The 127010-nt window shown below is 49.6% G+C and overlaps 2 protein-coding genes across 3 annotated transcripts; one reads left to right on the top strand and one right to left on the bottom strand.

Moving 5' to 3' along the window:
- Window positions 1–6921: 6921 nt before the first annotated feature.
- LOC147665015 (uncharacterized) lies at window positions 6922–62182 on the bottom strand (the record flags this gene model as incomplete). Its single annotated transcript, XM_086949818.1, has 6 exons — window positions 61915–62182; window positions 55891–55986; window positions 34225–34394; window positions 20934–21037; window positions 9336–9396; window positions 6922–7162 (listed from the first exon to the last, which is right to left on the bottom strand). Coding segments are annotated over exons 1-6 (940 nt in total), but the record flags the coding sequence as incomplete, so codon positions are not given.
- A 59-nt stretch (window positions 62183–62241) lies between these two features.
- LOC147665014 (C-type lectin domain family 2 member B-like) lies at window positions 62242–119848 on the top strand. Of its 2 annotated transcripts, XM_086949820.1 has the most exons (5): window positions 62243–62514; window positions 84980–85075; window positions 100566–100747; window positions 104712–104815; window positions 119369–119848. In XM_086949820.1, exons 1-5 carry the CDS (start codon window positions 62310–62312, stop codon window positions 119481–119483), a joined length of 702 nt encoding a protein of 233 aa, XP_086805946.1. In that variant the 5' UTR covers window positions 62243–62309; the 3' UTR covers window positions 119484–119848. The 2 variants fall into 2 exon arrangements, with proteins under 2 accessions (XP_086805947.1, XP_086805946.1); XM_086949821.1 differs by lacking the exon at window positions 84980–85075 and having other exon boundaries at window positions 62242–62514.
- The last annotated feature ends 7162 nt before the right edge of the window (window positions 119849–127010 follow it).

The raw sequence follows: 127010 nt of genomic DNA, 5'->3' as shown, positions 1-127010 counted from the left end.
CCCCCTCCACCATCCATTTATGACAGTAACTCATGCGCGCAGCGTCCACGCGCAGCGTTCGCGCCCCATTCGCGCTGAAGGTGCGCCAAAGGTAAGCCCGTCTACGCCCGTCCGCGCCTGGACCGCGCCCAGCGCCAGACCCCCTGCCCCTCGCGCTGCCCAGCCCTCCCGCATTACCTACGATGCCGCCACCCTCCTAGCCCTTAACCCCGGCGGTTCCCCCAACTGCGTCCAAGCCGCTCCTGGACACACCCATGGACCTTTCTCTTGCTACTCCTGCAAATTCAGCGGCACCGACAACATCTCCGCTACGACCACACCACAGATTCCCGACCCCAACAACCTACAATGCATCCTTCTCAACACCCGATCGGTCCACAGACACGCCATTGACCTCTGGAATCTACTAGAAACCATCTCTCCAGACGTCGCCTTCCTAACAGAAACATGGATGAACGCTTCCTCCGCCCCAGACATCACCATTGCCATCCCTGAAGATTATAAGATCACACGCAAGGACCGTACCGGCCACACAGGAGGAGGAATCGCTATCGTCCATAAGAAATCTATCCACATCTCAACCAGCTCAGACGTCAATCTCGCCAACTCTGAACACCTTCACTTCCAGATCCACATCGACCCCAAGACCACACTCAGAGGCACCCTCCTCTACAGACCACCTGGACCCCGCGCAAAATTCAGTGAAGACATCACGGACTTCATCACTCCACACGCGCTCCCCTCCAAAGATTACATCCTTCTGGGAGACCTCAACTTTCACCTTGAAAAGAACAACGACCGCAACACCACCACCCTCTTGGACAACCTCGCCAACCTCGGACTTAAACAACTGGTCACTTCCCCCACCCACATCGCAGGTCACACACTCGACCCCATCTTCACCTCCAGCAATCATGTCTCCTTCAGCCACACTACGGATCTCCTCTGGACTGACCACAGCTGCGTTCACTTCACCTAAAACAAACCGAAACCCATCAACCACCTCCAACCAACTCTGCAAAGAAACTGGAACAAAATCACCATCGACCAGATCTCCTCATCGCTCCTTCTAAACACCCCAGCCCACTCTTCTAACCCAGACCAAGCCGCCGCCAACTTCACCCTATGGTTATCCAACACCGCCGACATCCTCGCACCACTGAAAAAACGTCAAAGCAAACCTGGCAGCAAGAAGGCCTCATGGTTCAACGATGATCTTAAGAAGTCCAAGAAACTCTGCCGCTCCCTTGAAAAGGCCTGGAAAAAGACCCAACCACTAGCACCAAAGACGCCTTCAAAAACGCCACCCGCACACACCAACTAATCCGGAAGGCCAAGAAAACAGCATTCAAGGATCGACTAGACAACAACGCCCACAACAGCAAGGAACTTTTCAACATTGTCAAGGAATTTACCAATCCCTCGGCCAACTCCAACGACATCACCCCCTCTCAAGCCCTCTGCGACTCCCTGGCTTTATTCTTCCACAACAAAATTGCAGACATCCACAACAGCTTCGACAACCAACCCGAAGACCAACCCACCCAACCATATACTGAACATTCTCCCCCCTTAAACACCCTTAACGACTGGAACCCAATCTCCACTGAGGACACCATCCGCCTGATGAATTCCATCCACTCAGGATCCCCCACAGACCCATGTCCTCACCACATCTTCAACAAAGCAGACTCCGTCATAGCACCGCACCTCCGAGACGTCATCAACTGCTCCTTCAACTCCGCCACCTTCCCGGAAAGCTGGAAACACGCTGAACTCACCGCCCTTCTGAAAAACCCACAGCGGACCCCACCGAACTCAAAAATTACCGCCCCATATCGCTCCTTCCTTTCCCGGCCAAAGTCATCGAGAAAGCTGTCAACAACCAGCTCGCCGCCTTCCTCGAAGCCAACAAATCCCTCGACTCCTCACAATCTGGCTTCCGAGCAAAACACAGCACTGAGACCGCCCTCATCGCAGCAACAGACGACATTCGAACTCTACTGGACAATGGAGACACAGTCGCCCTCATCCTCCTCGACCTCTCTGCAGCCTTCGACACAGTCTGCCACAGCACCCTCCTACAACGCCTCAGAAACATCGGAATACAAGGAAAAGCTCTTGAATGGATCACCTCGTTCCTCACCGGAAGAACCCAGAGAGTCCGCCTTCCACCATTCAAGTCCGAGGCCACTGAAGTCATCTGCGGCGTACCACAAGGATCCTCACTCAGCCCCACCCTCTTCAACGTATACATGAGCCCCCTCGCGGCCATCGCTCGCCAACACAACCTCAACATCATCTCTTACGCGGATGACACTCAACTGATCCTTTCTCTCACCAATGACCCCAGCACCGCCAAAACTAACCTACATGAAGGAATGAAAGAAGTTGCCGAATGGATGAAACACAGCAGTCTGAAACTGAACTCAGATAAAACAGAAGTCCTCATCTTAGGTACATCCCCCTCTGCATGGGACGACTCTTGGTGGCCAGAAGCCCTTGGAAAAGCACCCATCCCGACAGACCACGCACGGAACCTAGGCGTTATCCTGGATCCTTCACTTTCAATGAACAGACAAGTCAGCGCCGTATCCTCATCCTGCTTCAACATTCTTCGCATGCTCAAAAAAACATTTCGCTGGATCCCCACCGAAACCAGAAAAACAGTCACCCATGCTCTGGTCACGAGCCGACTGGACTACGGAAACACCCTCTACGCAGGTACTACCGCTAAACTCCAGAAGAAACTCCAACGAATCCAAAACGCCTCAGCCAGGATCATATTAGACATCCCGCGTAACGAACACATCTCTGGTCACCTGAAAGACCTCCACTGGCTACCCGTCAATAAGAGGATCACTTTCCGACTGCTAACCCACGCACACAAATCACTCTACGACATCGGACCAGAATGCCTCAACTCACGTCTGTCCTTCTACACCCCCTCCCGCCAACTACGTTCTTCCAGCCAAGCCCTCGCCACCGTACCTCGCATCAACAAGACCACCATGGGAGGCAGATCCTTCTCATACCTGGCAGCTAAAACATGAAACTCACTCCCCATTTACCTTTGCATTACCCAAAACCACCTAGCATTCAGAAAACAACTTAAAACCTGGATATTTGACAAGTAATCCTCCTCCCCTCCCTTAGCGCCTTGAGACACTCTGGGTATGTAGTGCGCTATATAAATTCTTTGACTTGACTTGACTTGACTTGACTTGTGGCAAACAGATCTATCTACGGTTGTCCCCATTTCCGGAAGAATGGTTGGAGCACATTGGGGTGAATCTCCCATTCGCGCATCTGTTGACTGTGCCTGCTGAGCAGGTCGGCCATCTGATTGTCTTTGCCTGGGAGGTGTTCTGCCATGAGAAACATGTTCCTTTGAATGGCCCATTTCCACATGCATTGAGCTAAATGCGACAGCTGTGGGGAGTGTGTCCTTCCTTGTTTCTGGATATAATACATCGCTGTCATGTAGTTCGTCCGGATGAACACAGTCTTGTTGCATAAGTGTTTTTTTAATGCTTTTAGTGCTAGGAAGATTGCCATCAACTCCAGGAGGTTGATGTGCATTTTTTTCTGTTGCATAGTCCCTGAACTGTGTAATGCAGGACATGAGCTTCTCAGCCTTGCAGGGATGCGTCCGCTGTCATCACTATTTGTGGGACAGGCTCTTGGAACAGTTGTCCTTTGGAAAGGTTTTGTGGATTCCACCAATGCAGAGAGTTGTATGCTCGACTGGTCACCAACACTAGGTCTTTTAATTGCCCTTGAGCCTGGTTCTACTGCCTTTCTAGGCACTCTTGAAGCGGACGTCTGTGTAACCTGGCATGAAGGACTATGAATATGCACGAGGCCATCATGCCTCTGAGTTGCATAAACACTCGAGCTGGCAATGAGTGTTGGGGTCTGAACCTTTGGATTAAGGTTTGCATTCCGTTTATTCGTGCTGCGTTGGGATATGCCTTTGCTGCTAGTGTATTTATTGTTGCTCCCAGGTACGGGGGTTACAGGTGGGACTTTGAGTAGTTTAGCGAAAAGCCCAGGCTGTGCAGGAGAAGAATTGTCTTTGACATGTGGCTGGCACATTGCTGGGCTGATGGCGCATGTATTAGCAATCGTCCAGATAGGGGTACACATGAATGTGTTGTCTCCTGAGATGTGCCGCCACTGTTGCCAGGCATTTGGTGAATACCCGTGGAGCAGTTGTTACACCGAATGGTAGGACTTTGAACTGGTATTGCTGTCCTTGAATTGTAAACCTTAGATACTTTCTGTGAGCAGGGTGTATTAGTGTATGAAAGTATGCGTCCTTGAGGTCTAGAATTGCTAGTAAGTCTCCCTGTTGAAGAAGCGGTAAGACTTGTTGGAGAGTGAGCATATGAAAATGCTCTGACAAAATGTACATGTTGAGGGGCCTGAGGTCTAATATTGGTCTGAGCGAACCGTCCTTTTTCGGAATGTGGAAGTATAGCGAGTATACTCCTGTTCCCTGATGTTGTAGTGGGACTGGTTCTATGGCCCCCTTTTGTAGCATACTGATGATCTCTTGCTGCAGTAATGTTATATGTTCCTGCGACATTGGACGGTGTACGGGTGGTATGTTGGGTGGTGTGGACGCGAGTTCTAGGCAATGGCCATGTTGGATAATTTGCCTTACCCACCTGTCTGTAGTGATGTTTAGCCAGACTGGCAGGAATTGTTGTAGTCTTTCCCCGACCGGTGTTATATGGTCTGGGGGTAGTGCCAAGAAGTCACGCTTTGGTGTTAGTGGAGGATCTATTGGCATTGCCTCCACGACCCCTGCCCTTTGTGTTATTTCCTCTGTATCCACCCCTGTTCGTGTTTTTATTGTATGTGGATTGCGTATTAGTTTTGTAAGTGGAGGATTGCTGCGATGTGTTACCTCGCGCTCCTTCTCTATAACTCGAGCGACGAAAGGAGCCTCTGTGTTGTTGGGACTGAATGGCTCCCATGGACTTTGCTGTTCCGTTGTCCTTTTTCGTTTTGTCCAGAATTGAGTCAACTGCTGGACAAAACAAAAAATCTGGATTTATAGGCTGATTAAGAATTGTGGCCTGTACTTCATTTTTGAATCCAGATATGCCATGGGTGCCTTCTAAGCAGCACGCTTGTGGTAATAGATCTGGCAGCTGTATCTGCTGCGTCTAGAGCACACTTAATGGAGGCATTGGTGATGAGCTTTCCCTCCTGTATAAGTTCATCTGCCTGCTCTTTGTAAGGCTCGGGTAAATGTTGGAGAAGTCCTTCTAAAGTGTCATAGTGTGCCCTGTCATACCTGGCCAGCAAGGCCTGTGTATTGGCTATTCTCCATGAGTTTGCTGCTTCAGCTGCTACTCTTTTGCCTGATGCTTCTAAAATCTTCGACTCCTTGTCAGGAGGAGGAGCCTCACCAGTTGTTTGTGAGTTTGCACGCTTTCGTGCATTGGATACCACCAACTAATCTAAAGGCAGTTTTTCCCTGGGTCTACTGGTGCAGCCCTATACTTCTTCTCTATTCTAGGGTTGATGACACGTGCCCTAGCAGTGTCTTTGAAAACGTCATTTGCGTGCTTTAGGACGCCTTTTAACATGGGGAGTGTTTTGACACTTCTTTCTGATGTTACCAGTGTGTCAAATAGAAAGTCCTCTTCTATAGCACCAGAATGCATGTCTACATTATGGTAGGTTGCAGCTCTGTCTATTAATTAGTTAAAAGCCACTCTGTCTTCTGTGGGTGATGGCTTAGCTCGGTATACAGTAAGGTCTGTAAAGGGTAGAGCCCCCTCATTGTCTGGCTCACCTCCATCCCCCCATGGTTGTGTATTGGGATCTACATATGGGTTTTGTATATCTCCAAAACCCCCCTCTGCATCCTGATCTTCATCTAGGTTGTAGCCAGAGCGTGCAGGTGAGTGTGGTGTGTATGGAGTAGCAGGCATAGCTGGAGAGATAGGTTGGAAAAGAATAGGAGAGGTAGCACAGTCTCTTTTTTTTTTTTAGGGGAATTTTTGACAAGCCTTCACTTGGCACTGGTCTTTTCTTCCTCGTATAAACAGTCACCTTCCCAGAATTTGGGTCAATATATTGTTTTGACTGATCTTCTGTGGATGGGTCTGGATGGATGATCTCAGTTTTTTGCTTCGGCGCCGTAGTCTTTGGTTTATCCTTTTTCGGTTCGATACTTTTATTTTGTTCGACCGCTTTTGGTGCCTGGTTTGGTTTTTGAGGTTTGCCAACAGGTTTTGTCAGTCCGACGTCTTTTACTAGCTTTACCACTGTTTTTGGACCGAGCGGTTTTGTCGGTTCGGTCACCTGTTTAGGTTTTAGAGTTGCGTCTGGAGTGGTCTGTCTAGGCTCGACGCCCCTTTTCAGATCAATAGGCTTCGGCTCAACCGATTTGGTGTGGTCTACTTTTGGTTTCTGTTTCGGTTCAATGACCGCCTTGGGCATAGGCCTTTTTTGTTCGTCGACGCCCTTTTTCGACCGTCAAACTCGATTTGCTCGAGTCGACGTGCTTTGGCTTCGAGGTCGATTTGACGGCCCTTGGCTTCGAGGTTGATTCGATGGCCTTTGGCTTTGAGGTTGATTCGACAGCCTTTGGCTTCGAGGACGATTCGACAGCCTTTGGCTTCGAAGGTGTTGATGGAACGGTAGCCCTCGGGTCGGCGCCCTTTGGCTTTATCACCTTTGGTTCGACGACGTTCGGTCCGAAGACTATCTTGTCGATGAGTTTCAGTTTCGATGGGCATGGCCTTGGAAAACGTGTCTCAGATGGCTCTTTTTGTATGTTCTTAGCCGGGCGGTAGGGCGGGGCTGTAGAACCAGTATATTGGTCATTGCTAAGGCCTGTTGGCGATGCCTTGACCCGAGTCTCTGATATTGGTGTAGTGTCTATATGGGGCGGTGTACTCGCGGTTCGCCCCTCGTCGCCTTCGGAGTCGTCTTTGACAGCTACGATATCTTGGTCGTATTCTTCGACCTCGACGATTTCTTCGTCGATGTAATAGTCAGAGTTGTGCTCGGAGAAATGATCTTCCTCTTGATCCGAGTCTTCAGCATCAACCAGTTCTTCTTCGTCGTTGAAGATGTTCTCGGGCTCCGGTGCCGACCTCTGAATTTCTTGCCTTTGCGCCCGTCGATTCCGGATAGTCTTTTTGGATCAGAACTGGGCACAAGCTAGGCAGCTGTCTTCATTGTGATCTGGAGACAAGCATTTGTTGCACACTGGATGTTTATCGGTTTGCGGAAACTTAGAGTTGCACTGCAGGCAGTACTTGAATGGACTTCGTTCCCTCGACCGTCGGTCCACGTGGCGTCGAGAAGGCCTAGCGGCCCGATTTGACGACCGGATTGCAAAGTAAAGTTAACTAATGTTATCGGTACCGATCGCAAACAATACAGACGAAACCGAAGGCCTTTTGAAAAGTTTTCCAAACTTTGAGTGCTTGAAAGTGCATCCGAACCCAATGGCGGAAAAAACAATCTGAGCATGGAGAGGATGCCCATGCGCACTGTAGTCCAAGGGAGGAGCCATCTATCTTGTGATACTTCCAAGACTCTTCCAGGACAACAATGTGCAATCATCCGGACCCAACACTAGGCGGCGATCTATGCACAGATATGAATTCAGCAGCCCACATGCCTTGAACACAAATAATCGATTTCCGATCTTTCAGAGTAAAGAAGTTCCTGCATTGCCAAGTCTTGCGGGGAAGAAAAGTAACAACAATAAGAAGAGCAAGGAAGGCAACAAACAACAAGCCAGAGGAAGAAGTAACAGTGTAGAGTTTGTACAAAGATAAAAAAAAGTGCACAAAACTCTACTTTGACTTAAATTCTGACTTGGGAATGACAGTGAAGAGTTATGAGAATGACTTAAAAGAGCATAGGGTAGTAACAGCCCCCTTACAACTGTCTCCAGGTTTACAGTCATACCCACAAACAGAGGATACTATTGCTACCCCCATCATGGCCCCCAACAAAAGGTCCCTCTTTTTTCCCTGAACCCTCAAACAAAAATGTTTTCTTCAATTGAAGGGGATATTATTTAAATTTGGGATAATGTGGGGTCAGTGGGGTTAACGTCTTCTGTAAAATATTGAATGTGCCTTTGATATTGTAATTTACATCCATTTTTTTATTATGAAATCTAACAGGGCATTCCTACTGGGCTGTTCCAATGGCATAGTTGCACTTCATATGGTTAAAAGTGGTGATATTTCATTGGTGGTTCAAATTGCAAACCAAGGGACAAATTGCAGGGCTTCATCTCAAAAGTGGTATCCAATCTGATATTACTGAACAATGTTGACAAGTTACTTAGTCGTGGTATTGATGCAATACCCGAACAGGAGGAGAAGGATACTAGATTTTCCTGATTAAAACCCGTGGGGGCGGAGAACCACTCCCCGGTTTCCCTGCCCTTAGATTTTTGTCAAATGAAATTTAAACAATCTTCGGGTCTTGTTTGGAGAGAGGGGCAGGAAAGTTGCCCGGTACTGAAGGAAGGGAAGAGAGAATGAAGCAGACCCAGATGAGGAGTCTAGGAGTTGTAGTTGGGTAGGTAGTATCCTTAACCCGAAGGGTTCTATTGGGCCAAACTGCAACAGAAGCACCTAGTAATAGTCTCAACGTGGTCACCTGGAATGATGCTGGACTACTGACGGATAGTAATAAAATGACTTTTCTGAACAGTCTGGCAGCCAATGTAATGTTTCCAAGAAACCTGGCTAACCACAGATTTTGTGCTAGAAGGTTACTTTGTTATAAGTTGTCCCACAAAGCCTTCTAGGAGGGGACACGCAAAAGGGGGCGTTGCAATATTATTAAGTAATATTTATAGCTTGACATTTAATGAATTTATACAGGACTCAAAATGTATTCAGGCTATAAAATTAAGAGTAGACAGGATATGAATGAATCAATATTGGTGGTAAATTCATAAACCCTCCCTGCTCCTATTTATGGACATCTGGCAACTATTATGAAGAGAGAGGAATGTAAGTGTATAGTGGTGCTGGTAGCTGATCATAATGATAAGATTTCCAACTAGGTCTTAAGGTTATTTGCAAACAAAGACAACGTAGCAGCTCTAAACGCTGCCCCTTCAATTTTTCTTGTCAATAGTAGAATGGATAAAAGAGACCTACAATTGTTAGAAATTAGAAGGAATAAAGAATATTTTTTATAGAAAATGGAAGAATAGAGAATGATCTCCCGCGAGCTTCACCCACATTTCTTCTGTCAGCTGTTCAATCATGGACTATGCGATTGTTCTGTTTACTACATTTAGCATGATCCCCGCTATGAATGTCCATAATAACCTTGTAGAGATCATAAAGCTGTTTCTTGCATGATCGCTTTCGTATTGAAGGAAATAGGGACCTGCAATTTCAAAAGATACAGCATTAAGGTTTGAGAGATCAAATGGAAGAACTCATTGAAGCACCAAGTCAACTGGTAAGTTGAAGGAATCTTTGGCAGCATAAATAGTGCAGGCACAATTTTTGTTCCCAGAGGCACTACTCAAGTATGAAAATTGAATGAAGGTTCTTGTAGCTGCATGTAAATTAAAAAATACATTTTCATAAAGGAGACCACATCTCGGGGGGGGGGGGTGGCCTGGTGCTCAGCAAGATGGCCGCACTGTAGTGTTGCTCTGCCGGTCGCCGATCGATATCCTGCAATTATCCTGCCTCTTCTGTGCCATCCGTTGTCCTGGTCAGTGGGTCTGAGTTGCTGGCGCTGAGACTGTTCGCTTGATGTGCTTTGGGTCGCAGTAGGAGCCCCGAGACGAGATCGACTGCGAGAGAGGCGCTCCGGCCTCCTGGAAATGGCGGCGGAGTGAGCGGGGGCGCCCTGATTTCTGTTCCCTTTGACTGCCTGGGACTGCAATTCTGAAGTTTATGGGACGGATCGGAGTGCGGCAGAGACTATACGGATTGGTGCTGTGCCTCGGGGTCAATGGTGCAGTGAAGTGGAGCTGCGCTGATAGCTGTTCCAGGTGAGCCAGAGACCCGTGAAGTGCGCCGGGCCACTGGGAGGCACGCAAGCGGCTGGCGCTGGATTGCAGGACAGGCGCACCGCCGATAATCAAGCCAACCTCGGGACTCCTTGTTGCAGCACGTTGCTTGTTTTGATCCTCCTCCCTCCTCCCGCTGGCAGCACCTGATTCTCTGCTGTACAAAGTTGTGCACCAACTGGACGCCCATAACGGAATCGCCTGCGTGTGGTGTGTACCGCTGGGGACAACTACGTGGGGAGGCGCGGCGGTCCTCCACATCGTGCAGTCTAGTTGGATTGATTTCCTGGGGCTCCTTGCCTAGTGTCCTGGCGCCATTTCTTCAGCGCGGGTGTCTCATTTGACTCGTCACCGCGGGACTCACATTCTGTGAACCCCCGAGCTGCTCTACCTGCGATACACCCTGGGGGCCCCTGCGGGCTTAAACTGTCTGCTTCTGTGTGGCCAGCCGGACTGGATCAATAGTACGCGAGGCTGTGGTGATTGGCCTGATAGTGTGAGCGCCCGCGCTGCGCCATAGGCTTTGTCCTGATTAAGGTGCCGGCCTGTGCATCCTGCCTGCTAGTTTGCAATACTGGGTACCTGAGACTGGCGTTACCAAAGAACAGGAGACGGTAAAGCTGTGGACTGCGCTTGTTTTGCACTGCTCATAACTCTGCATTAGGAACTCTAAGGGTACAGCCAGGTAGCTGCTAAGAGTAGCATTGTCTGGACACAAGGCGCTACGCCTTTGCTGAGGGAGACGCGCAGCATGGGTAAACCAGAAAAGAATCAACCGTGCCTTACCTTTGAACTGCGCAAGGGCGGCAAATCTGTTCAAAATGCGGCCTCAGATTTCGGAGCTGGAGTCGGCGTCACAGGGCCCCAAAGTCCTAGAGAAGTCGCTTGCTGCCATTTAGACCAGTCTTCAAGCCATAGATGGGAAAATTGAGGCCCTCAATGGAAAGATGGACCACTTCTCTGTGAAATTGGACAAACAATCAGCACAAATCGGAGAAGAGTAGCAGCGCATCACGGTTGCGGAAGACGGGTTACAACAGGTAGCCGCTAAGACTTCGGATATCACGAAGCTCCTTGCGGTCATACAAGCAAAGAATGGGGATACTGAGGCGAGATTAAGGTGCAACAATATTCGCCTTTTATGCCTTCCAGAATTAACCAATGTGGGGCGCCTAGAGGATTATATGGAGGCGATGCAACTCAAAATTTGTGGAGGCGACGACCTGTCAACTGTTTGCTGTGGAGCGGGCCCATCGATCCTTGGTGGCGCGCCCGCCGCCTGGCGCTCCGCCGCGACCTATTATTGCCAGACTGCTTAACTTCAGGGATCAGAACACCATCCTGCGAGTGACTCAACAAAAGGGCACGATTACTTATCAGAATAAATGTTTTTGTCGTTCTACACGGATTTTACAGCAAATGTGCAGGCGGCCCGGAAGGAGTTTCAGGGTGTTAAGAAGGTGCTACTCAAGGAACAGATTCCTTATGCCATGCTCTACCCAGCGAGATTGCGCATTTGAGAGGCATAACTTCACGAACCCCAAGCAGGCGATGGTCACCGGATCACAGGTCTGACATTGACGAATGAACAGTAAGAGGGTCTGGGCCCGTACTAATGTATGCTCAAGTTCGCAGGATTTATTGTCTGGGTGGGTTGTACAACGACTATGGTGAGACTGAAGTTGGCTATGACATTCATATACCCACGACAATCAGATTGGTACAGCTAACCCTGTTAGTTGGAAATGTAATGCGTGATTAGAGGGTCAAAATTTTGGGTGGTTGCACTCTGCTTAGTCATATGGTTGGGGGGGGGGGGGGTCGAGATCTCTTCGCCTGATGTCCCACAAAAGTTTCTTCCGGTGCTCCTTCAAGGTTGGCCGTAGTAGTGGTATGGGCTGACGTTTCGGCGGCCTCCTCCCTGTTAGAGCTGGGAGTGGACTTGACCGCTAGGTCCCCCGATGGACATTCCCCACCAGTTATGATGTTTTTTACTGTTTTGGTTGGGATGGGAGTTATGGGTGGGTCATGTCTTTGGCAAATTGGGGATGCTGAAGTGGGTGGGGGGAGGGAGGGACAAGATGGGGCTCAGAGATTCGGACTGCTGCAGCGGGGCTGATTTCCTTCACTTTGCGTGGCAGTGTAGGCTTGTATACCAATACTGGGAGAAGGTTGTTAGTCTTTCACGCACCATGACTGGCCAGGTGGTTAACTGCACGCCATTGGAGTGTCTATTGGGGTTTGTGCCTAGATTAAAAGCTACAGTGGGACGATTTGTAAGGGTGGCGTTGGTGTTGGCAAAGAGGCGGGTTCTGCTCACCTGGGACAGTCGATTGCACCCGAAGGTTGAGGTGTGGATAAAGGACATGGAATACTGCCGTGAGCAGCTGGAACTGTACGCTGAGGAACTACCAACGACTTCACGAACTACGGATATTTGGGCTCCTCTGTGGGAATATCTGTTTGCTAAAAATGAACAGGACGATGGGTTGCTCAATGCTGTAAGGGAGCCAATCAGAGCCTTACTATGCTCGGACACTACAAGTATGTGGTAATGTGGGACTGAGGGGTAGACCTGTAAGTTGAGTAATCATCACAAATGGGGTACCTGTACTTTATTGTATTATATCATTGCATGTAGTTATATTGTTATTATTATACTTTGCTGAGTGTCATTGCAATGTATTCTCAGATGATGTATATGATGTGCGAAATTGAAAACACCCAATACATTTTTTTTTTTTAAAAGAGACCACATCTCGACCCTGTTAGCCACTAAAATATGGAGATAAGAGTGAGGAGTCAATTTTTATTTCTTCCTTAGCAGAACAAAGTAAATTAATAAATCTCCTGAAAAAAGACAGAGATTGAAAATTGTCCCTTAAGAAGTAGAAGGACGATTATAAATGGTTTCAGTTAAAAGAAGCCGCTTATTGCAAAGATGTTAAAATATTTGGGGATTTTATCTCTCATTGCTGCAGCTTTAGAATAAAATCTCTCCCAATTCCAATAAAGGAAGGAGTGTTTACTTAGATTAATTACATTCAGACTTGCCTGACATTCGTTCCTCTCCTTCAGTATGTGGTGCCCCTTCTACGAAGGACATTGAGGGGATAATTATGGGAATGACATCTTCCAGAGCAATAGGGCCCGATGAGATGACATCACTGTTTTTAAGAAAGCGGCTTCTCTATTGGTCACGCCTCTCACACCTCTTTTTGCATATTACTATCAACATGGTGTAACCCCTCCTTCCTGGTCTGGAAGTATTCTAATACAACCACACAAAAAAGGTCCTAGAAACATCCCCTGTAATTTAAATGGATTACAGTTCCAGCACTGACTGGAATCTGCGTTATTTCGCAGATTATGGTTAATATACTGTACAGTACAATTTAAATGAAAATCATAGCGGCAGGAAGCACACTCAAACTGATCTAGTCTAGTCTAGTACACTACATATGCACAGTGACGACGAGTTAGGGACAGTGGTTCGAATAAAGGCTCAATGAGATGGAGATGACAACATCCAGTCAGCTAAACTCATATGCAATCCTCACAAGCTTGATCTGTGGAGGACAGCACGCAATCGTTACAAGCTAGAACTGTGGAGGACAACACGCAATCATTACAAGCTAGAACTGTAGAGGACAGCGCGCAATCATTACAAGCTAGAACTGTAGAGGACAGCGCGCAATCATTACAAGCTAGAACTGTGGAGGACAGCACACAATCATTAAAAGCTAGAACTGTGGAGGGCAGCACGCAATCATTACAAGCTACAACTGTTGAGGACAGCACGCAATCATTATAAGCTAGATCTGTGGAGGACAGCACACAATCATTACAAGCGAGATCAGTGGAGGACAGCACACAATCATTTCAAGCTAGAACTGTGGAGGACAGCACGCAATCATTACAAGCTAGAACTGTGGAGGACAGCACGCAATCATTACAAGCTAGAACTGTGGAGGACAGCAAGCAATCATTACAAGCTAGAACTGTGGAGGACAGCACGCAATCATTACAAGCTAGAACTGTGGAGGACAGCACGCAATCATTACAAGCTAGAACTGTGAAGGACAGCACGCAATCATTTCAAGCTAGAACTGTGGAGGACAGCACGCAATCATTTCAAGCTAGAACTGTGAAGGACAGCACACAATTATTACAAGGTAGCAGTATGGAGGACAGCACGCAATCATTAAAAGGTAGAAGTATGGAGGACAACGCGCAATCATTACAAGCTAGAACTGTGAAGGACAGCACGCAATCTTTACAAGCTAGAACTGTAGAGGACAGCACACAATCATTACAAGGTAGAACTGTAGAGGACAGCACGCATTCATTACAAGCTAGAACTGTGGAGGACAGCACGCAATAATTACAAGCTAGCACAACACGCAATCATTACAAGCTAGAACTGTGGAGGACAGCACGCAATCATTACAAGCTAGAACTGCGGAGGACAGCATGTAATCGTCACAAGCTGGAACTGTGAAGGACAGCATGCAATCATTACAAGGTAGATCAGTGGAGGACAGCACACAATCATTAAAAGCTACAACTGTGGACGACAGCACGCAATCATTACAAGCTACAACTGTGGACGACAGCACGTAATCATTACAAGCTAGAACTGTGGAGGACAGCTTGCAACCATTACAAGCTAGAACTGTGGAGGACAGCACGCAATCATTACAAGCTACAAGCTAGAATTGTGGAGGACAGCACGCAATCATTACAAGTGAGATCAGTGGAGGACAGCACACAATCATTACAAGCTACAACTGTGGAGGACAGCACGCAATCATTACAAGCTAGAACTGTGGAGGACAGCATGCAGTCATTACAAGTTAGAACTGTGAAGGACAGCACACAATCATTCCAAGGCAGAACTGTGAAGGACAGCATGCAGTCATTACAAGCTAGACCTGTGGAGGACAGCACGCAATCATTCCAAGGTAGAACTGTGGAGGACAGCACGCAATCATTACAAGCTAGAACTGTGGAGGACAGCTTGCAATCATTACAAGCTAGAACTGTGGAGGACAGCATGCAGTCATTACAAGCTAGACCTGTGGAGGACAGCATGCAATCATTACAAGGTAGCACTGTGGAGGATAGCACGCAATCATTACAAGCTAGAACTGTGGAGGACAGCACGCAATCATTATAAGCTAGATCAGTGGAGGACAGCACGCAATCATTATAAGCTAGATCAGTGGAGGACAGCACACAATCATTACAAGCTAGAACTGTGGAGGACAGCACGCAATCATTTCAAGCTAGAACTGTGGAGGACAGCACGCAATCATTACAAGTGAGATCAGTGGAGGACAGCACGCAATCATTACAAGCTAGAACTGTGAAGGACAGCACGCAATCATTACAAGCTAGAACTGTGAAGGACAGCACGCAATCATTACAAGCTACAAGCTAGAACTGTGGAGGACAGCACGCAATCATTACAAGTGAGATCAGTGGAGGACAGCACACAATCATTACAAGCTAGAACTGTGGAGGACAGCACGCAATCATTACAAGCTAGAACTGTGGAGGACAGCATGAGGTCATTGCAAGCTAGAACTGTGAAGGACAGCACGTAATCATTACAAGGCAGAACTGTGAAGGACAGCATGCAGTCATTACAAGCTAGACCTGTGGAGGACAGTCAAGTCAAGTCAAGTCAGAAAATTGATATAGCGCACTACATACCCAGAGGGTCTCAAGGCGCTTGAGGAAGGGTGGGGAATTAATTGTCGAAGATCCAGGTTTTAAGCTGCTTTCTGAAGGCCGGGTGGTCTTGAGTGAGGCGGAGGTGAATGGGGAGGGAATTCCATGTTTTAGCCGCTAGGTAGGAGAAGGATCTTCCCCCCATGGTGGATTTGTTGATGCGTGGAACCGCGGCGAACGCTTGGTTGGAGGAACGTAGTTGGCGGGAGGGGTAGTAGAAGGATAATCGCGTGTTGAGGCATTCTGGTCCAAGTTCGTAGAGTGCTTTGTGTGCGTGGGTGAGAAGGCGGAACGTTATCCTCTTATTAACAGGGAGCCAGTGGAGGTCTTTTAGGTGACCTGAAATGTGGTCTTTACGCGGGATGTCTAGTATGAGTCTGGCTGATGCGTTTTGGATGCGTTGGAGTTTTCTCTGAAGTTTAGCGGTGGTACCGGCGTATAGGGTGTTTCCGTAGTCCAGGCAGCTTGTAACTAGTGCGTGGGTGACCGTTTTTCTAGTTTTGGTGGGGATCCAGCTAAATGTTTTTTTGAGCATGCGGAGGATGTTGAAGCAAGATGATGAAACTGCGTTGACTTGTCTGGTCATCGAGAGAGAGGAGTCAAGGATGATGCCTAGGATCCGTGCGTGGTCCGTTGGAGTGGGTGCTTTTCCTAGGGCCGCTGGCCACCAAGAGTCGTCCCAGGCGGAGGGGGAAGTACCTAAGATGAGGACTTCTGTTTTGTCTGAGTTAAGTTTAAGAAGGCTGTGCTTCATCCACTCGGCTACTTCTTTCATTCCTTCGTGTAGGTTAGTTTTAGCGGTGTTTGGATCTTTGGTGAGGGAGAGGATCAGCTGAGTGTCATCAGCGTAGGAGATGATGTTGAGGTTGTGTTGACGTGCGATGTCCGCGAGGGGGCTCATGTATACATTGAAGAGGGTGGGGCTGAGTGAAGAGCCTTGTGGCACGCCGCAGATGACTTCGGTGGACTCCAACTTGAACGGTGGGAGGCGGACTCTCTGAGTTCTTCCAGCGAGGAACGAGGTGATCCAGTCCAGAGCTTTTCCTTGGATTCCGATGTTGTTGAGGCGTTGTAAAAGGGTGCTGTGGCAGACTGTGTCGAAGGCTGCAGAGAGATCAAGGAGGATGAGGGCGACTGTGTCTCCATTGTCCAGTAGTGTTCGAATGTCATCTGTTGCTGCGATGAGGGCGATCTCCGTGCTGTGTTTGGCTCGGAAGCCGGATTGTGATGGATCGAGGGATTTGTTGGCTTCTAGGAAGGCGGCGAGCTGGTTGTTGACTGCTTTCTCGATGACTTTGGCCGGGAATGGTAGGAGCGAAATGGGGCGGTAGTTTTTGAGTTCGGTGGGATCAGCTGTGGGTTTTTTCAGGAGGGCGCTGAGTTCAGCGTGTTTCCAGCTTTCCGGGAAGGTGGGGGATTTGAAGGAGCAATTGATGACGTCTTGGAGAAAGGGTGCAATGATGGAGTCTGCTTTGTTGAAGATGTGGTGAGGACATGGGTCTGTGGGGGATCCTGAGTGGATGGAGTTCATCAGGCGGATGATGTCCTCAGTGGAGATAGGGTTCCAGTCATTAAGGATGTTCAAGGGGGGTGAAGGTGCGGCGGAAGTTTGTGTGGGTTGGTCTTCGGGTTGGTTGTCGAAACTGTTGTGGATGTCTGCGATTTTGTCGTGGAAGAACGAAGCTAGGGAGTCGCAAAGGGTTTGAGAGGGAGTGATGTCGTTGGAGTTGGCAGTGGGGTTGGTAAATTCTTTCACGATGTTGAATAGTTCCTTGCTGTTGTGGGCGTTGTTGTCTAGTCGGTCTTTGAATGCAGCTTTCTTGGCGGTTCGGATCAGTTGGTGGTGTAGGCGGGTGGCGTTTTGAAGGCGTCCTTGGTGCAGGTGTTTGGGTCTTTTTTCCAGGCCTTCTCAAGGGAGCGACAGAGTTTCTTGGAATTCTTAAGCTCATCGTTGAACCAGGGGGCCTTTTTGCTGCCTAGTTTGGTTTGACGTTTTTTCAGAGGAGCTAGGTTGTCTGCGCTGTTGGTTAGCCATTGAGTGAGGTTAATGGCTGCTTGGTTGGCGTTCGATGAGTGGGTCGGGGGGTTTTGAAGAAGCGATGAGGAGATCTGGTCGATGGTGATTTTATTCCAGTTTCTTTGTAGAGTAGGTTGAGGGTGATTGTGGGTTGTAGTCTTTTTGTAGATAAAGTGAACGCAGCTGTGGTCCGTCCAATGGAGAGCTGAAGTGTGATTGAAGGAGATGTGTTTGCTGGAGGTGAAGATAGGGTCGAGTGTGTGTCCTGCGTTGTGGGTGGGGGTGTTAACTAGTTGTTTGAGTCCGAGGTTGGCGAGGTTGTCCAGAAGGGGGATGGTGTTGCTGTCGTTGCTCTTTTCCAGGTGAAAATTGAAGTCTCCTAGTAGAATGTAGTCCTCGGAGGGGAGGGCGTGTGGGGTGATGAAGTCAGTGATGTCTTCACTGAATTGTGCACAGGGTCCTGGTGGCCTGCAGAGGAGTGTGCCTCTGAGTGTGGTCTTGGGGTCGGTGTGGAAGTGAAGGTGTTCGGCGTTAGCGAGGTTGTCGTCGGAGCTGGTTGAGATGCGGATGGAATTCTTATGGACGATAGCGATGCCTCCTCCTGTTTGCTTGGTGCGGTCTTTGCGGATGATCTTGTAGCCTTCCGGGATGGCGATGGTGATGTCCGGAGCTGAAGAGGCGTTTATCCATGTTTCTGTTAAGAAGGCGACGTCCGGAGAAATGGTGTCTAGTAGATTCCATAGGTCGATGGCGTGTCTGTGGACCGAGCGGGTGTTGAGCAGGATGCATTTTAGGTGGTTCGTATCGGATCTCTGTTTGTTGTTTGTGAATGAGGAGATGGTCCTGGTGCCGTCATACTTGCATGAGTTGCATGTGAAGGGACCATGGGTGTGTCCGGGAGCGGCTTGGGCGCAGTTGAACAGTCGGCCGGGGTTAAGTGCTAGGAGGGCGGGGGCGCTGTATGTAATGCGGGAGGGGCGGGTAGTGCAGGGACCAGGGCGTCTGGCGCTGGGCGCGGGCCAGGCGCGGACGGGCATAGACGGGCTTACCTTTGGCGCATCTTTGGCGTGCATGGGGCGCTTCCGCTGCGCACGAATGCTGCGCGCAAATGCATCTGTCATATATGGTAGTGAGGGGGGAGGGGCGAGGGAGGGTCAGCTGGGAAGGCAGTAGCGGGGTGGAGACCAGGGCAGGGCTACCAACAACAACAACAACAAAATGGCCGGCGGCCTTACAGGATCGAGCAGCTGCACTATAACAGAATAAGTCTATGGTATCATCAATAGCACACAGCGCAATGCGGCAATGTAAATGTAATGCCAGGCAGGCAGCAGTACGAATGTTCAAATATAGTCAGAACAAGCAGCGGACCTGCGCTGAAATCAGACGTTAAGCTGTGATACACAGCGCAATGCAGTAATGTTAATGCAAAGCCAGGCAGCAATACAGTTGCAGTCAGAGCAAGCAGCGGAGCTGTGGCGGACAACATGCAATCATTACAAGGTAGATCAGTGGAGGACAGCACACAATTATTACAAGGTAGATCAGTGGAGGACAGTACGCAATCATTACAAGGTAGATCAGTGGAGGACAGCACACAATTATTACAAGGTAGATCAGTGGAGGACAGTACGCAATCATTACAAGGTAGATCAGTGGAGGACAGTACGCAATCATTAAAAGGTAGAACTGTGGAGGACAGCACGCAATTATTGCAAGTGTGGAGGACAGCAAGCAATCACTACAAGCTAAAACTGTGGAGGACAGCACACAATCATTACAAGCTAGAACTGTGGAGGGCAGCACACAATCATTACAAGCTAGAACTGTGGCGGAGAGCATGCAATCATTACAAGCTAGATCAGTGGAGGACAGCTTGCAATCATTACAAGCTAGACCTGTGGAGGACAGCACCAGGGGTCGAGGTAGTCCGGGACCCGCCATGCGGGAGGAGTGGGGCCACGCCACGAGGCCAAGTCCAACAACAATCATTATAAGCTAGATCAGTGGAGGAAAGCACGCAATCATTACAAGCTAGAACTGTGGAGGACAGCACGCAATCGTTACAAGCTAGAACTGTGGAGGGCAGCACGCAATCCTTACAAGCTAGAACTCTGAAGGACAGCACGCAATCATTACAAGGTAGAACTGTGGAGGACAGCACGCAATCATTACAAGCTAGAACTGTGAAAGACATCAATGGTTTACCACAAAGAAGGTGGGAGGATTCTGGTAAATGTCCTTCCTCAGAAGCGGTACAATACCACTCTTTAAACAGCAGCCATTGAATAGCGATCATTAGAAAAAAACAATCCCAACATAAAATCCCAATCATGCCCTATTTAAGTAGTGTTGAGTCCAAATATCTTTTGCGCTTCATGTTGATGGTGGCTTATCGCCTACCTCTCTAGGAGTAATGGTTTAGATCTCCCAGTTTCTGGATTTATGTTAGTAGATGTGGTGCAAATAATGCCCAAAGGCTCCTTCCTGTACAAAGCACATCCTGAGACCAAGTACTTCAAGGCGCTCTTTCAGGTGCTGGCGACATCAGTAGCACTTGAGAGCATTTTGAAGTACGGTGGCTGAGGATTTGAGCTCTGAAATGGCAAAAGGTCCCCTATGTTTGCTTTTACCTCGAGGCTGGATCAGAAGGGGAAACATCCTTTACATTGCGGTGAGTACACCGCGATGCATTTATAACACAGCCATTACAACGCAAGCGTTACATCTACCTGCGCTGGATGGCGCTATAACCTAAGGAATAGTAAGATTTACTATTCCAACACCTTCCCTACTGTACGTAGACTGGTGTTGGAATAGTAAATCTTACTACTCTTAAGTCCAGCGCCCTCCAGCGCAAGTCGGTGTAACCACTTGCGTTGTAAAAACTGCGATGTTACATACCGCAATCATTTTGATCGCGTTGTAACATTACATATTCGATCAGAAGATGCTCTCTGTCCCTAAATACATGTAGGCATATACCCCTGCCAGTGAGCATGGGTCCAGTATGGCAGCCAAGCTGACATCACCTGACAGAGAGTGAGGTTTTCCATGCTTCACTCTCCCCTTCTTGACCTCAGACACCCACAAAATACACAGGTACTAAGTCAGTCGAGATGTAGGTGCAAGGAAGCAAGAACTTACTGTTTGTGGTCCAACAGATCTCCAGTGATCCACTCCAGGCCTTTCTCCTGCTTCCGCAGACCGACCCAGTAGCTCCGCTTGCCTGCTCGCTTCAGGATGAAATCCTACATGAAGACAAGGAGATGAAACCATGGCCTTCAGTTGGATTTTGTAGAAAGATTCCCAACCCTGAAAGCAAGCTGTGGGTAGCGTCCTCGAACCAATAGCATGAAGCGTTGAATGACAAAACACTGATGAACAGTTTGATAGCGCTCTTTGTACACCGGTCTGTTTTGGAATCAGGCCTGGAAAGGCCTATTATTTACCGGGCATTTCCCTGGTGGGCTGCAGCCCTGGGGACCACCAACAGGTCTATGAGCAGGTTGAAAAGCCTTGAGAAAGAGGCAGCCCTCCCTGGTTCCTTGACCGAAAGTTAACTCTTGCGTCAACAAACTTTCATTAGCAACACTGTTTTATCTTAAATAACTCTCACTACATCTGTCACCGTTAAAACAGGTTTACAGCAATTGATTATTTGGTGTGGGTCTGATGAAGGGTTAAATATTGGGTTTATAGCACGGGATAAAGTATACCAAACGAATATTTCTGTTTATAATGCTTTACACTGCTTTCTAAACATTTCACCAGTCCCAGGGTGCGTCAGCATTGACTCCAAATACAACGAATGAACCTGAGGGGGATCTGAGGGTACATTGATCTTTGCCAGTGAATGCCACCTGGGACAATAGGGGGCAGAGATAAGGCCATAATCAGCAGCCACGCCTCGTGCACAGCTCTTTATTTATTCACACCTGGCCCTGAATTAAGGAAGGGAAGAGGAGGTCAGCTGCCACTGTTGATGATCCACTCACACCTTCCAAACTAGTCTGTCATTGGTGACAATCGACTCACACTCACTCCTTTGAACCTTGTCTATCACTGGTGTCAATCCACTCACACTCACTCCTTCCAAACTAATTATCACTGGTGACAATCCACTCACACTCACTCCTTTGAACCTAGTATATCACTGGTGTCAATCCACTAACACTCACACCTTCCAAACTAGTCTGTCATTGGTGAAAATCCACTCACACTTCCTCCTTCGAGTCTAGTCGGTCACTGGTGACAAACCACAAACACACACACACACACCCTCCCCCCCTCTCCAATCTAGTCTATCACTGGTGAGAATCCACTCACACTCACTCCTTCCAATCTACTTATCACTGGTAACAATCCACTGCCACTCACTCCTTCCAAACTAGTCTGTCACTGGTGACAATCAACTCACGCTTACTCCTTTGAATCTAGTCTGTCACTGGTGACACACCACTCACACACACTGCCTCCAATCTAGTCTGTCACTGATGACAATACACTAACACTCACTCCTTTTAATCTAGTTATCACTGTTGACGGTCCACTCACACTCACTGTGAGAAAGTGCCATCTTTCTTGCATAGGTATGCCCCCACTTTTTTCTGAACTGCTGATGTGCTTTGACTGAGTATGCCCTGGGCTCCTGCCAACCAGGTACCCAGGGCCTGTGTTCCTTCCCTTAATCTGTGTTGAAACTAAATCCCAATTGGCATCCCTGGCCACCTGTCAGCCTATAGTAAATGGTACTCTAGGTACCAAGGGCATGGTGACCAGAGAAGACCCCTAAGGGCTGCAGCACTTATTGTGCCACCCTTAGGGGCCCTGTACCCCGGCACCCACTCACTGCCTTTGCAGGCTGAGTGTCTAAGTACAGAACTAAACAAAGAGTCGACATGGCACACACCCCTGTGTGCCATGCCCACAAACGCACTGCCCTGGCATACATCAGTCACCCCTCTAGCTGGGTGCCCTATGCCAGTGGTGTGGGCACAGGTGCATGAGCCCTGTGCCCCTACAGTACCCAGGGCCATTCCTGGGCGCTGTAAGGGCAGTGCTGCCATTAAGAGTACATGGTGCTGAGAGGTCGACATTACGAACTCCACAACACCATAATGGCTGCACTGAAGACTGACAAGTTTGGTATCAAACTTCTCAGCACATTAAATCCACACGGATGCCAGTGTGGGATTTAATGAAAAAGGCACCACAGAGGGCATCTTAGAGATTCCCCCTGAAACGTAACCACAATCCACATCTGGACTGAGAGGTTGTCTAGGCTGCCACACAGCAGACATGTTGCTGGACCCCTAGGTGGAGAGGCCCCCCCCCGCCGCTCTCCTGGGCCTGCAACAATGCGAATCCTGGGTGAGGTGCTAGGTCTCCTCTCCCAGGATGGGCAGGGGGAAGCTTCAAAAGCCTGCCGCCTCTGTGAGCTTCTCTAGACCATTTGCTGTACCCAGCAACTGGCCCCCACCAGTCCTGACCCCCACTCTGGCGGGAAAAACTACGTCAGGAAGGGGGGGGTGCCAGCCTGTGCCAACTCCACCCCTCAGGTGGGGGAGACGAGGTGAAGCACGACCCATGGGCTACGGCCATCTTGAAGATGGGGAGCCCTGCCCAATCACAGATAGGCTCCTGCATCCCCTTCCACAGGAGAGGAGCAGGCTAGGGGGTGTACCCACCCCAGGACAGGGACCTATTGCTCCCTGCCCTTGCCCTACCTGTAACGTCCCTAAATTCAGTATTTAGGGGATCCCTGAACCTTCCTTCCTCAGATCCGATATGAAAAGAAGTAGAAAGATCAAAAGAGGAAGAAGACCCGCCGTACAGCTGATAACAACAGCACGACAACAACTGACTTGGCCCTAGCCCTTCCGGCCTGTCGATCCTGGAACCTGCCCCTGCCTAATCCCGGCGACTCCTGCGGACACCAACCTTGGGACACCCAGAGGACCTGCCTGCCTTGACCCTCATAATAACTGGGACTCCCATCAGCAGAGGCTCTGCTGCAACAACACCCCTGGTGCCAGCCAGGAAGCTCCGGACCAGCCCACTCCGCACCTGCTGTGCCCATCCCGTGCGATCAAAGACCACGAGGACGTCCCCCCTGCGACTGGGACCCAAAGTCCAGTGTCCAAAGACCCTCCTCGACGACCCAGACGATGCCCGCAGACTCAGAACCAGGGGCCCCTCCAACCGCGACCAGCTAAGGGTAAGCTTTCCTGACTCCAAAAGACACCCCGGCGCCCTGCAGCTCCCTGTGCCTTCCTTTGGGGTACCTACCTGTGCTCCAAGATCCCAACTTACCTTTGGAAGTGCTGGTCACCCCTGAAGGGTCTCCGTCCCCGAGCCTGCAGCCTTTGTTCATTTTTTACCTTTCCCATTGAATAACATTGAGCACCCCACGGCTCAAAAGCACACTGCACACAGCAGCCGGAGAAATACTGAAACGTAATTACTTACCTGTTTTATGTTGAGACCCCAGTGCTGGACCTAGGAGCCCAGTACTGGATTACCAAAGTAACGAGATTGTACTTTACCAGCAACCTGAATGTTCTCCCATTGGATAACATTGCCAGATTTTCATTTAAAAGTTTTTAAGTGTGAACTTTTAAAACAGCTTTATATTCCTGAAAAATCACTGCAATAACTAAAACGTTTTTATTAAATTGTTTTCAGGTTAGACCCCAGGACTGAATCTAGGATCCAGTCCTGGAACTACCAAAGTAATCTACAAAGTAATCCACTGTACTTATATGAGGAAAACCCGTTGAGCTCAATGCTAAATTGTTTAGAATTGTGTTGCCTACTGCAACCCCTGTACCTATTGTGTTTACAAAGTTTATTGCCTTTCTGCAAAGTACTCATCTGAGACTTCTCATATCGAGAACAGTATATTTTGATACCTGTTGGTTCTAGAAATAAAACAACTATATATTTGATATTAAAAAAACAATTGGTTGCCCAGTTGTGCAAAAAAAAACAATTGGCCTGGAGTTCAGTCTTTGAATGCGTGAAACCTTTTGCTGACTGAGTGTGTACAACAAATGCTTTACACGGTCCTCTGGTACTGCCTTACTGCTCGACCAAGCTACCACTTTGGAGAGTAAGGTCACACCTGGCTTTAACCTCGGTAATACCTCTGGAGTTGGTGGACTCTATACACACTGTACCTTATTCTGGTCCAGTATATATAGAGCCACTTTCTCACACTTACTCCTTGCAACCTAGTCTTTCACTGCTGGCAATCCACTCACACACACTGCATCCATTCTAGTCGGTCACTGGTGATAACCCACTCACTCCTTTCAATATAGTATGTCACTGGTGACAAACCATTCACACCCACTCCTTCCAAACTAGTCTATCACTGGTGACAATCCACTAACACTTACTCCTTCCAATCTGGTCTGTCACTTGTGATAAACCACTCACACTCACTCCTTGCAACCTAGTCTTTCACTGGTGGCAATCCACTCATACACACTGCATCCAATCTAGTCTGTCACTGGTGATAACCCACTCACACTCACTCCTTCCAATCTAGTTATCACTTGTGATGATACACTCACACTCACTCCTTCCAAACTAGTCTATCACTGGTGACAATCCACTCACACTCACTCCTTCCAAACTAGTTATCACCGGTGATGGTCCACTCACACACACTCCTTGCAACCTAGTCTGTCACTGGAGATAACCCACTCACACTCACTACTGTCAAACTAGTCGGTCACTGGTGACAAACCAATCACACTCACTCCTTCCAATATAGTCTGCCACTGGTGAAAATCCACTAACACTCCCTCCTTACAATCTAGTTATCACTGGTGATGATGCACTCACACTCACTCCTTGCAAACTAGTCTGTCACTGGTGACAATCCACTTACACTTCCTCCTTCCAATTTGGTCTGTCACTGGTCACTGTCACTGGTGACAAACCACTCACACCTTCCAAAATAGTCTGCCACTGGTGACAATCCACTCACTCACTCACTCCTTCCAAACTAGGCTGTCACTGGTGACAATCCACTAACACTCACTCCTTTCAATCAAGTTATCACTGGTGATGATACACTCACACTCACTCCTTCCACACTAGTCTGTCACTGGTGACAAACCACTCACACTCACTCCTTGCAACCTAGTCTATCACTGGTGGCAATCCGCTCCCACACAATGCATCCAATCTAGTCTGTCACTGGTGATAACCCACTCACACACACTGCATCAACCCTTCCAATCTGGCCTATCACTGGACATAACCCACTCACATTCACTACTGCCAAACTAGTCTATCACTGGTGACAATCCACTCACACTCACTCTTTCCAATATAGTCTGCCACTGGTGACAATCCACTAACACTCACTCCTTCCAATCTAGTTATCACTGGTGATGATACACTCACGCCTTCCAAACTATTCTGTCGCTGGTGACAATCCACTCACACTCACTCCTTCCAAACTAGTCTGTCACTGGTGACAACCCACTAACACTCACTCCTTCCAATCTAGTTATCACTGGTGATGATACACTCACACTCACTCCTTCCAAACTAGACTGTCACTGGTGACAATCCACTAACACTCACTTTTCCAATCTAGATTTCACTGGTGATGATACACTCGCTCCTTCCAAACTAGTCTGTCACTGGTGACAATCCATTCACACTCACTCCTTCCAAACTAGTTATCACTGGTGATGATACACCCACACACACTCCTTGCAACATAGTTTCTCACTGGTGGCAATCCACTCACACACACACTGCATCCAATCAAGTCTGTCACTGGTGATAACCCACTCACACACACTGCATCAACCTTTCCAATCTGGTCTGTCATTGGTGACAAACCACTCATACTCACTCCTTCCAATCTAGTTATCACTGGTGATGATACACTCACACTCACTCCTTCCAAACTAGTCTATCACTGGTGACAATCTACTAACACGTACTCCCTCCAATCTGGTCTGTCATTGGTGACAAACCACTCACACTCGCTCCTTCCAATATAGTCTGCCACTGGTGACAATCCACTAACACTCACTCCTTCCAATTTAGTTACCACTGGTGATGATACACTCACACTCACTCCTTCCAAACTAGTCTGTCACTGGTGATAATCCACTAACACTCACTCCTTCCAATCTGGTTATCACTGGTGATGATACTCTCACTCACTCACTCACTCACTCACTCCTTCCAAACTAGTCTGTCACCGGTGACAATCCACTCACACTCACTCCTTCCAAACTAGTTATCACTGGTGATACTCTCACTCACTCACTCCTTCCTTCCAAACTAGTCTGTCACCGGTGACAATCCACTCACACTCACTCCTTCCAATCTAGTTACCACTGGTGATGATACACTCGCACTCACTCCTTCCAAACTAGTCTGCCACTGGTGACAATCCACTAACACTCACTTTTCCACTCTAGATTTCACTGGTGATGATACACTCGCTTCTTCCAAACTAGTCTGTCACTGGTGACAATCCACTCACACTCACTCCTTCCAATATAGTCGGTCACTGGTGACAATCCACTAATACTCACTCCTTCCAATATAGTTATCACTGGTGATGATACACTCACACTCACTCCTTCCAAACTAGTCTGTCACTGGTGATAACCCCCACACACACTGCATCAACCCTTCCAATCTGGTCTATCACTGGAGATAACCCACTCACACTCACTACTGCCAAACTAGTCTGTCATCAGTGACAAACCACTCACACTCACTACTGCCACTCTAGCACCTTTTCACATACTCCCACCAAGGCATGTATCAGGTAAAGGCGGAGGGGTCTACTGACTCTGGTGACAATCCATCCTAGCACATTTACATGCATGTTTTTATAATAAGTGCATTACCAGACATCTCACAATGAGGTCCTAAAACACTATGATCCTTGCTTTATCGACTTCCAAAGAAGGAAGGGCAAGTCAGTTCCACCGGGATTACAATACCTAACCTGGAGTTTAACGATAGGTCTCTGCAGCATGTACATTCACCCAAGAACTATCTCCCTCCCATTGAAGCATAGGAACCCACAGAAAGAAAAGAGCCTCCCATGCCCCTGATTGCCCCAGCCAATAGGGTAGCTATAACTGGTGTCACTGAGATCACAGGAGGACTGGGGCGGACCCTTCCTTAGAGGACTTGCTATAACCCAGCCCCCTCTGCTCACATTAAGGTTAACCAGACAAGAGAGCTATCCATAAGCAGAGTACAAGACACCAAGCAGGCCCAGGTAGCTCTTAGACCAGCAGTTGCCTCAAAGGACTCTTGAAATATTCTGGGCTTTAAAAAGGTAGGAAGTGAAAGGGGGATGAGCCAAAGGTTGATAATGAGGAGGCCAAAATCCTGCCAAGCCCACTGTGCCTAGCCGTAAGCAGGCAAAGGCGGCATGGGAGCAGTGCCCATGGCACCCCTTGTAGTGCCACTCCGCTGGTCAGTCAAGGGGGGGCGCCGACTGTAGAGGTTAAAGCAGGGTTCTGATCGCTTGCAAAGACTGATGCCATTGGCAGCAATGGAGGGGTCTCTTGTTTCATTGAGGGGTGCATATGAGGCTCCCATTTTTACGGATCCTGAATGAATTCTCAAACATGAACAATTTGAGCACATATCTGAGCACCAAAAGGCTTCTGGGTCTGACACGAACAGTCGCCTTCCATTGCCTTCCTGTTATCTTCATTGCAAGAGATTCAACATTCCATCGCCCAGCTCGAGCGTGGATCGCCAACTACAACTGCATATTCAACAATAATTGGGTAGGACAGTTAAGGGCCATATGTCCGAAATTTGAGTTTTGCATTTCCTAAATAGCGAATGCCAAGAAATTGCTATTCAGGTAATTCCAAAATGGAATGAGCAAAACTAGAGATTTCCTAATAGCGATCCCTACAGAGGAGGAATCGCTATTAGGAAATCGCTACATAGGAAATGCAAAAAAATGTGTAAAATATAAGTTTACTGGCTATCTTTTTTCACTTCAGGATGAAGTAGTGGCCAGTGTAGCCTATATAGTTAGGCTGTATTATGGTCTTTTATTTTGATCGCTGAAGAGTCTTTGCAGGCCTTCCTGAAGAAAGGCGAATAATATCTACTTAAGAAGATATATCCATGGTAGTGCTCCGATGTCCCTGCACGTGGTCTGGACTATTCAAGTGCCTATGACTATACACGGAAATCCCCTACAAGAGAAGTTGCATTTACAATTTAGACTCTATCCCTGCTCACCAGGTGTGACATTTCGCCTCTAAGAGTGAAAGCTCAAACATAAGTTCAAATGCGTACGTGTCAATCAGAATGAGTGAGACCCGAGTTCTCCAAGTAGGACTTCAGACACAGATGAGACTTAAATAACAGGCAATAACCTGAAAGTAAAGTTTATGCTACGAATTAAAACAAATGGCTTCCTTTCCTTAAAGGGCCTACAGTTCAGTAAAAATGTGATCGGTACAAATTAACTATTCAAAGCCAGTTCAGTTTGACCCTTCACAGAAAAGAACTCCGATCCAGCAATGCATATGGAGGGCGAGGGGAGTAAAGGGGGGCGGGGGATGTGCATGTGGTGCACCCTTTGAAAAGTTTTTCTTCTTCTCATGTGGATGCTGAATCTTGCTCAGACTGGAAGAGTGACGCCCAGACCTCCCCTGTGCTCCAGTGAGGATATCCTGGTCCCATCTAGATACAGTGCCTGGAGCTGCACCGGCCTGGAAGGAGAACTGGGGGAGGAACGAGCAGAGCAGGGACAAGCTGAGGGACAGGGAAAGCAGTTGGCAACAATGTCTGCAGCCCACCATCATGGGGCCAGGCACATGCACACTTATGAACTGCGCACTCATGATTACTATAAATGTCTACGGCCCACAAGCATGGGGCCAGGCACATGCACACTTAAATTCTGGGCACTCATGATTACTATAAATGTCTGCAGCCCACCATCATAAGTTCAAGTTCAAGTTCAGGAATTTGTATAGCGCACTACTCACCCAGAGGGTCTCAAGGCGCTTGGGGGAGGGGGGCATTATTTATCGAATAGCCAGGTTTTAAGTTCCTTTCTGAAGGAAATGTGGTTCTGTGTAAGGCGGAGGTGAGTGGGGAGAGAATTCCAGGTCTTGGCCGCCAAGTAGGAGAAGGATCTTCCTCCCATGGTGGATCTGCGGCGAGGGCTTGATTGGAGGATCGTAGTTGGCGGGTGGGTGTGTAGAAGGACAGTCGTGTGTTGAGGCATTCGGTCCTAGTTTGTAGAGGGCCTTGTGTGCGTGGGTGAGGAGATGGAACGTTATTCTCTTGTTGACGGGAAGCTAGTGGAGGTCTTTCAGGTAACCGGCAATGTGAGCTTGGCGAAGGATGTCCAATATCATGGGGCCAGGCACATGCGCACTTATAAACGTCACACTCATGATTACTATAAACAGCCTACAGTCTGTGCTGCTAGGCTTCGCAGTTATGGCTGCTAGGGATCTTGCACACTGGATTGCTAGGGGTTCCACTCTGGGATGCTTGGGGTCGCGGTCATGTCTGCTTACGGTCCAGCAGTCTGGGATGCTGGGGGGACCAGCCGTCTGGGATGCTGGGGGGGGACCAGCCGTCTGGGATGCTGGGGGGGACCAGCCGTCTGGGATGCTGGGGGGGACCAGCCGTCTGGGATGCTGGGGGGGGGCCAGCCGTCTGGGATGCTGGGGGGGACCAGCCGTCTGGGATGCTGGGGGGGACCAGCCGTCTGGGATGCTGGGGGGGACCAGCCGTCTGGGATGCTGGGGGGGGGGGGGCAGCCGTCTGGGATGCTGGGGGGGGGGCCAGCCGTCTGGGATGCTGGGGGGGGGGCCAGCCGTCTGGGATGCTGGGGGGGGGGGGCCAGCCGTCTGGGATGCTGGGGGGGGGGCCAGCCGTCTGGGATGCTGGGGGGGGGGACCAGCCGTCTGGGATGCTGGGGGGGGGGGACCAGCCGTCTGGGATGCTGGGGGGGGGGGACCAGCCGTCTGGGATGCTGGGGGGGGGGGGACCAGCCGTCTGGGATGCTGGGGGGGGGGGGGGCCAGCCGTCTGGGATGCTGGGGGGGGGGGGACCAGCCGTCTGGGATGCTGGGGGGGGGGGACCAGCCGTCTGGGATGCTGGGGGGGGGGACCAGCCGTCTGGGATGCTGGGGGGGGGGACCAGCCGTCTGGGATGCTGGGGGGGGACCAGCCGTCTGGGATGCTGGGGGGGGGGGGGACCAGCCGTCTGGGATGCTGGGGGGGACCAGCCGTCTGGGATGCTGGGGGGGGGGACTAGCCGTCTGGGATGCTGGGGGGGACCAGCCGTCTGGGATGCTGGGGGGGGACCAGCCGTCTGGGATGCTGGGGGGGACCAGCCGTCTGGGATGCTGGGGGGGACCAGCCGTCTGGGATGCTGGGGGGGGGGGGCAGCCGTCTGGGATGCTGGGGGGGGGGCCAGCCGTCTGGGATGCTGGGGGGGGGGCCAGCCGTCTGGGATGCTGGGGGGGGGGGGCCAGCCGTCTGGGATGCTGGGGGGGGGGCCAGCCGTCTGGGATGCTGGGGGGGGGGACCAGCCGTCTGGGATGCTGGGGGGGGGGGACCAGCCGTCTGGGATGCTGGGGGGGGGGGACCAGCCGTCTGGGATGCTGGGGGGGGGGGGACCAGCCGTCTGGGATGCTGGGGGGGGGGGGACCAGCCGTCTGGGATGCTGGGGGGGGGGGGACCAGCCGTCTGGGATGCTGGGGGGGGGGGGGACCAGCCGTCTGGGATGCTGGGGGGGGGACCAGCCGTCTGGGATGCTGGGGGGGGGGACCAGCCGTCTGGGATGCTGGGGGGGGACCAGCCGTCTGGGATGCTGGGGGGGGGGGGACCAGCCGTCTGGGATGCTGGGGGGGACCAGCCGTCTGGGATGCTGGGGGGGGGGACTAGCCGTCTGGGATGCTGGGGGGGGGGACCAGCCGTCTGGGATGCTGGGGGGGGGACCAGCCGTCTGGGATGCTGGGGGGGGACCAGCCGTCTGGGATGCTGGGGGGGGGGACCAGCCGTCTGGGATGCTGGGGGGGGGGACCAGCCGTCTGGGATGCTGGGGGGGACCAGCCGTCTGGGATGCTGGGGGGGACCAGCCGTCTGGGATGCTGGGGGGGGACTAGCCGTCTGGGATGCTGGGGGGGACCAGCCGTCTGGGATGCTGGGGGGGACCAGCCGTCTGGGATGCTGGGGGGGACCAGCCGTCTGGGATGCTGGGGGGGACCAGCCGTCTGGGATGCTGGGGGGGACCAGCCGTCTGGGATGCTGGGGGGGACCAGCCGTCTGGGATGCTGGGGGGGACCAGCCGTCTGGGATGCTGGGGGGGACCAGCCGTCTGGGATGCTGGGGGGACCAGCCGTCTGGGATACTGGGGGGACCAGCCGTCTGGGATGCTGGGGGGGACCAGCCGTCTGGGATGCTGGGGGGGACCAGCCGTCTGGGATGCTGGGGGGGACCAGCCGTCTGGGATGCTTGGGGGGACCAGCCGTCTGGGATGCTGGGGGGACCAGCCGTCTGGGATACTGGGGGGACCAGCCGTCTGGGATGCTGGGGGGACCAGCAGTCTGGGCTGCTAGGGGTCCAGCAGTCTGGGCTGCTGGGGGTCCAGCAGTCTGGGCTGCTAGGGGTCCAGCAGTCTGGGCTGCTAGGGGTCCAGCAGTCTGGGCTGCTAGGGGTCCAGCAGTCTGGGCTGCTAGGGGTCCAGCAGTCTGGGCTGCTAGGGGTCCAGCAGTCTGGGCTGCTTGGGGGTCCAGCAGTCTGGGCTGCCAGGGGTCCAGCAGTCTGGGCTGCTAGGGGTCCAGCAGTCTGGGCTGCTAGGGGTCCAGCAGTCTGGGCTGCTAGGGGTCCAGCAGTCTGGGCTGCTAGGGGTCCAGCAGTCTGGGCTGCTAGGGGTCCAGCAGTCTGGGCTGCTAGGGGTCCAGCAGTCTGGGCTGCTTGGGGGTCCAGCAGTCTGGGCTGCTAGGGGTCCAGCAGTCTGGGCTGCTAGGGGTCCAGCAGTCTGGGCTGCTAGGGGTCCAGCAGTCTGGGCTGCTAGGGGTCCAGCAGTCTGGGCTGCTAGGGGTCCAGCAGTCTGGGCTGCTTGGGGGTCCAGCAGTCTGGGCTGATTGGGGGTCCAGCAGTCTGGGCTGCTAGGGGTCCAGCAGTCTGGGCTGCTAGGGGTCCAGCAGTCTGGGCTGCTGGGGGTCCAGCAGTCTGGGCTGCTGGGGGTCCAGCAGTCTGGGCTGCTAGGGGTCCAGCAGTCTGGGCTGCTAGGGGTCCAGCAGTCTGGGCTGCTAGGGGTCCAGCAGTCTGGGCTGCTAGGGGTCCAGCAGTCTGGGCTGCTAGGGGTCCAGCAGTCTGGGCTGCTAGGGGTCCAGCAGTCTGGGCTGCTAGGGGTCCAGCAGTCTGGGCTGCTAGGGGTCCAGCAGTCTGGGCTGCTAGGGGTCCAGCAGTCTGGGCTGCTAGGCGTCCAGCAGTCAGGGCTGCTAGGGGTCCAGCAGTCAGGACTGCTAGGGGTCCAGCAGTCAGGGCTGCTAGGGGTCCAGCAGTCAGGACTGCTAGGGGTCCAGCAGTCAGGACTGCTAGGGGTCCAGCAGTCAGGGCTGCTAGGGGGGTCCAGCATTCTGAGCTGCTAGGGGTCAAGCTCTGGACTGTTAGAGGACCCGGTCATGGCCCCGCTCTCCCAATACTTCGAGTCATGTAAACGGTGAATGCAAAGAGCAACCACCATCCACAATTGTTTTAAAACACTGCCTGGGCCTCCTGACTGTTACTCTCGGTTAGTAACAAGTCTGGAAGCCAGGCAGATTTCAGGCGGCACATGGCTCAGTTGTAAATATAGCCACATGGAGTAAGAGGCCACAGAGTGAAGTACGGTAATGTGAGTAAATGCGATTATTCCGTTTTCTAAGCGCTTCCAGTATGTGCAGATAAGGGAGCGGAGGGGTAGGATCACACAATTTGCCTAAGTGATGGAGCCAGATTACAATTCCAACATAGCCAGACATGATATTTACCTTCATACTTCCTGAACTCTGCTTTAAAAAGGCAGCATTAGCCCACTCTTTGGCTCAAACTTTTCTCAGGGAGAACCCCCACTCAAACACCCTCTTATGATGGTCTGGCTCACTCGTGACGGAACACTTATCACCAACTTTTATGCCCCACTGCTTTGAAACGTCACCAACCGCCACTGCCTGAAGGCCTTGTATAGCGGTGTGAAAAGGATCTGTGGCTTGCTGAAACATTGCTTGAACACTCAAGTGACATGCACCCGCTTTAATTAGGGCCCTGACCTGGGGTCCACTCCATGCGAAGGCTGGTGGGTGACAGGCCCAGAGTAGGAACCGGTCAGACGCCAGTACACTGTACTCAAGGCACAGACGAGCATGTAAAGGCATCAGGACGACGAGCACACTGCTTACCATTTCCAGCCTGTCTCTGAAGGTGACGAGAGAGGCCAGGTTCGCCTCACAGGACTTCTTGGCGCTCTTCCAGTCCGTCTCATTTTCTGCATAGTAGTAGCAATGTTTGTCGTAGTACATCCACACCTCAGGACACGGCTCGCGAGGCTCTCTGCTGCCACCCGCATCATCTGAAACATAAGAGGGCATTAATTCTGGAAACCGGTGCCACCTGCAAAGAGGCAGCTGTGCACAGGTGGAACAGAGCAGAGTAGACAAACAGGAACAAGCATTTGCAATGCAATAGGTCTCGCAGTTTTTTGGGGAGTTTGAGAAATTGGCATTGTAATGGAAATGTTTGTAACTTAAGATGTTTGTTTTTAGCACCTTTTATGTGCCCCCAAGTAATGTGTCTCAGCTGCCATATTGTCAGTGAACCAAGTATTTGTTTATGCTTTTGTAGAAGTGAGCATCTGGTACTTGAGGGTTAACAGATAGCGGGGTAGAGGAAGGTACGAATCCTGTTGCAGTAGCAAAAAAGTCAAAATATAAATAACTAGTCTTAAATATCACACAGCCCCTAAAAGTTACATTAATGGTGAAGCCAGTCTTCAACTATTTTAAATGGATATTTTGTTTGATGTCTCAGTCAGCCTCACTCAACTATTGTTTGAACAGCCCAAAGATCGTCGTGGTACCGAGCTTTCGATGCGGTGTAGATCAACAAATAACGTTTGCAGGAGGCAGGCATGCAACGCCCATTGGGCTCAAAGGGCTTCAGCCCCACTCCCTTCCCTTGTGTTTGTCAGCCCGAGCTGAAAAAGCTTCCCGGGCACACACACACACACATGCACCCGAGTACTTCACAGGTCTTTAACCCGTTTAGCCTGGCGCAAAATCTTCAGCGCTGCGGGCATTTCATTGCGAGGCCGTGTCGACCAACGACGTGCGCAGCACTACCGAGGTAGTGCTTGCGACGGCCGTTGGTCGACGGCAGCAGCGAATAGGTTAAAAGTCCATTTACTTGCTAACAAGGCTTTGCTGTGTCTTGACCCTTTCTTAGAGCCCCTGCATTTCCACTCTGCATATTGCTCGAAGAATCAGCCCGCCCCAAAATTTTTAGTAGCCCCCTCCGAAATTTGTCTCTAATTGCGCTGCTGGCTGTAGGTAGAGTTATCCCACATATTTGGCTAGATATTTTTGACGGAGGAGCTTGGATGGCTTTCAGAGTGTACGGATAAACAAGCCGGAAAGCAAAAACGCAAACAGAAGTCAAGCAGGAAGCAGTTGACGCCAGGTCCCAGCGGGCTTTGAACTCAAATCAATCCGGTGGAACTTCTCGGCAAATGCTGGCTTCACTTCTGGAGCACACGTGCACTTTTGGCAGCAGGAGAGGCCGCCAGGCACCGCTCTCAGAAGCAGCCAGAGCCCCCGCCAGGGAAGGGGCGCAAGGCAGGCTGAGGTACACAGTCACTCACTGAGATGACGTAAATAATTAATTTACTCTCTTAATTTCTATGCAAGTAAGTACTTAATCAATAATAACTCAGATCGGAAGAAAGAGGCAGAGTCCGTGGTGTTAGAGTTCTTAGGGTTTTATTCCTTAAAAAGGAATGGTCATGGCCAGGATATCATGTTCTGACCACCACAGGGGTGTCAGAAGGGATAGAGCGCTACATTTTGTTAACAGTACATAGCTTATATACTTATTTTACACCATTGGAAACAGTATAGAAGGCGTAACAGCTGAGAGAAGACAAGATAACAGTATACACGTGGTACAAGTGCGTGATCAAGAGGCGTGACCTAGAGGTGTGTGCTAGAAACGTCACAGGTAAGTGTCACAAAAGGGGTGGCACTAACAGGAATGTTGCAATGTCAGCAGGAATCGGAAGCTTGGATGCGCGCGCAGCTGCATGACCTGTGATGCACGTGAGACTAGAGGGTGCATGGGGACTTGACATTTACACTGACGGAAAGAGACAGAAGTCTGGCATGTCAGATCAACTTGTGCTTCTATCATATCTGGTATCTGATGTTTAGGAACTAAGCTATCTGGGCGGAAAGGTCTCTAGGGTAGAAGCTATTCTATACTTGCTGTGAGTGCGTGTATAAGCGCCTGAGTGTCTGTATGAGAAGCGTGGGGGGCATGGGCCTTCCATGGAAGCATGGCAACAAGGGCTATGAATTACTTGAATTTAGTTGCATAGAGACAGGCCGGCCCTTTGGCTCTGCAGCTGAGGAAGGATGTTTACTGAAACTGGCAGGCAGGAATGTATTTTCGGGGAGCGGAACAGATAACTCGAAGGTTATAGTCGATCTTGGCAGGCAGCAGGCTGAGCTGAGCGCGAGGGGCCGCGCTGAAAGTAAGTCAGAGTTCACGGGTACTGAGGCAGCCTGGGCAGAGGCCCTTCGAGTCAGAAGCCAGAAAAGAGGCTCGGTGGCAGAAATTCAGGGGCCTACTCAGCCAGAGCTGAAAAACGTAGAAGTACGTCACAAAAAGACGTTGGCATAGCATACTTAGGAACGGGCCATTCAACCCATTCATGGTGGGTCTGAAAGAGGACATGTTAACGGTGGACGCAAATATATTTGCGTCTTCATAGCTGGTACAGGAGGGAAGTTACATGCACTTTAACTCGTACATGGAGACGGTGGGGTACGCGCTAGGGAACATAACTTGGCCATAAAATTTATATTTCCTCATTCCCTCCTTGTTCCCTACGGACCCTTCATGATATATCAATCCTCATGAATCGATCAGTCTGTTCTTGTAACATTATTTGTTCATCTTTCTTTCTTTGACTGTTTGAGAGAAAACTGGAATGTTCAATGCATGACGTGGCACACAGTCCACATATCGCCGGCCCACACTGTAGGCACAGGCAGCAGCTGAATACTATGACAAGGCCGAAACCTAGGAAGGATAGGATCTTCCATCCCCAGGATGTTAACGTTGTCCAGAACCAACCGGACCAAGTCCAGGTGCCTGGATTCTGATGTATCTGATTTGCAATTTTATGCAGACGGGTAATAGCTTGATAGACAGATGGTGCATTTTGTGGAATGAAAACACAGCAACTTGACCCGATGACCTTACAGGCTCCACCTCTATCTGCCAAGATGACGTCAATAACAAGACGATTTTGAAGGACAACAACCCGCATAGCAGATTGCTCCTCTGTTAAGTTACCTAAGGCGGAGGCAGTTTCATGTACTACAGCTTCAAGTGTTCTAGTTAATCTACGTATTAATTTACTGTTTTGGACAGGCCCTAGAAAGAAAAAGAATCCTTTATTGAAATCAGTGTACTGTTCCCATGCCGTTTCTGTGTAGTCGACAAGTGGAATATCTCTTCTGGGTCTATTCTTTACTAGATTCGTATTTCTATGATAATCAGGGGGAGCTAGAAAAACAGGTGGCAGAAGGAATGCAATATAACAGGTACCATCCCAATCTGGAGGCAAACGTATGTATGCGGTATGACCACAAACAAAATAGGAATGGCTGATAGCTTTAAAGGATGATTTACCATGGTCACTGAATTCGACCACAGTGGTGCATTTACTATGACCTAAGTGTACTGAACCTTTCTTTCGGACACATAATTCACCAGTGACTGGTAATACTAGCATATGGGGCAGAACTGGTGCAGCTTCGGATTCAACAGTAAGGATCATGAGACTAATTGTGTAGTTACCTAACCCATATACTTCATTTTCTAGATCAGTTCCTATTCGAGTAGGGAGTCCCTCCTTATCAGGGTAACAGACGTTGAGCAGGACTAAGTTCAAGTTTCCCCAAACCCAGCCCCCATCGAAAACAGCAATATCAGGATCTAAGGAATTAATTATTTTAAACCATGCCCCACAGGAGCCATTGTGAGTGAACGGGTACGGAAAGAGGGGCAGAGCTCCCTTGTAATTCTGGTAGGGAGGGAGTCGGCCACATATCCAACAGTCTGTAGCATTGTTCGTCTGATGGGAGTGGTGTAACATACTAATGAATGTATTGTTGCGCAGCGCAAGTCTGTAAGAGAGTTCGTGTGCAGGTAATTCACTAAAAGTGTGTTCAGCAGAGACATTGTAAACAGATTGTTCACGCTTGAAAATAGGCCAGTAGATAGGTAGCAGAATACTGGCAATAATAATTAGAACACTTAGGAAAAACATTATTAACAACGTCACTATACAGTGACTACGCAATGATTTGCAGTATGTATTTCTTTTAACTTGTCTCTCTCTCTCTCTCTCTATCTCGATCTAGAGGATACATGTCAGAAACTATTTAACCGATTCACCTAGGGGAGGACTTAAACAATTAAACTGTCTGACTTGCTAGATCGGAGTTTCATACGGTATTCTTCTTGGGGAGTTTTTTCTCGTTCGGATACTGTAAAGTCTTTTTTCTCAACACAGTCTTTGGTGGGGGTGGACGAGTCTCGATCAGGTTTCAGTCCACAAAATTTCTTCACATGACTCGTATGGACCCACCCCTTTCTCCCCTCAATCTTCACGGCGGTCCTCGTGGTGAGAAGGACGGTCTTCGGAGATTTCCAGCGGGGCTCCAGCGGATTTTTCCGGTCGAAATTCCGGACGAGTACCAGGTCCCCAGGACGGACCTCGTGCGGCTTTACATCAGTGTTGTCAGGGAAGGCTGCGGCAACCTGTGAATGACATGATTGGAGTGCAGACATCAAGGAGGCAAGGTAATCTGTCAACATATTACAATCGACATCAGTTATTTTCTTCGGAATGGGCGTCCCCCACATATTCGGTGGTCTGCCAAAAACCACTTCGTACGGGGATAGCCCTGATCTCGAGTGGGCGACCATCCTCATGTAGAATAGTGCCACTGGCAGGGCGACTATCCAGTCGACCCCTTTTTCCTGACATATCTTGGCAAGACGTATTTTTAGTGTCTGATTATGCCTTTCTACAAGGCCTGCTGCTTCAGGATGTCGGACACAATGGAATTTCCACTGGTAACCTAACAGTAAAGAAACCTGCTTCATTAACTCGGACGAGAATGGCTGTCCGTTATCTGAGTATACGACACGGGGCAAACCGTACCGTGGGAAGAATTCACGAACCAACTGTCTGGCAGTGGTCGGAGCAGTGTAGTCTGGAACTGGGTATGCTTCGGTCCAACGGGACAGAGCACAAACAATTACAAGGACATACTTGAATCCTCGACAACTGTTCATCTGGATATAATCCATCTGGAGGACTTCAAAAGGGTGATCGGGAGGATGAAATCCACCTTGCTCTACAGGGACGCTTTTACCTGGATTGAACTGACAACAGATCATGCAAGTACGCACTTTCTGTTTGGCTGCTGCTCGTAAGTGTTTATTGCTCCAGAGATTTTGTAAACTGTCTAACATCGCTTTCTCTCCTAGATGTGCCGGGCTATGTGCTGTATTAATCATGACTTGAACCATAGAGTCAGGGAGAAACCATGTAGATTTTCCCTTCGTCATCCAACCTTGATCTGTCTGGATCCCTCCTAGTTCAGTCCATTTCTTTATTTCATCTGGGGTAGCGTGTGTCTGGATATCGATTACGTCTAGGGTGGGATCTCTAACTGCCATACACTTTGTCGGTACTATTGTCCTTGTCACATCAGTAATCTGGGTGTGAGTCAGTGCTGTATGTTTTGCTGTCTGGTCTGCCAGGTCGTTACCCTGGGAAACAGAATCTGTAACTTTAGTATGTGCTTTACACTTCATGACTGATATGCCCGAGGGCAAATGTATTGCTTCTAACAGTGCTTGAATGAGGGGACCATGTTGTATCTTGGCCCCATGAGAGGTCAGGAAACCTCGTTCTTGCCAGAGGACTCCGAAGTCGTGTACAACTCCGAATGCGTAACGGGAATCAGTGTATATGTTAACATTCTTGTTCTTGGCTAGAATACAAGCTCGGGTCAGAGCGATGAGCTCTGCTGCTTGAGCAGACAGTGTGTCAATACGATGTGTTTCTTTAACTTCAGTTTCAGTGGTCACGGCATACGCGGCCACTAATTCTCCTGTACTTGTTCTCATGCATGAACCGTCCACATAAAGTGTCAGGTCTGGATTTGTCAATGGGACATCTGTTAAGTCTTGTCGTGGCTTTGTTACTGCATTAATGATTTCTATACAATCATGCTGGGCCGGATCTGTCATAATTGTAGGTAACAGTGTTGCGGGGTTCAAGATGCTGCAGCGTCTGATTTCTATGTGTGGCTGGAATAGTGTTAATTCATAACCTGTCAATCGTGCTATAGTTAAGTGCTGAGTCTGGGTTCTGTTTAACAAAACCTCTACAGAGTGTGGTACTTGAACTGTTAACTGATGACCTAAAACAATTGAGTCGCTTTGTCTGATTGCTAATGCTGTTGCTGCTACTGACTTTAAGCACGCAGGGAGTGCCTGGGCTACTGAATCCAATGTACTTGAGAAATAAGCGCAAGGCTTATGTGAACCTGCTTGATCTTGGGTGAGGACAGACAACGCTGTACCATCACGTTCTGTAACGAAAAGTGTAAACGGTTTGCTGTAACATGGTGTCGCTAAAACTGGTGCTTGGCATAATGCTTTCTTTAATTCTTCAAAAGCTTGTGTGTGTTCCTGAGTCCAAGGGAGGGCAGTCGAAGTTGCTGCCTCTTGTGTCGTTAACTGGATGAGTGGTTTAGCTAGGAATGCATATTGAGGAATCCATTGTCTGCAGTATGAGGTGAGGCCTATGAAGGCCCGCACTTCCTTTTGTGTCTGGGGTTGCGGCATATTTACAATTAACTGAATGCGATCGGGAGTGAGCTGTCTCCCCACTTTGGACAGCAAGTGACCCAAATACACAACTTGCTGAACACAGAATTGTAGCTTCGAAGGGGACACCTTGTGCCCCTTGCGGCTAGGAAATGTAAAACTGTCAGTGATGCTTTTTCACATTCGGGCTCACTTCGTGCGGTGATCAGTAGATCATCGACGTATTGCAGTAAAGCGGTGTTAACTGGCATTTGAATACAATCTAGTTGTCTTTTCAGTGCTTGACTATAGATGCTGGGGCTTTCTGTGAATCCTTGAGGTGCGCGTGAAAATTTGAAGCTGCGTCCATTTAAACTGAATCCGAAGAGATATTGGCTCTCTGGATCAATAGGCACGCTGAAGAAGGCGTTCTTGAGGTCAATTACAGTAAAGAACGTTGCTTCTGAATCAATGGCAGTCAATAGGGATGAGATATCAGGGACCACAGGATACTGTGGTACAATGCATTTATTTAATTCTCGAAGATCAATCACCAGCCGATATACTGGCGGTGCATTGGGATCAGTACGTTTAAGAATCGGAATGATGGGTGAATTACAGACATTGGAGTCGGTCTCGACGACCACTCCTTGGGCAATGAGCTCGTCAATGATTTTCAGTAAAGCCACTACAGCATCGGGTGGTAACTTGTATTGTCTGATTCTGGGTAATACAACTCCTGTTTTGAGTGTAACGCGGTACGGAGTGATATGCATGCAACCTACATCAGTTGGGCCTCTTGCCCACAAGTAATCTGGTACACTTTTCAATCTGACATCGAATTCTCGCAAAACATAATGACCCTTGAAATCCCGCAGAAAGAGTCTAACTCCCTCCGGGGAACAGCATATTATAGCTCCTAGAGCCTTCAACGTTTTAATTCCTAACAGATTTTCTGGACATGATTTTGTAAGTAACAAGTCTGTAACACGCGATAATGGACCCACAGCCAGGGGAACTGGTTCTGATACCTCATTTACAATAGGCTGTCCTGAAAAACCAAGGGAAACATTCTGTGAGCCTGAGAGGGGTGCCCCTGGGACTTCATCATGGCTGATCGTAGTGCGACTTGCCCCTGTGTCAATTAAAAACTTTCTGTCTTTTCCCAATACTTGACTGTGTACATAAGGACCTTCTTGATCTACAGGAATCTCAATAAGAGGCAAGCCACCTTCCCTCTCTAGGCTGTTTCATGTATATCGGGAATATTCGGGATAAGCGGACTGGGCATACTGATACATCTGTTGTGAAACTTGCTGAGACGCGGCAATGGGCTGTGGCTGTGGTATCGCTACTGTCTGTGCTGGAGTCGAAGAAGCATGCATAGGCTGTGTATTCTGTGTATTCTGTGAAGACTGATGCTGGTTATGGTCTTGTCTAGGTGGATGCGGTCTTTCTTTAGTTTTACCTGTCGCTATGTTATGTTTCAGGACTGGGCATTCATGTACGTAGTGACCTGGCTGCTTGCAATAATTGCATGTCCCTTTAACGGGAGCTGCGTTGTGACTTGTCTGGGTCGTACCCTTTCTGTGACTGTCGGCTGGGACCGTCTGTGCTACTAACATTTTCATCTTCGTGTCTTTCATACGTTTCTGTTCCTGATCTTGTTCTTCTCTAATTCTATTCTGATGGTATTGTAACATCTGTAACATCTGTGATGGCGTGTTTGCTTGCCATGTACTCTCGACCTTGTATACACGGTTTTTAACTAACGGTAGGGAATTCTCCACTAACTTTGATACAAAAAGATGCGGGTACGACTCGCTACTTGGTTTGAGGCCACTATTAATAATAAAACATTTCTCGAATCTTGAATAGAAGTCACTAGTATCTTCATCATGTTTCTGTTTACAGGACGAGATGGTGTCCCAATCTTCCTTTCTAGTTGTCAATAATCTGGGCAGAACCTGTACTATCAAACCTGGTAATGCTTTAGTTTTGTCCCCAAGGCCTACCCCCGGGACCCGTTTTCTTTCTTCCTCCTCTATTTCTGCCCATGCAATCTTTGTGTCCCCCACCTCCCATTCCTTTTCTTTTAATTTCTCGAAGATACCCGTGGGTAATAGTACCTTTAACATTTTCATAATGTCATCATATGTGTAATCCCCCATCAGTAACATGTCTTTAAGCTCTCTGTGAAAACCTGCAGGGTCTTTATCATGGCACGGGACTAGTTTCTTCATTTCTAACAGTTCTAATTTAGTCAGAGGCGTGTGTACATACACGCGTTTCAAGACACGATCCTCACCCATAACAGGGTGCACTTCTCGTAAGGGGTTCTGACTTTCAACGCCACTCAGGCGTTGCATGTGATACATTTTCCTTTCTGGGGGCGGGGCGGGAACATATTCAGAGCTTACAAAGGTATTATATCTGTGTCGTTGTTCTAGAATTATTTGAATTAATTTGGTGCTTAAGCCTCTCCATCTATCCATGAGTAGTGCTTCTAGTGTTTCGTGTAAGGGACCTGGATCAGAATAATGTTTTCTGTATTTGATGAGAAGGTGCTGAATCATGTATACACCTGCTAATTTCTGTTCGTCGGGGGAGAGGTTCAGAAATGTCTGCGCCACTGTGTCATCGTTATATATGTCTGCATTTTCGGCCCATGATACAGCTGATCGGGCTAGTTCTTGTTCATCCATAGAATTGAGTACATGGTACCCAACTCGATCTCGAAGCCTTTTATCGGTTTCCTGGAACTGATGCTCAGCAGAATTCGGATTTGTCAAGGCAGAGAAGAAAACTCTCTTGCTCTCTGGACGGATACCCTTCCTAAGGTAAGTTCCCTTACCTACATATGCTATGGTGCCTGCAGTCTTTTCTGGTTCTTCAGATTCTTCTTCCTCCTCAGAGGAAGCTTTGTCTTTCTCCTTTTGGTGTACCTCTATTACTGTTTTTCTTATTTTGCTGTACATAGTGGCTATGCAATTCTGTTTGTCATGTTTTCCATCGGCTATATTTTGACCCCACTTGTTCAGTGCATCTAATTCACTCTGATCTGTTCCAGGCCTATCTCGTTCTCTTATTAGACAGTTTATGAAAAATCGTAGTATCTGTGCTTGTATGTCAACTTTCTGGTTTTCCATGGCATTCTTGATGCTATCAGGGTCTTTCCCTGTCTGTACAAACTCGTATATCCTGTCTAGACGGTCCTTCATTCCTACATAGCTTAGCAAGATATCAGTAGCAGATCTTAACCGTAGTGATGCCAATATCATTAGATCGTCTTTACCGGGTACTGGATCGTATCTACAAACTGAAATGTTTTCCTTGAATGCGTCCAAGCGGGATAAGTGAGGAGACCTGAACGTGAGGGGACTCTGTATATCTCTGACATTTAATCTGTGTGTCAATGGCGGGGTCCGAGGACCCGCGGTCGCACCCCCTGAAGCGGAGGTTTGGGTATCATCTCTGTGTGCAGTCTGTATTTGAATTTGTCTTTTAGTAGTATCTGGTAAACGTGGTTTCAGTAGATCTGTTTTAGGTGCTGGAAGTGGCGGGGCTGGCGGAACAGGGGAAGTCTGTTGCGGTACCGGCGAAGCATGATCTGGGGGCGGAGTGCCATCCCCGTCTCTGTCAGTAGGCAGGGCACGAACAGGCAGATTGGTGTAAGCTGGAGCTACATCTTCTAGATAGGAATTCAGGAATATATCTTTAGTGGTCTTATGCATTACTTTAGTTGGGACCAGTGGTGGCGGCAGATTTTTCGGTATTTCTGAAATGGCGTCAGGTGTACCCTCGGCCATAAGATACATGCCGTTTACTTGGCTATTTCGGATGCGATCTATTTGTTCTGTTTTTACTCGGATTCCTTCAGTAACTAATTCATTTTCTTGAGCTTTATCTGATTCTCTAAGTCTGTCTTCTCTACGGAGTGCTCTTTCAGCACGTTTATGTGATTCCTTACGCCAAAATTCTATGGCGTCTTTCTGAGATTGTCTGGCTTTCTTTTTCCGTAATGCCTCCTCGACCTTCACGATGCACTCGGCATCCCATGTTCCATTAACTGGCCATCTGTGTCTCTCGTCTAGGTGCTTTGTATAATCGGTCCATAATTCTAGATACAATATGGCATCTATGCCATGCTTATTATACATAAAGTTACCTGGAGTGTCCCTAGGGGGGATAGGAATCTCTTCCTCTAACATCCCTTTCCTAGTTCCTATCTGCTTTAACTTGTTGAAAAACGGCATTTTGCCTACTTGATTCTGAATGCGCGGTCCTTGATACTTAATTCTGAATATAACTAGTTATACGAGAAAACACAATAATACACATAAAACGGTCACATTCATACCACGACATTAATCACATGAAAAAACATTGGAGACATAGATGATTACCCCCTATACCGGATGTACTGCTAAACAGTACAGATACACTGGTGTAACAGTGCAGAAATTCAGAAATTCGGAATACTAGATATACTGCTAAACAGTACAGATACACTGCCTAAAAACAGTGCAGACCGGACTTGTGTACCCAAACCCGTCTAGATACGTCCCAGCAATGGTACTCACCGGGAAGCACGGAAACAGAAGGCCTCGGAAAACTCGACTGGGCTCGACTCGAAACTTCGGAAAACTTCGGGAAAACTTCGGAAAACTTCGGAAAACTGGTGGGCCTCTTGACACCTCGGACCTTGTTTCTTTCGGCTAGGCTCTGGTCGGGATCCTCCGCACTCCTCACCGCCTCGTCTGGGCACTGATCGCAGTCTTCGTCACCTCCGTGGGTCAGAGGGAGATGCAGGAAATCCTGCCGGTACGCGTATGGTCCATCTAACTGATGGCAGGGGACAGAGCTTGCAATGCGCCAACCGGCGCGTGAGGTGGGGGAGGGGTCCCTATTCGGGCGCCAAATGACGTAAATAATTAATTTACTCTCTTAATTTCTATGCAAGTAAGTACTTAATCAATAATAACTCAGATCGGAAGAAAGAGGCAGAGTCCGTGGTGTTAGAGTTCTTAGGGTTTTATTCCTTAAAAAGGAATGGTCATGGCCAGGATATCATGTTCTGACCACCACAGGGGTGTCAGAAGGGATAGAGCGCTACATTTTGTTTAACAGTACATAGCTTATATACTTATTTTACACCATTGGAAACAGTATAGAAGGCGTAACAGCTGAGAGAAGACAAGATAACAGTATACACGTGGTACAAGTGCATGATCAAGAGGCGTGACCTAGAGGTGTGTGCTAGAAACGTCACAGGTAAGTGTCACAAAAGGGGTGGCACTAACAGGAATGTTGCAATGTCAGCAGAAATCGGAAGCTTGGATGCGCGCGCAGCTGCATGACGTGTGATGCACGTGAGACTAGAGGGTGCATGGGGACTTGACATTTACACTGACGGAAAGAGACAGAAGTCTGGCATGTCAGATCAACTTGTGCTTCTATCATATCTGGTATCTGATGTTTAGGAACTAAGCTATCTGGGCGGAAAGGTCTCTAGGGTAGAAGCTATTCTATACTTGCTGTGAGTGCGTGTATAAGCGCCTGAGTGTCTGTATGAGAAGCGTGGGGGGCATGGGCCTTCCATGGAAGCATGGCAACAAGGGCTATGAATTACTTGAATTTAGTTGCATAGAGACAGGCCGGCCCTTTGGCTCTGCAGCTGAGGAAGGATGTTTACTGAAACTGGCAGGCAGGAATGTATTTTCGGGGAGCGGAACAGATAACTCGAAGGTTATAGTCGATCTTGGCAGGCAGCAGGCTGAGCTGAGCGCGAGGGGCCGCGCTGAAAGTAAGTCAGAGTTCACGGGTACTGAGGCAGCCTGGGCAGAGGCCCTTCGAGTCAGAAGCCAGAAAAGAGGCTCGGTGGCAGAAATTCAGGGGCCTACTCAGCCAGAGCTGAAAAACGTAGAAGTACGTCACAAAAAGACGTTGGCATAGCATACTTAGGAACGGGCCATTCAACCCATTCATGGTGGGTCTGAAAGAGGACATGTTAACGGTGGACGCAAATATATTTGCGTCTTCATAGCTGGTACAGGAGGGAAGTTACATGCACTTTAACTCGTACATGGAGACGGTGGGGTACGCGCTAGGGAACATAACTTGACCATAAAATTTATATTTCCTCAGAGAGGGAGAGGAGTTTAAGGGAAAATAACAAAACAGATGCATAAAGCCTGCACCAGGCCGCGCTGCTCCGCTCGGACCCAAAAGAGTCGGGCTAGAGAGCTTAAACTGAGCACATAGGATTGTTCAATGTCACATGGAATCACAAGCATTTGCAATGCAATAGTTCTTGAATTTATTAGAGTTTAAGCTACTGACACTGTAAATGACAAGAACTTAAATCATCGCAAATGCAAGACCTATTGCATTGCAAATATTTTTTGTTTCCATCTCCCATAAGGACTGGCCGTCCTACATGTATTGTTAGTCTGTAGGCTTTAATTACAGCCTCCAAGCACTATTTTGTTTAAATGGTTTTATCCTGCCTATTGTTGGGCAGGACATGCTCTCTCCTGACGCTTTATTTTTTATGTGAGAGTTAATGGAAAATGAGTGTGAGAGTTAATGAAAAATGCACACAGAAGGCTTCTCAGAGATGCCCCCTGAAAAACGACCTACCACTAGGGTCCAGGCTGAGTGGCTGCTCCCCAGCTGCCACCACCAGACATGTTTCTGGACTGCTGGGTCGAGAGCCTGCTGCTCTCGGGGGTCGGAAACAATGCACATCCTGTCACGAGGTGGCAAGCCTCCTCCCCCCACGATGGGTAGGATCCACGAAGGGGAAGCTTCAAAGGCTTAACGCCTTTGTGAGCTTCCCCAGGCCCTTTGCTTCTTCCAGCAACTGGTCCCCACCGGTTCTGACTCACACTTTGGGTGGGAGAATCAGCGGGACAACCAAGTGAGGAAGGGAGGTGTGCCCACCTCTGCCAACCCCACCCCTCAAGTGGGGGAGTCGAGGTGAAGCACAACTCTCAGTCCCTGTCATCTTGCTGATGGGGGGACCCAGCCAACTAGAGAGAGGCATATGTCTTCCTCCCACTGGAGGGTGGCATAATAAGTGGTGTACCTACCCCAAGGAAGGGACCCATTGGTACCACGCTTTACTTACCTGTAATGCCCCTAAATTTAGTATTTAGGGGCACCCCTGAACCTTGACCCCCTCAGACAAGAAAAGACCAAGAAAAAGAACAAGAGAAGAAGGCCCAAAGAGCCTGCTGACTAAGAAGAGGACGATGCCTACTGACTTTGAACTAGCCCTACCGGCCTGTCCCCACCTCAAACCTGCTACAGCAAATTTCCGGTGTGTCCTGCAGCCAGCAGCCCTCAAGAACCTGGAGGAACAGCCCTGCCTTCCCAGAAAAGACTTTGTCTCCCGTGAGCACCGGATTTGCTCAGCCCCAGACTCTGGCTCCGACTGGATCCGCGAGTCTGCACCACTCTGAACCAGATGCCCACTGCCGAGTTAGATTGGCCCAACACCACAAGCAGGTCTCCCCGTCGATCCTGACCAGAGATCCAGTGATCCCTGACCTGCCTCAAGTCTCCAATTGACGCCTGCAGCCCAAATCCAGAGGGTCTGCGACCAGGAGCTGGTAAGAAGATCAGACCCTAAAAGACACCCCTGCACCTGACGCCCCACGGCCTTGGGTGGCCCAACCCATGGTGTCCAGCCAACCCCCAGTATCCCAGCTTACCTCTCCAAGTGATGGTCATACCCAGAAGACCTTCGTCCCGAGCCTGAAGTGCGTTTGCAAACCAGAGAATCCCCATTGAAAGTTACAGGGCACCCAACGCCAAACAGGCACCCTGCACCGGCCGCCCTAGTGTCACTGAGGGTGTTACTTTGGTGCTATCTTGAACCCCCATTTGCCCTGAGCTAAAGTCCAGGAGCTTTGCTCCCACAACCTTGTGGCCTGCTTGTCAGCAACGATCAACCAGAGGCCCCCTATCCCCGTTGGATAACATTGGGCCTCAGCACTCTGCACCCGGCCTCCCTAGAGCCGCTGAGGGTGCTTTGAGAGTGCATACTCGACCCTGAGTCTAACCCCAGAAAACCCACTCCCACAACAAAGTACTTACCTGTTAACCGATAATACTATTTCCTCCCATACAATATCATTGACTGTTGGCTGTGAAAAAGTTTTGAGGTGTGAAGTTTGAAAATCTATAAAAGTCTATACCATTGTGTACAAATAACAAAAAAGCATGTACTTACATTTATCCAAGAAATGTCTCAGTGTAGTATCCAGGTATACTACAATGTATAAGAAAAGTAATCTGCAAAGTAATTTACATTCACTACTACTGAAAAGTCATTATAAGCGTATATGTACAATATTTCAAAGTATTGCAATACCAGTGCTATTACGGTAACCAAAGCAAATGATACATATACAACTACAATTCAACTGTATTGTTACTGCAAAGTATAAACCACTTACCTTTGTCAGGCTTGCTTGGTTCTAAGAAATAAAATAACGTAATTTTTTTTATGCAAACAAAATTGTTCTGAGTTCAGTCTTTGAGTGTGTGACATCATTTGCTGATTGAGTGTGTACAACAAATGCTCAACACTACCCTCTGATAAAGCCTTACTACTCGCCCATACTACTACAAATAGAGAGTAAGGTGCTGTCTGCTTTTACCTCTGCCTACCTTTGGAGTTCCACTGGACTCTGTGCACACTATACCACACTTTGATATAGTATATACAGGTCCAGGTTCCTACACTGGCTCACTACATAAGCATTTGCAATGCACTAGGTATCACATTACTGAAAGTATGAGCTATTGGCGTTGCATTATTTGCAATGCGAATACCTCAAACTATCAGTATTGCGAGATCTATTACATTGCAAATGCTTGTTTGTTCAGCTGAAGCACAGGCTCAGGCCTGCCGGTATTTAATTAGAAGGTTACGTGTGAATGTTCAACCTGCTGAGTCGTCTGGTCATCCACAAATACCAAGGTACTCGGGGCAAGTTCTGAGGAAAAGAAGGGCGCCTGGTTAAAGAGCATGCCACACTGCCCAAAAAAACAAAAGGAAGGCGCGCAGCCACTGTAGTTAAAGTGTGCTGCACTGCCAAAGTAAAACAAATAATAATGTGGATGAAAAGGTGGACTGCACCCGACTGCACATAGGGTCTGCATGCACGTTGCTCCTCGTACCCACAGCAATACTCCATGGGAGTGAACTTTTCAGAAAAGGTGAGACCTGCACCCCCCATTAGCGATTTTGAAATGACGCATGCAAAAGCCAATCCAAAGCGCGGGAGGAGTCAGACCCCACAAAGTACAGACAACAGATCGCCTAACATCCCCGTATCCCAGCGCTGTCGAGGCTCGACCTAATGAGTGCAGTGAGTTCATGTCTCGTTTATCCTGAGGTCTAGATCTTTTGTTTGATAGCATTTTAGTTCAAGTTGTAACAAAAAGCACATTTCGGCCAATGGACCTTTTCTAAAAAACTGAATATATGAGCAAAACAAGGAACAAAAAAAAATAAGTAAAATGCATCTACAATAAATGGGATAGATTAATAGATCACAATAGAAATATATTACAACAACTGGATGGTCAAACAAAATAGGGAGAGATGTGATGGTAAATAAAGGGTGGACTGGGGACAGAGAATACTCAATCTCACAAGGTGGTGATGTTTCCAGTACGAGGATGTGGTGTTTTTCTTGTGGCATGAGGGGTTCACTTTCTGAAGGACCAATGGTGGGTGAGCTTTCAGCAGGGGGTCCCTTAGACAGAGCAGGTCTATGGGACTTACCATGATTGAGACATGTGCTGAGTTATGGCAGTGAATCAAAACAAGAGTCTTTCAAGGAGTCCATCCTGACATGCAACCTGGAACAGGGGGCATCGGGGTGACGAGGAGATGCATCTGTCCCGCCTTCCATCTGGATGAATATATTGGGTCCAGTAGGGTATTGGCACCCTCGCTGCATTTTGTCAATGTGACAAGAAAATAAGTGGAGTGTAGTCAATTGGATTTACCCCAGACAACAACCTCACCCAAGATGGCCTGTGACCAGCTCTCGCTTCTAAAGAAAGTGAAACAACTTCTAGAAATCAATGTCTCTCACCTACCGGTGGATGGAAAGCCCGGTCCTATGTCCTCCCAGACTCCACATGGACCGCTTTTAAAAGCATCTTCCAGGGCATGAAGAAATATGACCACATTCATGGCTCATCACCCTGCTGAGGAATGCATGAAGTAGGTGTATCTCACTACTATGGAGAGAAATCATTTGTGCAGATGTTGGGTCCACAGTGCATGGGCAGCAGTAATGGGGTAACTGTAGGCAGGAAATATACTTGTGTTGGTCGACCACCAAGCACCATGCATCCACTAATAACTAGATGTATTCCTCCTAGAAGGTGGAATCAATAAATCAGTATTGTTAGACCTGGCATCCTTGGCGTGGTTTCCCCCTAGCTTTTTGCCTCTACCTCCTGTATTTTTGATGCTGTGCTGGATTTCGTTTTTGCTGGTTTAGATGCGTTGGGCACTTTGCCACTGCTATTCAGTGTCAAAGTGCAAGTGCTCCCCGGGTAAATTGTTTGTCAAGGGATATGGCACCATCGTTGCCCCCTTGACAGAGCTCACTTCCAAGAAGCAGCCCAGGAAAGTGAATTGGACCGCAGCCTGCCAAACTGCTTTTGATGCCCTAAAGATGGCCATGTGCACAGCACCGGTGCTAAAGGTACCTGACTTCTCCAGTGAGTTCATAGTGCAGACAGACGCTTCAGAGCATGGTGTGGGAGCAGTACTCTCACAGATCAACGGCGAGTGCTGGGACCAACCTGTAGCTTTTATTAGTAGGAGGCTACTCCCCAGGGAACAGAGGTGGAGTGCAATTGAAAGGGAAGCTTTTGCAGTGGTCTGGGCTCTGAAGAACCTGAGGCCCTACCTGTTTGGGACTCCCTTCCGTGTTCAGACAGACTACAGGCCCCTCAGATGATTAATGCAGATGAGTGGTGAGAACCCAAAACTGTTGAGGTGGTCCATCTCCCTACAGGGAATGGACTTTTCGGGGGAATACCGCCCTGGCACAGAACACACCAATGCTGATGGGGTGTCCAGGTTTTTCCGCCTTAGTGAAGAGAACTCCCAAGAGGGTAGGTATTTCTCCCCAGTTTCAGCTGGAGGGGACACATGTTAGACCTGGCATCCTTGGCGTGGTTTCCCCCTATCATTTTGCCTCTACCTCCTGTATTTTTGATGCTGTGCTTGATTTAGTTTTTGCTGGTTTAGATGCGTTGGGCACTTTGCCACTGCTGTTCAGTGTCAAAGTGCAAGTGCTCTCTGGGTAAATTGTTTTTGTGATTGGTTATCCATGATTGGCATATTTGTATTACCAAGTAGTCCCTAGTAAAGTTCACTGAGAGTGCCAGGGCTGGTGATTCAAATGCTACTAGTGGGCCTGCAGCACTGATTGTGCCACCCACAAGAGAAGCCCTAAAATGGTGTCTCAGGCCTGCCACCGCAGTGCCTGTGTGCAGTCTGTGAACTGCCATGTCCTCCTGGTCAGGCCTAACCCTTCCCTTTGTGTACACATTGGTCACCCCTATGGAAGTGGCTCCTGTTCGACAAGCACTGAATGCCACTACTTCAGCCCCCATTGAGCACCATTATTTCTCCCTTCCCTATCATTAACAGCAGCACAGAATGTCCTACCTCAATAATACGTTCATTCAGATGTTGCATCACACCCATAATGCTACAAACACTACAAACTGTTGGGTGTGTAGAATGATGCCAGCTCATCAGAAAAAGGGAGGAACACCTTTCATTCCTCTACTGTTTTCACACAATGGCTCTTGTCAAGCTTGGTTCGCATTGCTGTGGGCTTCTGAAGTTGCTAATATCACCTATGCTGATGTAGGCAGACTAAATTTCCGGCTATATTAAGTGTGTTACCCTGATGAGGAAGGAGATCCACAGGCAAAAGGAACTGTATGGGAGATCGAGGAGTATCGCCGAGGAAATTCCCCCATACCGCTATGTTTTCCCAAACACCTGAACATCCAAGGGAAATGGACCACCTGTTATAGCTGTTACTAGAGCCCGAGCAGACTTGTGTGTAAATAGTGTTGGAAATATTCCTGTGGGGAAGAGCGACTGTATCCTGGTACTGAACATTACTGGGGCGAATAACAGTAGCTTTATGTCATCCCACAATACTTTCTTCGTCTGTGGGAGGAAAGGATACTACCATCTACCAATTGGATGGTCAGGAACTTGCTATGTGTCCTTTTTGTTACCACCTTTGTTTTAGCCCATGCATGTTATCACAAGGACTATAGACTGTTTAATGACATTTCCAAGAATCGATATAAGAGGACAATAAATCATGAAGAGGTGGATCAGACTGACACTGCACTGCAGCAGTATGTGGACTTTAATTTGGGATTGTTCTTCTTTGTTGGTGCCGCTTTGAAGAGCAGGAAATCAGATGCCTAACACGTGTCGTAGAGGCTGTGACCATCCAGACAGCTATGGCTCTTGGAAACATCACAGAAGAACTGCAAATTGCAAGAATTGTGGCACTTCAAAATAGAATGGTCCTTGATGTTGTGTTAGCTGACCGTGGTGGTGCATGTCGCATCATCGGGAGCAGTTGCTGTGTTTATATCCCGGATCACGCCCCTTCAGTTTTCAATGCAATCTCTAAACTGCATAAAATCGCTACGGAGATTCACCCTGATACTGGAACATGGACTTTAACCGGTTGGCTATGGACAGTATTTGTTTCCTGGGGCTGGAAACTATTGACAATCTTATGTTTCTTCTTTGCAATCCTACTATTATGTTGCTTATGTCCATCTGTATCACTGCTTGTATACCTATCAAACGCAACATTAAGAATGTAAACGCCCAATATGTATTAAACCAAGAAGTTAATCAAATGATGTTTATTGATGTACAAGATGTTCTCTTTGGTCCTTGTAAATCATCGATGTCTTCAGCTAATGCTAAAAGGGTCATCTGTCGAAACTTGGCAGAGATTACTGTTAGCATGATCTGAAGCCATTTTGTTTTATGGCATTCATTTTAAGACATGTGTTTGCCATGTTCTTCCCCGCCTTCGCTCTTGCCTGCTTCTCTATTATGCCAGAGTCATCATCTATAGTTAGCTCCTGCAGCACTGAACCTGAGTACTGCGCATGCTCAGAGAAGTTTTAGCTGTTAAGATGCACCTGTCATGTATTTAACTGTCAGGCTATTTTAACTGATGTCAGCAGTGTTATAGCGCCTCCCCTTTTGTTGACTAAGCGATTCTCATGTATCCATGTATGTGCAAATCTATTTGTGTGTACACTTGTATTGCCTCTTTTTTAACCTCCATGCTTACACTGCACTTACTACAGTAAGTAAGGCCCATGGTTTCTGTACTCCATGTGCCACCTCATACATTGCCTGAGGGTTCTGTATCGATGTAGTTCCACTCACGAGTCCTATTAAAATACTTTCTTGATATTACAGTTTCCGTGCTCATCTCTACTTTGTCAGTCTAAAGGACCAGTGCTCAAAAGGGCGAACCCCTGCACCAGGTGGGCTTCTTGAAAGGCTCACCCCAACAACTGGAGTGCAAAGATTGCAATTTTCAGAGGAACAACGAAATATATGTGGAAAGCCTCAAGTGGACTCCTAATATTCTATACTTTGGGCAGGAAGGATTGACTCATCAGCGATTTAATACAAGAGCCAAGACTTCACTCGCTAAGTACCTTGCAGTAAGGAAAACATGCTGTTGCACTGTTTAAACAAGCAGTACATTAAACTTTTAATGACGGTGCTGAACAATAACGACATCATTGGAAACAATGACAAGCTGTCGCCATTGCGCAAAGGCAGCCGCTTGTCTAAATTTGCATTGAGCTTTCACTTTACAATAGCTGCCACCCCACACAGCACTCGCATTGTGGGGCGGCAGCTATTGTTAAAGTGAAAGCGCGATGCAAAAATAAACATGCGGCCACCATTGCAAAAATAGTGCTTACCGACTAATGACGGGAACAGGGTAATACTGCAAGTAAAAGATCCAGTCCTGATGGGCGGTCACAAAGGGAGACAGGGCGGTAAAAAGGCGGGACTAAGAAGACACATATTGAATCGGAAACCAGCGTTTACCAAAGACAATGACACTAGCCAATGAAAAATATGGGTGGGGCTTCAACGGCACTTCCAATTCTAACCCTACAGCAGCATGCCACCCAAAGTGAACAGCGCATGTGCTGCAATGCTAGACTCGACCTAAAAAGGGCAGAATGGGATTGACTGACATTCCAAAGATCAATATTAAAAGGTATCCTTTTGCACATGCAAGAGCAACAAGCATAGTCTAAAGATAACAGAAATGTCTATTATATGCACCAAGAAAATTTGGATGCCTTTAAATGTTTGCCCCTAGCTCCACCCCAAACCACACCCTCTGGCCCGCCCCCTAGCCCACAGTGTAACTTGGTGAGTACCTGCACTTATTTTTTCCATTTAAAGCACTGCTGGACATGGAACTATTCAGATTCATTCTACTGAGGGCCGGAGCGGGCAGGGTCACCCTTGGAGAAGGTTTGTGACTGGTCTCTTCCTGGGTATTATTGGACTCTACCATACCCCGGGCCCGCCTTACTGCATAAATAAACATGTCTCTCCCCATGTGCAAAGGGACTCTAAAACGTACCGCATAAAAATAAAAAAAACACGCCGGCACTGCCAATGCTCCTGGTGGTTGCATACAAGACTGTTTTGCACACAACTTTTCTTTGCATTTTGAGCATGTGCAGTTCTGACGTCACTTCAGACTTGCGCAGAAGCCATATTTCTGGGCACACCTTGCTCCACTTTACACTCAAGTTATGAAACTACACATTATAGTTAATGCTACAAAAAGGCAACTTTCACCCACATCAGCACTTACTTAGTAAGTTGTAGAACCACAGGCCACAGACGATCACCAGGATGAGAGCCAACAGTCCTGAGAGCCTCTTCCAGCTCACGAGCGTCCGCCACTGACCTGAAAACAAGGAGCAGCAGAGACGTCAAGAGACCACATGGGGCCAGCTTATTACTGCTATAATTATAGCATTATTATCATTCTTAATTATTATTTGCATCGTAAAACAAGCTGCGAAGTCCCTGCTCCAAGTTGCAACAACTCATGCATGGGCGCTGGAGGGGGCAGTGCAGGTTGTACAGACTGCTGGGTTCCTTCAAATGTCTTGGCATTAGTGGGGGAGGGAAAGGTGGAGATGTGCGCCTAGAGACAAAGATGCTGTGTGGTGTGCGCCTAGAGACAAAGATGCTGTGTGCTGTGCGCCTAGAGGCAAAGATGCGGTGTGCTGTGCGCCTAGAGACAAAGATGCTGTGTGCTGTGCGCCTAGAGACAAAGATGCGGTGTGCTGTGCGCCTAGAGACAAAGATGCGGTGTGCTGTGCGCCTAGAGACAAAGATGCAGTGTGCTGTGCGCCTAGAGACAAAGGTGCTGTGCGCCTAGAGACAAAGATGCGGTGTGCCTAGACACAAAGATGCTGTGTGCTGTGCGCCTAGAGACAAAGATGCTGTGTAATGTGCGCCTAGACACAAAGGTGCTTTTCCCCATAGAGACAAAGATACTGTGTGCTGTGTGCCTAGACACAAAGGTGCTGTGCGCCTAGAGACAAAGAGGCTGTGTGCTGTGCACCTAGACACAAAGATGCGGTGTGCTGTGCGCCTAGAGACAAACACGCTGTGTGCTGTGCGCCTAGACACAAAGGTGCTTTTCCCCATAGAGACAAAGATACTGTGTGCTGTGCGCCTAGAGACAAAGAGGCTGTGTGCCTAGACACAAAGATGCTGTGTGCTGTGCGCCTAGAGACAAAGATGCTGTGTGCTGTGCGCTTAGACACAAAGATGCTGTATGATGTGCGCCTAGAGACAAAGAAGCTGTATGCTGTGCGCCTAGACACAAAGATGCTGTGCGCCTAGACACAAAGATGCTGTGCGCCTAGACACAAAGATGCTGTGCCCCTAGAGACAAAGATGCTGTGCCCCTAGAGACAAAGATGCTGTGTGCCTAGAGACAAAGATGCTGTGTGCTGTGCGCCTAGAGACAAAGATGTGTGCTGTGCGCCTAGACACAACGATGCTGTGTGCTGTGCGCCTAGAGACAAAGATGCGGTGTGCTGTGCGCCTAGAGACAAAGATGCTGTGTGCCTAGAGACAAAGATGCTGTGTGCTGTGCGCCTAGAGACAAAGATGCGGTGTGCTGTGCGCCTAGAGACAAAGATGCGGTGTGCTGCGCTCCTAAACGATTTACAAAAAGGGGGTGGTGATGAACAGAGTGTCTGAGTTAAACAGACCACTCTTACCCAGTCCAAAGATCAGGGCTTGATCCATCACCGTTATTTATCTCACTGCCCCATCCCAGCTCAGAACCTGGCTATATGCAAATCAGTCCGTCCCTGGCCCAGTGCATCATGGGAACAGGGCAGACTAAACTACCAAGCCAATTCTTCACCAGAAAGGAGACAAGCTACCGGGGACCGGTTTCTGGCATTTCAGCCTTCTTCGGCCCGGCTTGCTTGAATCCTGATGGAGCAGTGAGAAAGGGCCTCATGTCTGAGTATACCCTGCCACACCTATAGTGGCCAAAAACGATTTACAAAAAGGGGGTGGTGATGAACAGAGTGTCTGAGTTAAACAGACCACTCTTACCCAGTCCAAAGATCAGGGCTTGATCCATCACCGTTATTTATCTCACTTCCCCATCCCAGCTCAGAACCTGGCTATATGCAAATCAGTCCGTCCCTGGCCCAGTGCATCATGGGAACAGGGCAGACTAAACTACCAAGCCAATTCTTCACCAGAAAGGAGACAAGCTACCGGGGACCGGTTTCTGGCATTTCAGCCTTCTTCGGCCCGGCTTGCTTGAATCCTGATGGAGCAGTGACAAAGGGACTCATGTCTGAGTATACCCTGCCACACCTATAGTGGCCAAAAACGATTTACAAAAAGGGGGTGGTGATGAACAGAGTGTCTGAGTTAAACAGACCACTCTTACCCAGTCCAAAGATCAGGGCTTGATCCATCACCGTTATTTATCTCACTGCCCCATCCCAGCTCAGAACCTGGCTATATGCAAATCAGTCCGTCCATGGCCCAGTGCATCATGGGAACAGGGCAGACTAAACTACCAAGCCAATTCTTCACCAGAAAGGAGACAAGCTACCGGGGACCGGTTTCTGGCATTTCAGCCTTCTTCGGCCCGGCTTGCTTGAATCCTGATGGAGCAGTGTGCTGTGCGCCTAGAGACAAAGATGCTGTGTGCTGTGCGCCTAGAGACAAATATGCGGTGTGCTGTGCGCCTAGAGACAAAGATGCGGTGTGCTGCGCTCCTAAAGACAAAGATGCTGTGTGCTGTGCGCCTAGAGACAAAGATGCTGTGTGCTGTGCGCCTAGAGACAAAGAAGCTGTGTGATGTGCGCCTAGAGACAAAGAAGCTGTGTGATGTGCGCCTAGAGACAAAGAAGCTGTGTGCTGTGCGCCTAGAAACAAAGATGCTGTGTGCCTAGACACAAAGATGCGGTGTGCTGTGCGCCTAGAGACAAAGATGCTGTGTGCTGTGCGCCTAGAGACAAAGATGCTGTGTGCTGTGCGCCTAGAGACAAAGATGCTGTGTGCCTAGAGACAAAGAAGCTGTGTGATGTGCGCCTAGAGACAAAGAAGCTGTGTGATGTGCGCCTAGAGACAAAGATGCTGTGCGCCTAGACACAAAGATGCTGTGTGCTGTGAGCCTAGAGACAAAGATGTTGTGTGCTGTGCGCCTAGAGACAAAGATGCTGTGTGCTGTGCGCCTAGACACAAAGATGCTGTGTGCTGTGCGCCTAGACACAAAGATGCTGTGTGCTGTGCGCCTAGACACAAAGATGCTGTGTGCTGTGCGGCTAGAGACAAAGATGCTGTGTACTGTGCGCCTAGAGACAAAGATGCTGTGTACTGTGCGCCTATACACAAAGATGCTCAGACATACAGGCACATCCCTCTGAGGCCAAAGACTCCCTCAGACCTACAGGCACATCCCCCTGAGGCCAAAGACATCCTCGGCCATGAGACCTACAGGTACACCCCTCTAAGGCCAAAGATAGCCCTCTGCCCTGAGGGACTACAGGCACAACCCTCTGAGGCCAAAGACACCCTCAGCCCTCACACCTACAGGCACATCCCTCTGAGGCAAAAGACACCCTCGGTCCTACGACCTACAGGCACACCCCTCTGAGGCCAAAGACACCCTCAGACCTACAGGCACATCCCTCTGAGGCTAAAGACACCGTCAGCCCTCAGACCTACAGGCACACCCCTCTGAGGCCAAAGACACCCTCAGACCTACAGGCACATCCCTCTGAGGCCAAAGACACCCTCCGACCTACAGGCACCTCCCTCTGTGGCCAAATACACCCTCAGCCCTGAGAACTACAGGCACAACCCTCTGAGGCCAAAGACACCCTCAGCCCTAACACCTACAGGCACATCCATCTGAGGCCAAAGACACCCTCGGCCCTGAGACCTACACGCACAACCCTCTGAGGCCAAAGACACCCTCAGCCCTAACACCTACAGGCACATCCATCTGAGGCCAAAGACACCCTCGGCCCTGAGACCTACAGCCACAACCCTCTGAGGCCAAAGACACCCTCAGCCCTAACACCTACAGGCACATCCATCTGAGGCCAAAGACATCCTCGGCCCTGAGACCTACAGCCACAACCCTCTGAGGCCAAAGACACCCTCAGACCTACAGGCACCTCCCTCTGTGGCCAAAGACACCCTCGGGCCTGAGACCTACAGGCACATCCCTCTGAGGCCAAAGACACCCTCGGGCCTGAGACCTACAGGCACATCCCTCTGAGGCCAAAGACACCCTTCACCCTGAGACCTACAGGCTCACCCCTCTGACGCCAAAGACACCCTTCGCCCTGATACCTACAGGTACACCCCTTAGAGGCCAAAGACACCCTCGGCCCTGAGACCTACAGGCACACCACTCTGAGGCTAAAGACATCCTTCGCCCTGAGACCTACAGGCTCACCCCTCTGAGGCCAAAGACACCCTTCGCCCTGGGACCTACAGGCACACCCCTTAGAGGCCAAAGACACCCTTAGCCCTAACACCTACAGGCACATCCATCTGAGGCCAAAGACACCCTTGGCCCTGAGACCTACAGGCACACCCCTCTGAGGCCAAAGACACCCTCGGCCCTGAGACCTACAGGCACATCCCTCTGAGGCCAAAGACACCCTTCACCCTGAGACCTACAGGCTCACCCCTCTGACGCCAAAGACACCCTTCGCCCTGATACCTACAGGTACACCCCTCTGAGGCCAAAAACACCCTTCGCCCTAACACCTACAGGCACATCCATCTGAGGCCAAAGACACCCTTGGCCCTGAGACCTACAGGCACACCCCTCTGAGGCCAAAGACACCCTCGGCCCCGAGACCTACAGGCACACCCCCCTGTTGCCAAAGACACCCTCAGCCCTAACACCTACAGGCACATCCATCTGAGGCCAAATACACCCTTGGCCCTGAGACCTACAGGCACAACCCTCTGAGGCCAAAGACACCCTCGGACCTGAGACCTACAGGCACATCCCTCTGAGGTCAAAGACACCCTCAGACCTCCAGGCACATCCCTCTGAGGCCCGAGACACCCTCGGCCCTCAGACCTACAGGCACATCCCTCTGAGGCCAAAGACACCCTCGGCCTTAAGACCTACAGGCTCATCCCTCTGAGGCCAAAGACACCCTCAGCCCTACAGGCACCTCCCTCTGAGACCAAAGACAACCTCGTCCCTGAGACCTACAGGCACATCTCTCTGAGGCCAAAGACACCCTCAGACCTACAGGCTCATCCCCCTGAGGCCAAAGACATCCTCGGCCATGAGACCTACAGGTACACCCCTCTAAGGCCAAAGATAGCCCTCTGCCCTAAGGGACTACAGGCACAACCCTCTGAGGCCAAAGACACCCGCAGCCCTCACACCTACAGGCACAACCCTCTGAGGCAAAAGACACCCTCTGCCCTAAGACCTACAGGCACACCCCTCTGAGGCCAAAGACACCCTCAGATCTACAGGCACATCCCTCTGAGGCCAAAGTCACCCTCGGCCCTGAGTCCTACAGGCACATCCCTCTGAGGCCAAAGACACCCTCGGCCCGGAGACCTACAGGCAAATCTCTCTGAGGCCAAAGACACCCTCAGCCCTACAGGCACCTCCCTCTGAGACCAAAGACAGCCTCGTCCCTGAGACCTACAGGCACATCTCTCTGAGGCCAAAGACACCCTCAGACCTACAGGCACATCCCCCTGAGGCCAAAGACATCCTCGGCCATGAGACCTACAGGTACACCCCTCTAAGGCCAAAGATAGCCCTCCACCCTGAGGGACTACAGGCACAACCCTCTGAGGCCAATGACACCCTCAGCCCTCAGACCTACAGGCACATCCCTCTGAGGCCAAAGACACCCTCGGCCCTGAGTCCTACAGGCACACCCCTCTGAGGCCAAAGACACACTCAGACCTACAGGCACATCCCTCTGAGGCCAAAGACACCCTCGGCCCTTAGACCTACAGGCACATCTCTCTGAGGCCAAAGACACCCTCAGACCTACAGGCACCTCCCTCTGAGGCCCGAGACACCCTCGGCCCTGAGTCCTACAGGCACATCCCTCTGAGGTCAAAGACACCCTCCGCCCTGAGGCCTACAGGCACATCTCTCTGAGGCCCGAGACACCCTCGTCTCTGATACCTACAGGCACCTCACTCTGCGGCCAAAGACAGCCTCGGCCCTGAGTCAAACAGGCACACCCCTCAGATACAACTCCGAGGTCTAAAGACAGCCATACACACACATCCCTCTGAGGCCCGAGACACCCTCGACTGTCACCCCCACTCAAGCTCTCACCTGCCCCGACCACGTGCTCGGCCCTCTTCGCTGGGAGCTCCGGGGCCCCTTCCGGGTGGCTTCGTGGGCTGTCACCGGACCCCTCTGGCAGGGGCGAGTAGTCACCGTGTGTGGAACGTCCACCGGGGCCCCAGCTGAAGTCAGGCTGCTGTCGGGACGGGGAAGGAGTGGAGTCCGGGCTGGAGCCCTCGGGTGAGTGGCTCTTGGATGAGGGGCCCTCGTCAGGCCCCAGCAGCCCGTCCTCGGCTCCTGTCTCCGAGGCCGCCATGGGCCGATATGAGGGAGCCCGCCCCGGGGCGGGGCGGCGGCTCCACCTGACCCTCCTGATCTACTTTCACTTTCGGTTCCGGGTCTGACCGCGCTCTCGAGGCCCGGAGCACTGGGGGCGCGCGGCGATGCTGAGGGGCCCAGGGCCCCCCGATCCCGACCCTCGGGGCCGGCCGGCCCCCACCCCGAAGAGGCCCAAGCTGTACCGCGGGCTGGAGGCGGAGGCGCTGCGGCCCATCCCCGAGTCCCAGGCCCGCAGGGGGCGCTACGGGGCGCGGGTCCTGAGCCAGGCGCTACAAGGGTGGAAGGATCTGGAGGCGGAGGGGGGCGACGGTGAGTGGAGGGGGAGACCCTGAGCAGGCGGTGAGAGCCAGGGGGGGGTGGAAAGAATGTGGTGATGATGGAGCCCCCCCCATGGGGGTGATGAAGGGCCCCCCACCATGGGGGTGATGAAGGGCCCCCCATGGGGGTGATGGAGGGGCCCCCATGGGGGTGCTGGAGGGGCCCCCATGGGGGTGATGGAGGGGCCAAGGCGCTACACGACCCTAGTGCTGAGCGAGGCGCTACAAGGGTGGAAGGACCTGGAGGTGGGGCGGAGGGGGGCGACGGTGAGTGGAGGGGGAGACCCTGAGCTGGGGGGGGGGAGGGAGACCCTGAGCTGGGGGGGGACACCCTGAGCCGGGGTGGGGGCAGGGACACCCTGGGGGCGATGGAGGGGACTGTGACGCTACATGACTTTAGTGCTGAGCGAGGCGCTACAAGGATGGAAGGACCTGGAGGCGGAGGGGGGCGACGGTGAGTGGAGGGGGGAGTGCCTGGGCTGGGGGTGAGACCCTGACCTGGGGGTGAGCGGGGGCCACGGTGAGGGGAGAGGGACCACCCAGGGAGTGATGGAGGGGGACCACCCAGGGAGTGATGGAGGGGGACCACCCTGGGGGTGATGGAGGGGACCGCCCTGGGGGTGATGGAGGGGACCGAGGGGCTACATGACCCTAGTGCTGAGCGAGGCGCTACAAGGATGGAAGGACCTGGAGGTGGAGGGGGCGACGGTGAGCGGAGGGGGAGACCCTGAGCAGGCGGTGAGACCCTAAGGGGGAGAGGGGGGAGTGGTGATTATGGAGGGGCCCCCCATGGGGGTGATGAAGGGGCCCCCATGGGGGTGATGGAGGGCCCGAGGTGCTACACGACCCTAGTGCTGAGCGAGGCGCTACAAGGGTGGAAGGACCTGGAGGTGGGGCGGAGGGGGGCGACGGTGAGTGGAGGGGGGAGACCCTGATTTGGGGGGGGGGAGACCTTGAGCTGGGGGGGGGACACCTTGAGCCAGGGTGGGGGGCAGGGACACCCTGGGGGTGATGGAGGGGACTGTGGCGCTACATGACTTTAGTGCTGAGCGAGGCGCTACAAGGATGGAAGGACCTGGAGGCGGAGGGGGGCGACGGTGAGTGGAGGGGGGAGGCCCTGAGCTGGGGGTGAGAGACCCTGGGTGGGGGTGAGACCCCCAGGGGCCGGGGTGGGACCCTGAGCTGGGGGTGAGACCCTGAGCCGGGTGTGAGACCCTGAGCCGGGTGTGAGACCCTGAGCCGGGGGTGAGACCCTGAGCCGGGGGTGAGACCCTGAGCCGGGGGTGAGACCCTGAGCCGGGGGTGAGACCCTGAGCCGGGGGTGAGACCCTGAGCTGGGGGTGAGACCCTGAGCTGGGGGTGAGACCCTGGGCTGGGGGTGAGACCCCCAGGGGCCGGGGTGGGACCCTGAGCTGGGGGTGAGACCCTGGGCCGGGGGTGAGACCCTGGGCCGGGGGTGAGACCCTGGGCCGGGGGTGAGACCCTGGGCCGGGGGTGAGACCCTGCGCTGGGGGTGAGACCCAGAGCTGGGGGTGAGAGCCTGGGCTGGGGACTGGGAGTGATGGAGCGTAGAGTGGGCGCTACATGAGCCTAGTGCTGAGCGAGGCGCTAGAAGGAAGGGGGGAGCCTAAGCTGACGGTCATGGTGATTTGAGGGGTTAACCACTGGGGGCCTGGGGTGAGGGAGGGGAGCCTCCTTGAGATAGAGAGAGATTTGTTTATAAAGAATATTGGAGTCGTGTGGTGTGGAAGGGGTTGGCATTTATGGGAAGGGGAGGGGGCAGGAGGCGGTCGCCTCCCTCCCAGTGTGCGCTCCTGACAGAGTCAGAAAAGTGCCAGAGAACGGAAGCAGGTTGTGGAGAAATACATTGTTTACATTGTAACGAGAGCTTGTTTTGTTTAAAAAATGTTTAATGCAAACAAAGTTTTAGAGGTAAATTTTCCCCGCTAAAAACTTCGTCGTCCGCCAAAGAGAACAATTTTCAAAGTGCAACCGTTGTCTTATTTCCGGCAGCAAGTTCGCTGTTTGTCAAACATAAATAAAGGCAGAGGTCGAAAATAAATGCTCGCTTTGGAGAATGTAACGACTGTTCAGCCAGTGCTGGATTCGAAACAAGCATTGGCTTAGCCTATAGGTTTTGCCTTTTGGAAGTGAAAGCAGACCCACTAGTTAGCCTTTGTTTTCTTCAGCATCAGCAGGTGTGATAATGCGCATGCGCGCTCAGGTCACTGATAAGCTGGGGAGGCGGAGACAGAGGAACAAGGAAATGCAGCTCAAGCAGGGCTTATGCGGGCTGCTGACTCTTGGTTTGTCAATACCTCGAAGCCGCGGTCTAGTAGCAAAGACTTCAAAACTCCTTCCGGTGTGCCTGGTGGCCCCCTGCGAAGAACCACTGACACATTGAATGGGAGTAAAATCTAGATTCTAGACCTTTCATATTGGTGTATTTGTGTTTTAACCTAGTGCTACTACTGAGAAACCTTTGTCCAGACAGGGTCCCCATGAGCAGCCGGCGTTCATATGTAAATGACGTTGACATGGTGTGTGTGTGCCGGTTCTTCATGGGATGCCAGATACAAGCTCTCCACGGCTATGGAAGTGCCTTCCCAGTGTGTTCTTGCGGTTTGAGTGTCTGCCAGTTATTGCAGTATTACCCTTCTACCTGTGTCTGGTACTCGTTTGCAACATGCACACGTCACTTTTCTCTTGTGACACACTGTTTGCTACCTCTTACATTTTGTGTGCTTTCGATACTTGCACAAGTGCCACCACTGCCTACATAACATTTGTTTTTGTGCCTGAGTGTCCTCCATTTATTGCAGTATTATACCTCTACTTGTGCTTTGTACGCCTTTGTAACTTGCACACTTGTCACTTTTTCCTCCTGTAATGCACCGTTTGCTACCTCTTGTGTTTTGTTTGCTCACAAGTGTCACTTTTGCCTCATGTAACTTAACGTTTGCTTTTGTAATTTGTTCACCTGTACTTTTCTCCTCGTGTATCAGTTCTGTTCCTATTGTGAAGCGCTCTGACAATTTCGGGGAAAGTCCGCGCTGCGCTGTATAAAAACGCATAAAATAAGTGAAATAAAAAAGTGTTGTGGCTCCGTGGGGCGGCTGGCCCTGCAGCTGAGGCCGGGGCCAGAAGGAGGGAGTCACCCGGCTGGACCCGGCTGATAGAGCCCCACAGACCACCGGCCCGCTGGGTGAGCGAGATAAAGCTTCAGCCGGGGCGCTGCCGGGTCCCTGTCTTGCTCGATGCTCAGAGGCCGTCTTCTAAGATGCAGCCAGCGCTGCCAAACCCGCACGTAGAGGGCAGGAGGCTACTTTAGTTCCTGTGTGCAGCAGAGAAAGACTGTGCCCTTAAGTAACACACGGTTTGTAGCATTTTTAGAATAATATTTTATTTCACCATCAGATACTTTTAAAGCTACCGCTCGTCGACTGCTCAAGCACCTGATTGCGTTTTGCACGTACTTCTAGCATTGTCAAACATTCCTTACATTCTATTTACAATGTATTATGGTGGTTTATGATTTTAATGAAATCAAATACAAGTATTATGACGTGACATGACACATGGGGGCAGATGTATCATTACCATCATTTGCGATTCCCAAAAAGCAATTTTTTTAGAAATGCTATTTGGGAATTGCACATTGGGATGTATGTAGAAGTTCGCTATTGTTTAGCGATTTCTTAAAATTCCTTAATTGCGATTAGCAAATTGATAATCGCAATTAAGGAATAATTTCCCATTCATTTCCATGGGCCAGGAGGCCCATAGGAATGAATGGGAAGTTATTCTCAATTTGCGATTCGCAATTTGCTAATCGCAAATTGAGAATAATTTCAAGGGTGCAGGGGTGTCCAAAGGACACCCTGTTGCACCCCTGAAATATGCATGGGTGCACATGTGGCGCACATACATGCCCTAAGGGCTCACACGGCACTTTGAAAAATGCAAAAATGTGCATTTTTCAAGGAATTCGCAACTTACCACCAATTAGAAGTTGGTGATAATTTGGAGCATTTTACAAATTTTTTTTGCTATATACATTGCATTTAAGGAATCGCAAAATTTGCTAGTCCTTAAATGCAAATGCAAAATAAGGAATCGCAAATTTTGCGATTCCTTATTTTGCACCAGATTTTGCTACATACATTCCATTTAGCAAATTCGCATTTGCAAAGGCCGAAATTCGCAGAATTTTGGCCTTTGCGAATGCGAATTTGCTTGATACATCTGGCCCATGGTCACTTGTAGTATTTGCGACTCTCTGATAAACACAAAATAGCACGGATAATCCCTGTAGATTGAATGGTGCTGACTCGTGTGTTTGAAGATGACGAATGTGTGCTCATTTGTAGCAAGTGCATATGCAAACGTCGTTGGCTCGACTTCCGGGAGGGCAGTTTTCGCCGTTTTTGGCTAGGTTTCATTTACTAAATACATAAGCAAATAGAGCTTACGTGCACTTGACTTCTGTCTCTGAGAGTTGAGCAAATGTGACAAGTTAACAAGATTTAAAGGCATTTTTATTGTTCATTCACTTTGTGAGCAATAAAGATGCTTTTGATTCTTGCTATCTTGTCACAAGTAGGCCTCTTTCAGAGGCAGAGGACAACAGTCAGTTTGTCTTCTGCCAGAAAGGGTGAGTGGATCCTAAAAATAGCTCGTCCAGATGAAATCTGGCTCCCAAAAGAAAGTGGATTTTTCCAGCCATGACTGTTGTATCTACTTTGTGGGCCCTTTTACTTCTGTTGTTACACAGCATGTCTTATTTAGCCTGGAAGCACTATTTTCTTTCATGAGTTTCTCCTACTGCAGGCACAACATGCTTCCCTACAACATTCAGCGCGTCATGCATGCTTTCATTTTCCAAAACAAACACAAGGAGATGATGAACGGAGCGCTGAAACTTTTCAGACACTCACCCTCAGTCACAGATCTGGGTTTAATCCATCATCATTCTTTAACTCACTTCACCACCTCAGTTTAAACCCAGCTATATGCAAATCAGTCTTGACCCTGTGCCTCATGGTAACAGTCCAGCCCGAACTGCCAAGCCATGTCTTCCCTGGATTGGAAACAAGCATGCTGGGACCAGTTTCTGGCTGTTCAGCCGTCATCAGCCAGGCTAGCTTGAATCCAGTGGCAAAGTGAGCAAGGGACCCAAGTCTCGGGATACCCTCCCAACTTAGGGCAAAAACGAGGAGACGATGGACGGAGCACTGAAACTTTTCAGACACTCGCCCCCAGTCACAGATCTGCTGTGTCCCTGATTGTGTCATATCCAAAAGAGTGCCTGGGCAGGCGGCACTACTCTGAAGCTGAAAATTGAACCCAAAGGGAACTAAGTCACTGCCCCATCATCATTTGTGGATTAGGGAAGTACCAACGGTGGTCCCTTGACCTCTGACCCCGCCTACCTCACCCTGTATCGAGGAAAGGGTCTGTGATCCTCAGAGACCATCCGCATTGGCGAAGCCTGTTAACAGCTGGACCCGGGGAGTGGCCTCCATAGCTGCTACACCAGATACCTGAGCCGCGGAGCCTCCATACTCACACCTGGCACGTCTTCCTCCCAGGAGGAGGAGGAACCAGACAGGCACTGTGGGCCCTGACCGCAGCCGGTGGAGGACTAGGATGATCATTGGTGAGACTTGCATTGGGGCTAAAGACTGGATACTGCGCGCACAAACTCTGAAGCTAAGAGAGGTTGCACGGCACCTGCGCGTGAAACCTGCCACAAGACACTTAAAACAGAGTTAAAGGGAATGTGGGGAAAAGAGGGAGCTTGGAATCTGGGTACAGTGACTTAGCGCCAATGTACATAAAAAATAAGGGTACTGAGTTTGGTTCTTTTTTTATTTATTTTTTGTCTTTTTTTTTTGTTGTTTTAGTGCAACTTAATGCTCTAGCGTTGGCCCAGGCCACAGTTGTCTCTTCTGGGCACTACTTCGCATCCTCTCCAGGAGGAATGCTCGCTGCAGCAGTCTTTTCATTTACTGGACATCATTGATTGGTCAATATTTCCAACTCTCTTTTTTGTTTCCTAGTAATTTAGTTGTGTGGCTCCTCAATACCCGCACACTCTGTGCTTGGTTACTATCACATGTTTCCTTTAGCTTCGGTTCCCAGCCGATGCCACCAGGAAGGGACCTCCTTGGGATGCACCAGGGCTGCCGGGGTCCAGCTTGTTTTTTTACCCCCATGAGTTTATCTTTGAGTGCCCCTTACTCAGCTCTGGTTTGGGTCATGCCCCCTCTTATGTTTTGTTTTTTTGTTTTGAAATATATTTTTATTGCAGGAATTAGCAAATTGTTACATATACGACCAGCAGTATAAATCCAATAAAATCAATGAAATACAACCCACCATCCCCCAGTAGCATGTACCCATATACAGCCATTCAGCCCACAACCCAACGGCCGGGCGGCGAAATCCAATGGGGGTACAGCAGTGAAGCAAAGCTGGTCCGGATAATTCACTGTCCGTCATCTGCTTTTCTAAACAAGCCTACAAAACCCCAAAGAAAACCCCTCCCATAAAACACTATAACCCAACCCCGCCATCAGTGTATGGTAGCAGCCGCAGTAGGATTCATGAGAGGACCCATGAGGAGAGTATCAGAAACATGAATTGCAATCGCCTAATGGGACTCGGGGCGAGCTGCTCCCTCACTGTCAGAGTCGCTGGGGGCGCAATAATCCCTGAGGGCCTGCACTAATGTTTCCCATTCTAGCGCTGCCTCCTGTGCCTTCTCGTTATGCTGTCTCCCAGCTAGTTGGTATCTCAGCGTACTTTCACCCGCTGCCCACTTCAAGAGTTCGCTGTGCCACCTGCTCCCAGTCGGACCAGCCCGTGCCTTCCAGTTCCTGGTCACCTCTCGCTTAGCTAGGAGAAGCCCCAAATCAATGAATTTACTGGAAATTTTGTTTTTGGGGGTATGTGGAAACCAATGGAGTCCCACTGCCGCATCAACCGATAAGGATCTCCCTGTCACCTCCTCCAGGGTCTTCCCCACTTCCTCCCAGTAGGAGGACAATCCCGGGCAGGCCCACAACATATGGAGGAGGTCTGCCTCCGGCGCCGGGCATCTAGGGCAGTTCGCCGAGCCCGTGGCGAAATACTGTTGGATTTTCGCCGGAGTCAGATATGCCCTATGGAGTACGTAATAGTGGACCAACTGAAAGCGGGCATGGCGCGTGCCCTTCCAAGCCCGCCGCACGAGTTGGGACCAGGTCGTCTCCGGAATCTCCTTGCCTATGTCCGCTTCCCAACGGGCTCTCAAAGTCGTGAGGGGGGTCAGCCCCTCATTGATCAGTCTGCCGTAGAGGCAAGTGACCGCCTTCACCGTGCCCGCAGACATCATGACGTATTGGCACACCGGAGACGTAGGGGGCTCCTCTTGCCCGCATTTCCAGTGTGCCTGGATCGCTCGGACCAGGGCCGAGTGCAATAGGAAGTCTCCGCGGGGGACCTCGAAGCGGTCAATGAGCTCCTGAAAGGGCAAGAGCGCCCCATCCTCATAGAGGTCCCCAACCAACTGCAGTCCCGCGTCCTCCCAGTCCGCCAACCGTGACCAATCACCGCCATGGGGCAAGGCCGTCAGCATCCCCAAAGGTATTTCAGGCGCATACGGTAATCGCAATTGGCCCCGGGCGTGGGCTCGGTTCCAACACAGGCGAACGGTCTTCTCCTCCAGCGACAGGTCTTGCAAGGCCAAGCGTTGTCGTAGCGCTATGAAGGAGAGAACATGCCTGGCTGTCCCGTACCTCTCCTGTCCTCTGGGCCCCGGAATTCCCTGGCGATCTCCTGGGTGAAGGTCTGGAGCTGTGCCGCTAGATAGTATTTCTCAAAGTCCGGCACCGCAAGCCCACCCTCGGCTTTCGGCCTCATCAGGGTCTTGAGGGCCACTCTTCGGCGGCCCGAGCCCCAGAGGAATCCGACTATCATCGACCATAAGAGTCTAAACGTGGCCGGCGGAATCCAGATCGGTAGTGCCCGGAAATAATACAACAACCGGGGGAGCGCCACCATTTTGAGCAAAGCAATCCGCCCCGCCATCGAAAGCGGTAACGTAGCCCAGAAGTCCATACTACCCTGCAGCGCTCGACTGCATCTGGCAATGTTCCCGTCTAGGAGGTCAGATGGTTCATGGTAGACATACACTCCCAGGTACTTAAAGCAGTCAGGTTCCCATCTAATCTCTCTATCGAGAACAGGGCTGGGGGTGCCTCTGCGAACCGGGAAAAGGCATGTCTTAGCCCAGTTCACCTTGAGGCCCGAGACCTCCCCAAACGCCATGAGCGCCGTCGCAGCCCCATGCAGGGCAACAACCGGGTCTTCAAGGAAGAGCAACAGGTCATCGGCATATAACGAAATGTAGTGCGGGCCCGACGGTGTCCAGAAGCCATTATAATGGGCCCCCGATCGGAGTAGCAGCGCGAGAGGCTCCACCGCCAGCGCGAAGAGAAGTGGGGATAACGAGCAGCCCTGTCTCGTGCCTCTCTCCACCGGGTATTGTGAGGAAATTAACGGGCCTGCCCGAACCCTGGCCGATACAGAGGTATATAAGACCGTGGTCCATCTGATAAAACCCTCGCCGAGGCCGAACCGCCGTAACACAGTGTGCAGGTAGTCCCATTCCAGGCTATCAAATGCCTTCTCTAAATCTACCGATAGGACCACCGGGCACGGAGCGTCCACGAGCGGTTCCCCCAGCAAGCGGAACAACCTACGGATGTTCATGGTCGTGTTTCGCTTGGGGATGAACCCAGCCTGGTCCTCATGTACTAGGGAGCTCATGTGGCCCAGCAGTCTCGAGGCCAAGATGCTGCTCAGAATTTTATAATCGACTGTCCGCATCGATAAGGGACGATAGGACGCCGGATCTGCCGAGTCCCGCCCCGGTTTGAGGAGGGGAACCACTAAGGCCTTGCGCATCGAGCCGGGGAGCCGTCCAAGCCTCTTCGCCTCTCTATATACGATCACCAATCTTGGGGCTAGGAGATCAGCATAGGCTGCATAAAATTCTACAGGAAGGCCGTCTAGGCCCGGGGTCTTATTCCGCGCCATCTTTTTAATGGCGCTGCGGATCTCCCCCAGTTCGATATCAGACCCCAGGGCTTTCGCTACGTCAGGCTCCACCGTTGGGAGCTCCAGGGGCCGTAGATAATCCTCGAGAAGGTCAGGGTCTCTGGCAGAGCGACTGCGATACAGATGGTCGTAGTAGTGCCGGTAGCAGCTCAGAATCTCAGGCTGAGTGTGCACCACGGTCCCGTCCGCCATGCGCATGGACGTCGTCAGTGAGGTCTGGCGCGTAGGGTTAGCCAGCCACGCCAGCAATGCGCTCGACCTATCCCCCTCTGCGAGGGACCGAACCGTATAGGCCTTGTAGTCGAAGCAGCGCAGCCGCTCGACCTCCGCCGCCACCGCCTCCTTCGCCTCCGCCGTGCGTCCCTGGAGTTCAGGGTGTCCGGGGCGGCGGAGTTCCAACTCACGGAGCCTCCGATCGGCAATGTCTAAGTCATCGAGGATAACCCGCCTCATACCTACCTTCTTGGTGATGCAATAACCCCTCACCACCACCTTAAAAGCGTCCCATTCCAGCGCTCTCGAGCTCGCGGTGCCCCTGTTGGACGCGAAGTACTCCGCGATCTTATCTCCAAAGTCCGCTTTGAATACAGTGTCCTCGAGGATCTCGGGACGTAACTTCCAGGTGGGCACCGCAGGCGCCCCAGGAAACCAACGAAGGGCCAGCAGGAGGGGGTTATGGTCCGAGATGGTCCTAGTCAAATACTCGGAGCGGACCGCCGCTGAAACCAGTTCAGCCGAACCAAGAAATCCGTCCAACCGAACGTGTAACTCATGGAGGCCCGAAAAGTAGGAATAATCTCTAGTGTCGGGTTGTTGCGCCCTCCAAATATCCGTCAGACCCCAGCGCAACTGCCAGTCCCCACGACCTTTAGCCACACGGCGGACCGGAGAGTCAGGGAGGGGCGGATGCGAGCGGTCGGTCTCCACATCCACTACTGAATTGAAATCCCCACCGAGCAGGAGGGGCCCAGTGAAAAAGTGGGCCAACGAGCCCGATAACCTGGAAAGGAAGGCAATCTGGTCCATGTTGGGTGCGTACACACAGCAAACGTTTAGGTCCCTCCCCCCCATAGTGCCCGATATGGCCACGTAGCGTCCCTCTGGATCTATCATTGAGTTTGTGACCTGGAAGGGAACCCCAGCTCTAATCCAAATTAGCGCCCCCCTGGCATACGCGGAGTACGATGTGTAAAAGACCTGCCCCCTCCACCTACGCTGTAGCGCCGCCCCTTCCGCCTTGTTCAGATGGGTCTCCTGCAGCAGCGCCATTTGTACTCCCCTACGCACTAAATAAGCGTGGACTTTGTGCCTCCTAGACATGGTGTGAAGCCCCCGTACGTTCCAAGTAATACATCTCACATTAGCAACATCAGCCATTGTCCCATATTGTTTGTGCAAAGTCTCCCCATCTGGGTCCCAACAAAGAACGAACAACAATCAACCCAGCACTGATGGCGGCCATTTTCCCCAACCAAAACTCAACAACTCTTATTCCAACCAAACCCCTGCCCACCCTCCCCAGAACAGGACCCAAATAGCACCATCCAGTTCCCATCCAAACCATGCCCTCAGAACTCCCCTTGTCCCCAACTAATCCTGCGGTCGCCACCGTAGGAAGGCCTTAAGGGCCAGGTGCGGGCTGGGTGGTGGCAGTGGGCCCTCGATGCCCTGGCTACCAGGACTAAAGCAAGCCCAAAACAGTATCGGAAACCCTCGGGGCAAGAGCAAGGCACCCCACCCCCCACTTCTCCGGAGATCATGATCAACCATCGGCTCCCGCCACCCCCGCTTCGGGCCCCCACCCAAAAGGATGCAGCTCACCCCGTCAACCCTGTCCATCCAGAAGGTCCTCAACCGATTTTGGTGTGATCACCGGCGTGTGGACGCTATCCGTCACCGAGTCCTCCGAGTCCGTCGGCGCTCCCTCGTCACCAGGGTCCTCTTCTTCTTCAATGGTACCGTCTCGTGAACCAGATGGTGCAGATAACACCTCCAACACTCCCTTCCGCTCCGTCGAAGTCTCCGCAGTTGAAGGTCCGCCCGACCGGCCCCAGCGACTCCGTATCCTCTTAGACCGCCGTCGCTGTCCTGGCTCCACCGCTAGCTGAGATGCGGAGGTGAAACCATCTTTCCCAGCTCTATAGAGTTCAAGCCAGTTACAGACATCCTCCGGGGTATCAAAAAATTGAGTCTTGTCATCGACAATGATGCGGAGCTTTGCAGGAAATAGGAGCGAGTATTGGATGCCCTCGCTCCGGAGCTCGCGCTTGACTGCCAAAAATGAAAACCGCCTGCGTTGGGTTTCATAGGTGTAATCCGGGAAGATGTTCACCTGGCTGTTCTCCACCTTAAATGGGCCATTATGTCTGGCGGCATTGAGGATGAGGTCTCTGTCGCGAAAATGCAATAGGCGTGCCACCACCGGACGCAGTGCACGGCCCTGTTGTGGTGGCCTCGCTGGGACTCTATGAGCTCGTTCAAGGGTGTAGAAGGAGGATAAACCCTCCGGGGCCACCGTGTCTCGGAGCCAGGCTTCCAAGTAGGCCACCATGTCGCCATCCTCGATCTTCTCCGGCAGGCCTACCACTCGGATGTTGTTGCGCCTGTTACGGCCTTCCGCATCTTCCGCTCGCTGTTCCAGGGCAGAAATCCGGGACAGGGCATCTTTCATTGTCGCGGCCAAGGTTCGCTGCGCCGGCTCCAAGGTTTTCACCGAGCCTTCCACGTCCTTGACCCTGTCCGAAAGCTTGCCGTGATCCGCTCTAAGAAGGCCCAGGCTCGTCGCCACCTGGGCAATGTCCTGCTGAAGGGCCGAGCGTGTGGTCGCGATCGCCTCCAGGACGCGGTCAAACTGTTGCTGCAATGGTGCTCCACCAGCACTCCCCGGGTCTCCACGGTCCTCTTTGTCCGGGGCCTCCGAGTCAGAGGCGGCTGGGGTAGTCCCCTTGGCCCCTCTTGGTTTCCCCATGTCGCGGGAAGCGCACAGTGTGGACCCAGGCAAAGGCGCCACCGAGTGCGGGTGTCGGCTATGACTCTCCCGATTGCTGGCCCTCGGGCGGAGGGCTGGCGATCCTCTTCTCCAGGGCCTGGTGGACCTCCACAGTTTCGGCTCGCGCCACCACCGCGTCGTCGGGGAGCACTGAGGAGGAGGCGGAGACACTCGGCGCCAGGCCGGGCAGGCCCGTCTGGTTAACGAGGACCCGGAGCGAGGGTCACCGACCCCACCAGAGACTTTGTGGCGCCAAGGGGTTGTGCTTCCCATGGGATCGGGTCGATCGGGGAGATGCAGCCAAGTGCTGTGTAGGGGGTCGGCGCCACCGTTAGGGCCTCCAGGCGTCCGTGTGCCGAGGTCCACTATGGTGGGGGCATCCGACCATCCAGGCGCAATCTCCAATGCCAGAGTCCCAACAATTCAAAGTCCAGATCCTCACATCCCAGGAAGACAAAAGGGTGGAGGGCGCGCTGCAACCCGCGATGTTCCTCCAGTCTAATGGTCCCGTCCGAGGGGACAATGGGGTCCGGGCGCCATGTTGGGTCGCTCTCCTCGGGACCACAAACTTCGATTTTCCGGCGGATCACCACTCGTCCGGGCTGCGCCAGGTGCCTCAGCAGGTTCCAGTCGGGCCGATCAACAGGTTGCGGGGGTTAGGGTGCCCCACGGCCTCCGATTTACAGGATAATCCCGGGCTCAGTCCCGGAGCCGAGCTCTCAGGCGACCATCGCCATCGGCGCCCAAGCCACGCCCTCATGCCCCCTCTTATGTAGCCCACAATGTCATGCATACTCCTGCCTCTCTGCGCAGTGGGCTTCCCAAAAGCAAACCCATGCCGTGTCCGAAACCCTGGATCCACACCGCCCCTTCCTCCTGCATTATTCATTGCTCCACTAATACTTTGCTCTCCCTCAACTCAGTGGGTAAGCTCCCGTCTGCACGCCCGTTACTGCCTTAGTCATTCAAAGGCTACTTCACGTGCCGTTGTTGCTGCTTCACTTCGCTCAGGCCTCCTTTTATCTCTACACTCTTGACTGGCAGAATCCACTCCGGCTTCTCCGTTCAGGCACCTCAGGCCTCCTTTTCTGGTTTAAATCCAATATTGTTCTCCTGTCGGGATCTTCTCTCACAAACATCTTACTTCTAGACTCTTTGATCTTCCGCAACCAACTTTATTGTCAAGTCTGGATCTCCTCTTCATGCTTATCCTCTTCCTGCTCCTTCCATGGCCTGATGTCAGCTGTTGTGTACTTAGATTTCTACTGCTACAGTCCAGATTATTTCTAGCACACTCTAGTCATTCTCTTCTTAAGTAACCCACTGATCATCGCTGATTTGTGGTAACTACTGCCCCATTTCCCTTCTTCCCTTTCCCCCCCAAAGCACCGCAAAACATGTAAATAAACAGTCATCTCAGTTCTTAGAATCTTACTTTCTGCTGAGCCTGGTTTCTGATTGGGGTGGGCGGTAAACTCTGCGCCTCCAGCGGAGTGCACAGAGTTTTGCCCAATCCGCTTGGAGTGTGAAGTTCCGGATAACTCTGCCAACTGCCGAATGGCAACGTTGTTAGTGCTGTGCAGTTGAACAACGGTAAGTCGGTGAGTGAGAAAATCAAGTGCTAGATCAGCTGTCGGCGAAATTTCTCAACACGGGCGGTCGCGACAGCTCACTACTGCTCGCATTGAGAAAACTGCTGCTTGCGTTTAAAACGATTTAGAAAAGGGGGTGGTGATGAACAGAGTGTCTGAGTTAAACAGACCACTCTTACCCAGTCCAAAGATCAGGGCTTGATCCATCACCGTTATTTATCTCACTGCCCCATCCCAGCTCAGAACCTGGCTATATGCAAATCAGTCTGTCCCTGGCCCAGTGCATCATGGGAACAGGGCAGACTAAACTACCAAGCCAATTCTTCACCAGAAAGGAGACAAGCTACCGGGAGCTTGTTTCCTTCCCAGTGTAAGAATTGGCTTTTGTAGTTTGGTTTGCCCTGTTCCCATCATGCACTGGGACAGGAACAGACTAATTTGCATACAGCCAGGTTCTGAAACTGGGATGGTGCAGTGAGCTAAAAAACGGTGTTGGATCTAGCCCTGATCTCTTGACTGGGTGAGAGCTTTCTGCTTAATTCAGAGACTCTGTCCCTCACCACCCCTTGTTGTAAATATGCCTGCGTTTAAAAAGCTGCTGTTCGAGTAGAAAATCTCAAATGGCAGAAAGAAGCAGCGCCCTCTGACCTGCTGTGTGGTGCCGTTCGTGCTGATTCTAGAGCGCGGGACAAGCTCCCGGCACTAAAAGTCATCACTAGCAGTTTAACGTACCAAACTCCGCTGCTCGATGAACTCCGTTCAATCTCCCAGAGTTTGTGTTAACTCCGCGAGTTCCACCCACTCCTAGTTTCTGTCCATCACACCGCACTGAAACTGTTCTACTGTGATATTCAGGGACCTTAGACTAACCCTTGATGAAGGCAGCTCTGCAGCTCTGTTCCCATTGGACCTTTCTGCTGCAGTTGATACTGTTTCTCACTCTTATTATTATTTCTAGTCTCTTTAAACTAGGTGTCTGCAAGCAAGCTCTCAGTTGGTTGTGTTTCTTTCTCTCTGATAGGGCTCAATCTGTCTCTGTGTGAGGAAAGAGGACACAGAATAATAACAAACAGTTCAATTAATTTATAAATTAATTGAACTGTTTGTTATTATTCTCACAATTTGTGTTACATGTAATGGATTTTTGTATGTACTAAGCTATAAAAATAAGAAAAAAATGTATTTCAATACAAAAGTTGATACAAAAAGCAATAAAATATTAGAATGTATCAATATATATTTTCAGTGTCAGTTTAGTCATTAGCTTTTAGTTTTCCTTCTCTTTAGTTCAACAGGCACAAAACCCGGTGCAACTTTGTCCTCTTTCCTCACATGTTGTTTCCTTGCCAGGGTTTATCCTATTAGGCAAGTGCCCCTTTCTTTCTAAAATCAATCTGTCTCTGTTCCACCTTTCTGTATATCTCCTCCATCACTTTTCAGATACCCGGAGCTCGTTATCAAGCCTCACATTATATATTCTCTTTATCGCTCCTCTGGCCACAGTAGTTTTTTTCCTCGGCTTTAAAGTTAAGTCCTACACCGAAGAAGCACAAAACATTGTTATCTTCTCGGTTGACTCCTCTGCCACTCAGGATGCCATTTGGTCTTGTATATGATCGGCGCTGAATCGATAGATCCCAGCAATTTAAAACGGAATAGTGACAAAACCAAATTCTTTTACTTGGAAATCAGCCCTCACCCTGGACTTCATCATGGTGGCCGCCTGAGATAGGCTGTCTCCTGATCTTTGCTCCAGCTATCAGAAATCTTGATATCTACTTCGGGATGAAGAGCAGACACATCTAGGATCACGTCGAGAGATGCACCTTGATATAAGTTTAACTACAGAGGTGTCCTTCGCTCTCCTCCCATGGGGCGTGTAGGAAGCATGACCAGGGTTTCAAGAAATCAACTTGGGTAGAGTATGACATTGGTCAACCTACCCAGTACTTCATATTTTAGTAAGATAGGAGCCCTCTATAATTTTTCCGTCCTGATGAATTGCGCAGACCCCTAGGGCCACATAGGCAGAAACATGTCGACAAAATTAACCACTACGGTGATCGGGCAGTAACTCCCCTTCTTACCGTTCTTGCATTTTTTAATATCACCTAATTTTCTATCTGAATAAATGCATTCTAGCGATTATACTGATTTTTTTTAAACTCTGGCCCCCACTTAGTTTTAGAAGTGCCTCCCTGTCTCCAGGTGTAGGCCCACTCTCTACCAAACCAAGTTTCTAGAGAGCGAGGACTGCTGATGATGAAGCATGACACCAGGTGGTGGGAGAGGGCAGTCCTTCACTTTTTTGTGAGATGCCAGCTCTGTCTAAAGTTAACATTGCCTAAGTTTTGGTCACTGTACTTGGAGTAGCTTCTGTTGCGTGTTCATGCTAGGCTGGAGGCTAGCTTGCTCCGGGGTGCCGCGCCTCTAGTTCCCTCCCATGGGATTTCCCAGAGTTAGTCTTTTTGCATTGATTTTTATAAACCCACTTTCTCCCATCAAGTCAATGAAGTGAAGGTAGTACGTCTCTCTTTACTTAAAAGGTCTATATGTTCCTTCCACTAGACACCTGTAGGACAGTGGTAGATAGACTGATTACCTCTAGGCTGGAGTGGGGAACTCCCTGTACTTTCCTGCTCTGCTTACCTGGCCCACTGTACCCAGACCATTCAGAAAGCTGCAGCATGACTTACTCCCACCTTTACACCCCATAATTCCATCTCTGCTCATCTTAGGGAACTTTATTTAATTACTGCTCACAAATGCCTTATATTTAAATTGAGTTTATTAACCCTTCAGGTGCTTTGTAACTTGACTGTAGATTAATTCCCTATCTGGCTTCACGCCTCCTACATTGATTGCCCCGACACGTCTTTGTGAGTCCTGACTTTCATCTCCGTTGGACCGGTGGCCCGCCTTCCTCCTGCTGCCAAGATGTAGAACTCTTTCACTACTGACATTGGGGCAGTGTCCTCTTCTCTCAATCTGTTAAAAAGAAAGCTGAAAACCAGGCTTTTTGTCAACTTGAGGGTCACTTCATTCCAGAGCAGTGTGCTGTGACAGTAATGGGCCACAGTGGTGTGATGTGACGGCAGTGTGTCGTGATAGTAATGAGTCAGTGCAGTGTGGTGTGACCGTAATGACTCCTGTAGGAAGCTTGCTCTTTATATAGTATACCAGTAAGATATATACCGTGCAAAGAGTACAGGTATCCCTTATGAGTGGACAACGGCTCACTCTCGCAATCCCAAGGTGGTCTTCTGGGGTAGCGTGGTTGAGCAGCCTTAGGCTTATCAGAGGCATGTTAGACTTCTGCAAATACATACACAGTCAACAAATGATGCACACAACTCGATAAGGAGAGCCACTCCAATTTATATAAATAACTCTTATCTTTATATACATTTTGGCACCACGATCATCAAAATCAGGTAAGTACGTTTCGAGTAATGAATATTAACAGGTTTGAAAAATCAACACGGTGTAATTTATGAAGTGGTAATGTTATCCTACAAAGGAAAGACATACACTGCATACAGGTAATTAACAGTGACTTACGGGACTAATCTCCTGAACTTATGGTAAGTATGGGGCAAAGTTCAAGGCAGCATCAACATGTCACCTCGGGCGGCACTGGGGCACCGGGTGCCGAGGTGCTTTTCAGCGTCGGGTGCCCCATGTTATCCTATGGGAGGAAAACCATGTACTGCATTCGGGCACTTCACAGTGACTTACGGGACCAATCCCCTCGACTTAAGGTAAATATAGGACCAGGTCCAAGGCAGCACCAACAGGTCACCTCAGGCAGCCGGGAGTAAAGGTGCTTTTCAGCGTTACCTGCCTGTTGTTAGTTAATGGAGATCGGTCCGGTCAAAAAGAGGTTTTTTACAGCGGAGTCTCTTGCAGTGGGGGGGGGGGGGGGGGGGGGGGGAGGGGGAGCTGCACCAAAAGGCTGCAGACGGTGTCAAGGAGACTCCTCCTGGCAAGCCCAAGGTGGGCTTCGTCTTTGAAGGGGTGGGGGCCCACACTGCACTATTGGCCCACTTCTGCTCTGACTTGGAGAAACGGATAAAGTGGTGCTGGCCGGTGTCGGGTTTACATGGTCTGGAGTCCTCACAGTTCTTTCTTTGGTACCTGCGGGGTGCAGATAAGCAGTTCCGTTGCTTCACAGGAGTTCATGAGTCTTAGCAGACGTTCTGGTGGTTCTCCCAGGCTCTTGGAGGCACAGCAGCTCACAGGGTGAGTTGATTTTGACACAGTCATTGGGATCAGCGAACAGGCCGCCAGGGTTGGCGCCAAGTCAATTGCTCCTTCCACGCTTCTTGCTTTTCACAGCTCTTCAGTCCTTCTTCTTTTAGCATGACCGGATCTGATTTCCTGGTGCCAGAGGCTCCATCAATACTCTGTTTAGGGGTTTTAGGGAGTGTAGAGTGGCAGACAATGGGCTACTTACACCTGGAGTTTTATGTCCCCTACATGACCATTTCCTGTGGGAAGTGGGCATAACCCTGTCTCCTAGTTCCTAAGTTTGCCATCATAAAGATGTCATACTTCTGATTTTCGTATCAGAGTGGTGTGATTGACAGTAATGAGTCGATCGGTGTGATCTGACGGTAACGATTCACATCAAGTATTTGATAAGCTGCTTGATTATGGACTCTGCCGCTTGGAGATGGCCTGGTGGAGCAACCCTTCTAGGGTTGCGCCGGTGGTCGAGGCGGGGAGTCATAAGTGCAAGGGTTAGGGCAGGAGTGAAGGAGCTCCCTTAGGCACTCGCGAAAACAGATCTAGAGACCACGTTTCTTTTGGGTCTTTGATGGCTTATAGTGAACATTTCCCATAGGAAGCAGACTGCTCAGTCAGCGACCTGGGCTGAGTACCTGCTGCCCCCATGCACTCTGCCTGGTGCCTAGTTCGGAGTCCACAGAGCTCCAGAGAACCCCACGGATGTCGTCCCATTTTAACTCGAGAAGGTCATTGTGACAGGAGCTACAATACTCACTATCAGCCTCACAGCGCTGACAGCTGAAAGCAGCATAGAGGCTGACACTCTGCCTAGCTCACCCCTGACACATTGTGTGCTTGGTGCAGAAAGGTATGTTCAAGCTACATTCACTCACCACCATCTTCCAGGTCAGAGCCAAGAAAATCAAGTGCAGAGAGGGTGGGTAGTGGTGCATGAGGCTGCATCAAACCTGAGAAACCTGCCACCTCACTCATGGAGCCTCTGGGCTGCTCAGAGAGCACTGCACAGCTGCTGGTGTTTGTTCTGCTCACTGTAAACCAATATGCACTTTGGTCAGAGAATCTTCACTCTCACAACCACACTTATATTGGGCCAACTCCTGGGCAGCTTGGCACACCATCCGACACGTCCCGCCCGACCTCGGGTCTGCCTTTAAGAGCACCATCTGGGTTCCCTATTACAAAGTGCCTCGAAACCGAAGCAAGCACAGAAGCCCCTCTGAGATGACATCTTGAGGGCCTAGAGCACCGCACCTGGGCTGGATCGAACCACGCGGTGTAAGTGCTGGAAATACGTAACTTTACTGCATCGAGTGGGCTGGCTCGTATTTTTATCCTATCCTCCGAATTGCCTCTTTTTTTCGGATCGCTTTTCAGATCTCGATGGTGTGGTCTGCTGAACCCATGGCGATCTACTCTAAACCACTGCAATCTACGTCACAGCACTTTACGCCACTGCACTCTACTCTGTACCATTGTACTCTGTCAATCTTCACCGCCTATTTCTACAACACTCCACTCTGCAACACTCACTCTCAGCCACTGTACTCTGCAGCACAGCATTCTAGACCAATGCTCTCTGTGCCACTCTACTCTATTCTGCGCCACTGAAATCTACGCTACTGAACTCTACTATGCACTACTAAAATCACTTCTACTATTCCCTATGATGCTGCACTATTTACTGATGAATTCTCTGGCGCTGCATCTACGCCAGTATTCTCTGCAAAACTCTATGCCAATCCCCTCTACACCAGTCTACTCTACGCCGCTCCATGCCACTCTACTCTGCATCATTGTACTCTGCACCACTCTACTCCACTGCCCTCTACGCTGCACTCTATGCCAACGCACTGTACACCAGTCCACTCTACGCCGCTCCACGCTACTCTACTCTGCATCACTGTAATCTACGCCACTGTAATCTGCGCCAATCTACCCAACATCACTCCACTCTACGCCACTGCACGCTTTGCCACTGCACTCTACTATGCAACACTGTAATCTACGCCACTTTAATCTACGGCACTGCATTGTACGCTGCTGAATTCTATGCTGCTGCCCTCTATATCACTGCAGTCTGAAACACTCTACTACTGCACCCTTTACCAGTCCACTCTACCCCACTTCACCCTATGCCACTCTGTGCCACTCCAAAACACGACACTCTACTCCATTCTTCCCCATTCTATGCTAAGACACTCTCCCCTGGGCCACTAAGATTTAGCCATGCTGAACAGCAGCCACACTGGCGTGCAACGTGGTGAAAAAAAACCCTGGCAAAGCCAATAGCTGTTGCATAGGCGAGACCTATTGGCTGCGCCAGTGCTTGTTTTAAGGAAGCAGCCCTGATAGAGCAGTTCTATTTACTGTTGCACTGTGTCTCATCACCCACACATAAACCCCGGTATGGCCTGGACCAGTGGCTTTACAGTGCGCCACAGGAGGCCGACAGGGGCCTTAGAGCCCAGCTCTGCCTGGCAGTGATTATCAGCTGCATGGGCTGAGGGTCTGGGTGCAGCTTTGATATTATAACCTTAGGATGCTGTGGAAGGGGCACCCAGGACAGCCACACTGGCAGAGTCTGGAAAAAGTCAACTGGGACAAAAGAAATCAAGTGGAGCATGGCGAGAGACCACCTAACTAAAAACAGGAGTGTAGGCGCGTATCTCTGCCATCCCCACCCCGAGTGGGTCTGTGCCCCCAGCCCCCTGGAACGAATAATGTCCATTGATCAGCCTGTGGGTAGACGAGTCTAACCAGTTGAAAGTTGTCTCACAAACAATGTGTATTTATTGACAGGAGATCAGTGCACTTGTCCAAGCACTACATCCAATCAGAAAGATCTCAGGACCCTGCTCACAAGCTTAGCTCTGGTTAACCAGGATTATGTTCATATCTTCTCGGCAGGTCTGACTTCCCCAGGGGTGGACTGCGCCAGAATACCCCTCACACTACTGCACCTACACCGTAGCACCAAGAAGTCTCCCATATGCTGCACAATAGAAATATTCTCTTGGGGTGGGGGGCAGTGGTGTATGGGGATCCAGAACTTTATCGGGTGCCGGTAACATGCACCACTGGCCCTGCCCATCCGGTAAAATCCAAAGTGAGGAACATGGAGCGGCTTGGGAGATGGACCTCAGACTGAACCATCAGTTGTAGGCACTTCAAGCTGCCACCGACACTCCATAAAAAAGGACCCTGACCCTTTTAGTTACATCAACTACTCAGGGTGATAAGCCTAGATATCACACTGTGGGTCCCACAATACAAAGTTAAGTAAGTCAATTTACTTTTCAAGGCTCTTGTTGTATATAAAATCCCTGGGGTCCGCCGGTATTCCTACAGGCGTCATTAGTGCCATTGAGGGGGTCTCCTGTGGCCTGAGAAGTCCTGTTTGTGCCCTGCTCCTGAGGCCATCAAACACTGACTGCCCCACGGAAGTGCCTTGTGGCCTGCAAAGCTTCTCATGTGCCCTGAAGACTACTGAGGGTGAGTAGGACCGGGGGAAGCCATAAACCTATCCCGGCCCCTCTGTTCTTTGGCAGATGGGGCACCCTAACCAATCTGTCTCCTAGGGTGCATCGGTGGTGACTAGTGAGGCCCCAGAAGGATTCCAGGAGCACCAGACCTTGGTCTCCATTATTTCCACATTATGGGGTAGACCTCTGTGGAGGACCCTGAGAGGAGCAGGAGGCTGCCCCAGAGACGGACATTAATTACTGTCTAAGTATTTCTGATGCATGTAATTTTTAGCCTTGTAGTGATCAGGTTAATAAGTGCTATCTAAATAATTGCACTACTGATGTGTTTTTTTGGACTTGTATTATGAACAATGTAGACAACTATTTTTATATAATCCTGTCGGGATATCTGTTTTTGTGGTGTAATCCTTGTGTTACGGAATGAGTGTGTTGCACAAACGCTTTACACATTGCCTCTGAGAATAAGCCTGCCTTCTCTGCGCCAAGCTACCAGAGAGTGAGCTAGGTTATCTTAGGTGTATAACGGACTTGCCCTGACTAGATTGGAGGGGTCTTCGTGGCTTAGGTGCACACCCTAGCTAACCAGAAACCCCGTTTCTAACAATCGCCTCCTAGCGCTATCGACTGATCTGGGTTTTCGATCATAGACTATAGTTTGCATCATTGTGTCCCTTGTTTTTTGCATTTTCTTTTATGGGTGTGACCCCTCTATATTCACCCTCTCTTAATTTAGCCCTCATCTTTTTCCTTTTTACATAGAGCCTTTACCTTTTAGTTTTATGCATAAACTTCCCCTTATGTTATACCTTACCCTTTTCAGTAACCCTTAAACTTGACTTTTATTATTTACCAGCGCCCTCCCCATTTTGATGTTGTACAATATTATTATTTAACCGGCTCAGTTATCTTGAGCTGGCTGAAGCCCGAGGGAAGAGACGATAGAAGAACATGTCACCAACAGCATGACTTACCCTGGACCTCTGCTCTTACCTGGCGGTGACGTTTATTGAAGATTCTCTCTATTTTCCTTCTTAGGACCCGTGCCGCACCCGTGGCTCAGAAGACTGAAGCGCCTCATTGCAACTATTTCTGTACTCATCGCTTTTGGTTTCCTCACATTAACGTTGATGGGTAAGCGAGGCGGCCATGTTGGAATGCTTATCACTGAACATTTCATTTCATTTCTACATGTGACATGCCTGTTTGTCTTCCCTGTCCTCTCGTCTGTATCTCAATCCCACCCATTTGGGTCTATATTAACACCATGTTATTTAATCAGTATACCAAAATTATTCTTGTGTACAGCATGTCAAGGCTCTGCATGGCTTGGGGGCTCATTACATCCGCAGGAGAGTTTCACACTACGTTCCAGGCAGATCCCTCAGATCAGCACACCAGCATCTAATTGTCGTACCTAATTTTCTCAGAGTCCGCCGTGGCGGCCGCTCTTTTCAAGTGCAAGTGGCTCAAATGTGGAACAAGCTGCCACTTCCGCGTAGGCAGGCCACGACCATACTAGCTTTCAGGAAACAACTGAAAACCTGGTTGTTCCAACAAACAGCATAATGGCTGCTACCCCCGAAGCTGAGTTCTCCTTTCTGGTCCCCGTATCTTCTGTCTTAGAGCCGGGACACTCTGCTGAGTAGCTCCACGCGTTATAAGCCCTTTTTAACATAACATAACATTTTGGAAGTACTACAGTTGCTAAATAAATAAATAAATAAAAATGTATAAGAAGCTGCATTGGATGAGCAGTAGAAAGCAGAAGGGCCCCACGCAGATCGTGGAGATGCTGGGAGGCTGGACTTCGGTGCTGGAGCTGCTCAGGGTCGGGGCTTCTCGGACCCCAAAGCACTCACCAGAGGATCCCTCGGCGGTCGTGCTGGATAGAAGTCGTGCAGTTCTGATGATGGCCGGTCCCTCGAGGTCTCGTCGCACCCACGGATCTCAGCTGAGCTGACGATGTGGGTAGAGATCAGAGGTGCCAGGGAAGCCGGGTCTCGTCGAGCTGGGCAGTCGGATTCCGGAGGAATGACGTGCAGCAAACCGCAGAGTTCTTAGATGATGCCTGCGGATGCAGGGTGACTACTCCTTAGTCACAAGGGAGAAATCTTGAGAAGAGTCGAGAGTTCCTTTCGTAGAAAGTAGTTTCTTGATTCAAAGATGATCTAATTTGGAAGGGTCCCCGCTCCTGCCTTTATCCTAAAGAAAGGGGTGGGTACGCGACTAGGTCCTGCCCTAGGGGCGGGACCAGGAAGGGGGGTGGTTACACCCCTCTCCCATGCCGGAATTTCCCCAGGCCAGGGCTGGTGTGCCCCTGGAACTGGTTCTAGCCGGCAGATGCGTGGTGACCACCGGGGTGCCACTCCGCAGTCACCTTCCTGTAAAGCCCTGCCTACCCAGGATACACAAAACCCTGTCTGGGATGGTGCGAGCACCGCCCCGGACAGGAAACCCTTTGTCCAAGCTCTCCTCACTGGAAGGACTCCCAGCAGCAGGAGGTCAGACTCGTGTCTGTGGTGGCAGCATCCATTTTGTGGAGCTGAGGCTTCAGTTAACTTTAACCGGGGTTCACAGTTACGTACATGTCGTGTCCCTCTAGAAGGGTGGAATGCTAACCCCGTCGCCAGAATTGGCGAGGGGTTAGTATCCCAATTCGTATGACACCTTACTCGACATGTTTTGATAAAGCGATACCAAAGATAGCATTTAACCGCGAGGATTATAATGCACTTAAGAGTATATGGTACGCGTTATCATGGAACAGCTATTGGGACTTGGTTCCGCAAGCTGCAAACGGGCTCAGCTCATGCCAGAGCACCATTTCACACAATTCCAAGCACTCTGCCTTCAGGATTGTCAAGGCCTGCCATAGGAGTGACTGATAGGAATCCGTGTGTCCATTTTGGGGTTAGATATAGGTATACTATATCTAAAGCAAAGGGTGATTACACCACCTTGCCCCAGCTGTCGTGCAGCCAGTTGTGTCAGATTTAGATGGCCATCAAGGGGTGGCATAATACATGCTTCAGCCCCTGGTAGGCCCTGGGTACACCTATGCCCTGAGTTACAGGGTCTGATAAGGTGGCCCAGTTCCAATTGGTTAATGCACCTAAGGTACATGGAATCCATTTTAGAGAGAGCAGTAGGCCTGGGGTCCTGATTGGCAGGGCCCCAGGTCAACTAAGTCGGAAAACCAGCAAAACGCCAGGCAACAAAAATTAGGGGGTAACCATAGTCGGGTATCTACCTTCCTACACAACACCCCCCCCCCCCCCACCCCCCCCCAAACGAAAGGAGATAAGGCTATCCCTTAACCAGGTAAGCCTATATTGCCTGAGTGGCCATATGAGGTGGTACATGCACTGGCATGGTTACCCCCTGTATCATGGTCCACTAAGCAACCCCTCACCCTAAGGGTATCTGAGGGTCTCCACCATAGGGAATCACTACCTGTGGTGTGCTTTGGCAAAGTAAAAGGCTGGTGTTGGAATGGAGTATTGAAGTGAGACTCCACTGTTGTTGGGCTCAACTTCCTCAAATCACTATCCACCATATGTGCCTTTCTTTCCAGTACTGAGTTGCTATGCGCTCTTAGGGTCAACCTCTGGCTACCTAAAGCTGGAGGCTGAGTCCCCTTGTTTGGCTTACTGGAGGGACAGGTCAGGTCTGGGGTTTTTAGGCCCCAGGTTTGGCTGTGCCCAACAGTGTCCAGCTGTGGGAGTTCCCTAACTAAATTTAAGGGGGATCCCTCAGGAGTGTGTTTTATTTTCACTTGGCTAGGACTACTAGCTTCAGTGATCCTAATCTGCTGATTGGGAAGTTCCTTTGGACAGGGGGCCCTTTGGGGTCCACCACTGGCCTCCCGGACCTCTAAAGCCCTGGGCTGACTGAGGCAGGGTAGAGAGGGGCAGGTTACCTGCTCCAGACTGGGTCCCACCTGGGAAGGTTCCACTGTCACCAGGGGCTCTGCCAGGCTAGGCCTGACTACCTCTGGGGCAGTTCCTTCACCAGGGGTAGAGTCAGTTCCCTGAGGAGGCTGGCTCTCACCTAGTGTCTGGGAGGGGGAAGACTTTTCTTCCTCCTCAATGCTCTCTGTCTGAGTGGAGTGACCCATAGTTTCAGGCTTCACAACACTGTTATCTGTCTGAGTTTGAGCTGTGGCCATCACAACTCCACCAACCTTTTCAGGAAGGGACTCAGTTTGGGTATGGGCTGTGACCATCACAGCCTTGCCAACCTGTTCAGGAAAGGCATCTTTCTGGGATAGGGCTGTGACTGGCACAGCCCTCCTGACCTGTTCAGGGAGGACATCTTGGACTGGGGCTGTGGCTATCACTGCCCCACTAACCTTTACCATGGAGGTTTACCATTTTAAAATGGGGTTCTTGCTCTACCTCAGCCCAGGCTGAGGTCTCTAAATCATTCCCCAGTAGGCAATCTACAGGTAAGTTTGGTGACACTGCCACTCTTTTGTGACCAGTGACACCTCCCCAGCTGAGATTTACCACTGCTATGGGATGATCTCTCTGTACTCCATCAATGTTGGTTACCTGGTATGTGGCTCCAGGTATAGGTTGCCTTGAGGGGACTAGGCTCTCAGCCACCATGGTGATGCTAGCCCCTGTGTCTCTGTAGGCCTCAACTTTTGAACCATTGATGAGGGGCTCCTGTCTGTACCTGCCCAAAGTGTTGGGACAGGTTGTGAAGTTGGCAAACCCCATGCCAGTCTCACAGACAAGAGTATCTAAGTCAGGGGACCTGGTTAGGCCAGAGTCCCCAGGCATCCCCAAAGAAAATGCACCCAGATTCTTGGGGGCACTCCCACCACCTGGGGGATTACTACTAGTAGTAACAGGAGGCTGGGAAGCTTTATTTGAGGGTATGTTCTCCTTATTGTTGTTGGCCTTGGGACAACTGTTGTCACTTTTGTAATGGCCTACCTGTTTGCAGGTATGACAATAAGGCTTCTTTTGGGGTTTGGGAGAAGTTTGGGACCCACCCTTTTCAGAGGAATTTTGGGGCCCTGTGGTTTGATCAGAAGATTTATTCCCACCCTTCTCTTGAGGCTTGGTTGATTCCTTCTTTTGGTCACCACCCTGGTTCTTAGGCTTGACCCTGGTTCTGACCCATTTGTCTGCCCTCTTACCCAATTCTTGTGGAGAGGTCAGATCAGAGTCTACCAGGTGTTGGTGTAATAACTGGTTCTGACAATTACTTAAGATTTGCTCTCTCATAATTAGATTGTACAATCCTTTAAAATCAGTAACCTTACTTCCCAGTAGCCAGCCATCAAAAGCCTTAGCGGCACAATCAACAAAGTCAGTCCAATCCTGAGACTGAGTTTTCTGGGTATCTCTGAACATCAACCTGTACTGTTCAGTGGTTAAACCAAACCCATCAACCAGTGTATTCTTCAGGACTTGGTAATTGTTAGCATCCTCAGCTCTAGTAGTGAGGAGCTTATCTCTACCTTTGCCTTCAAAGGAGAGCCACAAGATAGCTGCCCACTGACTCTGGGGGACACACTGTACAGTGCAAGCCCTCTCCAAAGCAGTCATCCATTTGTGGATGTCATCCCCTTGTTTAAAGGGGGGCACTATCTTACTCAGGTGTCTAGTGTCTAAACTCCTGTTTTCCCTTGGGGGAATGCTGCCACCAGTGGAATCTAGTCCACTTAACTTTTGCTCTGTAGCGAAGGCAAGTCTTTCTTTGGCCAGGGCAAGTTCTTCCCTTTCAATCCTCAGATTGACTTCCCTCACTTTGGCTTTGTACACTCTCCTCTGAGGGGATGTCATCCCTCGTTGAGAAGAGCCCTGAGAGCCATTGGTTCGAACGGATCTGTTAGCGCCTCTGGATAGAGACCGAACTCGTCCATTCCCAATGTTAAGCTGGCCTGAGAGGGGCCCCAGGGGTCTCCTAGTACCATTCTCGTGCCTGCTTAAGTTGTCCCTAGTTAGCTGGCTAACTACTTCTGGACCTTTGTCTGCCTCATCCTCAGATGGCTCTAGATCCTCATCCTCCTCTTCACCTTCTGCAGAGAGATGGATAAGGTCAGGGTCACCTAAGGTTCCCTCTAGGGGAGGCATGTTCCCATCTGGATGAGAAGGTTCTGTGTTACCAGCCCTCCTAGCATCATAAGTCTCTAAGAGACCAATCAGAAAAGGAATGGTAGGGTTTGCACCCTGTTTTAGCTTCCTGGATGTACAGATTTGTCTCATCTCCTAGAAGCTAAGTGCAGCATATCTGGACATGACCTGTGGAGGGTCAACTGACACAAGGGGAGACTCAGAGTTTCCTCCTTTGTCTGACATGCTGCTTCTAGTGTGGTGTAAGTGATGCACCTACCTACACTATTTGTTTGCCTACTGATCCCTTGCTAAGGGTTGTAGCCAAGGTGTGCTAAGCCTTGAGGAGCTACAACAGCTGGTTCAGTAGAACTCAGAGTATTCTAAGCTAAGTTATATGTACCTGGAGTACTTATGTGATCTTTCACAAGATATTCTTAGGATACGTGTGGTAAAACAACAGCAAGCTCAAATCCCACCGCTGCCACCAATGTGAGAAGTTGGCCCGATATGCAGTGCTCACTATTCTAGTGATCACTATGCATCAGTCCAAACGACCCTTATGGTGATTGGTTGTAAGTCAACCTTAGACCAGCTATCCTAGTAGCGTGGATACGAGCAGTCTTCGGGCTAAACTCTAGAGGGCGTGTTAAGCCAGCTGTTATACCATCACATATACCCCTTGAACACCAAGTGAAAGGACACCACACAAGTGTTATGAAAATAAACATTGTATTTATTTAGATCACAACAGCCCTGTACTCTTTATGAGGACAGGGTACTAAGCACACAACAAAACTCTTAGGAAAATACTTCAAGTGCACAATCTACACAAATGCCCGAGGGCACGCAAAGTTAGTGTTCACGGGCGAACCCGATAAGGTAAGTCGAAAACGACAGTGACTCTGGACCCTTAGATAATGAGGCTATGCTGGGGCACCGAAATGCCGAAATTACCTAGCCCAGGGGCTGCGGCTGCATAGGTCTTTACAGATGTCGGGAATCCTCGCTGACGAACCAGGAGCCTGAAGAAAGGAGTTGCTGGCAGGCGACCAGTGAAGATAGTTCGAAGAGATCCAAGCCTAGATCGAAGATGGATGACACCTGACAGCAGAGGGGACCGAGTTCGTAACTACTAGCCAGTAGTCAGAGGGCACCAGGAGGGCACCGGATGGTAGTCACCTCGACTAGGTGAGTGGGCGACGCTGGGCTCTCCAGTCTCACGGACCAGGAGGCGTTGTCGGCGACCAGGATGGAGGTGCGAGCTGTCCCACGATGGTTGATGCTGTCGGCGTCGCTGGGCCCAGGATTGGGGCAACAAGCCTTGGCAAATTCAGGCCCTTGTGGTGGACCTAAAATGGCGTCTTGAGTGGACCAGGAGGGTCCGGGGTGCTCCTCTCTTGGAAGGGAGCAAGGGCCAGTCTGGAGCAACCAGACCAGCAGCGTTGTTGTCCTCGGGCGTCGTCGAGAAGGCCACAAGCCAGCGGGCTAGTAGCCAGACAACGTGATGAGCAGCAGAAAGCAGAAGGGCCCCACGCAGATCGTGGAGATGCTGGGAGGCTGGACTTCGGTGCTGGAGCTGCTCAGGGTCGGGGCTTCTCGGACTTCAAAGCACTCACCAGAGGATCCCTCGGCGGTCGTGCTGGATAGAAGTCGTGCAGTTCTGATGATGGCCGGTCCCCAGGCCCGGACTGGCACTTCCGGGCACCGGGCAATCCCCCGGTCGGCTGGATGGGGTGGGGGCTGGTTTCCTGACAGGAGGCAGGTTTTGTGGCTGGTGCCGATTTTCGGTCAGTGAGTAATGTTACGTTAGTCACTTCAGAGAGAAGTCTAGTCTGACAGACTAAGACTACTACTCCTTCTCTCTCCATCCGCCGTGTCTCTCACGGCGCAGGCACAGCCTGCAGGAAAAACAGAAACAGCACACCTGCATTAACCCGGTGCAGTACAATCATCAGGAGGAAGTCCATGTGCGCAGCGCGCAGATGCATTGTCACTTCCTCTGCCGCGTCTGAGCGGCACTCTTCAGCATTCACCCTTGGGTGGGGCAGATGGGGTCATGCCGCATGCGCATTGGGCCACACACAATTAGAAGTGCGTGTGACTGCCTGCATCATGATCCCAGAGTGACGACTGAGACAGAGGCCCTGGGCGCAGGCTTGACAGTGCTGGAGGTCATAATTTAAAAAAGCAGCAGGTGAGTTTTTCCCTCCACTTCATTCTTTGGCAATTAATGATTCATAGTGTGCAGTGGTGGCACAGTTGGCACTGGGTGGGCGCCGTGTGCAGTGGTGGATTGGATTCTATTTAATTTGATTGTGGTTGCAAGTGAGTCACCAACGTGCCACTGAGGGAACTCATCCAAACGTTCCATCCTGTCTCTTGCCTCATCAGTTTTCAACTGGCAGTCAGCTGTGACTCCACTGCTGGAAATCGCCACCCCTGTGAGTTTGATGGGGCAGGAGCCGCACCCAATTTATGGCGTAGCACCCACTCTGTCAATCTTTAAAAGGCCCTTTCTGTCTGGTAAAGAGCCCTCTGATAGACACAGGTGCAGTTGTAGAATGCACACGAGGTGGCGGGAGACTTGGAATTGCATTGGTTTTGGTGCACTGTCGAATTTGAATTTCAAAATGCAGTAACGTGCCTTGGGAAAAATGATAGTATGAATTCTAGCTGGTCGGCTCATGCGACAGTAATTCAGCTACTAGTCTTAAGAATCTTTGCAATCTTATTTTATTGTGTGGCCCCGCAAACGATATGTGATTGTTTACCCATCACCAAAATGGAATTTCTATATGAAGTTACAGCACCACTAAGGATTTGACAGGGCCCCCGCCATAAATCGTCATCCGATAGCTTTAATGTTGACCTGGGCACTGGAAAGGGATATGCCATCGCTGCCAACATCAGATTAGTGCCTGAGAAGAAGAGTCCAGCAGGCGGGCACAATGCATCATCTCCATGACCTCTGCATTTCACAGGCATTGAAGGGGGGCTGGGCTGGCTTTCTTCTTTAAATATAGTTTTGCTCTTGGACGATTCGTTCTTCAGTCCAGATTGAGCGAGGGGATTAAGCCAAGGCGAATGTGCGAACTCCGGCCTGCAGCACCGGCCAATTGGAATCTTCTTCACAAGGATGTGACCATGCGACTAAACCGATATTAGTAAATATGTGGCAACGGTAACTATAGTGCACAGCAAATCTTCTGCAACATAATTCTGTTTGCAGTTGTGATATAGTTACCCCCAAACCGACGGAGCAAGCACTTTCACTCCAATAAGCTTATCAGCAAACATGGTTAAAGTTTGCGTGCACGCTTGTTACAAAGGCTTTGTTGCTATGGGCAGGTTCTGCAAATCTCGTTTTTGCAGAGGGATTGACTCCTCTATTGCACTCCAATACTTCAAATATTTCAGATGCTGATATGTACACTCTGTACTCGTGCAAGGACAAAATCTTTAATTAAATGAATCTAAACGTGTGCAGAAATCAATATGTACACACACGCACGCAGGCACGCACGTGTGAAGTTATCCTCTGCTTAGTACCTTTTATTACATCTACGTGTATGTTCTATTGTCCTTTCTTATCTCGGAGTGAACTGTGGAGACTTTATGCAATGATCGTTTGGTCCGTTTCATCCTCCTTCCTCTATTCGAGGTCTTTGTAGACCATATTATTCATGTGACAGTGTACACATAGGCGCTGGAAGTATGGGGGAGAGGAGTTCTGTTCCTGCAGCACCCCTAAAAATACACACAATTTAAATAATTGTAAATGTGCTGTATACATATTTCAAAATAGATCAGTAATTAGGAGTGTTTACACTGTCTGTCTCTGTGTGATTCCATCCATCTGGATCTTTTTGTCTAGCTACATTGTGTGCTAAAATGGCACCATGGCTGTGTCTGCTTCTGTGTCAGTGTCTAAATGCTTGTCTGACAGAGTTTGCATGTGTAATTAAATGTCTGATTGTCTCTTATTTGCCTTTCTGCGATTGTGGTTATTTTTGTGTATCTGTCTGGTGCTGCTGTCTCTGATTGTTTAAGGACATTTGAGTGGGATGAGAGTATAGATAAAGAATATTTGATTGATAGTATTTGTTGATACTCATGTTCTATACAGGTACTAGCAGCCCGCCCCAGCGTTGCCTGGGGCAGAAAGGGGCTGGGGGCAGTACACCCGCTCCCGCCCCCGCCCCGACCCCTTCCCGCACCGACTCCCTCCTGCCCGACTCACTCCCGCCCCGACTCACTCTCGCCCTGACTCACTCGCGCCCCCCTCCCGCGCCCCCCTCCCGCCCCGACTCACTCGCGCTCCGACATTTTCCTTTACTGCTGCCTCCTTCTTGCCTCCCCCTGCATCAAACAGTCTCACACTGAACTTTCCCTTTCCTTACCTGTGCCGCCGCTCCTCACTGCACAGCCACTCGTCACTGCACCGCCGCTCCTCCTTCGTCGTCATCACGCACGTCGCGTCTCGGTCATCACGCACGTCGTGTCGCGGCCAGCGCTAGGTCCCGGCCGGCGCTACTTTCAGGGGACTACTTTGTTTACAAACTTAATTTTTTTAATTTACTTTATTAAAATATTTATATAGCCTATGTCCATCTACACACCCTGACATTTTCATAGATGTATCGGGTGTGTAGATTGGCGCTGTGGTTCCCGAGTTTACCTGGCCAAAAGGTGCAAGTTCTCTCTTTATAATAGTAGTATAGATAACCACATTCTTCAGTACAGCCATGGGAACATTCTGTGGTACAATAATGCACATTTACTACAGTAGGATAACAGCATGTTTTGCGGTGCATTAATGCCTATTCTGTAGGGCAATAATAGCCATTCTATGTAGTGAAATGATGACATAGTCTCTAGTACAGTTGTGGGCTCATTCCTGTAGGAGAGTGATTACATTAGTAATACAATTATAGCATATTCTGTAGTAAAGTCATGGGACCATTCTGTAGTACAATAATGAACATATACCTTAGTACGAAACATCATTACATTAACACCCATTCTACAGTGCAATAATAGCCTTATTCTTTAGTGAAATTATGACCTATTCTGTAGTACAATAGCATCATTCGGTAAGGTAGCAATGACATTCTATAATACACTTATTGCATAATCTATACTACAATCAGTGCTTATATTGTAGTACAGAAGCACAGAGATGGTCATATTCGGTACAAAGATGGCTACATTCGGAAGTACAGTCAAGGGGACATTCTGAACGTGACATTCTGTTCTACAATAATGGGCATATACTGCTGTACCGTAATGACGTTATTCAGTACGTTGATACCCGTTTTGTTATACAATAAGATCTACATTATCTAGTTCAACTATTCCCTTGTTCTGTAGTGAAACAATATTGCATTATGTGGAACAATGATGGCGCTTTGGTGTAGTGATGGTAAAATTATAAGTAAATTAGTGGTATGTTCTGTAGTGAAATGATGGAAATCTCTCTCTTTCTCTCTCTCTCTCTCCCCTTTCTCTCTCTCTATACCTCTCTCTCCTTCTCTCGCTCCTTCTCTCTACCTCTCTCTCTCCTTCCCTCTCTCTCATTTCTCTCTCTATATATATATTTATATATATTACGAACAGGTTTCTCCTTCCACTTCCACCAGAAAGCCTCGGCGGCGAAGAAAGAGACACGAACCACTTCTGATCTCAGGCAAGATGTTTAATTGTAACCAAACAGCAGTCGACAGATGACGCGTTTCGGGCTCAGGCGCCCTTGTTCACATAAAGGCTGTATGTGATTAAAGCCATTTTTAAATAAAACGCCCTTCCCACCGGGGTCACATGTTCAGAGAACAAAACGATGGACATAGCGAAAAGACTACATGACACTGTTTTTCCAAATACATCGGTATATACATCGGAAATTTCATTAGCAGTATTGAAGCGTCATAGAAGTTTAGAATGAAATTACAATTTAAATAATTTCAAAAACGCAAATTTCATTTTTAGCATTTCGCCAAACATTCCTGGTTAAATCCACATACACTTAAAAAAGTGCAATAATACAATTTCAACTGCATGAATGCACATAGCTATTCTCTGAATTGTGACTTCAGTGAAAAAAAGGGGATATACAAAAGAATAAGTGCATAATGAAGCTGCTTCCCAGATTTCTCTACAAAACATAATACCCTGTGCAAATGATGTGTTACGTGTTAAATGTATTAAAAATAGTGGAAAGATGCAATTACATCTTTCAACCTGACCTCAACTAAAATGAGACATAATACAATATCTCTACCATAGTGACAAAAAGTGAGGTGAATGATAAATAATCGTCATGATTCGTATATCCAAGGACATTCAACGTCTCTATATTGGTCACGAATTTGAAACACAATCAAAAAATCTATATATATATATACCTCTTTCTCTCTCTGCCTCTCTCTCTCTACCTCTATCTCTCTCCCTCTCCTTCCATCTCTCCCCCTTCTCTCTCTCTCTCTCTCCATCTCTCTCTCTCTCCCTCTTTCCTTCCATCTCTCCCCCTCTCGTTCTCTATCCCTCTCACGCTCTGCCATTCTCTCTCCCCCCTCTCTCCCTCCCTTTCTTTCTCTCGCCCTTTTTCTCTCTCCCTCCCTCTCTCTCCCTCCCTCTCTCTATCCCTCTCCCTCTCTATTTCTCTATCCCTCTCTCTCTCGCTCCCTCTCACCTGCTCTCTATTTATCCCTCTCTCGCTCTCAATCTCCCTATACCTATCCCTCTCTCGCTCTCTCTCGATCCCACCTCTCCCTCTCTCTATCTATCCCCATATCTCTCTCGCTTCCTCTCTCACTCCATCCTTTTCTCTCTCTCTCCCTCTCTCTTTATCCCTCCCTCCTTCCCTCTTTTCTATCCGTGTATTTCTCTTCCTCTCTCTCTCCCTCACTCCCCTCTCTCTCTCTATCCCCCTCTCCCTCTCTCCCTCCCTCCCTCTCCCTCTCTCTCTCTCTCCCTATCCCTCTTTCACTATCTCCCCCTCTCTTTGGTTCACTACTCCTGTTGGTACAATTCAATATGTAATGAAAAATGTGCTATAAAACTCACCATTTTGGTCTGTCTTTTCCAAAAAATTTCTTGGGGAGAGGACCCTCCCCCAAACCTCCTCTAGTAGTGGTCGGGTTCGCTCGCTCGCTACGCGATGGACGGGGGCTGGTCTGGCAAAACTTGCCAGGGCTGCTTTCAGTTCCCAGTCCGGCCCTGCTTCTATCTACGCGTTTCGGTGGGTAAGCGCCTTCATCAGGAAACCCATCCAAGTATAGGGTAGTAGGTGCCTAAATTGCACAGTTAAATCGGTTGGGAGATGAACAGAGCTTCGGTGGAACTTCGAGCAAAGGTATCACCTTAGAGGGGACTTCATCAGGTACAGCTTTAGGTTTGCCCGGCTGTAGAATTTTGAGCTCCATAAAAAGGCTGAGTCGAAAGGTAGAAATCTTGACCGGGACAAGGTGTGAAAAGTATCCGAGTTGTGAGAGGACTACAACGGGTGTCAGATCTGAATTGTCTCACTCAAAGCTTTTCCGACCAAAACCAGTGACCTGAGCGAGACCTCATTCAGCAGCTATCTGACTTTGATAGGACAACCTCGCCCCATTGGAGGATTTTGAAGTAGAAAATGCTAAGGGCCTGGTTTAGACTTTGGCAGACTGGATTTACTCTGTCAGGGTAATGGAGTAATGTACTCAATCGCACTGAGGGAGGACCCGCCCTCCAAATTTAGAGATGTCTGTGGGCCCAGCTGACATGTCTTGCATTGGCAGGAACCGCCGTCATGGCAGTTCCTGTCAGTGCATTGAAATGGACCATAAAAGAGCCATGTGTCATACTTCCAATGTTTTTTCATTTTTACAAAAACAAAATTCCAAAGTGGTGTATTGTTTTTTGAAAATAAAAAAGCAGTGACTTACTTGCCATGGAAGTTTTCACCATGATGTGGGGGTTATTTTGCAGTTTTTTTGCAGACCATTACTGCCAACACACATACTGAAAACTAGCTATATGTTCGCCCACTCTAAATAGGGACAAATTGGAAAAACTTTAACTGCCCTCACTCTTGTGGGGTGTCAGAGGTGCATATTGATGGCAAAGACTGGGTGGCCTCCACCATCAACATGCTGAAGGTCCTCCAGATTCTAAATGAGGTGAGCCGACCTTCAGTTTTGAGATGGAGCACCAATTCTCCAAACTCTAAATTGAGCCTTAAATCAGAACATAAAAACATTGACCAAGATGACGTTTGGTGTATCCAACAGTTGAGGTCAGCCTGAGATCTCACCTAGATCCCCGCCAACTGCGGACAGTGACTTCTTATTTTTCTTGATGCTGTTTTCCCTTTAAAAAACTTGAAAAAGTCTTATTCCTGGTTCCCCTTATTGGATTTTAGTTATTTTGGTGTCCCTTTTCCTGTTGCAATTTTTCTATGTTTTGAATATTTGATTTGACATTTTAATTGTTACTGCTAACCACTTTGTATAGTTTTCCTTAAGTATAGGCGCTCTGTGCTGCGTCAAGCTCCCAGGGGGTGAGACCAGGTTTAGATATGAAACTGTGTATGTTGGAAATGACAAGATGTTGGACTTATTACATGGGAGAGACACTCATCCCCCTCAGGTAATAACCCATTTTCTAACACAGGGGATATGTGAGCACCCACAAGGTAGCACATTTATACCTTAGTGGAATGGCGTTCAGGCAGCACCCAGTTCTAAATATATAATTGAGGAATTTGTCAGAAATTCAATTTACAAACGTAGAGGTTCATGAACCTTGACATGTTAATCTTTATCAACATTTTACCTTGTAAATTGACTTTACTTCTAAATTGAACTTTTGTGCACACATACATTTGTAAATTTGGCATCCAGGACTTAATTACAAATTCTATGTAATTGTATAATTATTTATCAGATGGGATTAGTAACTTTATCGGATGCAATCAGTAATGGCACTAATGAGGTTTGCCCTCAAAATTAGTTTTAACCTGGAGATTTAGTGTTCACTGCACCACAATCCACATGACTAGGTCTTTTTTCACTGTAGAAATTTCAGGGGGTTTCACCCGCCAAACTTACCAGATAAAATATCTGATTGCCCGATTTTACCAATATTCGCGTAATAGCAATAACCGTCCAAACAGTGGAATGCATGGTGTAGGCATTATGGAGGTTATTGTAATCTAGGCCTTAATTAAGAAACATCACCCCGCACTTAAGTCAAATTTTAGATAACGTTTTTGGTGCACAAACACACAGAAGGGTCATCATAGTTGTTGTGACTAAACTATTCTTCGCACATTTACAACCTCTAGAATCCTTACTGATGTGTTCTATCCATGAACATATATTCAAAGCTAATACCAAGGTATGTGTAGCTGTGTACACACTTCAGCATATGACCCAAAGAAACGTTTAATGGTTTTGTTTTTCCTTTGTTGATTATCGGCATGTTTTTGGGTGCTCATTAATAAAACATTGAAAGCCCTCTGCAGTTTCAGGATTGTAATAGGAGGTCTTCGGCAGCAGTTGGGAGATTAAACTGCTTTTATGAGATAGTGGGCTCCACCTTGGCGAGTCTTGAGAAATATAGCGCCTTTATATTGTGGTTCTGTTAACGTGAGGCAAGTTAATTACTGAACTGTATTGCACTGGACACCAACGTTCTCTTAGGAAACACGGGTTAAACAGTTGTCTGTTAGTTTCCAGTAAAGCCGCTTCTGTGTGTCCTGGATAATTAACTTACTTGCATGTGTATGTGATCAGAGGAGATAGTGGAGCAAATATCACTAGTTCCTCTTGTTCTTACCATTAAACCTAAACCTGACTATGACCAGAAACATAAAAAAAATTGTTTCAGTGTCATAAGTAGGCAACTGTGGTTAGAAGCCCTCCTTAGTTCCTGCGCCAAGGTTTGGCTCCAGGTTTGCCCAGAATTTTATGTCTGTGGTGGGGAGGAGTGTCCTATAAAATAGTTTTATCTCTGACATTCCAGGGGAAAGGTGAATTGCTAATGTGAGGATTTGTTGGCTATGGAATGACACTAATCCCTATTCCCAGTTTACCTAAGAAAAATGTTGGCTTTTAGGATAATATACGACTGTGACCATTGTTTGACCAACAGCCTGGACACCCTGTTCCTCAGGCAGTTGTGGTCTTCTTCTGGGTAGGGCCTCCCAGATTGCTTCACTCTGGGTCAGGGTGCATGGGTCAAGGTCTTTGGCTTGCCAGAGTGCTTGTGCTATGTGATGTGCCCAGTTCTGTAGCTCTTCATGCAGTGTCATAATGTAGGCTAACATTTGGTGTCTGCACATCCACCTGGAATAAATAATGATGAGGAGCTTCACCTATGCCATTCTTCCTTAGGGAAGCAAAAGTACTTATTTTCCGATATCTCTTCTTCTTTTTCTTTCCTCTGGGACAATGCACATACCCTGCTCTCTTGCTGTCCCATGCATGTAGCATCCTCTTTCCTTTTGATGGCAGAACGACGGTTCCTGCGTGATTGGTATTCTTAGATGTTTTTTGACTTCCATTCTTTAGTTGTCTCACATACATCAGTCCTTGATGCTTCCCTTCACCTGGAGCCATGTCCTGAGGGTTGGATGTACTCCAGAAAGACCTGCTTCTTCTTCTCTGATGTTGCAAAGCCGTGGGGTGCCTGCGACGCCGACTGCTCATCACACGATGCTTCTCTTGCTGTCATCCCCAATGAAGAGACCTTGGTGAGTATACTATGCAAGATTATCACATTTTATCTTCATGTTGATAGTTTCTTTAAGCGACCCTCTTCCCCTCTGAAGTGTGTACTCCTCAGATCTCTTGAGTACCTGATTTTCAGATCTTCTTTTTTGTACCCACTTCTTTGTGTGATGAATAATTTTAACCTGCTTGTTGTCTTCTCACTCATCCTGCCAATTCAATACATCCTACCAATTTCCCTCCACTTTCTCGCCTAACTTGTTGTTTGTATCTGCTCCACCCTCTCATATGAGATTCGTTGGCCTGTCTGTCTAGTTAGATTGTCAACAACCCCTGTGCCTTTTAGGGTACTGGTCTGTCAGTCTGGTTGTACATAACTCTATTGCAAAGGAGGTTTTAGTTAATATGCCTTTTGGAGTGTCCCACACAAATTAGGGGTGTATCTGCTCTGGCTGGCTCAAATCTCAATAAGGTACATGCAGCAGTTTGAACATCTACTAAAATCTGATGCAGAATGTAAATCTGCCAGGAGGTTATCAGAAAGCACCCTTGACAACCCCAAGATGGCAAGAGCAGGGCCATGGTTGACTAATGCATAATCATTGATGTCAAACCCATACATTGAGTTTATACCCAGGTACCACTAGGCACTGCCCTGTCTTCCATGTGTACCCTCAGAGCCTACCTCACTTGTGAGAGGATGGAGGCATTCATCTCATGAGTGGTCACCACGCTCATCTGTACATCTACAAACTGCATGGTGCATCCGCACAGCCGTGCGCGGTTCAGCATGATTACAGTTTAACCCTATTATTCATGGTCGTCTTGGCACTTGGCAGTATTTAACAGAATGAGCAGGCAGAGGGAGGACCGAAGAAGCCATATTTTGTTCCACAATTGAGGCAGTGCCTGAGGTGAACGTAGGTGGTAGACAATCTTGGCATTTGATCATGGGCACCATTTCTGATGGTCACAAGGCGAGCAACAATGTTTTAATTTCCAAACAAAGGGGAACAATGGAAAAATCTAAGGCTTATTCAAAGGAAATTGTTTAGTACATTTGGTGGTGATGTTGCATCGTGGATCAATAGCGTGATGTAAACCTCAGCAGGGTTCAAATGGGATTTTGATCTTTCTCTCCATAGATAAGTTTTACAGCACATTAGAACAGTTAACGTGACCGGAATGAAATTCCACTTTCAATGGGTTCTGGGATTTACTGTAATTTGTGCATTTTTTAGCATATTTTTGATATGTAGGGAGCAGCCAGTGTTCCTTGTTCATGATTTTATTTATCTTTACATACTTATCTTTTTTCCAGGGTGCTGCTCGTCACCCTGTAGTTGCCTTGTAGACCCTCTTTACGAGTGATGAGATTTCACCTGGAGCAATAACTCTACATGAAATCCCACCACCCACAAATCCAAACAACTCCAGGCCAGGAATGATCCGGTCTACAAACCTGGAGCAGATAATTCCAAGCTCAGAGACACCGGAGACCTGTCTCTGATGCCGCAGAGCTGTGGGCAGCTGAAAAGTGCAGCTCTAATCTGACCATACAGCTGTACAGGTGGATCAGAAAATGCTCTCCCCTATACATGATAAAAGCCAACCTGCATTTTCAAGTTCTTTCTAAATCAGAGGAAATCCTCGTCAAGTGTTGGCTAGAGAGGAAGGGCGCCCCACCAGGAGAAGCCCAGAGTGTGGAGAGGGCTTGCCCCAGAGTTCTCACATCTGGCCAGCTGTCTTGAGAGGAGGCTATGGTTTGATAGCTAAAGACCTGAGATTGGTGATGGTGAACATACAGCTCATTAAAGGTATCCTGACAAACAGCCATGTAGTGCCATGTAGATGAGACAAATAGATTAGCATTGCAATGTTACTGATTTCAGGAGCCATTGGAATGTGGCATGGTGAGGCATCACAGATCCAACAGAGGTCCAGAGACTTGGTTTTGTTACTGATTTCTTTTTTCAGAAGCCATCACAAGAATGCAAATGGGATAATACTGCAGACAGCAACAACTCTGAGTGGGGCAGTGCTTGTCTTTCTGTGGGCACCAGCGCTCAACCAGTCTCCATCTAAGCTTCAGCTTCTCCTGGCCTGAGCCGGGTTTGCCTGATCACTTGGCGGCAGTCAGCATAGCTCAAGGCAGGGGCAGGAGAAGGGTGGCTTTCAGAGGAGGGAAGCGCGCTGTACCCGGCTAGCAGTGGTGATTCTCACCCAGACAACAGATGGCCACAGTTTCTGAGTAGGGACTTGGGGATCACATGGGCTTGTAGCTTGTCTGATCTGCAGTGTGTCCTAGTGCTGGTCAACTTGCAGATGGCTGTCTGGTCCCAATCCGGCCAGGTAGATGCAACATCACACACAAGGACACCACACACCATCTACAGAAGGCGTAGACACAGGTTATTGAGGATTGTGTCATGTTTATAGGTTACAGATTGCAGCAGCTAAAAATGCTTTCACCCCTCCCCCCCCCATAGTCTCCCACCAAGCAGCAGTTGCTCCAGGACATGGTGTGAGGGGGCGGGAGCCATGCCAATAAGCAGTTTGGGTGCCCTGTGGGTGCAGGCCTTTCCAGTACACCTTTTAGCTCTTTCATCAAATGCCATTTGCAGATTGTGGGGCACCTACAGAAGCACATCAGGATGTGGAGGTTGCTAGGCCTGAAGACAGGCTGGCTGTGGACCCCGGAGGCACAGTTTTCCAAGTCCTGCTGTGAAGTCTGTCTGTCAACTCCTCCTGGGCTGTCACATCTGCCTTTGGGGTTATATAGGGAGGTTTTCGCTCTGTGAATTTCAGAAAGCGGTAGTTAGTTTAAAGGGCTTCTTCCCAGGTAAGGTAACTAACACAGGGACTTTTTTTAGCTGATGCCCATCTTAAAGAATAGACGACTGATTACCCAGTTACATCCATGTCTGTCATACCTGGACCTTGTTTTCTTCACTTTTACACTGAAACGAACTTTTCTTAAGGGTTTACTTTGATTTCAATTTAACATTCTGTAAATGCTATCATGTATTTGTTTTTTTGATTTGTATGAATGTTATGTACTATATGAAATGTTCTGCGACACTGGCTCAGGTCAGGGCCTAGTAACACCATTGGAACTGCTCCAATTGTTTCTTCCCGGGATCAAATTATTCACCACATGCCTGAAAGTAGAATCATAGCCAACCCATGTATACAGTGAGTTCACCAACGCATGTAACATATAATCACACATGCCCCTGGGATCCTGCTTCAAGGGCTGCCCGGACAGCTGAGCCATTACACACAGTCCAGGGTTTGCATTTTTGGTACAAGAAAAACATATACACTTTGGGAGACCTTTATCCGGAGGGCACTTTCTTCCCTTTGAACCACAAGACGGTGCTCGCCCTGGCCACAGTCCGCTTCGACAGACTTGTTGCATGCTATGGGACATAGCCGACAAGGGCCACAAACACAGGCTGTTGTACAGAAACGCCTGGTGATGGCAGCTAAGCGATATTAGTGTCTCTCTGTAATCACACAATGCCAAACTCTTCGCTCTTTCTTGGTCAATTTTCAAGACGCGTCTTACATCCAGTGCTGTAAAACATGGTTGTGAATTTTTCAATGCGGCAACAGTTTAAGCGTATTGCTTAAATGTTACATCTGTGTAAACCTTGAGCGCAGAATATGTAATGTTCTTTATTAAAAATGTTCCATTTTGTTTAAAAGATGAACTGTTGAGCTGGTCCCCTCCCCACCACAGACAGTCAGGATAGTTGGATGACAGTTTTTTGGGACACCTGCTGTTGATCTAAACTTGTCCTTGTGGTTCTGAATCTGGTGAACTTTAACTTTCTATCTAACTTTAGTGTTTTAGACAAAACCAGAAAACTCAGAATTAACACATCAAAGTACCGACTTGAAATGGGTAAACCCTAACAATACATATTTTGCAGTTTAGTCAAAATTATTTTTGATTTTCTCTTTCTGTTTGGTTTTGTTTAGAATTTCTTGTTAAGCCGCATTGATACTCAGACCTATTGGATTGGACTTCGCAAGAGGGGAGACGCGCTTTCCTGGGTGAACGGAGAAAGCTACACCGGGACATTGTAAGTTTCTTTGATGTGTGAAAAACAATAGCCACAGCTGGAAGTTGTATTTTTTTATATATATATTTTTTTTTAGTTTAAAGTATAAAATGGCCCATGCATTTCAGAGGTACATAGTGTACGTTTCACAACTAGCAGTGAGTGTGTTGCTTAGTTCAGCAATGTCTCATGGCTTGGTCATCGATGCTGTTGATGCAAGTTTTTTGTCATATAGTCGCGTTTGTCTGTGTGTGCAAGCCATCTCACCCCGCAGAATCTCCCTCGCCTATCCTGTCTAAACCACATACTGATTAGTATCAGCAGCATTACAACTCATAACTTAACTTTGCCCAGTGTCATGTATATTGTCTCTCTTTGCAGGCCTGTCTAGTTTTCTACTCCAGCAGTCCAGGGCGTCTTTAGGCAGGGTGTATGTCAGATGAGCTGGGGTAGAAGTGGACGGTGTCTCCGAGGGCTGTCTCCATCTCCCAGCCAATCCAAGCCTTCGCCTATGCCCCACCCCAGCATTGCCACGGTTCCCCATGGAATGCTGCGGTGGAGCAAAGAGCTGCTTATTCAACTTTAAATTAGTTATTCCTAATCTAGCTTGTAGAAGCACAAGACCTCCTCCCTGCACCCTGCACAGGTCTGCAGATTGTTAGTCTGCGGAGCCCTCTGTAGTCCTCCGCGCGGAGCGCCTCTCCTTCAGCCACTACCCAGGTTCTCACTTCGGCTCGCCATCTGCTATTTGGGGACTTCATTGACCGGCAATATCCCTGTGTGGTATTCCCAGAGCCAAATCTAGGAATCTGATACCCACCTTTTGTGCAGGCCACTTTTTATTTAACCCAAGGAGGCAAACCTCCACTGTATGCAATCACTCATGATTGAGAGTGTACTTGCAACCAGAAATGTTATGATCGGGCAATTCCAAACCATGTGCTGGGAATCTCCATCAATTTGGGCTCATTCAGGGCAGCTCAGGTCATTAGTCTGAACCATTACATGGATTCTGCGAGGAGTGAGGGATGTGCAGTGGATATAGTTGAATTGTGCATATTTGGACCTAATGTTGCCTGTGGAGGAGTAAGTGCATTTCAGTGTTTGCGCCAATTCCTTTCCTCACAGAGACCTGCCAATATTGGCCTCTCATCTAGTCTTGAGGTACATTAAGTCATGCAACCGCATGAACTGTGCCGATTTGTAGCACCAGGATACCAAGTGTCTGCCCCCGCCAAATATTAATATGGTCTAAAAGAGCTCATGCAAAAATGGCTCAGGCTCAAGAGCCCCCAAACAAGTGGCTCACAGCCTGGGTTTGTGCCCCATATGTCAGAAACTAGGTACCTGGTAAGCCATCTTCCATCACAATGTGCCGAAGGGCCAAACGGAGCCCTCAGAATAGCAGTCTCTCCCAGTTTCCACACCAGCCGCTGTCCACTGTGACATTCACTGAGCAGTAAAGTAACCACCTAGAGTGGTTGGCTAACACTCCAGAAGCACTGCCGGGGCATAGAGGACAGCTGATCCCATCTGGTGGTAAGTACCCCCCGAACACCTAAGGACCACACACAAAAGTCTGAGCTTATGGCCGGAGTGAGTTTCACCCCCATTAGTAGAGCCAGCAACGTTCCTTGCCTTCTTGGGTCTCCAAATTCCACTGGACCTCCCGGCAGCCCCCAGATCTCTTCTCTCGATGAGGATCTCTGCAGTAAACGCAGCAACACTCTAGGGCATTGCCCATACCAGATCAATTCTCTGATAAGATGGGCTGCTCTGTCGGCGGGGTTCGTAGTGGTGCGCCATCGTTTCTCCAGTTGGTGGCAGTTGCGTTTGGTGATCCTGAGTTCTGGGGTGTACCAGCTGGCATGTTTGGAGGTCTTGTTGGAATTTGCAGGTTTCATTGGGGCGTATGGGGAAACTCTGCTTCAAGCTGATTTGTTTTTTTGTGCAATCCAGAATGAAATTCCCCCCCCCCCTCTAATGGGAATTTTACCCTTGACTGCATTGATCGTCTGTGGGCTGATGACTAGTGTAGCCAATTGTGGTTGGACAGCTTGAGCAGTCAACGCAGAATTTACTGTCATTGTTCGCATGATGAACTGTGTTGAACATCTGAATATCCTGACTAGGCCTGTGTACAAGGTACATAGTTGTGGTGTTGTCAGGGTTGCTATGTTTAGTAATGCTGTGTACTCGGATAAGACTTGCCATGTTGCTCCTTTATTGCTAAGGGGACCTAGTCTAACTTCAGCTGTGGTATGTGGTGGGGCACCTTCAAACCAATTTTGGTGTTCTTGGTACGTCAGTGTTATTTCTAGTGCTTCGTAAGCTGTGTTATTAGGAACTGCACCTGCAGTGTAAGTATGAATAAGTTGTGATTGTTCATTTTCTGCTGGGAATGTAACCCATGAATAGAATACCTCTGTCCTAAGTGCTTCATGGGCCTCAACTACAACAGTAACGTCACCACCCACAAGGTGCAGTCTACGTGGTTGGAGCGCTTGGGTAACTGCATGCCTGCAGTTCTCCAATATGTTTATTGCTCCGTCTTCCGACATCTAGTCTTTGGCTTGGATGGTGCAAGTTGGTTTTCTTCAAAGAAGACACTTGGTGACTCCGTCCTTAGTTGGGAACGCACCAACTCCATTGTTAGATGGGTTTTCTCTGCCATCGGGTCCAGGCACGTAATGGCGGGGCTTTGGGAGTTGACATGTTCCACATTCCTTGCTTCGTCGAATGCACTCAAATCTTCCAAATCAGTCATTCCTCAGTATCTAAGGTTATTTCCCCTCAGCTCTCAAATGCTGTGGAGACCATCACCAAATCTCGGGGCTCCGCAGTATCTCCTTGATCAACTTCTGAGAACTGAGAGGCATTGAAGGCGATGAAACGGATGCCCTTCAGGAAATGCCCTAAATGCCACTGCAAGTATGCCTAGGCTGACTTCCACAGGGTTGATGATCTGTCTCTCTCTGGGCCACAAGGTCACATAGTGCGCATTCTGTCTGTCGTTCGGTGCAAGAAGACCTTTCTACTCCACAGAGACAGATACTGGGCGAACATCAGGATGCAGCGGCAGTCAATAGATGACATGCTGAACCTGCTTGGCACCGAAGAAGGAGGCAAATCATTGAGCACCCTTCCTCACCAGCCCAGCTCAGATGTCATTGACTGCACCACTGAGCTGAAAAGAACAGGAAGGGGAAGGTGGTACATTCGCCTCAACTGGCAGCAGAGTTGGCACAGAGAGACGCGAGTATGGCAGAACTCTATGTACACCACAAACCTCACAAGAGGCCCACCAAGGCAGGGAACCACTCCCTAGAGAGTCAGGCATCAAGTCCTGTGTGTAAGACACTGCCATGTGCAGGTCCTCAGCCTCCTTTGGGTTCTGGCAGCACAGAGGAAAGGCATCAACAAAGACCCTCGACCACCATCGGCCCTCTGTCACCGATAAGCCAAGGCACCCTTTAATGCCCAAGGCCCCATCGATTATCTTTGCTGCATTCAGCACCGAATAACGAGTCAGTGCTGACCACTTTCCACATCCCGCTCTGACAACACCAAGCTACAGAGAAGCAGATGAAAGATCGAAACACGTTCGCATCCATCCATGCACTGGGAAGATTTCTTTAAGGAGGCTGGCTTTCAAGGTCGAGTCTATGTCGGACATTCCTTTAGAGCCTTTATTGCCTCTAAAAAGGCTTACTATGTGGCTGCTATCCCTCCTGCCCTCCTTCTTGCATTCCACCTCCTACCCCATTACCTCTCCCTAATCTTCCTCCACCTTCTTTACCTCTGCCTCCACCAGCATCGCCCCTCAAGATTCTCCACAAGGGTCTCCATGGTCATAGCCCAAGTCCCCCTGATTGTCCACCTTTCTACCCACGTTCCACAGACTGTCCATGGGAAGATTATGATATGGAGCCCCTGATGATCTAGAGCAAGACCCAATAGAGGCTTCTCCCCCAGATGACTGTGGCCTATTGTGGGATGTATCGAAGGGGCTGCCACATAGCACAGGGTAGACAAGCGCACTACACATGAGGAAGACTTCCCCCTTGGAGACGCTGCCTAGGGCAGAATGCTATATACAGTCCCTACCCCATGTTAAAGGGCAAGCACAAGTCTCCTCCTGCCATTTTCAAAGAGCCTGCTAAACCACTGGTGATTGCATACCGTGGGTTATATCTAGGGTGGAGAAAAGCTCAAACCACCTCCTTCAGATCCATGGACACATTCCCCTCAGACTCACTAATAGTGCCCGTCGCCCTTAAAGATGCTGCTGCTAAAGCTACAGGCGACCCCCTACCGCCAGATAAAGAGAGTTAAAAATGTTGTTGCTGCGGGTTAGAGAGTAGTGGTAGTGCAGCAAAGCACTGGGGCATTCCAGTTGCATCAGCTCCTCTCGTGCATTGGTAGGGTTCAGTAGAAAGAAGTGGAGGACCTGTTGCAGCACCTCCCCAAGCAGCTTAGGATGAAAGGGGAGAAAGTCCTATCAAAGCGTAAAACGTTCTCCAGTGCCACTATTCGATATACCCTCAAAGCCACGGATATGGCGGCTAGAGGAGCAAACGCCTCCATCGCACTTCGCAGTCACTCCTGGTTACACGTCTGCGGCTTTCAGCCCAAGGTTGAACCACGCCTCACTGTCCTAAGTTTCAATGCAGAGCATCATCAACCAGGGACTTCTTTGACAAACAGACCCGGGGAGCCAAGGCCACCTCTCTTGAACAGCTGCACTCTCATCAAAGATTCCAGCAGCCTTACCGCCAATGAGGAGGCAGAGGATACTCATGGGCACTACCTGCTTAACAACTCCAACAAGGGTAGAGGAGCTCCAGCCAAGGGGCCCTCCATCTCTAAACATTCACCTGTCACTGCTCCCCAATCCGACATCGCCTGTTGAGTGAAGATGGCAGAGGTTTATTCCATATGGGAAGAAACCAGGGCATACTGGAGCTAGTTTCAACCAGACCAAGCATTCAGTCCTGTGCACACCCAAGTGCAGAGAATCTGCCCCTCCTACAGGAGGAAGTACACTCACTCCCTCTCAGAAAGGCCACAGACCCAGGGCCCTTGCAACACAGGGGCAAAGCTGCTCACTCCCTACACTTCCTAATGCCCAAAAAGGACAGCTGCCTCTGACCAGTCCTGTGTCTCCGGCCCCTCAACAAATACTTTCTCTCAGGACCTTTTCATATGACAGCACTACGGAATGTCATCCCCCTACTACAGCAAGGCGACTCCATGACCACACTAAACCTGGAACCCTACTTTCAAATGGCCATCCACCGGCGCACTACGCTACCTGCGACTCATGGTTATTGCCCACACCACCACTTGGAAGGTGATTTTTTTTCTGGGTTACCACAGTCTGAAGACTGTTCTCAAAATGTGATAACAGTCGTAGTGACTCACCTCAGAAGGGGAGGCACTCATGGCTTCCTCTATCCAGACGATTGGCTGATCAAGAGTGAGGGCGGGCGGCATCTGCCATCTTCCTGCTCCACAGTTTGGGATTTACAGTAAGTGCCACCAAGTCTCACCTCTAATCCCTACAGATTTAGTCCTTTCTAGGGTCAGTTCTCAATGCCATTACCGGTAAAGGATACCCCAACCACTCAAGAATGCAAGATTTCCAGCAACTGCGACCTCTAGTTCTGTGAAACCTTCATTTTCTGGTCAGAGCAGTGATGCACCTCCCAGGGATGATGGCTTCTTTCTTGCTCGTTGTTCCCTGTGTCAGATTCCACATTCTGTGGAGAAGTGTGGCTCACTGGTTAGAGGCGGCAGACCCTGAAGCAGAGGTCAGGCCCGGGACCAGGGTTCAATTCCCGACGCGGCAGGGTTTTGGGCTCAATGTCCGCGGACTCAATAATTCTTGCCTCGGTGCCTATTCTAATCATGGGTCCCACTCTGCAACTCTGGGCAATAGCTAGTATCGTAGCGCTATTCTGCCAGACTGCTCACTGACTTTTAAAGCATTTTTGCATCGCTCGCACTGCTTACTGCAACTATTTGTGCACATTAATATCGCAGCGCCATACTGTTAGACTGCTCATTATTAATATTCATTTGTGCATTGATCGCTTTCCCTGCCTAAATTATTGTGCCCGTTTGTACCGGTGCCACTGCCCATTTGATTGCGATTATCAGGTTGTGCCCCAATCTCGTCGTGTTTCGCTTTAGATTTCACTGCCATTTTGTTATTGTTGTTGTGCCTCCCAGCCCGGCTCTCCACCCCGCTCCCGCCTCCCAGCTGCTCCTCCCTCGCTCCGCCCCCCCACTCTCCACTTATGACAGTCACACTTGCGCGCAGCGTTCACGCGCCCCATGCGCGCCGAAGGCGCGCCAAAGGTTAGCCCGTCTACGCCTGGACCGCGCCCAGCGCCAGACCCCCTGCCCACCGTAAAACCCACTTCACCTGCATAACGTACGACGCCGCAACCCTCTCAGCACTTAACCCTGGCCGACCCCCAAACTGCTACCAAGCCGCCCTAGGACACATCCATGGTCCCTTCACCTGCCACTCCTGCAAGTTCGACTGCACCAGGACCCACACCAAATCCACAAACTCCAAACAGAGGTCCGACACTAACCATCTGAAGTGCATCCTGCTCAACACCCGCTCGGTCCACAGACATGCCATTGAACTTTGGAACCTACTCGACACCACATCGCCGGACGTCGCCTTTCTTACAGAAACCTGGATGAACGCCTCATCAGCGCCCGACATCGCCATAGCCATCCCGGATGGCTACAAGATCATCCGAAAGGACCGCAAGAACCAAACAGGAGGAGGCATCGCCAACGTCCATAAGAACACCATCCGCATCACGACCAGTTCAGACGATACCCTTGCAGCCGCCGAATACCTTCACTTCCAGATCCACACCGACCCCAAGACCACACTCAGAGGAACCCTCATCTACAGACCACCAGGACTCTGCACACAATTCAGCGAAGACATCACTGACTTCATCAGCCCACACGCCCTCCCCTCCGAGGACTACATTCTACTGGGAGACCTCAACTTCCACCTAGAAAAGAAGAACGACAGCAACACCACCACCCTTCTGGACAACCTCGCCAATCTCGGACTCAAACAACTTGTTGACACCCCCACCCACTATGCCGGGCACACGCTCGACCCAATCTTCACCTCCAGCAAGCACATCTCCTTCAATCACACCACAGCTCTCCATTGGACGGACCACAGCTGCGTTCACTTCAACTACAAAAAGACTACGACCCACAACCAATCCCCCGCAGAAACTGGAACAAAATTACCACCGACCATCTCTTCACATCACTTCACCAAAACCCTCCTGCCAAATCATCGGACCCAAACCAAGCAGCCACCAACCTCAAACAATGGATCACCCACAGCGCTGACGAATTAGCACCCTTGAAAAACCATCAAATCAAGCAAGGTAGCAAAAAAGCCCCCTGGTTCACTGATGACCTTAAGAAATCCAAGAAGATCTGTTGCACCCTCGAGAAAGCCTGGCGAAAAAACCCAACCACTGACAACCTGGCCACCTTCAAGAACGCCACCCGCAAACACCACCAATTGATCCGATCCACCAAGAAATCGGCATTCAAGGATCGACTCGACAACAACGCCCACAACAGCAAGGAACTATTCAACATCGTCAAAGAGTTTACCAACCCCACCGCTGGCACCAATGACATCACTCCCTCCCAAGACCTCTGCGACTCTCTAGCCTCGTTCTTCCACAACAAAATCGCTGACATACATTACAGCTTTGGAGACCAGTCCACCCCACCCACCTCTGAACTTAAACCCCCCTCCAACAACCTCTGCGCCTGGAACCCAATCACCACTGAAGACACCATCCGCCTGATGAACTCCATCCACTCAGGATCGCCAACCGACCCATGTCCCCACCACATTTTCAACAAAGCAGACTCCATTATCGCACCCCATCTCCGAGACGTCATCAACTGCTCCCTCAACTCCGCTACCTTCCCGGAAAGCTGGAAACATGCCGAACTCCGCGCCCTCCTGAAGAAACCCACAGCAGACCCTACTGAACTTAAGAACTACCACCCCATTTCGCTCCTCCCATTCCCTGCCAAAGTCATTGAGAAACTCGTCAACAGTCAGCTCGCCGCCTTCCTCGAATCCAACAAATTCCTCGACCCTTCACAGTCCGGCTTCCAAGCCAAACACAGCACCGAGACCACCCTCATCGCAGCAACAGACGACATTCGAACTCTACTGGACAATGGAGAAACAGCCGCCCTCATCCTACTTGACCTCTCCGCAGCCTTCGACACAGTCTGTCATAGCACCCTTATACAACGCCTCAGCAACGTCGGAATACAAGGAAAAGCATTGGACTGGATCATCTCGTTCCTCGCCGGAAGAACCCAGAGAGTCCGCCTCCCCCCTTTTAGATCAGAGGCCACCAAAGTCATCTGCGGCGTACCACAAGGATCATCACTCAGTCCCACCCTCTTCAACGTATACATGAGTCCCCTCGCATCTATCGCGCGCCAACACAACCTCAACATCATCTCCTACGCAGACGACACCCATCTGCTCCTCTCCCTCACCAAAGACCCAAACACCGCCAAAACCAACCTACACGAAGGGATGAAAGAAGTCGCCGAGTGGATGAAGAACAGCCGTTTAAAACTGAACTCGGACAAAACAGATGTCCTGATCTTAGGATCATCCCCTTCCGCCTGGAACGACTCATGGTGGCCACCGGCCCTGGTAAACGCACCCATACCAACGGACCACGCACGCAACCTGGGCTTCATCCTGGACTCCTCCCTCTCGATGACCAGACAAGTCAACGCCGTCTCATCATCGTGCTTCAACATCCTACGTATGCTCAAAAAAATCTTCCGTTGGATCCCCACCGAAACAAGAAAGACGGTCACCCATGCACTGGTCACAAGCCGACTGGACTACGGAAACACCCTTTAAGCCGGAACCACAGCCAAACTACTGAAAAAACTCCAACGCATCCAAAACGCCCCAGCCAGACTCATCCTAGACATCCCCCGCCAAGCTCACATTCCCGGTCACCTGAAAGACCTCCACTGGCTCCCCGTCAACAAGAGAATAAAGTTCCGTCTCCTCACACACGCACACAAAGCCCTCTACGACCTAGGACCCGAATACCTCAACACGCGCCTGTCCTTTTACACCCCCACCCACCAACTACGATCATCCAATCAAGCCCTCGCCGCAATTCCACGCATCCATAGATCCACCATGGGAGGAAGATCCTTCTCCTACTTAGCGGCCAAGACCTGGAATTCTCTCCCCACCTACCTCCGCCTTACACAGAACCACCTCTCCTTCAGAAAACAACTAAAAACTTGGATATTCGATAAGTAAAGTACCCCCCCTCCCTCCCTCAAGCGCCTTGAGACCCTCTGGGTGAGTAGTGCGCTATACAAATTTAAAACTTGAAACTTGAAACTTGCTTAATCTCCGCAACGGCCCAAACAGTGCTGGGATGCCTGGTCTTCACCGTGAGGGTGCCCAGGAGGGGCATCTCGCAGGGAAAGCCAGGAAGGGTTCCACAGCGGTATACAGCGCCGGGACGCCCCGTTGCTGGGGCAGCTGTGCGCTTTACAAGTATACTACATTTACATTTACATTTACATTCGCCTATTGCAGGACGCGCCTCTCAGAACAACGGCCACAAGCGGAGGGTCAGTAAGATGATTGAGTGTTGGTAAAGGCCAGTGCCCATCGCTCTTTGCAGTGGTGGCTTGGCAGCAATCCGGTGCAGGGCAGCCCTTCATGGATCCCATGAACCATAGAGGCATCCCTCTTTGGCTGGGGCACTTCTCTCACATCCATGGTCTGTGGTCACCCTAGCAACAGGGCCTCTATCAACAGCCCAGCTCTCAAAGCCCTCTTTAGAACATTCATGGTAAAGTAGTGCTAGTAAAAAGAGACCGCATTACCCCTAGGTATTACTCACCGAAACAGAGTGGGACTCAATTACAACAGCTCTCGGCACTGGCTCAAAACATTTGGCAATGGGCACTGGGAATAAACCTCCTGGCAGAGCACTTGCCACAAATGGACAATGACTTTGCACAACTGCTCAGCAGAGCACATCCACAAGCCCATAAGTGGACACTTTATACCCAAGTCCTTCTGCAGTACATCCAATGTTAGGGTCTCCACAAATAGACCTGTTTGCCACCTACTAAAATGCAAAATGGCATAGCTTTCCCCACCCACACCCCATGGGCAAAGGCCTATGGATAAATTGAAATAGAAATAAATAGAAAGAAAAGGAGGTCTCCTTATGAGTCCAATTAGGGACAAGGAGAAAGGTTATCCACAAAAATCAAACACGTCCCTAAAATTCCCCAGAGGGAAAAGAGGCAAAGATATCCACTAACCACTCAAAAGACACTTTTTGCCACTGCACAACATTACATACTATATAATCAAAACAGAATACAGAAAGATGATATATTATTTTTAAAAAAATTGTACAATTTATTCAATATAATACAATACAATATTTTGCACTACAGTGCCATACACAAGATTAAAAAATGTATCAATACACATAGGCGTAATAAAACATAAGTAAGAACACAAGTTGTCGACGCAGCGTTTCGGTTTTACACCTTCATAAGGACAGTTCTCTTATAAATATGGGTTAATGTTCCAAGCCTTTGCTTAACTTTTAGGCTGTCTCCTTGTTATTATCGGGGCTTTTTGCTTGATACAATCCGTGTCCTTAGAGTCATCAATTTAAGGATCACTATTTTTCCGCTTCGTCTTTTAGCTTTCTTAAAATGGGGTGTACTTCATATAATTCCTCTCCTTTGTATCACCAATTATACATTCTTATTCTTTCCTCTGTCTCCTGGACTTCAAATATGACGTATTCGTAGTCTATGCGTACAAGGGAGCCACCAAGGTTTGTGTTAGGTTCACCACTAGAAATTTCTAGGCCAGATATGTGCGCATGACTAGTAGTCTGGAAATTCACGCTGTTAATGTTTTAGGGCCTTTCTTCATTGGTTTTTCAATTGGCCATCTGTATGAGTAGAGTCGGCCTCCCTGCTCCTCTTGTACGTCTGTTTCGTGTGAGAGAAAAACTAGATAAATTGGCCTACGCTTTTCCTAGACGCAAGTAAGCTACAGCAAACCTCCCTCAATCTCATCGTGGTAGCACCTGCGTAGGCCAGGCAACCATAGTTCTCAGTGCTACTCAAGTTGTTATTCCTCATGAGAAGCTTCCCCATAGCCTGGTCCTTCTCACTCAGAAGCTGACCTGGATCAGACATCCAGACCCCAGGAAACTCAGTTTAGCAATTTAGCAGTTTGCTTACCTAAGCCCACCACAAGAATGTATGGATATTTTAAAAGAAGCTGTCAGGCCCACTGCTCGAGCCTGCTGTGGCACGAAGTTGGAAACTATGCCAATATTACAGTTCCAAGCATTTAGATCCCCAAACCATTTGTCCAAGTCGGTGTCTGTTCCCTTACAAATACATCTTGCTGCTATTCCTGCATAAAAGGGAGCATTATTCACCCTTTTATAATTCCAATCATTAAAGGTTTCATGGGAGGCCTTAAAAGGATTATCCCACCTAAAGTTCCACCCACCCCTATCTGGAACGTTAACAGAGTTCTTGCGAGACTCCCGGGTTCCATATTTGAGCCGCTGCATTCTTGCCCTTTGCTGTTCCTTTGCCGTGTTGGCTAAGAAGTTTTAAAGATCTTGAATTAACCCGTTGCGTGCTCGTGACGGAACCGCTCCGTCACGAGCCTCGGGTGGGCTGTGCTGATGACGGAACGGTTCAGTCACGGCCCGCTTGCCACGCCTGCGTGGCGCGTTCTATTAAGCGGGCGGGGCCTGACAGAAACGCTCCGTCACAAGCACAGCCCACCCGAGGCTCATGACGAGCGGTTCCGTCACGAGTACGGTAGCGCAGCGTGCCCCCCCCTTAGCGCTGCAGCGGAATAGCCGCCGCAGCGAAGGGGTTAAAGACATCTGACAGTATAAAGACAAGCATCATTGTGATATTTTATGTAACTTTATGTATTTACTTTTGAACGTGTGCAGACGATCTGTATATATACCATAGGTGGTCTGCTGGCCACACACGTGGGGATCTGGTTGTTTTTCCTACTTTATGCACCCTGCCAGATTGCCTGCCATAACTGATTTGTACTTGTGATAGACCTTAGAGCGCCATTTTGCCTATTGCTGACCACCGACTGAATAACTATTCTTTATTGCCATCACCCCTTCCCCTGGGTTAGTGAAATCCAGGCTCTCGCAGTGCAACCGCCACATTTACAGGTAAACCACTGCTGGCCATGGACATGTATCTAAAGTGTATTTTCGGGGGAAGTCTCCTGTCTGGCACCATATTCAAACCTCTGCCTTGCCTTCCTTTTCCCTGGTCCGAAACCAAAAAGGGCGCTGCAGAGTTTGAAGATTCCACATATATTGTCTTTTACACCCAGGGTAAAGGCGGTGCATTAGTGCATCAAATAATGCATGTAGGGTCGTTGAATGGGTATATATAAAGTATATTAAATATACTATATTTATGATACATGCCATATTCTAGTAAGCAGGGTAGAGGGAAGAAGCGTCTCCAGCTTTCATTGTCCATGTTTCACCCCTAAAGCTGTGCCCGCCGCGCGTGCACTCACCTGGATTACTGCGGACACGTGCAGTCAATGTATGGATTGTTTGCAACCTCTCACAAGTCAACCCTATCACCCTGCAGTCAGTAGCACTGCTGGAGTCAATGCACCGCGTGTGTTCGACAACAGGCTTGCCCAGCAGGGGGAGCTATTTACTCATATATAATAAGACTTTTGGTCAACACCGGTAACAAATGTCTAGATACATTATTCCTAGACTATCCACCAGGTGGCAGTATGAAGCAAGGCATGTAAATGTGCTCTTCTCTTCTGCAGCGTTTTTCTTTTACTGCAGGTAAATAACAAAGCCCAAGATTACAGTAGATACTTACGAGTCTGTTCTGATTGGCCATCACGTTTAAAGGATGCTGGGAGTTTTGTTTTTGTTTACTTAGCGCTACTATTGTTGTAATTTTTTTATTTATTTATTTTGAAAGTTTTATAGAGCGCGAACAAGACCCTTGCGGATATACGAGCGCTTTACAACAAAGTGAGGTTACTTATGCCAAAGTAGATAGTTATCCAAAACATACAATACATCAATCCGGTATGCAAACCAGCTTGTGCAAGGCGCGCAAAGTAGATGCTAGCAAGTAAGGTCCTGTTGAGTCAAGGCCAAGGCAACTATAATAGGTAGTCGAGTGGAGATGTCATATGACAGATGTCAAAGGAGGAATAATATAGTGACTAGATAGTCGAATTGACATTTGTTATAGGAGGAATACTGGTGAGGGTAGGAGAGAACATCAGAGATTCATAAGTCTATGTTCCTGTGAATTTAGCCATGAGGATCGATTTTACTTCCTTTTTGAAAGAAACCGTGGAGGGATTGCGTCTGGTTTCCGGCGGTAGAGCATTCCAAATCCTGGTTGCCATCCCTGAGAAGGATCGTGTATATGTTGTTTTCTTGTTGAATCTTTGTGGCTTCAGAAGTAGATTTTCTGCGCTTCTTGTGGATCTTATACCACCAGAGATTGTGAGTTTCTGTAAGAGGTATTTTGGTGCATTGTGGTGTAAAGCCTTATGCGTCATGCACGCAATTTTCAGGTGGATTCTGGCTTCAAATGGTAGCCAGTTCAGGGATTTTAGGTCTGGTGAGATGTGGGCCCTTCTTTTTGAGCCGGTGATGAGTCTCGCTGCAGCATTGATGGAGGCTCTAAGGGGTGCTGTTGTTGCTTTAGTCAAGCCACATAGGGAGATATTTCCATAATCCACCCGCGGGATTACTAATGCTTGGACTGCCAACTTGAAGTCATTGTGGGGCAGGAAGGGTTTCAACTTCCTTAGAGTTATCTAGACTTTCCATTATCTTTAAAAGTATATTAGCGGAACGTGTTCAGTTTATGAGTGCCGTGGCGTTATTTTCAAACTGCAGCTCTTAGTTTAGATTTTGACCCATTGCTCAAACAAATGTTCTAATCAGTTTTGTGTTTGTTTCCAGTTATTGCAATTCAGAAGGTAGTGGCCCTTATAAATAACATGCGATTAAAGTGTACGTGGATGAATAAACCAGACACAGTGCAAGCTGCTTGAATAATATTAGGCATTTAGGGTGCGACTCGGTCAAGAATGTTTGTACAGCATCTGTTTAAACTTCCCAGTGGCTACATCTTGCAAACAATTTTCTAGGACAAACAGAAATACATGTGCCTGTGTGACAGTCCATTTTTTACCTGTACAGATGTACTGTTTTTTTTTTTTTTTTTCTTCGTAGAATTGGCATGGAAGCGGAAATGACATTGTTAGTGTTCGATTCTGGTCTTTTCTGGTTTGTTGAGCATGCCTCATTGCAGTTCACCGTGGCCTTTCCTCCCAGACATTGGTAGCCTTGTGTCTATAAAAACGTGTCCAGTGCAGTGGGAATCTGATGACACTGTTCTGTTTTTCAGGCTTGGAGCAGAGGCGTCCGGGGAGTGCGCCTTCGTCCATTCACCCACCATCTTGCTGTCCCGGTGTGGCCTGCCAAGAAACTGGATCTGTACGAAGGAGCCCTACAAATCCTAGTGGAGCAAGGAGGCACCGACACCCATCATCAAAACCAAAGCCAGAACCTCCGGGAAAACACATACTTATGTTCCCTTTCTCCTTCCTTCATTCATAACTCTGTCCTTGGAGGCCAGAAATCTTGGGATTACCCTTCTCAGGTTCTGTGTCCTAAAGAAGCATTTTCGCATTTGCCACTCCAGGACGCCTCTGATGTCCACCTTCATTGTTAGTGATTTCCTGCCCATGCTTAGATTTCTGCTTCATCACATCCACTTTTCTGCCCAATAGTCGCAAAATTGATAAATGGGGAAACACAATGTACAATGTGGTGGCAACTGAAAAAGTCAAAATAAAGGACATGCAAATTCTGCAGCAATGATGAACCAGAGGTTTTGAACCAAATTATGTAGCAAGAAAAGGCAAAGTATGCGGCTTAGTAAATCACGTTCTGTGACAGTATTATTTTGCCATTTTAAGGCATGCTCTTGCTTGGCAGAGATGTCACATCCTCAATAGCAGCTTAACACCTGAGGACAATGACAGACCTTTTCAACTGACACACTAATGACAACAAGGGAGACTCGTTCCCAAAGTATAGATGTACGGGCTGCAAGTGCATCAGGGCCCCAATAAAAAAATAGTCGCAGCTTACCGGCACAAGAGTCAATATAGTCAGAATCACTTTACAGGCACACACTGTAAACAAGCTTGCATCGCGCCTCACGCTTAAAAGAGGCAGCAGGGGAGGGGAGGGGAAGGAGGAGGGGGCCTGCACCGGTTTCTCTTGCAGGAGTGAGCAGGAACCATCTGTTAATTACAAACAGATGGTTTCAAAGCTCGCTCCCGCAAGAGAATCGCCAAACGTGCATGCGTTGCCATTCAAAGCAATGCACGCACGTTTTTGGCAGAAAAAGAGAATCAATTGCTAAAGGTCTCCTATGCAGCACATGTGCGTTGTGTAGGCGAGACCTAAAAACTACCGACCCCCCTCCCTGAGCCCACATTCCGAACCCACCCCAAAAAACTCAACCCAAACCCAGCCCTAGTACATAAAACTACCCTCACCCCCTCTCCCGCCCTGAGCCCTGAAACGTTGCCCTCTTTTAAAAAAGCCTGCCTGACCACCCCCACCCTGAATCTTAAAACCGACTGCCACCCTTAAAACTACCCCCCGAAACCTGGCCCAGGCCTTCAAACTAACCCAACCCTCACCCACCCCGAGTCCTAAAACCCTGACCACGTTCCAAAAACTACCCTGACCACGCTCTGAGCCCCAAAACCTGACTCCACCCCTAGAAATGACCCTCCCCCATCCCCCAAAACCCAGCCTCAGATCTACTTACCTGTCCATGTCCGGAGCTTCCTCCCCCCCTCCCCCCACCCCCCCCAATCCGGAGAGTAGAGTGCTATCTGCCTTAACCATGCATATGCATGGTTTAGGAAGATTTTGGGTTCAGGCAAGCGGGGCACACTTTTAGGGAAACAGCAGGTGTGGCTCAGCCCGCGTTGTAAAGGCTGTTTCCCCTGAAACAGCCACAGAACGCCTACCCAGGAAAGAGTAACACAACGCAGAAATCTGCGCTGCGTTACCCCAGACTTATGAACCCCTTAATGGCAATGTAAAGTGGCCGTGTGTGTTTTCATAAATCGCATTTTGGGCTTGCGTCGCACTTGCACCATGTTGCGTGGTGCAAAAGCGATGCAACCCCAGAAATAAATATACCCCCTAGTGAGTGAACCCTTGAGGTTTACGCAGGCGATGCATCAGTCCAGCACCTATGCCAACATATACATGCACATATTTCTGCAAACAGTGTTCAATCCGGCCTTGTGCTTTCCCTTTCATTTGCTTAAATACTTAGCGGCACGAGCCATTACCTGCGGAGGTGTCCACTTAGCACAAATGAGCCATTTGCAATATTACATGCGAGAGAGGCGTGGTTGAGGCAAGATCTGGAAAACTTAAAAAGTCTAAAGGGAAAGTCACTCTCAATGCCTCCTGTCAGTACTGGACAGTGCACACTGCAGCAGTGCCATGCTTCTTGGCACTGCATTATCACAAGTGCCAGGAGGACTGACCTCTTCAGTTCATGGCATTCATGAAAGGCACGTGCTCCAGAGGGATACAAACACCAGGAGGTCACTTCTGGAGATGGGAGGGGTCAGCCGCACAGACTCCCTGGTGTCAAACACACAGGACACTGCACGTCTCACCGAGGGAGATCTCTGTAAGGGGCTGTACTGAGGGGATTGGGGCGCTAGAGAGCAGCAGCACGAGGCTGGCATGAGGCTGATCTGAGGCTCACACAAGGCACCACTGAGGCTGACATGAGGCTCCAGTGAGGTTGACGTGAGAGACCAGTGAGGTTCACAAGAGGCTCCAGTGAGGCTGACACAAGGCGCCAGTGAAGCTGTCACGAGGCGCCAGTGAAGCTGTCACGAGGCGCCAGTGAGGCTGTCACGAGGCGCCAGTGAGGCTGTCACGAGGCGCCAGTGAGGCTGTCACGAGGCACCAGTGAGGCTGTCACGAGGCACCAGTGAGGCTGGCACGAGGCACCAGTGAGGCTGGCACGAGGCACCAGTGAGGCTGGCACGAGGCACCAGTGAGGCTGGCACGAGGTACCAGTGAGGCTGGCACGAGGTACCAGTGAGGCTGGCACGAGGTACCAGTGAGGCTGGCACGAGGTACCAGTGAGGCTGGCACGAGTCTCCAGTGAGGCTGACACGAGTCTCGAGTGAGGCTGACACGAGGTACCAGTGAGGCTGGCACGAGTCTCCAGTGAGGCTGATATGAGTCTCGAGTGAGGCTGACACGAGGCACCTGTGAGGCTGACACGAGGCACCTGTGAGGTTCAGAAGAGGCTCCAGTGAGACTGACACGAGGCTCAAGTGAGGCTGACACGAGGCTCCAGTGAGGCTGACACGAGGCTCCAGTGAGGCTGACACGAGGCTCCAGTGAGGCTGACACGAGGCACCAGTGAGGCTGACACGAGGCACCAGTGAGGTTCAGAAGGGCTCCAGTGAGGCTGACACGAGGCTCAAGTGAGGCTGACACGAGGCTCAAGTGAGGCTGACACGAGGCACCAGTGAGGCTGACACGAGTCTCCAGTGAGGCTGACACGAGTCTCCAGTGAGGCTGACACGAGTCTCCAGTGAGGCTGACACGAGTCTCCAGTGAGGCTGACAAGAGGCTCCAGTGAGGCTGACACGAGGCTCCAGTGAGGCTGACACGAGGCTCCAGTGAGGCTGACACGAGGCTCCAGTGAGGCTGACACGAGGCTCCAGTGAGGCTGACACGAGGCACCAGTGAGGCTGACACGAGGCACCAGTGAGGTTCAGAAGGGCTCCAGTGAGGCTGACACGAGGCTCAAGTGAGGCTGACACGAGGCACCAGTGAGGCTGACACGAGGCTCCAGTGAGGCTGACACGAGGCTCCAGTGAGGCTGACACGAGGCTCCAGTGAGGCTGACACGAGGCTCCAGTGAGGCTGACACGAGGCTCCAGTGAGGCTGACACGAGTCTCCAGTGAGGCTGACACGAGTCTCCAGTGAGGCTGACACGAGTCTCCAGTGAGGCTGACACGAGTCTCCAGTGAGGCTGACACGAGTCTCCAGTGAGGCTGACACGAGTCTCCAGTGAGGCTGACAAGAGGCACCAGTGAGGCTGAAATGAGGCACAAGTGAGGCTCCAGTGTGGCTGACACGAGGCTCCAGTGATGCTTACACAAGGTAAATTGTAATTGTAAATTGTAATTGATATAGCGCGTTATCAGCAACGTTCTCTAAGCGCTTGCTTTGGGAACCCGTCCTGTTTTTTCCCTGTGAGATAACCCGTACTGGGCACCCCCAAGGTGAAAGCCAGGCATCCCGCCGCAGGGGGCCATAGTGGAGATTAAGCAAGCTATTGCCCGGAGTTGCAGAGTGTGAACCCATGATTCGAGCAGACACCGAAGCGAGAATTATCGAGTCCGTGGACATTTTGGGCTCAAGACCCTGCCGCGCGGGAATTGAACCCTGGTCCCGGGTCTGACCTCTGCTTCATGGTCTGCCTCTTCTAACCATTGAGCCACACTTCTCCACGAGATACCAGTGAGGCTGACACTAGGTACCAGTGAGGCTGACATGAAGCATAAACGGGGCTCCAATGAGGCTGTCATGAAACGGACATGAGACTCACACCAGAGTGGCTGACCAGAGGCTGATACGAGGCTTAGGTTGACATGAGGCTGATATTAGGTTCACACGAGGTACATAGCTGTACTTGAAGCTCATGAAAAGCACGCAGGAGCACGGGAGTATCGGAAGTTCACAGGGTTCACATGAGTCCAACACAACATGAGGTTAAAAGAAGGTTCTCCTGAGGCTGAGTTCTGGCTGACATTAGCCTCAGGTGAGGTCACATGTGGAGCACAAGAGACCAGCATTAGGCTCTGAGAAGGTACCCATGAGGCACAGATGAGGCGGACAAGAGTCTCACCTGAGGCTCACATGAGACCAGCATGAGGGTCTAAGAAGGTTATGATGAATCCAGCATGAGGGTCTAAGAAGGTTATGATGAATCCAGCATGAGGATCTAAGAAGGTTCACATGTAACCAGCATGAGGATCTAAGAAGGTTGGCACAGATGAGGCCAGCATTAGCTCTTAAAAGGTTTACATGAGGCGGACACGGTCTCACCTGAGGCTCACATGACACCAGCATGAGGCTCTAAGATGGTTCACATGAGGCACAGATGAGGCCAGCATAAGGGTCTAAGAAGGGTTACATGAGGCACAGAGGAGGCCAGCATTAGGTTCTAAGAAGGTTCACATGCGGCACAGATGAGGCCAGCCTTAGATTCTAAGAAGGTTCGGATGACACCAGCATTAGGGTCTAGGAAGGCTCACATGAGGCACAGATGAGACCAGCATTAGATTCTACGAAGGTTCACATGGCGCACAGATGAGGCCAGCATGAGGGTCTAAGATGGTTCACATGAGGCACAGATGAGGCCAGCATTAGATTCTAAGAAGGTTCACATGAGGCACAGATGAGGCCAGCATTAGATTCTAAGAAGGCTCACATGAGGCACAAATGAGGCCAGCATGAGGGTCTAAGAAGGGTCACATGGCGCACAGGTGAGGCCAGCATTAGATTCTGAGAAGGTTCACATGGCGCACAGGTGAGGCCAGCATTAGATTCTAAGAAGGTTCACACGATGCACAGATGAGGCCAGCATTAGATTCTAAGAAGGTTCACAGGAGGCACAGATGAGACCAGCATTAGATTCTAAGAAGGTTCACATGAGGCACAGATGAGGCCAGCATTAGATTCTAAGAAGGTTCACATGAGGCACAGATGAGACCAGCTTGAGGGTCTAAGACGGCTCACATGAGGCACAGATGAGACCAGCATTAGATTCTAAGAAGGTTCACATGAGGCACAGATGAGGCCAGCATTAGATTCTAAGAAGGTTCACATGAGGCACAGATGAGGCCAGCATTAGATTCTAAGAAGGGTCACATGAGGCACAGATGAGGCCAGCATTAGATTCTAAGAAGGTTCACATGAGGCACAGATGAGACCAGCATTAGATTCTAAGAAGGTTCACATGAGGCACAGATGAGGCCAGCATTAGATTCTAAGAAGGGTCACATGAGGCACAGATGAGACCAGCATTAGATTCTAAGAAGGTTCACATGAGGCACAGATGAGGCCAGCATTAGATTCTAAGAAGGTTCACATGAGGCACAGATGAGGCCAGCATTAGATTCTAAGAAGGTTCACATGAGGCACAGATGACACCAGCATGAGGCTCTAAGAAGGTTCACAAGGTTCACCTGAGGCACAGATGAGGCAGACAAGAGTCTCACCTGAGGCTCACATGAGACCAGCATTAGGCTCTAAGAAGTTTATCATGAGGCACAGATGACACCAGAATGAGGCTCTAAGAAGGTTCACATGAGGCACAGATGAGGCCAGCACGAGGGTCCAAGAAGGGTCACATGAGGCACCGATGAGGCCAGCATTAGATTCTAAGAAGGTTCACATGAGGCACAGATGAGGCCAGCATTAGATTCTAAGAAGGCTCACATGAGGCACAGATGAGGCCAGCATGAGGGTCTAAGAAGGGTCACATGGCGCACAGGTGAGGCCAGCATTAGATTCTAAGAAGGTTCACACGAGGCACAGATGAGACCAGCACGAGGGTCTAAGAAGGTTCACAGGAGGCACAGATGAGACCAGCATTAGATTCTAAGAAGGTTCACATGAGGCACAGATGAGGCCAGCATTAGATTCTAAGAAGGTTCACACGAGGCACAGATGAGACCAGCTTGAGGGTCTAAGAGGGCTCACATGAGGCACAGATGAGACCAGCATTAGATTCTAAGAAGGTTCACATGAGGCACATATGAGGCCAGCATTAGATTCTAAGAAGGCTCACATGAGGCACAGATGAGACCAGCATTAGATTTTAAGAACGTTCACATGAGGCACAGATGAGGCCAGCATTAGATTCTAAGAAGGTTCACATGAGGCACAGATGAGGCCAGCATTAGATTCTAAGAAGGTTCACATGAGGCACAGATGACACCAGCATGAGGCTCTAAGAAGGTTCACAAGGTTCACCTGAGGCACAGATGAGGCAGACAAGAGTCTCACCTGAGGCTCACATGAGACCAGCATTAGGCTCTAAGAAGGTTCACATGAGGCACAGATGAGGCCAGAGCCGGTCCTAGGCCTTCTGAGGCCTTCTGAGGCCCCGGGCGAAAGGGAAGATGTGAGGCCCCTCTAAGTGCCTTACTGCCTGCGCGAGTGCGCTTTTCCATACTCTGCGGGGCCGGCAGGGGGCCCCCTGAGCGCGAGGCCCTGGGCAGCTGCCCATACCGCCCATGCCTAGGACCGGCCCTGGATGAGGCCAGCACGAGGGTCCAAGAAGGGTCACATGAGGCACAGATGAGGCCAGCATAAGATTCTAAGAAGGTTCACACGAGGCACAGATGAGGCCAGCATTAGATTCTAAGAATGTTCACATGAGGCACAGATGAGGCCAGCATAAGATTCTAAGAAGGTTCACACGAGGCACAGATGAGGCCAGCATTAGATTCTAAGAATGTTCACATGAGGCACAGATGACACCAGAATGAGGCTCTAAGAAGGTTCACATGAGGCACAGATGAGGGCAGCACGAGGGTCCAAGAAGGGTCACATGAGGCACAGATGAGACCAGCATTAGGCTCTAAGAAGGTTCACAAGGTTCACCTGAGGCACAGATGAGGCAGACAAGAGTCTCACCTGAGGCTCACATGAGACCCGCATTAGGCTCTAAGAAGTTTAGCATGAGGCACAGATGAGGCGGACACGGGTCACACCAGAGGCTCACATGAGACCAGCATGAGGCTCGAAGTAGGTTCAAATGAGGCATAGAGGAGGCCAGCATGAGGGTCTAAGAAGGTTCACATGAGGCACAGATGAGACCAGCATTAGATTCTAAAAAGGTTCACATGAGGCACAGATGAGGCCCGCGTTAGGCTCTATGAAGGTTCGCATAATGCACAGATGAGGC

This window comes from Lissotriton vulgaris, unplaced genomic scaffold, assembly GCF_964263255.1.
Source record: "Lissotriton vulgaris unplaced genomic scaffold, aLisVul1.2 SCAFFOLD_2061, whole genome shotgun sequence".
Taxonomy (NCBI): domain Eukaryota; kingdom Metazoa; phylum Chordata; class Amphibia; order Caudata; family Salamandridae; genus Lissotriton; species Lissotriton vulgaris.
Note: the sequence above shows the minus strand (reverse complement) of the source record. Positions and strands in the feature narration are given on the sequence as shown.

Excerpts from the sequence above, each read along its gene's own strand:
- LOC147665014 (XM_086949820.1), top strand. The coding sequence starts at position 62,310 with ATGCTGAGGGGCCCAGGGCCCCCCGATCCCGACCCTCGGGGCCGGCCG. Across the intron at positions 62,515-84,979 it reads GGAGGCGGAGGGGGGCGACG|GACCCGTGCCGCACCCGTGG; the intron begins GTGAGTGGAGGG and ends TTTCCTTCTTAG. Across the intron at positions 100,748-104,711 it reads TCCCCAATGAAGAGACCTTG|AATTTCTTGTTAAGCCGCAT; the intron begins GTGAGTATACTA and ends GGTTTTGTTTAG.